The sequence below is a fragment of the Spea bombifrons genome, chromosome 9, assembly GCF_027358695.1.
Source record: "Spea bombifrons isolate aSpeBom1 chromosome 9, aSpeBom1.2.pri, whole genome shotgun sequence".
Taxonomy (NCBI): domain Eukaryota; kingdom Metazoa; phylum Chordata; class Amphibia; order Anura; family Pelobatidae; genus Spea; species Spea bombifrons.
Window position 1 is genome coordinate 40,045,347 of NC_071095.1, and position 130,728 is coordinate 40,176,074.

The 130,728-nt window shown below is 43.0% G+C and overlaps 7 protein-coding genes across 12 annotated transcripts; 5 read left to right on the forward strand and 2 right to left on the reverse strand.

The window, feature by feature from the left end:
• The first annotated feature begins 6,612 nt into the window (after positions 1–6,612).
• Positions 6,613–8,495, forward strand: LOC128504675 (zymogen granule membrane protein 16-like). 3 transcript variants are annotated; one of them, XM_053474824.1, is made up of 4 exons: positions 6,613–6,616; positions 6,969–7,012; positions 7,130–7,262; positions 7,598–8,495. In XM_053474824.1, the coding sequence occupies exons 2-4, from the start codon at positions 6,970–6,972 to the stop codon at positions 7,920–7,922; spliced, it is 501 nt and encodes a 166-aa protein (XP_053330799.1). In that variant the 5' UTR covers positions 6,613–6,616; position 6,969; the 3' UTR covers positions 7,923–8,495. The 3 variants fall into 3 exon arrangements, with proteins under 3 accessions (XP_053330799.1, XP_053330797.1, XP_053330798.1); XM_053474822.1 differs by lacking the exon at positions 6,613–6,616 and adding an exon at positions 6,623–6,761; XM_053474823.1 differs by lacking the exon at positions 6,613–6,616 and adding an exon at positions 6,751–6,773.
• A 13,861-nt stretch (positions 8,496–22,356) lies between these two features.
• Positions 22,357–34,781, forward strand: SNAP23 (synaptosome associated protein 23). Of its 3 annotated transcripts, none has more exons than XM_053475390.1 (9): positions 22,357–22,375; positions 26,976–27,095; positions 28,399–28,440; positions 31,128–31,176; positions 31,454–31,571; positions 32,121–32,156; positions 32,756–32,896; positions 33,714–33,858; positions 34,163–34,781. In XM_053475390.1, the coding sequence occupies exons 2-9, from the start codon at positions 27,039–27,041 to the stop codon at positions 34,223–34,225; spliced, it is 651 nt and encodes a 216-aa protein (XP_053331365.1). In that variant the 5' UTR covers positions 22,357–22,375; positions 26,976–27,038; the 3' UTR covers positions 34,226–34,781. The 3 variants fall into 3 exon arrangements, with proteins under 3 accessions (XP_053331365.1, XP_053331364.1, XP_053331366.1); XM_053475389.1 differs by lacking the exon at positions 22,357–22,375 and adding an exon at positions 22,376–22,462; XM_053475391.1 differs by lacking the exons at positions 22,357–22,375; positions 32,121–32,156 and adding an exon at positions 22,376–22,462.
• A 3,491-nt stretch (positions 34,782–38,272) lies between these two features.
• Positions 38,273–45,756, reverse strand: LRRC57 (leucine rich repeat containing 57). Of its 2 annotated transcripts, XM_053475415.1 has the most exons (6): positions 45,609–45,756; positions 44,521–44,704; positions 43,123–43,258; positions 40,973–41,241; positions 40,036–40,221; positions 38,273–38,813 (listed from the first exon to the last, which is right to left on the reverse strand). In XM_053475415.1, exons 2-6 carry the CDS (start codon positions 44,602–44,604, stop codon positions 38,772–38,774), a joined length of 717 nt encoding a protein of 238 aa, XP_053331390.1. In that variant the 5' UTR covers positions 44,605–44,704; positions 45,609–45,756; the 3' UTR covers positions 38,273–38,771. The 2 variants fall into 2 exon arrangements, with proteins under 2 accessions (XP_053331390.1, XP_053331389.1); XM_053475414.1 differs by lacking the exon at positions 45,609–45,756 and having other exon boundaries at positions 44,521–45,384.
• Positions 45,757–45,922: 166 nt separating this feature from the next.
• On the forward strand, positions 45,923–50,332 carry HAUS2 (HAUS augmin like complex subunit 2). Its single transcript, XM_053474883.1, has 6 exons — positions 45,923–46,069; positions 48,185–48,277; positions 48,540–48,609; positions 48,998–49,130; positions 49,242–49,350; positions 49,792–50,332. The coding sequence occupies exons 1-6, from the start codon at positions 45,983–45,985 to the stop codon at positions 49,975–49,977; spliced, it is 678 nt and encodes a 225-aa protein (XP_053330858.1). The 5' UTR covers positions 45,923–45,982; the 3' UTR covers positions 49,978–50,332.
• An 810-nt stretch (positions 50,333–51,142) lies between these two features.
• HEATR4 (HEAT repeat containing 4) lies at positions 51,143–72,984 on the reverse strand. Its single transcript, XM_053475546.1, has 15 exons — positions 72,134–72,984; positions 71,577–71,764; positions 70,155–70,292; positions 69,853–70,065; positions 69,122–69,265; positions 65,341–65,496; positions 64,033–64,187; positions 63,436–63,540; positions 60,624–60,742; positions 60,077–60,257; positions 59,304–59,373; positions 58,133–58,319; positions 57,413–57,491; positions 57,134–57,320; positions 51,143–51,379 (listed from the first exon to the last, which is right to left on the reverse strand). Exons 1-15 carry the CDS (start codon positions 72,964–72,966, stop codon positions 51,339–51,341), a joined length of 2,796 nt encoding a protein of 931 aa, XP_053331521.1. The 5' UTR covers positions 72,967–72,984; the 3' UTR covers positions 51,143–51,338.
• A 7,067-nt stretch (positions 72,985–80,051) lies between these two features.
• LOC128504821 (acyl-coenzyme A thioesterase 1-like) lies at positions 80,052–83,672 on the forward strand. The gene is made up of 3 exons (XM_053475043.1): positions 80,052–80,520; positions 81,997–82,199; positions 82,984–83,672. Exons 1-3 carry the CDS (start codon positions 80,067–80,069, stop codon positions 83,584–83,586), a joined length of 1,260 nt encoding a protein of 419 aa, XP_053331018.1. The 5' UTR covers positions 80,052–80,066; the 3' UTR covers positions 83,587–83,672.
• Positions 83,673–86,185: 2,513 nt separating this feature from the next.
• Positions 86,186–88,479, forward strand: LOC128504960 (acyl-coenzyme A thioesterase 1-like). The gene is made up of 3 exons (XM_053475234.1): positions 86,186–86,801; positions 86,977–87,179; positions 87,853–88,479. Exons 1-3 carry the CDS (start codon positions 86,261–86,263, stop codon positions 88,426–88,428), a joined length of 1,320 nt encoding a protein of 439 aa, XP_053331209.1. The 5' UTR covers positions 86,186–86,260; the 3' UTR covers positions 88,429–88,479.
• Positions 88,480–130,728: the final 42,249 nt, after the last annotated feature.

Here is a 130,728-nt window from a genome sequence, read left to right on the forward strand (position 1 = left end):
ATATGCGGCTAGGTCCCAGGCCCATGGAGCATTTCCGCCTTGTAGAGTCCCCCCTAGTCCATGAAAGTCTGTTTAGGGCAGACCAGACTGGGTTTTCAGGTCACCCGGGTGCCTCCCACTGAGCACAGGGTGAGTTAGACAACAGAAAGGACCGGCAGGCAAACAAGGAGTCTCCTCATGAATAAGCAATCACTGGAAGTACTGCAAGTACACACGTGTCAGAATAACAGCACGGACAATCAGTAAGAATTTAAACCATCTTGAAATACGGGATAGCGGAATTTGCACCAACTAGGGGCTTATTCTAAATGTTTTTATATTTAGAGCTCCATATGAATGAGATTTTTTGTGTAGATGTACTAGGTTTCTGCCGGTGTGAATGTCAATCATAAAAAGGGAAGGAATCAAAAGAAGAATTTCTGATCCTAAAAAGGAGTAACTTTTATATCTGTACCTGTCAATAAGGAAGAGAGTAAAGAAAAAATGTTGGTGCGCTAAGCTAGTCTCAGGCTCAAAAAATACAAATGTATAATATGAGGCCTACCAAACAGTGTGAGCATGCTGCAAATACAGTGTGTTGGCTGTACAATGAATACAAAAAACAAAACACTGTCTGCGCTTCTCACCCTAATAAAGTTGGCAACAAATATATAAACATAATATAAATGAGAGGTTTTGGTTATATGAATTGGCCAAAGCATAATTAAGCTCACCCGCCACGTCAAGGCACACTCTCAATAGGGTGAGATCCTTCTCTCACCTCCTACATAGTGGGCACACAAAGCAGTTTATACTGCTACCAATGTGACCACATGTCCTGGATTGCCCAGGACAGTCCCGCAATGGGACTTCAATCTGGGACAATGTATTGTCCCGGAATGAGAAGTCTGAGTGAAGGAAGTGTCAGCCAATCAGGAGAGACTTCTCAACTCTGCAAAGAGTTCAGAATCCACGCCTGATAGGCTACGTCCCTCCTTCACACCAAGTATAGTGTTAGCTGGAGCCAGCACCAGGTATGTGTGTTTGTCTGTTTGTGTGATTGTGTTTGTCTGTTTGTGTGACTGTGTTTGCGTGACGGTGTGTGTAATGTCTGGTAATAGAGGAGTTAGTTCTCTGAATCTGCTCATGCCTGGTAATAGCGGGGTTAACACTATGAATCTACTCATGTCTGTAATGAGTGTATGTATATTAATAAATCTGAAATCAACATGGTTTGCAAGGCTTCCTAATAATTAATATATAATAGTATATGTGAATCAGCGTATATGTGAGATATATATAATATAAAATGTATTTTATGTGTCTGTGATGGTGTGTATGTGTGAATCAGTGTATGTGAGATATATATATAATATAGTATTTTATGTGTATGTGAGATATATATAATATAAAACATATTTTATGTATATGTGAATTAGTGTATATGAGAGATATATAATAATGTATTTTATGTGTATGTGAATCAGTGTGTATGTGAGAAATATATACATATATAATATAAAATGTATTTTATGTGTATGTGATGGTGTGTATATGTGAATCAGTGTGTATGTGTGTGTGTATATATATATATATATATATATATATATATATACTTGTGTGTAATCTCATGTGCATACCTGGGAACTCTCCGGGTTTGACCCGGAGATTATCGAGTGAGCACTGCTTTTCCGGTTCTCTTGGTAAAGACCTGTATCTGGGTTGCGGGAGCGGAGTCTTGACACGCCCCGCTCCTCGCCCATTTTCCTTTAAATGGGGGTGTTCCCCGCTGCTGTCAGCGGGAACGCCCCCAACTTCAGCTGGAACTCCCCTGAAGTCAGCGAGAACACCCCCGACCAGGGCCGGCCCGACAATGGAGCCGAGTGGGGCAACCGCTCCAGGCGGCACTTTTGAAGCCCTTTTTTTTTAAAAGCGAAAGAGAGAGAGGGGCGCCGAGTGGTTTTCGCTTACGAAGCTGTCAGTACCCGCTCGGCGCCCCTCTCTCCTCTGCGGCGAGTCTCCCTGTTCGGTCTCGGTGCCGGCTTGTAATGCTGAGTGCCGGAAGATTTCCGGCGCTCAGCATTACAAGCCGGCACCAAGACCGAACAGGGAGACTGGCCGCAGGACTGCTGAAAGGTAAGTACAAGGGAGGGGGGGGGAAGGGTAGATAATGGGGGGGCGGCAGGGACGGAGGGAGAGGAAGGGTAGATAAGGGGGGGGCGCATTTTAAAATTCGCCCCAGGCGGCATTTTGTCTTGGGCCGGCCCTGCCCCCGACGTCAGCAGGAACTGCCATTAACTGCCCAACCTCTGAGTACTTTCCTTTAGTACCTGCCCTTATCCTATATCTAGCTTGGCCTTATGGCTATCCCATGCTTGCTTAAATGCTTTTACTGTAGTAACATCTAACACTTCTGCTGGAAGGCTATTCCATTCATCCACTACCCTTTCTGTAAAGTAATATTTTCTGATGTTACCATTAAACCTTTGCCCCTGTAGATTATGTCCTCTTGTTGTGGTAGTATTTCTCCTTTTAAATCAACTCTTGTCCTTTATCTTGTACAACGGCATGAGCTTTATCTACTGCTAATACCTCTCACTATAAAACCACGCATTCTGCTAGCATTACCTGTTGCCAGGCCCGGACTGGCCATCGGGCACACCGGGCATTTGCCCGGTGGGCCGGGCCACGGCAGGGCCGGATTGACTTAGGGGCTGATGGAGCTGCAGCTCCAGGCCCCTACCTTAAAATAGGCCCAGTCAGGACCGAACTGACTGGGCCTATGCGGCCTCTACGGCCGCATTAACGCAGGGCATAAGGGGCACCTGCCCCTTAAGCTAGCCGCAACTGCGACTCCGCCACTCTAAGGGGCCGGGAAGCCCCCATCAGAGCCGGCCTTACGGGTGTGCGGCCGCACAGGGTTTAAATTAAAACATCTGGGTTTTTTTGTTTTTTTTTACTTTATTTAACATCCTCCATGTTAAATAAAGTTTTTGTTAACTTTATTTAACATGGAGGAAGTTAAATAAAGTTAAAAAAAAAAAACCTGATGTTTTAATTTAAGCCCTGTGCGGTCGCAGACCCCTAAGGCTGGCCCTGGTGGGGGCTTCCCGGCCCTTTGGAGTGGCGGACCCGGTCGCAGTTGCGGCGGGCTTAAGGGGCCCTGCGTTAATGCGGCCGTAGAGGCCGCATAGGCCCAGTCAGTCTGGTCCTGACTGGGCCTATTTTAAGGTAGGGGCCTGGAGCTGCAGCTCCATCAGCCCCTAAGTCAATCCGGCCCTGCCGCGGGCCCGGTCGCAGTTGCTGCTTGCTCCGGCAACAAGGTAAGTAGGGTGAGGGAGGGGGTGTGCAGTGAGAAGGGGCAGAGGGGGGGTTAGATAGTGAGAAATGGGGAGAGGGGATAGATAGTGAGAGGGGGTACATAGTGAAAAGGGGGAACATAGTGAGAAGGGGCAGATAAGATGGGGAGAGGGGGTAGTGTGAATGCGTATGAGAATGAATGAATAAATGTGTGGATGAATTGTGTGAATGTGTATGACAATTAATGAATTAATGTGTGGATGAATTGCTTGAATGATTTGTGAGACTGCATTAATGAATGTGTTAATGATTTGTGTGAATGAGTAAATGCAAAGATGGTACATGAAGGGTGGGCTTTAACAATATATAAATAAATAAACAAAAATGGGCTGCTCAGGCTTAAATGCCCGGGCCTATTTTTTGTCCCTGTTGCATTATCTGCATTATCTACCTACCTTTAAATCCTCAGAAATAATTACCACTAAATCCCTTTCCTCAGATGTGGAGGTTAGGACACTATCAAATATTCTATACTCTGACCTTGGGTTTTTATGCCCTAGATGCATTACTTTGCATTTATCCACACTAAATGCCAGTTGCCACAGCTCTGACCATATTTCCAATTTACCTAAATAATTTGCCATTTGGCTTCTTCCTCCAGGAACATCAACCCTGTTGCAAATGTTTGTGTCGTCAGCAAATAGACATACCTTTCCATCAAGACCATCTGCAATATCAATAATAAAAATATTAATGAGAATGGGTCCAAGTACAGATCCCTGACGTACCCCACTGGTAACAAGACCTTGCTCTGAATATACTCCATTGACTACAACCCTCTGTTTTCTGTCACTCAAACACTCCCTAATCCATTCAGCAATATTGAGATCTAAACTCACAGATTGCAGTTTATTTATGTGGCACAGTGTCAAAGGCCTTACTGAAATCCAGATACACAATGTCTACTGCACCACCTTGATCAATTACTTTAGTCAACCAATCAAACAAATCAATAAGATTCGTTTGGCATGATCTTCCTGAGGAAAACCCATGTTTTTTTTTATCTTGAAACCCATGTGACTTCAGATGTTCAACAATACTGTCATTTAACATTGTTTCCATTAATTTCCCCACTACAGATGTAAGACTAACTGGTCTGTAGTTGCCCTACTCCTCCCTACTGCCTTTTTTGTGAATGGGCACAACATTCGCTACTTTCCAATCCCCAGGGACAACTCCCGTTACCAATGATTCGTTAAATATATCAGTTAACGGTTTTGCTAGTTCACCCCCGAGCTCTTTTAATAACTTGGGGTGTATCCCATCAGGCCCCATCGACTTATTTGTTTTTACCTTAGACAACTGAAGTAGAACCTCCGCCTCGATAAACTCACATATTTCAAATGATTCAGTCTTTTTTCCCAACTGAGGTCCCATTCCTTCATTTTCATCTGTAAAAACTGAACAGAAATATTCATTGAGGCAGTCAGCTAAACCTTTATCCTCTTCTACATACATTCCTTTTGGTTTTAGTCTAACTAATCCTTGTTTTACTTTCCTTTTCTCATTTATATATCTAAAAAATGCTTTATCTCCATGTTCACTCTTCTGCATGTGATTTGGCAGCTCTTATAACTTGCTTTGCTTCTTTCTGCCTAATGTTATCGATCTGTCTATCTTCCTCACTTTGGGTATTTTTGTATCTACTAAAGGCTAACTTTTAAGATTTTGGGCAGTTCTGCAGAGTACCACAGCGGTTTCTTTAATTTTTTTACTCTTACTGACCAGCCTAATATAATTTTCTGTTATCTTCAATAATTCAGCTTTTACATAATCCCATTTCTCCTGGACTCCATTTAAATTGTCCCAGTCTGATAATGACTCCTCTACACATATGGTGTGACTCAGTCACTGTTCGTACATTAAACCACACAGACTGATGATCACTAGATCCCAAACTTTCACCTACAGAAATATCTGTTAATAAATCCAATATGGCCCCCTTACGAGTTGGTTCATCAACTACTTGTTTTAAAGATAATCCCAGTAGGGAGTTTAGAATATCCGCACTCCGGGTAAAACCGGGTACAACCTGTTTTCCAGTTCACATCAGTTCACCCATGATTATAACATCCCCCTTCACAGGTATGCTCATGCGCTTCGTAGTGTGTCCCTGAATGGCACAAATAAAATGTGGTCACCCTAGTCTTGATATGTACTATATTATAAGGAAAGGCCCAGAGGCCTCAATATGTCCAGCTAGAGGGATAGAAGAGAGAGTGGATTGGAGGGAGACATTTAAATACATAAAGGAATTTAACAAACGTCAGAAGGGAAGTTTATAACAAGAGGCCATAATCTAAAACTAGAGGGTCAGGTTCTATACATTATTATTATTATCTATGCCGGTCTGTGTTAAACACAGCTGGCTGGCAGGGAGCGTAATCTTTCCATGTGGCGATTGTGATATTCCGCAGCTGTGCGTGAGACTGATCACATCCCACAAGCATGTGCGGTTAACACACATGACTCACGTGTACCAGGATAATGTATGTAATTAATTCTATGCATTTTATTATTTTCAGAACATTTATCTCGCTTACCTGATGTTAAACATTTTTTACAACCATTTTTATTGTATACTAGGTATTTTATGTAGTGTTTATCTGTCTTTCAAATGGCATTAAAACCAATCCTTATTTTTTTTACTCAATGACAAATCATAAAAAAGTACCCAGGTCGCCCAGCACATCCGGGCTTATTAATGTCTAAAGTTCCCAATTTAAATGCTGGGAATTCCCAAACTTTTGTTGATTAAGCCGGAAACTGTCACTCTTGAATCAGTTTATGGGGCTAAATCTATAAAATATAAGAAATATCTGTCATTAATGTGCAGGGGCAGATTAATGATGGGGTAAAATGCTCTTCCCCTAGGACTCCTAAACCAGACATGTCCCAATAAGACCCATTCTGTTAAGATGGAACTATACAAGAGGGCTGTCAGAGGACCAAACATCCATGAAAATTACATAGCAGTGATCTATATAACTGGCAGTTGGGCAACTAAACCTTTATATGATAAATTAATACACTGGAGGAGCTGACGCTCAGTAATAGTGCAGTTATATTTAGTAAAGAACAAACAATGATAAGAACTTGATCAGTGATGGAGAGGAAGGCATTGCCAATAAACCTGTTTGACCTCTCTTCTTGCCCCACAGCTGTCTGCCCCTGTGAGGGCTGTTTGCTAATAAGGAGGGGACTGTCATAAACCTGCCCTGAGCTGTATATACAGTCCCAACCCCAAACTTATCCCACACATCAAATCCTCTGACATGTAAGTACCTGAGATGCTCTGCTATGTACTGGGATGCAATGCCCTGCAAAGGTGCAGCAGCCTGCAAGCTAGCCATAGTGCAAGGCTCTACAGGATGGGGAACTGAAGAGCTTCCATTGGTTGGTGTATGGAAAAGGTTTATAATGTAAGGAAAGAGGTATTGCGCAGCACAGTCAGTACTATCAGGGTATGGTGGGTTTGATACTCTGCAGGGTCAGGTGGGTGTGAGAGTCCACAGGGTATGGTTGGTGTTATACTCTACAGATTATGGTGGGCATACTGGTCTGCAGGGTAGGGTCACTGTGAAACTCTGCAGGGTATGGTGGGCGTAATACTCTGCATTGTGTTGCAGAATGTTCCTCTGGATCCTGCTGAGTGTTTTCTGCGTCATTGCAGGTGAGTGATGTCTGTCTATCTGTGTATCCATCTGTATGTCTGTCTGTCTATCCATTTGTCTAACTGTTTATCCAACTGTCTATCTGTTTGTGTATCCATTTGCCTTGTTGTCCCCAGCCCAGCCACGCAGTGTCTCTTTCTCTGGAGAGTATGGCGGAGGTGGCGGTAAGCGCTTCTCACACTCTGGGAACCAACTGGATGGACCAATCACAGCCCTGCGAGTGCGCGTCAACAGAAACTACATTGTGGGGTAAGATCATAGCTATATAACGTTAGATTGTTGAATACATGTATCGCATTGTTCCACATCCTGCCACCCACTGTGTGCTCTGTAGGCCAAGCAACCATATTCTGCAGGTTCCTCAGGACAGGATGTGGACGCTTTGGGTTTTATTTAATAAACAGTGAGCTGCAGCAAGTCTGACATTCTGGGGAGGATCTGGTGTCACTCTGATTAGGCTCCGGTGCCAGACTAGTGAGGATCAGATGGTAGTCAAGTGTTGGTGGTACTCTGGTCTTAGACTATTGAGGATCTTGGGTCAGACTGGTGAGATCTGGTAACTGTTCTCTTTTTTGCCTCCATAGCTTGCAGATCCGATATGGCACAACATGGTCACAGTACGTGGGGGGATCTTCTGGAGATATGGAGGAGATTTTCCTGCACCCGGGCGAATCCGTGATCCAAGTGTCAGGGAAGTACTCGAGCTACGTCAGAAAGCTGGAGTTTGTTACTGATAAGGGCCGTCGGTTTCCATTTGGCAAAGATTATGGGACCAGCTTTAACGCCGTACCCCTTTACCCCAGCACTGTACTGCGCTTCTTCAGTGGCAGCTCAGGTTCTATCATCGACGCTATCGGCTTCCACTGGGACCATCCCATCAGTAGCTGCGTGCACTGTAAGGGCGAATAAAAGTAACTGCAAAGCATTGCTCCTCCAACCCTAATCCCCTGCAATTTATCACTGCACTTCCAGCAGTGCCCCAATTCCATCACAATGTGCAGAGTGTCGCACACTGGACAAGCGCAAGGTTATTCTCCTGTCTGTGCCCCATATCCCAACTCTGTAAACAACCGTAGCTCCTCTGCTGAAATAAAACCTGCAACATTAACACCTTTGACCTGATTGTATTTTAAACTAATGATTGTCCTGGTGCTTTCTGTGTCCCAGGACATGTCACAGAAAATCTGGAATTGAAGGTGTTGGGTGCAGGGCTGGCTGTGGAGATTATGGATTTTCCTCTAACTGGCCCAAAATTAAGGAAGCACGAGGTCTGTTCTTTCAGATGTCTGCTTCAGCACTCCATAACACTGAATGCTTGTGATGCTGAGCTCCAGGATATGACGTTAGGTGTTACTGATCATAAGAATTTAGAATATGTCAGCAAAGCTAAGAGACTAAATCCAGCCTTGTTTGTCATTGTTTCTTTCTCATTTCAATTTTGTTATTTTATATCATTAGAGATTAAAGAATTTAACACCTTAATGACAAGACTGTTTCTTACTCGTAGTATACTTTGGGACAAAGGCTCTTTTAACATTTTTCAGTGTTGCTGTTTACCTGTAATTTTCTTCTCATTTTGTGCACTCATAGACATTAAATATTGTTTTTTTCAGGACAACCAGGGCTTTCTTTAGATGCCATTATTTTTAGACTTGCGCATTCGTCTTCGGGCGAACATGAAAACGAGCACGAAGAGGCCGTTTTGTTGTTCGTTCCGAAGACATGCCGAAGAGAATACAGTGCCGGCAAAACGTAGGAGAAGACGAAGACTCAGAACCACGAAGAATCGAAGATTCTTCGTGATCGTCTTCGTTTTTGCCGCGCAGCCGCCAAAATTTCAAACAGGAGTGAGCTGATCTCATCTGTCCAATCAGCTCACTCTTGTGACGTCACGCTAAGGGTCTTGTCCAATGCCTGTGTTGCTGTTTTTTGAATTCTGAAGGCGCCTTTATAAGACCAGAGCTTGCCTGAGAGATCCATTGGCAACGCTGCTGTGCTGCATCCGAGCGTTCCAGAGATAGAATGTTCTGTTCTGTGTGAGACTGGTAAGCCTTAGCCTGCCATTTCTCACAGTGTACTTCATCCTCACTTCAGTGCTACTTAATATAATTAACAATAATAATTTGATTAATTTAATTTTTTTTAAATTTAATTTGTCATCAACTGTAGTGTAAGTGCTGTTGAGTTGACAGTGCACCCAGTGCCTCAGTGGCACTGGGGTGCCCTTGCCCTGGGCTGGCACTAGTGCCTATTGCCTGTCCTGCTTAAATAAATTAAATAGAATTTATAAATAATAATTTAATAGAATCTATAATTTAATAGTTCATTATATATATATATATATTTGTCAGTCATACTAGTGTAGAGTGTACTGTAGACATTCATCTACTAGTGTCTAATTTAAAATCAGTAATATTAATTAATATAATTAATAATTGAATTCATTATAAAATTATATATATATATTTGTCAGTTATAGTTAGTAATAGTATACTAGTGTAGAGTGTACTGTAGACATTCAAGATATCTACTAGTGTCTAATCTAAAATCAGTAATATCAATAATTCTATAATTCTTTCTTGTCTTAATAGTTAATTAAATTAGCTATAAATAAAAGTAATAATATTAATTAATTACTACTAGCGTATAGTTCAGCTAATCTTATTAGTACTGGTGCTGCAGCTCTATAGTTTGTGCTTTGTTTTAGCAACAGTAAGAGACCAAGTCAATTTTTCTTAATTAATCTTTCATTTTATTTCATTTGTTTTGCTCACCTCAGTCCATCAGTGAAGTGAACTTGTTGGGCTAGTGAGTGCAGCTGCATAAGTGCTGTGTTTTATTTTTTGATCAGCAAGCAGTGACGTTAACTGTTTTGCAAAGATTTTCTCATTTATTTTACATTTTATTTCAATTTTATTAAAAGTACCCTTAGTGTTTTTCTCACCTCAGTCCATCAGTGAAGTGAACTTGTTGGGCTAGTGAGTGCAGCAAGCAGTGAAGCTAACTGTTTTGCTGTGACATTTTATTTTATTTCTAATTCTTTTCAAGAAAAATTGACTGTGATGAGCTGTACTAAGCAAAGCTTCAAGCTACCAGCTGTAGTACTAAAATAATTCTAATCTTCTTTAATCTTAATCTATCATATATTATAAATAATATATAACAATATAAATTCTAATTCATAATCTATAATATAAGTAATTCTAATTCTAAATTCTAATTCATAATCTATATTCTTCTATCTATACTACATAATATATAAGTAAATTATTTCTAATCTATTAATATTATATAACTTAATATTAATTAATAAATCATATACTGAATCTGATTTAACTTCACTTTAGCTTAGTGGGTTTGAGAGCGTCTGCCTAGAGGTAGACTTATAGTAAGGAAATATAGCTTTAGGCTAGCATAGTAGTAGGCTAAGCTCTCAGACCCGTGTAAATTCAAATTAAAAATAAAATACTGCTAGTTATTAAATAGTTAATCTTGAGTTAATAATTTAAATAACTTTAGCACTTTGGCAGATTGCACACAACAGCACAGTGCAGTAGTGCATAGTTTTACTTTTTAGGCAGTAGCACTGAAGAGAACTTCCTCTAATTTTTTTGTCTTTAATTCGTTTTTCCTTTTTTTATTTTTATTTTTTTATTTTTTTTTTATAGTTTTTTAAACACTACACTACACTACACTACACTACACACACAACACAAAATTTGAAATGGATCCTCCTTTTGGGACTAAGGAGGGACAAGCTCCATCTACCACCACCACCACCACCAGCACCACCACCAGTTCTAAGATGCAGCCTTTGCGTCAGTCTAGTCGGCCAAGTAGGCCAAGCTCTCGCTTATCATTTGGGGAAGCATTGCTTGAAGGATCATCAAGTAAAGGAAAGGCACCAAAAGCAGGCAGTAGTAGTGCGGCTAGGCCCACAAGCTCTATGGTTTTTTACGGAAAGCCTAAAGCACCAGAAGCACGTTCAAAGTTAAAGGGTAGCACAAGTACTACCAGCCCAGTGACTAAAAAGAAGTGCCTTTTGCCAAGCAGCATCTTCCCCATCCACAAGCAGCATGCATGGTACCAAGCAGAGCCAAATTAGCAGCAAGACTCAGAGGGGTCCCAAACCAAAGCGATCTCATTCCTTTGTAGGGAAAACCACCACCACCCCCACCTCTACCGCCTCTACCACCACTAGTGCTGCGCCCAAAATGTTTGTAAAGACAGTTAGAGAGAGGGCTACACATAGTGGAACTCCACCTAGCGAGGTAGCAGAGGAGCCTGAGACTGAGAGGCCAAGTGCAGAGTCTATTCTTCCTGCTCGCACTACTACTAGTCACGAGTCTCACGACGATATCAGTCTTAGCTCCAGCCTAGCAGGAATTCCATTCGATCTGGCTAATGAAGAGCTAGACTATGAGCCAGAGGAAGTAGAGGAGGTGAGTGGTCAGGAATCAGATTCCTCAGGGAGCAGTGTCCAAATGACTAGTGCACAATTTTCCCCTGAGCCTCCACCTTCTCCGCTACGATCATCACCATCACCACCACCACCACCAGCAGCAGCAGCAAAACCTAGCAAATCTAAAGCAATTAGCAGTCCCACTATGGCCAGTACTGTTACCACCAGTCCCACCACCACTAGTTCTGCCTCTGTTCATCCACCCCGAGCAGTACGAGCAGCACCCAAGGCACACTCCAAGGCTATGCGCGCCCCAATTTGGGAGCACTTTGAAAATGTTGAAGAAGGGTGCTATGGAAAGTGCAAACATTGTGGGAAGCTAATAAGCAGAGGGAAAGTGTCTGGCCATTTTACCAGTGCTAGCATTAAGAATCACCTCAGCACTCAACACAACGCTGTGCTATTGGGGAAAGATGCAGAAGTAAAACTTAGTGCAGGCAGCATAGCTGGTGGCCGTGGAAAACCCCCAACAGCTTCTTCTTCTGAGCCAATAGCAGCAGCAGCAGCAGCAGCTAGTGCTGGCAGCCAGAGACCAAGGCAGGTTGGAGCACTGCATGTCCAGCCCACCCTGGAACAATTTGTGGCATTCCAATCCAAAAGGTCAATGCCCAAACAGCAGGCCAATAAAGTAACGCGACTGATTGGTCAGTTCATTGCTGTTGGAGGGGCATCCTTCTCTATGATCGAAGGGGAGCCTTTCAAACAATTGATGGCGGCTGTGGCTCCACAATATACAGTTCCGTCACGTTCCACTTTCAGCAGGAACATTGTCCCCTCATTGTATCGGTCCTGTGTTGCAGCAGTGAAAGAGGAGCTTTCCAAGGCTGCTGGTCAGTCTGTTCATTTCACTACAGATTTGTGGAGTGCACCTAGCGGCCAGCATGCCTTTCTTTCTTTGACAGCACACTGGTGGCAGCCCGGTGTGTCTAAGGAAGCTGCTGCAGCAGGCTACCGATCTTTCCTTCTCCATGCAGAAGTGATGGATGAAAAGCACACTTCCCAAAATATTCTGCATGCAATGAGGAAAATGTTTAGCCTTTGGGTGGGAGCAGAGGCGGGCACCAATGTTGAAGTTGGTTTTGTGGTAACTGACGGAGGTGCCAATATGGTGAAAGCGCTGCGAGATGGTCATATTGTTGGTGTGCGCTGTGCAGCCCACATCATCCATCTTGTAGTGAAGGCAGCAATGTCAGAAGGAACTAATGTGGCAGCAGTAGTTCTGTCCCGCTGCAGAAAGATCGCTGGGCACTTTCACCATAGTGTTAAGGCTAGCCAACTTTTGAGGGAAGAGCAAGAGAGGTCAGGTCTTCCCGTACACTGCGTACGTCAGGATGTCAGTACACGGTGGAACTCCACATTAGACATGCTGGAGAGGATTTTGGAGCAGCAGAGGGCAATCCATAATCTTGCCTCAGAGCACAATATTGGGATTACCTCTCCATTGAATAGGGAGGATTGGACAGTGATCGCCCAGCTAGTGGCAGTCCTTAAACCATTCAGGGATGCCACAGAAAATTTAAGCTCAAACACTGCCAGTCTGGCCCAGGTAATCCCAGTGTTCTCCCATCTAGGCAGCAAGATGGATGTGTTCCTTAGAAACCGTGAGGCTGTTCAAGGTGGCACTCTACATCCTGACGTAGCAGCCATAGTCAGGAAGCTGAAGGATCTGCTAAAAGTACACCTTCGCAAACGAATGGAAGAGAGTCCCGAAATGATGCTAGTGTGCCTTTGCGATCCAAGAATTAAGGGAAAGCTAGCTTTGAAATTTAATGTTCTCAGTAGCTACCGGGAGCAATTGGTCAACAAGGTGCGTGACTGGCAGCGTAAAATGGGAATGCTGTCCGAGGAGGGAGAGGTGCAGGAGGAGGAAGAGATGATGTGGTCTGCTACTCCTAGCAACAGCATCAGCAGCAGTGCCACAAGCAGCACAATACAGCTGAGTGGAGCAGCTGCGTTTTGGGAAGAGGCACTTGGGAGTATAGTTGGACCATCTGACAGAGCTAGCAGCAGAAAGGAGAGTAGTGCTGCTGAAATGGTCAAACTTTACCTCTGTGAAGTTCCTTCTGCGCCTAATGTTGATCCTCTTAGCTACTGGGATGAAAAGAAGAGTGTGTGGCCTGCACTCTCATGGGTTGCGCAGCAGCTACTATCATGTCCGCCAACCACTGTTCAAAGTGAGCGCGTGTTTTCTATGACTGGAAACATACTGAGTCCACAGCGCTCACGCATGGCACCTCATCTGATGGAGCAGATTGCCTTCCTTAAATTCAATCTGCCCAAGTTGGGTTACCCAGCTCTTAGCTTGGAAAGTAAATTTTTTTTCTCTGTAATGTTTAAGGTAGTTTCTCCCCCTGGTTGCACATGTTTGTGGTGTGGCAACGTCTGCTGCCTCCGCCGGTGTAGCCAATTTACGCTAGGGCCTAGTGTCTGAGTTCTGGAAGTCCGCTCCCAAATGCCAAGGACTAACAGTCTTCGGATGCTTTGCCCTGGGGTGAAACAGGTGAGCGGGTCGTCAATTGCCCACTCATTTACTTTTTTCCGTTTCCAACGCTGCTGCTGGTGGTGGTGCCAGCATCTTTTGCCAGTTCGCTTCCTGGCTGAAATCATGCCTCAAATGTCCCTAATGGAGAGGGTAGTTTCTCCCCCTGGTTGCACTTGCTGCGGTGTGGCAATGCCTGCTACCTCCGCCGGTGTAGCCAATTTACGCTAGGGCCTAGTGTCTGAGTTCTGGAAGTCTGCTCCCAAACGCCAAGGACTGACAGTCTTTGGATACTTTGCCCTGGGGTGAAACAGGTGAGCGGGTTGTCAATTGCCCACTCATTCGCCTTTTCCAATGCTGCTGCTGCTGCTGCTGATGGTGGTGGTGCCAGCGTCTCTTCGATGCCAGTTCGCTTCCTGGCTAGAGTCATGCCCAAAATGTCCCTAGTGGTAAGGGCAGTTTCTCCCCCCTGGCTGCCTCTGTCTGCGGTGTGGCAACGCCTGCTACCTCCGCCGGAGTGGCCAGCTTACGCTAGGGCCTTGTGTCTGAGCTCTGGAAGTCCGCTGCCAAACGTCTAGGACTGACAGTGTTTGGGTGCTTTGCCCTGGGGTGAAACAGGTGAGTGGGTCGCCAATTGCCCACTCATTCGCCTTTCCCATTTTTCAATGCTGCTGCTGGTGGTGGTGGTGCCAGCATCTCTTCTGTGCCAGTTCGCTTCCTGGCTAGAGTCATGCCCAAAATGTCCCTAGTGGTAAGGGCAGTTTCTCCCCCCTGGCTGCCTCTGTCTGCGGTGTGGCAACGCCTGCTACCTCCGCCGGAGTGGCCAGCTTACGCTAGGGCCTTGTGTCTGAGCTCTGGAAGTCCCCTGCCAAACGTCTAGGACTGACAGTGTTTGGGTGCTTTGCCCTGGGGTGAAACAGGTGAGTGGGTCGCCAATTGCCCACTCATTCGCCTTTCCCAATTCTGCTGCTGCTGCTGCTGGTGGTGGTGCCAGTGTCTCTTCGATGCCAGTTCGCTTCCTGGCTAGTGTCATGCCTGAAATGTCCCTAATGGTAAGGGCAGTTTCTCCCCCCTGGCTGCCTCTGTCTGCGGTGTGGCAACGCCTCCTACCTCCGCCGGAGTGGCCAGCTTACGCTAGGGCCTAGTGTCTGAGCTCTGGAAGTCTGCTGCCAAACGTCTAGGACTGACTGTTTGGGTGCTTTGCCCTGGGGTGAAACAGGTGAGTGGGTCATCAATTGCCCACTCATTCGCCTTTCCCAATGCTGCTGGTGGTGCCAGCGTCTCTTCGATGCCAGTTCGCTTCCTGGCTAGTGTCATGCCTGAAATGTCCCTAATGGTAAGGGCAGTTTCTCCCCCCTGGCTGCCTCTGTCTGCGGTGTGGCAACGCCTGCTACCTCCGCCGGAGTGGCCAGCTTGTGCTAGGGCCTAGTGTCTGAGCTCTGGAAGTCTGCTGCCAAACGTCTAAGACTGACAGTGTGTGGGTGCTTTGCCCTGGGGTGAAACAGGTGAGTGGGTCGCCAATTGCCCACTCATTCGCCTTTCCCAATTCTGCTGCTGCTGGTGGTGGTGCCAGTGTCTCTTCGATGCCAGTTCGCTTCCTGGCTAGTGTCATGCCTCAAATGTCCCTAATGGTAAGGGCAGTTTCTCCCCCCTGGCTGCCTCTGTCTGCGGTATGGCAACGCCTGCTACCTCCGCCGGAGTGGCCAGCTTACGCTAGGGCCTAGTGTCTGAGCTCTGGAAGTCTGCTGCCAAACGTCTAAGACTGACAGTGTTTGGGTGCTTTGCCCTGGGGTGAAACAGGTGAGTGGGTCGCCAATTGCCCACTCATTCGCCTTTCCCATTTTTCAATGCTGCTGCTGGTGGTGGTGGTGCCAGCATCTCTTCTCTGCCAGTTCGCTTCCTGGCTAGAGTCATGCCCAAAATGTCCCTAGTGGTAAGGGCAGTTTCTCCCCCTGGCTGCGTCTGTTTGCGGTGTAGCAACGCCTGCTACCTCCGCCGGAGTGGCCAGCTTACGCTATGGCCTTGTGTCTGAGTTCTGGAAGTCCGCTGCCAAACGTCTAGGACTGACAGTGTTTGGATGCTTTGCTCTGGGGTGAAACAGGTGAGTGGGTCGCCAATTGCCCACTCATTCGCCTTTTCCATTTCCTTTTCCATTTCCATTTCATTATTTTCCTTCTGAAACACAACCAACCAACCAAACATAACACACACAATAACACAAATAACACAGTGACATAACACATAACACACATAACACATATAACACAGTGACAAGTGACAACACACATAACACACATAACACATACACGTACAATGCACAAATCACAAGGACGTTTCCTCTTGTTATTTGTCCTGGCCTTCTTTTCAACATTTTTCCATCCACATACCTGCCAACAGACCCAACTTTTTCAGGGACAGTCCTGCTTTTTTCTAGTCCTGTCCCATCTAATTTAGCTAAACTAGGTATGCAAATACACGTTGGTAGTTATAGGTCGGTAGGTAGCACTAGTATAAACATTAAATAAATATAATAAAGTACTAAATAATAAATCTAACTTTAAAATATATTTAAATAAACCCCTAATTTTTTTTTTAAAACCCATTAAAATTAAAATTAAATTATTATTTAGACATAATACATCTTTAACCAAAGCAGTGCACTGCTACTAATCTTAAACATAACCGTACATTAACCCTAAGCTATTTTTTAGTTCTTGTCCAACATTTTTCCATCCGCATACCTGCCAACACACCCAAGATTTTGGTGGACAGTCCTGCTTTTTTCCAGTCCTGTCCAGTAAAAGTTGGGTTGTTGCAAAGTATGCCATTGTAAATAGGTAGCAAATGTTAGGCATGTATTACAAGTGGTCCAAAATCAATATAAAAATTTAAAATAATCCCTATTCTTTTATTAAACATCTATGGATGTGTGATTGTGTATGATAAACGGAGGCCAAGTTCCTTGGAGCATTTTGTGTACAGTACACCTCAGTACGTGTGTGCAACTCTATTGGTCGTTTCGGCAGGGGGCTGGCCTGCCATCAACGAATGAAGTGCGTTCTGCAATTCACTCGTTGATGCCAGACCAGCCCCCTGCCGAAACGACCAATAGAGTTGCACACACGTTCCTTCACGGCAGCTGCTGCTGCTCCAATGTGTTGTTAACCCCGTATTAACCCCTGCTAGGCAACCGGGAAGGAAACGAAGATTTAACGAGCACGAAGAATGTCCACGAATATTCGCCCGAAGAGAAGACAGGAACGGGCGAATATTCGCGGAATACGAAGGTTTTTTTTCCCCGAAGACGAGCACGAAGACGAACACGAAGAGCCCCCTGGTGCCCAAGTCTAATTATTTTCATCATATCATCTAAGTTACTATAAAGAAAAAAAATGATAAAATGTGATTTTTTGTTAAAAAAGGACTTTTCTCCCTTTTATTTTAAAAATATTTTACTCATCTGCAAAACCTAATAGATTCTACTATTTGTCCTGAATTTAGAAATATCCAATGATTTTATGTTTTTTTTGCTTATTTCTGCAAGTTATTGGGCAATAATTACAAGTAGTGTTTTGCTATTTCAAACCATTTTTTCTGCCTCATGTGGTATTTGGGACATCTTTGAAGCCTTCCAATGCAATTTACCCCATCAAACCAAATATTTTTAGACACCTCATGGGCTGGCAGACCAACATTCAAAACAGCCGCTGAGCAGCTGCGAGCGGGATTGAAAGCCGCCTTCTCCGGCCGCCGGCACCTAATGAAATTAAAGGGGCGAACGTGCACTCACCGCGCCGCTCAATGGCCGTGCCTCAGCACTACGTCCCACGTCTTAAAAGGGGTGGGACGAAGAGCTGAGGCACGGCCATTGGGCCGCGCGGTGAGTGCACATCGGCCCCTTTAATTTCATTAGGTGCCGGCGGCCGGAGAAGGCCCCTTTTATTTCATGAACGCCGGCCTCCACCCGCTACCCCCACCAGACACCAGAGAGTCAGAAGCAGTGGTAATTCGGGGGGGCATAAGGCTTTTCTGGAGGCAGAGTGCCCCATGATATACCTTTTAACCCCCTATTTGCCACTCTGCTTCTAGAAATGCCTTTTAACCCCCTAAATGCCACTCTGCCTCCAGAAATGTCTTATACCCCCCTATATGCCACTCTATCCCATGATATGCCTTTTGGAATTGGAATTTTGACATGTAAAAAATTCTGCCCACATATCCTATTTGGGATATCTTTGAACTCGGCCAATTCAGTTTACCCCATCAAACCATATATTTTTGAAAAATATACACCCCTAGGAATTTCAAATTTTAACTTTTTCCATGCACACATTTTACCACCAGCCTTTGTTACAGTTTGTTGTAGTATTTTCTTGTGTGTTTTTTTCCACACGCATTTTACTTCAGGTATGAGTTAACTGCTCCTGGTATGTGTCCGTGTCACACACCTCAATATGTGTTCAGCAACATCTCCTGAGTACAGCGATACCCCCCATGCATGGTTTTGTTTGTTATTTGGGAGGTAAAAGGCCACCTTTGTGAGGTGTGCATTTTTTGGCATTTGGACATCTGGTCAGTCTGTGCCCACGTCCCATATTTGGGACATCTTTGAAGCCGGCCAATTCGATTTACCCCATCAAATCATACATAGTTAAATTTTTTAAAACTAGGCACCCCATGGGCATTGAAAATGCCAATATTTTAACTCTTTCCATGCGACAAGTATTGTGAAGATATAGCGCTAATTGTAAGACTTGCTCATAAAAACTTTTTATATACCGTATATTCCGGCGTATAAGACGACTGGGCGTATAAGACGACCCCCAACTTTTACAGTCCAAATATAGAGTTTGGACTATACTCGCCGTATAAGACTACCCCTCTACCCAGCGTACAACAACCAGCCAATCACGGCAAGCGATGTACCTTACCGGTGATTTGCTGGTTGATTTGCTGACATATACATACATGCACTGCCCTTACACACACACACACACATATATAATATATATATCTATATATATATCTACACATATGCCTGTCCATACATACACATTTATACACTGCCCTCACCACACACCCCTGCCTTTACACACACATGTACATGTATATGTATATATATATATATATATATATATATATATATATACACACACACACACACACACACACACACGTATGTATATATTTATATATACACACACACACGTGTGTGTGTGTGTATATATATATATATATATACACACCAGTGTGTGTATATATATATATATATATATACACACCAGTGTGTGTGTGTGTGTGTATATATATATATATATATATATATACACACCAGTGTGTGTGTGTGTGTGTGTGTGTGTGTGTGTGTGTGTGTGTGTGTATATATATATATATATATATATATATATATATATATATATATATATATTTCTCCCCCCTTTGTCCCTTTCTCCCCATCTCTTACCTTATCTTCTGTCTTCTTTCTTCTATCCAGTTGTTGGGAGCCCGATGTCTGGCACTTCAGACCTCGGCTTCCCTGCTCTCTAATCACTACGCGCCGGCTATTGATGCCGGGCGCCGGGACATGACGTCATCCCTGCGCTCGACATCAATAGCCGGCGCCTAGTGATTAGAGAGCAGGGAAGCCGAGGTCTCAAGTGCCAGACCTCGGGCTTCCCTGCTCCCTCATCACTACGCGCCGGCAATTGATGCCGGGCGCCGGGACATGACGGCATCCCTGCGCTCGGGATCAATAGCCGGCGCGTAGTGATTAGAGAGATTGGTGGCTTCGTGGGAACCTCCGGCTTGGTAAGTACCCGGCGTATAAGACGACCCCCCACTTTTAAGAAGATTTTTGGGGGTTAAAAAGTCGTCTTATACGCCGGAATATACGGTATATATATGTATACTGATTTGCATGCGCCTACCCAGAATCCCTTGTGGTTGTGGCAGCACCATGAGATTTCTGAGGGAAAAACAAGCCTTCTGGTTGGTTGATACCAGAGGAGCCCCCTGCTGGCGACCAATAGAGTCCCTCTTACAGACCATTAAAATTTGAATCCTGGCACCAAAGGCTGAGCAACTTGGCCTGGGAGGAACAGGGATTTTAGTCCCCCTGGCAAAAAGCAGGGCAAGGTACACCTCGGAGCAACTTTGCCTGTGGAGACCAATGGCTTCGGTGCCATGATTTAAATTTTAAAGGTCTGTAAGAGGGACTCTATTGGTCGCCAGCAGGGGGCTCCTCTGGCATCCAACAATGAAGGGCAGCTGCTCTTCAATGGTTGATGCCAGGCAAGCCCCCTGCCGGTGACCAATATAGTCGCTCTTACGGACATTTAAATCCTGGTGCCATGGCTGCTGCTGACTGTTACGGTGTTAAATTTTCCTGATGGTAAAAATTACAAAAAATAACATTTTGGACCTTTATTATGAAAACCCCAGGACTAAAGGGGTCCATGGCTATCACCCCAAAATAGCCCCCTGTCTTTTCTATGGAGTAGGAGAAGAACTATACTCGATTTTACAAGAAAACAGGAAATTACCAGTCACAAGGATACAAAGTAGAATTATGTTTCAGAAAGAGAGGAGAAAAACCAGAGAAAAATTATAATAAATAATGAAACATAAGTTTAACAAACAAAGCAAAGTGACTAAAGCATATCGAGGACAAAATGTCATAGTGTTTCTTATCATTAAGTGAAAAGAGGAAGCTGCAGCCACAGGAGATACAAATATATCCAATACAGATTGGTGATGAGAGCAAGTCCCAAGTATTCCTGCAGAAATGTTGCAGGGACAAAATATTGTATGTAGGTTCTTTTTTGTATATGCCATAAAGTGTTAGAAGAAAAATAAATGTAAGAACAGAAGACACACAATTCTTGGGGTAAAGGAAGTTGAAGGTTACATTCTAATGTAAAAACTCCCAAGATAAATGTGGAGCAATAAGAGAAGAAGTTGAGCAAAAGCAGAAGAGAATGAAAAAAGTAAAGCATAATCTTCATAATGGATATACTTATTGTCAGTCAGCCTTATTACTGGTTTGGCGAACACTCTGTGCACATTAACAGAAAGCGCTCCCATAGATTTGAAAGGGAGTGCTTTCCTGACATTGATTGACTGCTCTAAGCAAAGGACTTCCATATGCATTTATTGTTGAGTGGGCACGCTGGGGCACTAGAACGTCCCTCTAATAGTGAAATACATGGTCTACTCAGACTAGGTTGCTATAGTATCTTAAATGGACACTCTAATATCCATGTATTTCTTTATTTTAATGTATATTGGAGTTTACATAGATGCCAATGTATTTTATTTGCAGAACAGTGTATGGGACTTCTCCACCTGCTTGTCTCCTCCGAAATCAGGATGTGTACTTAAGTACACTTCCCACACGAGCTCCGCAGCTAATATTGATTTAAAGGGTGTGGTGAGACACACGAGTACAAAACATTTACCATCCCTCAAGACTGTAAGCTTGCTCGCAGGGCTCTCTCCACCTAATGTACCGGTTTGGGTTAGTCTGTCAATTCTCATCTTGTCATACCCCTTGAATATATGTATTGTATTAAGCGCTGCGTAAATTGTTGGCGCTATATAAATAAAAGATAATAATAATGATGTTTTACATATATATTTGTTTACATGCCAGAATAAGGCATTTCTATATGTTATCTATACATATTTCCTGCTGTTTTACACACATTATTGTGACTTTTAGGGCTGCGGTACACTGTGATAGATTCATACCCAGAAAATGGGTATGAGAGAGGGATGGAGTCCCAGAAAGCATCCCTGGGATTTATGCACCATTGCCGTTTAATTCGATGACAAGATGAACAGATGAAGGAGGCAGATGTCAGTCAGATGAGTTTGGATCCAGTATCTTAATATACATTTTATATACCGGTAACTGCTTCCTCTCTCACAGATACTGCATCCAAAAGGCAAATGTTAACGGCCACCAGCTAAAAACGGATTCCCTCCAGATTGAACGATTTCTTTAGTAATATATCACAATGTTATAGGAGTGGGTTATTCCACCGAAGGCAAAATACACATATCTAGAACGTGTGATTAGAATTTTTTGTGTGTGTTTTTATTGAGGCTTTCCACCCCTTTAGTAATATATCACACTGTTATCGGAGTGGGTTATTCCACTGAAGGCAAAATACACATATCTAGAACGTGTGATTAGAATTTTTTGTGTGTGTTTTTATTGAGGCTTTCCACCCCGCTGCTAATCCCCGTGCAGCATTCCCACACTCTCCGCAGGTATGCTAATCAACTACCGAGCTACTCCACATACCCAGCATGTATCAAGTGCCTCTTTCACTTGTTGCTATAGGAACGGCTAAGCCCCCGTCGGCAGAATACTAAACACGCGATGACGTCAGACGTACAGCCCCATTCTGACGTGTGGTAAGGAAACGTCAGCCATTAGTTGTAGAGTCTGGTAAAGTTGGGAAGGGTGGGACTTTGAGAGACGGCTTTTACCGAATTCTTGGGGTAAGTTTGGGAGCTGCGGGTGGGCGATCCGTGGAGTGCCCCACGCTGGGTGTTATCCACAGGAGGGACACTGGGCGAGACTGGGAGTTTGAAAGGGTAGCAAAACTTTTCAGCGAGTTCCTATTTTGGGTGGTCATAGTCTTCGAGTTACGTCCGGGAGTATTCATGATGGGTTGGTTGGTTTTAGTCTCATGGGAAGCTACATTACAGCTACTGTTACCTTCAGCCTGCTATAGTGTGGCCGTACTCTGGCTGAGAGTTATGAGAGTGCACTTCGTTAGTCAGGGTCACCGGTTTACATTTGTACCGGAAATACTGATATCAGATGTTTGTAAACTTCTCTTGTGTAGTGTGTCATTATATATAGGGTGCTGGAGGACTCCATGCTTTGGGACTCCTGACAGATCCTCACGTTGACTTGTGGAGTTTTTTTTCCATTAATATTGAGGAGAATGTCATATTTGCAGGTGTTCTGCTTAGTGATGTCATATGCGTGAGTTATAGTTTCGTAGTAGATAGTATTTTATTATAATTTTATAATGTCTTTATTCTCATGGTGTTCCTGATTGAAATATATTCACTTTATTGGGAAGCTCTCGTCAGTGTTTAATTTGAATGTCGGGCTGTTTTCCTTTTCCTCCCGTCCTTCCTGGGTTGTCCATCAAGCGATTGTATGTTTGCTTTTGTGGGGATGGAGCCAGATGTTGCGTCCCAGAATATTTGCTTTAACATCGACCTTGGTGGCAGATATGACCCATTCAGCCGATCAATCTGCTCAGTTTTCCTTGATGTAGAGACTGGGACCTTAGTCAGTCCTTGGTTTCTTCTTCGATTCAGGATAGCTTTATTTCTATCCCATGCACAATTAAATTCCCTCACTGTATTAGCCTCTACCACTTCTGCTGGGAAGCTGTTCCATTTATCTGCCATCATCTTGGTAATATAAAACGTCCTTACGTTGCCTGTAACATTGGATAAAATCATAAGGCTTTTTCGTGTGTTTAGCTGTTGATCTGTATAGTTTATTCTCATATTATTGCTTATATTGTTTTGTTCTGTAATGTGATGGTTTGCAGAGTGTTTCTTTTCTTATGTCTTCACTTGTGATGACCTCATGCTGTTAGTATAATACCTCGTGTGCTTCCGGATGATTTCGCACTTTTTATTGGTTTATGGGTTGTTGTATATTCTATACCATTTGTTCAGATGAGGACATGTTTTTGTATGATGAGCATCGCGTATGTTTCTGCAGCTTTCCAGCTGTAACAGAAATAGTCAAATGTTATTCATGGTTTATATGGAGGACGGTGGTTCAGTAGTTGATGCATTAAAGAAATGTATATCTCCTTTCCCCGTATGATGTTTTTCCACCAATTTCTTGATACAAGGCTTTAGTTCTGATTAGAACCACTGAACCATTAATGTTACCGTGATATGTTGCTACTGCAACCTGCTTTTATCAGTATATTGTATACACGATAATGCTTTGCATAAAGTGCTTTCCAGGCTCCTCTGTCCTTACGAAAGGACTTTAGATCATTTAACTTTGTGACGTAACATTTTAGATTGCGAATTTATATCAACAGTGAAGTATATCTTTATACTGTAATAAATATACATATAGCCTGTTGCGGTAACTGGTGCTGGTAGGAAAGAGGGAGTGTTTGCGTTGGTGTTTTTTTGTGAATATGACGGTAAATATTATTTTTCCTAGTTTCAGATTAGTTTACAGTTGGGATTGATAAATCTGTCCTTTGAGACTCTGCTCTATATATGTGTAATGCTCTTTATGTACCGTATATAAGGGGGTGATGGCACGCTTTAATGTATGCTGCAGTCATGTGACTGGAAGTGACAGGCTAGATAAAGAGCCAAAGATAAACTTCTCACAATGAGTAATAGAGACACATGCATACATTATTGTTCACGAATGCATAGTACGAGACCATGGCTCTTGGTGGTCTCTAGTTATCTGTAATGATTCTGTCTCGGTCCCCCTCCCCTGTGCCTGTGTGCTGTTATCTGCTCTTTCCTGACACCCTGTTCTACGGTAAATTGGGGGATTTCCTTTTATTTCCATATTTCACAACCCCAAATGTGTGAATTATGTTTTGCAGATGATTTTTATTGTTGGCGATGTATGCTAAAGGCATTGGTGACCCTCGCATTGCTATACAATACTTACTATACATTGTGCAGCCCCATCTCAGCTGTCAGCGTCTTACTCTATGAACGCTAAACCAATAAAAAGGTTTAACAAACTTCTTTAGACTTTGGCAGTGATAAGCTAAGGTTTGCAAAGTCATTTAGCTTCTCAAGACCCCAAAGGTCCCTTTATTAATTCTGAAGAAGGTCTGATGATGATGACTGTGGTCTCCACGGTCTTTAATGCATTATAGATGTGGCACATTGGCGCGTCTGCTTTTAAGCTGGTCATGAGCTGGATTTAGTAATTGTTAACATCACTCTGTACCTTTGGACATTTGAACTTTGCCATTTCTTGGGTCATCTCTATGGAGCTCCAAGAAGTTGGTCATCCATTAGAAAATGGTTACTAAGCCTGAAGCCGTCGAGCTGCTGTTAGTTTTTATTTGTAGGATGAGTGGGTCTGTACTGAGCTGTTTGCATGGCATGTAAGTATCTTAAGAGAAATATACATTAAAGATGAATATCCAGAGTGTCTTCTATGAAAAGGGCATGGGATTCAATTACCTTAATATATAGAAGTGAGAGGAAGCTTTTACTTTAAAATCACCCACCCTTAAGGAATCAGTTTTTTAGATATCCGGATTTCATCAGGACGGCTGCTGGTGTGCTGTATATTCCATACACCAAATATTTCACCATCATATGATGTCTTCCTGGTGCATATAGAAGAAGCTTAACAAAAGTGAAATGTGTGGCAGAAAGAGATGGATGGGGAAAGAAGGACAGTAAGTGTTCTGTACACCTAAAAATAATGTGGACTCAGGTCGGCACAGTTGCCTATGCTAACATGTGCTTTGTAAGTGTTCCAGTTAGCTATAGGTTAGCCAGACAATGAACCTGTGAGCTTTTAAGGGATGTTCAAAATCACCAGAAAGGCCCGGACTGGCAAACAGGGCAAGTGTGCAGGGGCCAGTGGTGCCCATGCATGGGCTTTAATACACGAGCAGCACCATCCAGCCGACAGCAGCACATATACCGTAAGATAACACTTAGCAAACAGCCGGCCTTAAAATGTCACGGCTGCTTTTCTCCCAGTCCAGTCGTAGCTAATCATGGGGTCAGAGGGAAGAGTCCTGACTAGGCACAGACCTCCGTAGTGCAAATGGACCGGTTACGAAGCAGATCCATTAAGCGCCAGCTCGCTGTGGGACCCATTAGTGCAATCGACCCCCGGTAATGTTGCACGTCCCCAGGCTATGCTGCGGCTTGTGATGTAGTAAATAGCTGACTGGCTACATCTCTGGAAGTGCCAAAACGAGCTTTGGTTTCATGTTAAAGTGTGCCCCACTTACCTTAATATATATTTTTGTTTGGGGTAAAATTTATTTTGAAAGGCAAAATATTAGATATATTTTGGTGTCCTGTAGAGAGATTGGAATGAGATCTTACTTTACATGTTTAACCGTCCCTTTCTGAATGATCTACATTCTCTCTCTCCATATTATATGTGTTTATTTTTTTGGCAAACATTTGTGTACTTTATGCTTGAGTTAGTGTTTGTTATGAAATGGACTCATTTGACCCAGTTCTGTTTGTAGTCCCCTAGAAGCTAGACGTTGGTACTTACCTCCGACATGCATCTCTAATTCACGTTTATCACATTATGTTGCATTCTATTTATATTTAAATCCTCTGGTGCTTCCTGTGTACTCCCGAAGCTATAGGGAAAAGTAACTGGTTGCAACTGGCCGGCTTCTGATATGTCTCAATCGGAAATTAGTCTCCTAAACGGAAGCCTTATCTTTAACTGGTAATCAGTTTCACAAAATTACCACTGAATGTACAGTGAATGTATTCCTCATTTAGGTTTGTAAATCCCTTGACTACACATCGTTTAGCAACAAAACTGAGATACATAATTGTAATAGTAATTAGTAGTAATTTTCATTCAATTCATTGACTTGCTAGTGAGATGACCATATTTTCAAAGGATATAAACTGAGACCTTTGCTGTAGGAAGGCTTTCCATAAAGACATTATCTAGCACTTTTATACGTGAAATGTTGTCCTACATGCTGCCACCATGTCATAATGTTAAAGCTTTTGTTTTCATAATATTTATTTTACTTTATTGGACGTGTTACTGGAGCAGGGGAGAAAGAACATACAAAGTGTAATAACTGTACTGCAGTAATTGCCTTGTGGTCGGTGTGTGTATATATATATATATATATATATATATATATATATATATATATATATATATATATATATATATATATATATATATATATATATATTAATTATCAGGCTTTATTGTGAGAATCATCTCTTGGTCGTCTTGCAGTGATGTTTCTTTTTACAGATCTTGATAAGAGACATTTCCAAGCTTTTCTTCTGCTAGCCGCTAAAGCAACCTTATCTCGCCATGGATGACATGACGGTAGAAGATATCCAGTTGAGAGCCAATCAGGTCACAGATGAAGTGAGTCCTTTCATTCATTTTAAGTGGATGCCAAATATGTTAACACTCCCTTCCTGTAATAACTTCTACTATTTTTCACAAAGTGTCATTCTGTGTATCTACCATCTCACCATTAAAGTAATGGACTGTGCTTTGTATATACCATGTGCTGTATCTACTCTATATGACCAAAAGTATGTGGACACCTGACCATCACACTTGGGCTATAAAGTCTGGACATTTGCCCATGCAGCCAAAAGTTTTTTTGTTTTTTTTTCCCCCCTGTTTTTATTTATTTATTTATTTTTTACATTTTTGCAATCGGCATCCCAATTAATCCCAAAGGGGTTCAGTGGGGTTAAGGTCAGGCTTCTGTGAAGGCCATTCAAGTTCCTTCAACACCACAATCATTAAACCACATTTTTATGGACCTTGGTTTGCGCACAGGAGCACGGTCATGTTGGGACGGGAAAGGGCCTTTCCTCAAACTGGTACCACAAAGTTGGAAGCATACAATTGTGTAAAAATGCATTGGATGCTGTAGCATTAACGTTACATTTCACTGACATTAAGAAACCCAAACACTGAAAAACATCCCTAGGCCATTATTCTTTATTACCCAAGCTTTACAGGAGCCGCTATGCATTCTGGTAGTTGGGGTTCTCCTGACATCCGCCAAACCCAGATTCTGTCAGACTAGTATAGTGATCAGCTGTCCGGATGTGGAAACGTGCAGTGCTTGTGCCGATGTTGTTTTCAGAGGCAGTTTGGAACTCTGCAGTGAGCGATGCTACAGAGGACATGTCATTTTTTTTACTCGATTTAGCCCTTATGAGTGTGCATGGTCTACCGCTTCATGGCTGAACTGTTGTTACTCCTGGACAGCAGTGGACCGGGGCAGATCTAGCAGTGCTGATATTTAGCAAACTGACTTGTAGCAAAGATGTCATCCTATGACAATACCACGTGTTCAAGTCACTGAGCTCTTCAGGACGACCCATTCTACTTTCAGTGTGCTCGATCTTATACACCTGTTATCAATCAGTATGGTGAAAACGCCCAAACTCAATAATTAGAATTTGGTCATGTAATTTATATACATTTTCTATACACGGGATTTTTTCCAGGATGCGCTGACTGTTAAGGTTGATTCCTTACTTGCTGGGAGGCAACTGGAAGAAAGCATTCACAAAAACCTCTGTGCGTAACAAGAACATATCTTTATTAGAATGTTCATTGTAATGAGATCGTACTTTTGCGGTTGTGTTGGTAAAACTGTAACTCAGGTCTAAAACAATAATGTTGGTCTTTTGCTCTTTCTCAGTCTCTGGAGAGTACTCGCAGAATGCGCAATCTGGCAGTAGAGGTAAGGGTGACATTTTTTTCTTTCTACATGTCTGAGCTAGTAATAAAATGAGGTATTATTAATCTAATTTATACTCGTTATTAGAAACTATATTCTTTACAGATGTAGGTTTCATGATATTATCTTTATACGGCGCCAACAATTTACGCAGCTCTTCATACAATACATATATTCGAGGGGTATGACAAGACCAGAATTGACAGACATTAGGTGGAGCGAGCCCTGCTCGCAAGCTTACAATCTTGAGGGATATTAACTTTCTTGACCCAAAAGTGTTGTTTTGTAAAAGAGGAGTTTGTATATGCGAGTTAACATTGCTTTGCATATTAGTATACAATAGGGGTCCATAATCCTAAAATGTAAAAAATCTATTAAAACTACAGACATGTGAAAAAAAAATTGAATTCAGGACACAACAATCACCTGTTCCTTAGCACGTCTAAAAATTAGGCAAATACAGCCTCAGATGGACAATAACACGTGTAGGGCTGCAACTAACGATTATTTTCACAATCGATTAGGTGGCCGATTATTTTGTCGATTAATCGGATAAAAAAAATGAATGTAAATTTTTCATTTATTTAAAATAATTTAATAAACGATGTTAAATACAAACAGCAGAATAAAAAAAACCTGCCTCCCACATATGCCGCGCTGCCTCCCACATATGCCGCGCTGCCTCCCACATATGCCGCGCTGCCTCCCACATATGCCGCGCTGCCTCCCACATATGCCGCGCTGCCTCCCACATATGCCGCGCTGCCTCCCACATATGCCGCGCTGCCTCCCACATATGCCGCGCTGCCTCCCACATATGCCGCGCTGCCTCCCACATATGCCGCGCTGCCTCCCACATATGCCGCGCTGCCTCCCACATATGCCGCGCTGCCTCCCACATATGCCTCCCACATATGCCGCGCTGCCTCCCACATATGCCGCGCTGCCTCCCACATATGCCGCGCTGCCTCCCACATATGCCGCGCTGCCTCCCACATATGCCGCGCTGCCTCCCACATATGCCGCGCTGCCTCCCACATATGCCACGCTGCCTCCCACATATGCCACGCTGCCTCCCACATATGCCACGCCGCGCTGCCTCCCACATATGCCACCCCACGCTGCCTCCCACATATGCCACCCCACGCTGCCTGCCACATATGCCACCCCACGCTGCCTGCCACATATGCCACCCCACGCTGCCTCCCACATATGCCACCCCACGCTGCCTCCCACATATGCCACCCCACGCTGCCTCCCACATATGCCACCCCACGCTGCCTCCCACATATACCACTCCACCCGATACGCCTTATACCCCCTGATACACCACTCCATCCTCCCCAGACATGCCACGCTGCCCTCCCCACATATACCACTCCACTCTACCCCCAGATATGCCACTGTGGCCCCAGATATGCCTTATACACCCTGATACACCACTCCATCCAGTTAACCAGTTATGGTTAATGGGGTGTTTAGGGTTAATTTAGGGTAGTTGTTTTGACGGGGTATTTAGCGTTAATTTAGGGGTAGTTATGGTTAATGGGGTGTTTAGGGTTAATTTAATGATGAGGACTGAGGGTTAATTTAATAACGTTAACTTAAGGCGCAGTTAGAGGTAAAGGGGGACAGACTAAAGGGAATCTAAATCCTGGGGGCAGTGAAGATTAACCCAGTACTTATTTATAAAAGTATGGTGTCAGTGTGCTGTGAATCTATGAGGGGATAATGAGATATCTGGGGGGTATAAGGCATACCTGGGGAGGATGGAGTGACATATCTGGGGGTATAAGGCATATACGGTATATAAGGCATATATAACTTTGATAAAATGCAAGCATATTGCCTTGTGGTCGGTGTGTGTATATATATATATATATATATATATTATCAGGCTTGTCTGGGGAGGATGGAGTGGTGTATCAGGGGGTATAAGGCATATTGGGCACAGTGGCATATGTGGGAGGCAGCGTGGAGTGGCATATGTGAGAGGCAGCGTGGAGTGGCATATGTGGCAGGCAGCGTGGAGTGGCATATGTGGCAGGCAGCGTGGAGTGGCATATGTGGCAGGCAGCGTGGAGTGGCATATGTGGCAGGCAGCGTGGAGTGGCATATGTGGCAGGCAGCGTGGAGTGGCATATGTGGCAGGCAGCGTGGAGTGGCATATGTGGCAGGCAGCGTGGAGTGGCATATGTGGCAGGCAGCGTGGAGTGGCATATGTGGCAGGCAGCGTGGAGTGGAATATGTGGGAGGCAGCGTGGAGTGGCATATGTGGGAGGCAGCGTGAAGTGGCATATCTGGGAGGCAGCGTGGCATGTCTGGGCTCAAATGTGCATAAATTGGGGGGGCTGGTTGGGAAATAAAGACAAGAAATGCATTTTATCAAAGTTTTTTTTTTTTATTCTGCTGTTTGTATTTAACATCATTTGTTTATTAAACTATTTTAAATAAATGAAAACTGTACATTCATTTTTTTTATCCGATTAATCGACAATAATCGGCCAACTAATCGATTATGAAAATAATCGTTAGTTGCAGCCCTAATATATATATATATATATATATATATATATATATATATATATATATATATATATATATATATATATATATATATATATATATGTGTGTGTGTGTGTGTGTATATGTATATTCATTTCTACATTTACAAACCTTCTGTGTTTCAGTGCCAAGATACTGGAATAAAAACAATTACAATGCTGGATGAACAAGGAGGTAAGTTTGCATTTAAATACCAACTAACAGTGATATTTGCTGGTTGTTTACTTTTTACAACGTATGTATTTATTTGCATATCATATGTTAACTAAATCAAATGTGCGTCAGTTTCATTGCTTACGGATTACATTTCCTTAGCCAAGATATATAATCGTGCCATTTTATGATGTATGGAATCCAACTAATGCAAAGGATGGATGGGCGTCTGTTTGCAGGTGTAACATAGAAAAAGCATAGAACTGATTTTTTTTTTTTTTTTTCCCCTTTCTTCCAGAACAACTAAATCGTATTGAGGGAGGCATGGACCAGATCAATAAAGACATGCGCGAGGCGGAAAAGAACCTTACAGAACTGAATAAATGTTGTGGTCTTTGTGTCTGCCCTGGGAAAAGGTTTGTGTCCGGGAAGCCTTCTTTTAGTCCTTGTAAAGCAAAGTTTTATGTGATGTCCATCTAAACAAAATATTTGCTAAAAGTGAATTGTGTTCCGTTATGAAACTGCTCCAAGCCAGTTGGGTATTAAGAGCCATAAGTCAACGCCATGGATTTGCCATGCCATGCCATGCCATGCTTACATATAGTCTTGGTATAAAATAATAACTGAAAATAGACACGGTGAAAAAGGCCCCAGTAAATGCTGACTCGTCTCAACTGTGTCGAGTAAGGTCAGACTCTTGTTTTGGTCCTCCTGGCCGACTGTACGGACATTCCCTATGTGGGGGAAGAGTCCAGCTGGGGTCATTCCATGCAGCTGTCTGGCTAAACATCCTGTTATGCTGAGTGTTATGATGCTTGGCATAAACCTTTTACGTTATTATGCTGTTCACAATACTGCAGATTCTGTAAGCTTTTGGAATGTTTGGTTGAATTTGATAGTTACACAGGAAATGAAGTTCAGTGACATATGTTTTGTCTTTCTCCTTCTTGCTTACTAAACCGGAGGTTTCCTTGGAAGCAGCATTTTGTTGGCTATCGCAGGTTGGTGTTGAGAGGGTGCAGTGTGGCTCAGCAGCCTTTTCCAGTTGCATGATTCCTTCGGTACCAGCACGTTTGAAACATTGGCAGGCGTTTTGAGCCTTCTTAGCTGTAGCTGCTTCTAGTCCACTTTAAATCAGTCACCTTTCCCAGATCCTGCACTTCATAGTTCGGGACACTGTATGTGGCATATGGGGTTGGCACTAAAAGGGTTAAGCATATACACAAGAGTGCCAAAAAATATTTTACGCGAGTCTGGAAAAACTAACTTATTTTCTTGTTTGTGTTTTTATGTGTTGGCTATCTTGCTGTTGTTGTTGACCCTTCTTATAACATTAACCAATAACTGTATGATTTTCCGTGTTAAATTCCTCTGGATATGAGAAAATGTGAATTAAATAATAAGCTCAGCAGTAGCAAAGCTGAAAAAAAAAAAGATTCTGCTGTAGTTTTTAACTGTTCCGTGCTGTTAGGCGGTTGTTTTGCCTGATAGTGTCGCAGGAAATAACCCTTATAATGTTTTAAGGCAGCAAACTTTTAAGTACTAGTTTGTATACCAATAAAAATGATTTCCAATTTTTTACCCTACTGTTTTCTGGCAGGGGAAAGAGTTTTGAGACTGGAGATGTTTATAAAAAGACTTGGGGTGGCAGGGAGTCCTCAGAAGATGTCATTTCAAAGCAGCCAAAATATGCCAACGGACAGCAAAATCGTGTAGGACAGAATGGTGAATACATAAAGCGGTAAGCTTTTTTTTTTTGTCATTGACTAGATTTGTGTTATTTGTGATGAGCAGCGCTGCAGCGCTAAAGAAAAGACACATATATCCTAGGTCTCCTCATTTAATGTTAAGGATGCTGTTTTCTGTTATGATAAATGTGGTTGGTACTTAAATGCCTCTTTTGTCAATAGTCAAAGAATGAACTGAATAATAGAATATAAAGTTTTTGTTTGTTTGTTTGTTTTAAATGACATGGTGCAAAAAAAAGCATATTAAATGGCCCTGACAGCCCTTCTAAATAACAATGCATATCAAAGGGACCACACATCTCTCGTATACATTAACCCCTTAATGACAATTGACGGTCCAGGCACGTCACCTGAAAACAAAGGGTTAACGACAATTGACGTGCCAGGACCGTCATGACTTTAAACGGGTGCAGAAAGTGATCTATGTTCGCTTTCTGCACCCAAACGGTGTTGCTGTAATGCCTCGAGGCATTCAGTTAGAAAAAGTAATTTTTTTTCTAAATTTTTCAGCATATTTTATACTTTTTTTAAAATAAATAAATAATATGATACAATCAAAACTGTCATCTAAAGAAAACCCCTCTAAGGGAAAAAAACAATATATAACTTGTGTGGGTTCAGTAAACGGGAAAGAAGAAAATTACAGCTAAAACCGAGCAGCACAGAAATGTTAAAACGGCCATTGTCACGAAGGGTACAAAAAATAAAGGGGTTAGAGTGCATATGATGGCTGCACTGTGCCTATGAATTATGATTTGATTGTATTGCCAGCTTTCTTTTATGAGTTATTTTAACCTTTTTTTCTGCTAGGATAACGAATGATGCCCGTGAAGATGAGATGGAAGAAAACTTGCAGGAAGTGGGCAGCATACTGGGTCAACTGAAGAACATGGCCATAGACATGGGGAATGAAATTGATAGCCAGAACAAACAGATTGATAAAATCAATGAGAAGGTGAGCTTGCAATATATAATATATATTCTATTGGTGGGATTCCATATACAAACCAAAGAGATGCACTTCATGTGAATTGTAACATATACTGCAAGTGTAACTGCCTACAATGTATGGACCCTTTGACCTTCTACCAGGCAAGATCAATGCTATAGAATGTAACACCAAACCCCCCCCCCGCATTGGAAATGTTAATCTCACAGATGGAGCATCATGTTTGCATATTTATAATGTATTATTGTATTATCTGTGTGTATAATCTACAGTTGCTCTTTAAAAAGTCCAATCCTTTTATTTAATTTAGGCCGAGACAAACAAGGCCCGCATCGATATGGCTAACTCCACAGCACAGAAGCTCATTGAATGAAGAGAGTAGCACGGTGCTGCTTTGTCCTTTTTGCTGTCTGGAAATACATTGGCTTGAAGGCTTTCTATTACAGGCAACACGATCCTCCTTCCCACCAACACCAACTGTGTTTTGCTCTCATATAGTCAGTCTTTTTTTTATTTTTATAGGAGTGCTGAGCATTATTAGCTTGGTGTGCATGTGAATGTATATACTTTTTACTGCAGCATTTATACATGGGGTGTGCCAATGCGAGGTAAAGTCTGCAGACCCCTATGATTATTTTAAATCCATCTCTATAAAGCAGACATGCAACCTGCAACGATGAGGCTGCACATCATGAACAGCTTAAATGAAGTAGTCATGAAAGATGATGTATTCCTTTCTTATATTCTTTAAGTATTTTTGTTGACGGGTATAGTCCCTTAGTGAGTTTTGGGAGAGGCCCATTGTGGACACTTGGAAGGCTCTGGTAGGTTGCATTTCGGCTTTGAATACAAGGCCATTTAAAATTGTTAGTTTAAACCTGAGAAAACACCAGGGAAGATTATAATAATTAACATTTTGTAGCGTTTAGGTGTTAGAGCACACTTTGGTACATGAGAGTTGAGCATACCGTATCCATACAGTGTCGTATCCAAGTTTCTGTATTTGAAGAGAAGGCCTCTCAGTCTATAGATGTTTTTTTGCCATCTGTCAATCATGAAAATCAGTCCTATAAGCATCTCCTTTATAGAACTATCTTCAGAGTTTGTTTTACTGCTTCTCTCTCTCCTCTTGGAATTCTGTGTCTTGGATTGAGGGGCTACTTGTGCTGTCTGTTTAGTTTTAGTTAATCTTCAGTAATTGCTGGATTAAAGGTGATTCTCGCTCATATGGAACGGGGAGTAGATGACAGCCAGTCACCTCCTACAGGGTGTAATGCAGACGTGTGGTCTTGTTTCAGCACCGACAGGTGGTGCCCTAAATCCCACCCAAGGCTAGGTTTGCTAGCAAGGGGCACAGCTCCAGCTTCATCTCTTTGTGTATTGCTGAACATGTACATCCTTTACAACTGATTTTTGCGACTTAATAAGGGGAACGGTGACAAAAAGGCATGCACCTTCCTGGCAGGAAACTTCTACTAGTTCTGCCACTTGCTGCTGCAGTTCTCGGCTTCCATTTGAGTTAAATCTGCCCTTTTAAACCAAATATCTCTTATCTGATAAGAGTTCAAGATACGGGTGTCATTAATAAATGGTTTTAGCTATGAAAATCTGTGACAATGCATTGTCTTGGAGATTTCAGCCCTAATAGAGTACTGTGATTAAGGGAGCTATATTTGTGTTTTGTTTTGTACCGTTCTTATTTGCGGCGCTCCCATGAGCCTCTGTCTGCACAGTGCCTTCTTTCAGTGGTCATGAACACTGGACAACAAGCTTTCCATAAATCTTCGGTGGCTCTGAGGACCTTTTGTGGGTGGTCACTGCCTTATTTTTATGTATTTGTAGCATTTGGAATTTACTTTATATCAGCTTCCAAGTGCTGATCCTCAGGTACCCCCAACTCCGGGCATTTAGTGGATCTCCTTGCAAGATCACAGAAAAATAAACTTCCAACGTTTATGCCAATAAATCCTGAAAACCCACTATTTTTGATGCAGTTGGCTACAATGTTTATTATCCTATGGAAGAGGCAACAATTCAAGTTTCCATACTAATATTTCAGGTCACAATAATTAAAAGTAAACCTGCACCTGAAAATTGCTATAATAGTTATCTTTTGTCTTTTTGATACAGTGGATTGGAATTCTAGAACGGTGAAGCTATAATATACTTGAGTGTTGGGTCGAAAATGTGTTAACTAGAGATATCGGCCTGAAAGAATCATAACATCAGTGCTCAAAAATAGATATTTTTTATCATGGCAGAAAGAGCTTCCTTTGCCCAAAAAATAAAACCAATGCAAATCCTTCACTGGCTACAGACTTTAAGTATTTAATGTAAACAAATTGCTATTTCTATAGCACAATTATTCATTAAATTGTATTCTTAATGATTCTGAAATCCATATGAATCCCGATTTACTAATCCCTTTTACTTCATGTAAGCTCCATGATGCTTGTAACTCGGAGCAGGCATTTCAGCTCTAAGTTATTCTGCGTTACTGCGGTGGCTCTTGGTCATGATACGACCTGGCTGCAGCGGCTGTGGAAGTCTCCCTGCTGCATAAGAACAAGCCCATGCCCATGCCCATGCCCATGCTTTCTCGTATAAGGTGCTGGGAATTGTGTAAACATCTGAAATATAAAGGTCCATGGATTGGTTTTGAAGGTTCCCATCTAGCTTACTCTTAATGTTGGCATTGCAAAGGAGTTTCTGAGTAGAGTATTTGCCACTTGTAGCACCTCTTGTTATACAATGTGACTTTTTTGAGTGTGCATTTGTAAATATATATAAATGATATATACTTAGAAGCAAACTGAAAATTAGAGGTCGTAACAAATCTAGGTGAGACCATTCAAATACAAAGCTTCTTAACTAAATGAAACAAGAGAACAAAGGAACAAAAAAATCTTAGTTACAGAAGTAAAAACCTAGGTTTCTTCTTTACCGAGCATCCCAACGGTATCAGTCATTATGCACAATGTCTAATTGCAGTTTGGCTTGTTATATTCTAGTACCTTATCTTCAGAGACATACAAGACTGTGAAAAACTTAGAAATGGGATTGTGTGTACTTAACCCCTTAGGAGAAAAATGTAGTGTTTATTTCATAGAAAATAATAAACAGCACCTCATCTTGCAAGATGAAGCCATATCATCTTATCAGAAGTCTATTACCAGTTACCTCAATTTCTTCTCTTCATAAGGCCAGCCTCGCTTACTCAACATGCCCGGTCTGCAAACGTTCTATCTAGCCATGGCGTCTTTTTTTTTTTGTTGTTTGTTTGTTTTTCTTTCTCACAGTGAAACTCAACAGTTCTTACGTGAGGATTGGAGAAGAACTGACTTGGGCTATATAGACACATAATGGCAAAGTTAAATCTCACATTGCAAACATGACTTAAAGTAGTGTCATTGTATCTCAGTCTGCTGCCAGTAAGGCAGCCCCTGAGGAGGTGGTCATTTTAAACACTTGATTGTCTTAAATAATATCAGGACTTATTCTTTTAAATACATTGGGGGAGGTGGGGTGTTTGCCCTGCCTTTGCTAACTGCATTCTGGTACTTCAGAATATGTATGTATGCTTTCATCTGCAAGACCTTCAAACGAATGTAAGAATTTACTGGGATACTTTCAGCAGAATAATTTTGGCTTCCATGTGCCTTTTTAAACCAAGATCAAAAGTTTTTTATTATAAACAATGTACCAAATGTGCCTTCCAATATATCTTTGAACAGATGTATATTTTTAATGTGTTAACATCTTTATTAAATTGGCTACAGACAACGACCTGGCTCTGTGTTTTGTCCTAATAATTCTGTCTGGCGTGTTTGTAACTTCTTGGTCCAGAACCTTTGGTGACAGCTTACCAATAATTGGTTCCTGAGACGGTAGGTCTAGGCTAGGCATAGATCTCCATAGTACAAATGGCCTGTTTACAAGGGATATGTCAATCTCCCTACCCGCTCAGGAGCCTGATTGTCCTGTAACAGGTTCTACATCAATTTTAGCAGCAGAGTTGCCCCTGATCTTTTAGCCTAGGCTAGTATACGCTGCTGGTCATGACTTACCAATATATTAATGGGAGAGTAATCTCAGCACGCAGATCACTCTACCTTTCCCTGGTAATCTATGTGCATGTATAGAACACCAACCCTCACCATACGGGCAAGCCAGCGTCCGCATTAGGAACAGCAGCCACTATATATTACAAAATGAAACCCATGCAACACTGCTTTAGGCCAATAATAAAGTGGTAGCAATTTATTTATTAAATAGTGCCTTCCTTAAAGACTAGTAGTTGAGCTCTTATGGAATTTTGCCAACAACAAAATAAAACGGCTGTATGCACAGGGTCCTTATATTTATTTAATATATTTATATAATAAAATGATCAGCCTAAAATGTAAAGCAGTTTGTCATCTTTTGATACTTCTATAATAATTTAGTTTAATAGCCACTTGCAGAACATTATATAATCAAAGACGACAAAACATTGTAAACCCTATTAATTACGTTACGGTTGTAGTCGGTATATAATTACGGTGCCACCATGAACCAAACCAATCAGTAATCACACCAGCTTCGTGTAATTAAAATGTAAGAATAATGGCTTACTGACATATTACGCTGAAATTTACAAGACTAACGTTTCATAAGAGGAAAATATACAATTTTTTATATAAACTCTGCTGAAATGTCTTGTTAAATGCAAGAAATGCTTTAACTATTTAAGCTGTCAGGATAATGACAGGTGGATTAAGACTAGGCGATGTGCGATATCTTGGTGCGCCGTCTCCATACGCTTCTACGCTGCTGTACAGTGTGAATCCCGCAAAGGATACAGTAAGCGTCTGGCCCTATATTTAGAGCCTATTGCACAGGTAAAGTGTATATCAGTAACGTAGCAAATAATTGTCCATTCACACAAATTTCTTCCTTGTGGCTGTGAATCTTTCCATATACTGAAGAACAAAACATATAACGAAAAAGTTAATGAAAAACCTAATTTGTTTTATATTTGTACATTAGCAATGCCAGTTCCCAACTGCTATTACATTAGTCATTAACCAACTCTACCCCATTTATACTTTGGGGTCACAATATGACTACAGTTGTGCCCACTTGCAATTTTTAAATACCGTATTTGCTCGATTATAAGACGAGGTTTTTTTCAGAGCAAATGCTCTGAAAAATACCCCTCGTCTTGTAATCGGGGTCGTCTTCTAATCAGACCTCAAATGAGGTCTGACTATTAGACTAAGATCCAGATCCCCCGCATCGCTGCAGGGGACCTGGATCCTCCTGTGCGGTAACCTCAGCTGCTGCCGGCGTCTATCACCGAGCGCCGGCGAAAGTGCCGGCAGCAGCCGAGGTTGCATACGTGCGTACCTTCCTGCTCCCGGGATAGCCCGCCCACTGCGGGGAAGCAGAGCCGGTTGTGGAGATTGCTGCAGGACCGGGACCCGGCGGCACTGTGCCGTCCCTAAGCAGATCCGGTAGACCTCTTCAATTTTCGGGAGGAGGCGGGGCCTAGCGGGGTCACACAGCGTCATGCTGAAATCCCGTGGGAGCTGCAGCAAGCGCCTGCTGAGGCATCGCGGTGAGTGAAGTGCCTGAGTATATTAGTGTCTGGGTTGGTAGGTAAGTGTCTCGGTGGGTAGGTAAGTGTCTGGGTGGGAAGTGTCTCAGTGGGTTGGGAAGTGTCTGGGTGGGAAGTGTCTCAGTGGGTAGGGAAGTGTCTGGGTGGGAAGTGTCTCAGTGGGTAGGGAAGTGTCTGGGTGGGTATATTAGTGTCTGGGTATGTAAGTGTCCCCCTATATGCCACTCTGTCCCATGATATGCCTTTTAACCCCCTATATGCCAGAGTGGCATATAGGGGGTTAAAAGGCATAACATGGGGCAGAGTGGCATATAGGAGGGTATAAGGCATGCCTGGGGGCAGATGAGCATAACTGGGGGCAGGTTGGTAAATAAAAGGAAATTAAAAACAAAAAAAAATAGACATGAATTATTATTTACTAGTAAAACTTTTTTCCTATAGGGTCGTCTTATAATCAGACTTTTTCTTTTTTTCCTAAATTAATATTCAGATTTGGGGGGGTCGTCTTATAATCGAGCAAATACGGTAAATACCTTTTGTGGGGGTGTATTTTGTATAATGTAAACACACACACACACACTAACCTTATCATATCCTTGTAAGTCTCGGAGTTTCTTTATTTCAAAGAGGTTCCCTTCCACAGCCAGCAGCGATATCTGAGAATCACTGAGAATGCTCTGGGGCAACATACTGAGCTCCAGACAGTTCTCCTCCATGCGCAGGACCTTGAGACGTGGGCAGCTTGAGATCTGTATGGAGATCTGAGATATCTGGAAGCATTAAAGCAAAATGCATTAATACGAAGGAAAACAGCCATTTTATACTAGACTCATTTGGACCCCCCTAGAATGGGTAATATTTGGGACTTTTTGTGGTCTTTCATTTTAACCCCTTAATGACAAAATGCATTGTTTTCAATGGGTTTAGGGACCGCTCATTGTCCTTAAGGGGTTAACCCAGTTTTAAGCAAGATTTAGGTAGGCAGAGCAAGGACTAGAAGTATGCAAAAACGACTTCACCCATAACGCCTTTACACTCTGCAAATTCCTGCATTAAAAAGCTTCCCCCATCCTGTAACGTTATGACATCACCTCACATGGCTTGACACCATAAAATGTAAACACCATAAATGTTTCAGGAGGTAAAATAGCTGAAGTGCACAATTCCTGTTAAAGTGGGCAACATGGTCGGTTTTATACTATACAGTATGTCTCTGCCATGTGTGTATTTTAGTTGCCACAATGGAGGTTTAAATTATCAGGCAACACCTCACAAGCCTGAGGCTTTCCAAATTACGTTTTATGTATTTCTTTTTTTTACAATTACTGAAAACATTTCCCTGATTTATTTTCCAAATTATGTTTTATGTATTTTTTTTTTTTTTTTTACAAAAACTGAACATTTTTCTGATTTTGTAAAAATGTTTTAACTGCCCAGTAAACCACGTTATCGTTACATTCTAATTTCTGTAACAGTCTGTTAGTGGCTAATGCTGTGCCGCTGGTCCATGGGTTTGCCAACCTGATTCTGGTTCAAATTTATTTCTATGGCTTGCACGCCAGCCACCTCGTCCGGTACAGCCTGGATCCTGTTTTTTGACAAGTCCACCACGTCCAAATGCCGCAGGGTGCAGAGCTGGGGTGGCATGGCTCGCAGCTGGTTGCCCGATAAGTTTAGGGTCTTTAATGCAGAAACCTGACCAAAGTCCTTCGGGAGCTGCGTAATCTGGTTATTACTCAGATGCAGCGTCTCCAGCTTTTTCAATTTACACAGTTCATCAGGAAGTCTGGCTGTTAAAAAGAGAAACCTGTTAAAAACATATCCTACTTTTCTAAAACACTAGATTTTCTGAAACAAAACATTTTTAAAGAAAAGTATAATATAATTTAATTTATATTTAAAATATTATATTACAAATAGAAATGCTATAATGTCTGTTATAATTAACACACGTTCTCAAATTCAGGGTTCTCAAATTCAGGAAGTCGGGTCTAACTGACGAAACACGTAGGGCTCTTCTTCGTCTGTACAAAGGATTGTATATATTAACGTCTCACTCATCAAAGGAACACTTGTTCCCACTCATCACCTGATTGCCTATGGTGTATCCTTTTTAGCTTCTAACTGGGTCTCATTTGAATGAATATCGTTGCCTCCACGTGGTGATTCCTCCCAGGGACCATAATGAAATGAACTCTAGGGTTCTTTTTGGCATACAGAAGGAGGGTGAGAACCCAACCGGGACAAACACTGAGCAGGCTCAAATTATAACAGGCGTTATAGCTTGTCTATTTGTAAGAAACGTCCTTTGTGAGAGATTTTAAATTGCCGTATTTGCTAGATTATGAAACGACCCCCAAAATCTGAATATTCATTTAGGAACAAAAAAGAAAAAGCCTGTATATAAGACGACCCTATAGGAAAAAAGTTTTACCAGTAAATGTTAATTCATGTAAACTATGTGAACTATTTTTTTAAAATAAAAGCTATGATCGAGAAAAATATTTTGGTTTTTATTTCCTTTTATTTTACAACCTGCCCCCCCTCCTAGTTATGCACATCTGCCCCCAGGCTTGCCACTCTGCCCCAGAAATGCCTTATACCCCCTATATGGCACTGTGTCCCATGATATGCCTTTTGACCCCCTATGTGCCACTCTGCCTCCAGAAATGCCTTATACCCCTATAAGCCACTCTGGCATTAAGGGGGTTAAAAGGCATATTATGGGGCAGAGTGGCATATAGGGAAGTATAGGGTATTTCAGGGGGCAGAGTGGCGTATAGAGGGTTAAAAGGCATTTCTGGAGGCAGAGTGGCATTAAGGGGGTTAAAAGGCATTTCATAGAGCACTCTGCCCACAGAAATGCCTTATGCCCCCCATTTAACACTCCCTCCCTCCAAACTTACCGGTGCTTCTGATTCCCCGGTGTGTATTCTTCCGCTGCAGCCGGAAGGAGGTGCGGTTAACAGCGGGGTTGTCTGCGTCCATCGCGCAAACCTTCCCCGACTGTCAGAGAGAATTCCCCGCACGTCTACACGCTGCCCTGGCTACACACCGGGGAGTCCGAAGCACCGGTAAGTGGGGGGGGCATAAGAGAGGAGGATCCAACACTGCGGGGGATCTGGAGCTTAGTTTCATAGTCAGACCTATTTGAGGTCTGATTATAAGATGACCCAATTATATGACGAGGGGTCTTTTTCAGAGCATTTGCTCTGGAAAAAAACCTCGTCTTATAATCGAGCAAATACGGTATATTTTTTCAGACAATATTGGGCTGTTTTTTTCCTCTCTTTCTTTCATTTGTTACAATATTTACAGTTACAAGAAATAATTTCCTATATTTACGTGGTGCCTTCTCATGTTTAGCACAGGCAGTAAAAGGAGTTGGTTGTATTTCTAGTAGAATGGACTAATATAACAGACCTTGAACAGATACTAATGACTAAAATGCAGCTGCCTGAAAGCATTATGCAAAAATAATTGTTTGTTTATAAAATAAAAAAGCATAACATTGTTGAAAATGTATTTCAAGCTGATACTAATAAAAAATGGTGGGCGTTCCCTCAATACAGTTTGCTTACACAGCACACAATTTTAAAGTAATGGATGGATTAGAAAGAATTAAAAAAGGAGTATAAAATAAAAAAGTGATGTTATGGAAGCTCCCTTACTCAGTTTGTTGTGATTTAGTGACAAGCTTTTGAGAGCGCTGAATTTTCCTATCCACGCTGGTAACACTTCTATTTTATTATTGGAGAGATTTATGGTCCGGAGGTTTCCAAACAACTTCTGCAGATCCTCCGGGAACTAGAAATTAAGAAAAAAATAAATAAATAAAATATATATATATATATATATATATATATATATATATATATATATATATATATATATATATATATATATATACATACATATATACATATATACACAAACACACAAAGTAAACTGCAGCCATCATATCCACTTTCATGCATTTTTATTTTTTGGAGCCCGAGGTGCGTGCTCCTTTGGTGCCGCATTCCGTGCATTAAGGCAGCGGAAGCCTGACAAACTATTCTGGATCTCCCCGAAGGGAGAATCCAGACAAAATTCCTTCCCTCCCTCCCTCATGGGAGGGCCGGATCTTCGAGTCAAACCCCGAAGGGTAGGACCCCTTTGAACTTCAGGTAGATCCCGAGAGGAAAGACCCCTTTATGGATAGAGGGAAGGGGCCATAATGCTCCCTACACCTCCACCAGCTAGCTCAAGCTTTCACTGCACTGCAGTGTCCAAAAAACGTAGTGCCAAATCGTAATTCACTTTCATCCACTTTTATGCATAAGATAGCTGCATGCACCCTTTAAATTGTTGTGTTGTACCCACCATATGTATTTGCCCCATTCCACACCCCCAGATAAATACCATGTGATGCACTCACCTCCGCTCAGCGAATGCTACACGCCAGGGTCTGTTCAGACCCAGTGCGTATGTGTGGAAATTCCACATTGGCAGCATTTCCCGGTCACTGAATGGCTACTTCAAGCAGCCAATCAGTGGCAAGAAATTTAAGACCATGGAGGAGAAGGGCAGCTGCAGCAACAGGGCTGCAATTCAAATGTCAGGGAGACACTTAATTTGCATTTTGGAAGAATGCATATTAAAATTGCTCACAGAGTACTTTAATATGCATTGTGGAAAACAAAGAGTGATATTCAGCGCTTAAAATAAAAATGCCAGAAATCTGGTGTAATAACACAACTTAAACAGGCATAATACCTTGGTGCTGCAGAACCAACACACTGACCACAAATGTGTAAAACATAATACACAAAACAAAGAAATACATTTACAAAAGACACCATAATATGTGTGAAAATTAAACAATACTTAAATTTATCTAAGTGGACCCTTCTAAGTGGACCTATTGAAGATAAATTTAAGTATTGTTTAATTTTCACACTTATTGTGGTGTCTTTTGTAAATTTTGTGCAGCACTTTATTTCTTTGTTTTGTGTATTACTTTAATATGCATTCTTCTATAGTGGACACAGAACTGTGCCCTTTTAACTTACATTTTCTTTTCTTACCTCGGTTAAGCCTTTTTCTGTAAGCTGGAAAACTCCAGTCTTCTGTGCAGTCTCTAGATGGGCTTTCAAGGCACTGTTTCCCATCGCGTACAACGGGATGTCGTGTTCTCCAACCAGCAAAACTTCTCCTGACAGCTCAATCACACCTCAAATGCTCAAAAGTCCGTCTGTACAACCACTTTCGCTATGGCATTAAAACAAGGATATCATCAAAATCACACAATAACACCATAGCCCCTATTCTCGCTCTTCACATATTGAAATAAAAATGTAAACCCAACAAGAGGGGGGATTTACTTCTAATTGTAGCAGGTTATTCTTTTAAGGCTGCAAGTTGAATTATGAAACATTCCCCCTGAGTCTTTCTTCCAAGGCTTTCTCACCATAAAAGATTCTTGTGTAATGTACTTTTTAAATGAATCATGTGAGAAATTGGCTTAGTGACAGGGTGCAAAGAGTTGTGGTTAATGGTAAATTCTCAAGCTGGACAACTGTAGTAAGTGGGCTGCCTCGGGGTTTGTATTGGGTCCAGTTCTCTTTAACGTATTTACTAATTATCTTGCAATAGATATTGGGAGTCACTTGTCTGTGTTTGCTAGGGGGCTGGGCAAATAAGTGGCAGATGAGATTCAATATAGATAAGTGTAAGGTAATGCACTTTGGAACTAAAAATAAGTGGTCTGTGGATATTTTTAAGAAAAGTCTGGATGCTTTCCTGGTTCAGCTACAACTGTCAAAAGGACAGTAGTATTAGCAAGTTGATCCAGGGAGAAATCTGACTATGGAATCAAGAAGGAATTTTTTCCCCTGTTGTGGCACAATTGGTAATTGCCCCAAGTAGGGTTTTTTGCCTTCTGTTGGATCAACTTTAGAAGTAGGTATGCGTGAAATATATTTCTGCAGCCCCTAATAGCCCCCATAGGAGTTATGTGCTATACCCATAGTATCCCTTACCATGCCCTCTCACACTCTCCTAATGTCCTGATCCGTCCCAAAAACTGCCACAACTCTTAAAAGTTTCTTATCCAGTTCCATCCAGGCTGAACCCCCATTTAAAGTTTTGGGTTAAATCCTTGCAGAATGCAGACAGTCCTACCTGTGATCGCACTTATAGAACTGACAGTGACCTTGTTCCAATACCCGCAGATATCCTGGTGAGATCAGAGCGGTGTAAACATGCCCTGCTGTCGGTAACAGTTACTCCCAAGACAATCACATAACTCCTTCCGGAAACAATCCCCTCCTCGCTCGGTTTCTCCAGCCTATGGTTGGCGTTAGTGGTGGGTGAATGTTGTTATGATGCCATACACAATATGGCGGCGGTGAACAGTTATCTCCGGTTGGTTGGCTTCATGAGTCATCAGAAGCCGCGGCGCCTGATTGGGTAGCGCTATTTGGCGCACTCTTTGCATTGGATAGTGTGTGATCGGTCCGGTCCGTATCTATTATCAACGGGTCTGCAATGGCAGCAAATCCTTGGGATCCGGTACAGCCCACGGCAGCATCTGCGCTGATAGAGAAGTGTTTGGGATGCGGAGTCCTGACACAGGTAGTATTACAACCCTTTTCCATAGTTATCATGGCATTTTGTGTAACCGTGGCAACAACAGGGCTGCTTTCACTTTCAGGGTCTTCTTCCGTATTTAATAATGAAAATGGATTTAACGTTTACGTTTCAAATGGCCAAAAAGGGACACCTGCGCTTTATGATGTGTTTAGGGGGCGGGGGTTTACAAGACTTTTTATGTGACCTCTAAATAGTTATTTATGTAACAGAGTAATGCATCTAGACAATGCAGAATGTGTTTTATTCACAGAAGCCCCAAATGCAACAACAGGAACCACTACACTCTGAGCGTGGCTTTAAGGGGTAACGTGGGCGTGAAAGTGTTAATGGAAAGAAACTTTCACAGGCTGCTCTCCCCAGAGGGACTACACCTTATCTCCAAACCAGTTCACCCCATGATCCCACTGCCCTACTTGCTGCCGCCACCACCAAGCCCTGTTTAAGGTTGTAAAAATACCCAAGAAGGCGTCAGTATCCCCCTGCACTACTCAGACTCTATAAAAACCCTATTTGGGCAAAAATCTTCCAAATTATAAAATCAGTAATGTGTTAACTCCGAAAGCTATAAGCACAAAGACAGAACTGATTAATTTATATTTGCTGTCAGAATGATAGCGGAAGACATACAAAACGTCATAAAATAAACCGGAATAAAAAAATACAAAATACAAAATATAAAGAAATTAAATCCCCCCCCCCCCGAATCCTATTCTTTTAGGAATCACTTGGTGTCACATGGGGAGGGGAGCGTGCAGCCATGGCACTTTACGGCACTCATAATGAGCTTGGCTGTAAACCCTGGCATTAAACTCCTGCCTGAAATGTGTTATGGAACCCCTAACACTGTATTTGGGAGATGTTGCTGAACACATATTAGGGTTTTTGACAGTGACATTTACCAGGAGCTGTAAATTCACACCTGAAGCAAAATGTGTGTGACGTGACCTGGAAGGGAAAGCCCGATCGCGCGATCGAGCATTTCTATCTGTAACAGCTTTCCGGCTTCGCGCCGGAAGCTGTTACAGGAGATCGGGCAGCAGAAAGCCAGCAACGCTGGCTTCTGCTGCCAGGGGGGAGTCCAGGCTGTCAAACGACAGCCTGATCTCCCATGCAGCGGCAGGGATGTGTCCCTGACGCTGCACGAAGGGCTAGACGTACCGGTACGTCCGTAGGGGTTTCTTAGTGGGCGTTTTTTGGACGTCCCGGTACGTCTATAGGGGATTGAAGGGGTTAAAAAAAAATTTCACCATGTTTTAAAACTTTATTTTTATAGTAAGTGATATGATGCAATCAAAATAATGACATCTAAAGAAAGCCCTTCTTGTCCTAAAAAATATATATATACCTTTTGTGGGTTCGGTAAATGGGAAAGAAGAAAATTACAGCTAAACACGAGCAGCGCAGAAATGTTAAAATAGCCATTGTCACAAAGGGGCCAAAAAATGAAATCAGCCATTGACACGAAGGGGTTAAACATCGATATTTTGCATGACATTATTTTGTATACACATTATTGTGACTTTTTCACAGTAATGTCGCACATCTGCCTCCTGTATGCAATCACCTCATCTGACCACTTGTGAGGCAGCCCTATAAATTCCTAGGCCTCACTTGGAAACAAGCTTTCTTGGTAATGTAGCTGCTGTGGCCTCACCCCAAGTGGGCTCTTTATAAGTAGACAGATAAGAGTTACACTGGAGGAAAAACCACAACACCATCACCCCGTTCAATCAGCAGGTAGCCCACCTAATCTCTTGTCCCGACCCCCCCCACTCCCTACTTTGGACCCTTACATGCTTTTACTCTTCTCCCTACTCCTTAAACATATTCCATCTCCCTTTCCGATTGACAACCCATCCACAATCCACATCTCCCCATCCCTTCTGCCATCATCCTACCGTTCTGCATACGGATCTACATTTCATCCTCCATTAAATTGGTTACTCTCCTCCAGGTTATATCTGTATTATAATTATTTAATTTAATCAAATTTAAAGTATATACTTTATCATTATAGAATAATTGATGTGGTTGGTATGTGTAGCTTGTTTGCTTCACTCAGTACTTTCACTATTTTTTTCTTTAATGATTTAATAGAATGAACTGGATCAAACGCAGCAAGAATTTGTATGCTTCAGCCGTGTAGATGACGTGGCAAAGATATCTGATATTAAAGCTGAAATCAACCAGGTAAATGTCTTCACAAAATATGTAGGTTGTAGATGCATTTCTCTTTCTCTGCTGGTGAGTGTGGGTATGTTAGTGTGTGGTAAAGTGCATGGCTGGATGTCTGTGTGTTGGCTCATGTGTCTGGATATGTGTGTGTCTGCGCATTAGCGTGCGTTTCTGGATGTGTGTGCCCCTACCCAAGGTCAGGCTCTGAATCTGCCCCTGTGCATGATCACGACCGTAACCAGTTAACAATCGGTTTAATTCTATGTATCTCTCACAGAAAAGTCTTGAACTTGAACTGTTGAAGCTGGAGCAAAAAACGGCAGATATCACTCACCCCGTATTCCTTAGTAAGTGGACCCTTTATTGAAGCTTGAATTTCTGCTTTGATGTGTTAAACCCTTAAATATTCTGTGAATTAGCATGATATTGTCAATGTTCTGAATGCTAAATGACCCTTACCACACACATCCACGTTGTATTCTTCCAAAGATACTGTATACATATATTTTCTCCACATGCTATATGTACTTTGCATAAGTATATTACCAGGGTTAAAATTTGTATAGGTGACAGCTTCTCTCTAACAAGCTGCTGGGCTGAGTATCCAAATTGAGTACATCAAGTGCATAACTGGCCTGAGGTTCAACCGATCTGAGCTTTTTGTTGTGTTTGTGGTGATTTTTGTTAAGAGAATGTATGTCTTGGGTTTCCTTAAATTGCATTTACCTCTTACAGGCAAGAAATGCCAGGTCCTTCAAGTAATGAACAGTCACTTGGAGGCCGTGCTGAAGGAGAAACGCACGTTGCGGCAGAGACTGGCAAAGCCACTGTGCCAGGAGAATTTGCCAATTGAGGCATCGTACCACAGGTAATGAATTTAATGGGTTCGCTGGCTCTGTTATTTTTGTAGGCAGACACTTCAGAACACCGCTCACTATGAGAAATATCAGTCATTTTCTTTTATATCGAACCTTTGCAGATCTGCCGCTGAACTGTTAACCTTAGCAGTGAATTTCATTGAGAAGCTAGAAGTCTATCTTCAATCCATCCAGGCAATTCCTAAGATACCGGAGAGTGCCAATAACATGGTAAGCTTAACTATGGAGTGTTAAGCAATGATTGTGCTATAATATAATAATAAGCATTATTTTGGCCATTTCTTATGACACTGGAGGCGCCAATGGAGGCACAAACCTTTCCATTCTCCCTTGTACTGCCAAGTATACTTTATCCAAAAAATCTGTTCCTGGTCTCTTCTGACATTTGTCAGGGTATGGGAAGGGGGTCTCATCACTGCAGTCATTCTGCCTGTGATCTGGAAACAGTATTATTAATTATATTATTGGCTGATCACTCTGTGAGCTGTAATTCAGCCTGCTGTTATCTAGTCTTCATCTACTGTATCTTTAATGTCCGTAAATTCAGTATGGGTTTAACCAATGAGAATGTGGACAATAGGGAATAATAATTCTGTAAGCAACTGTGATTATGTGCAGATACATGGTTGACGCCCCTCTGTTTTGCTTCAGGATAATGCTTTGGTGAAAATGGAGTGTCTAGAAGCAGAGATTGAGGAGGTGACTGAGCGGATCTTGTTGTGGAGAGAGGAACAATATGGACTCCTTCAGGCTACGTACCGGAACAATCGAGAAGCAAGTTCTGGATCTATCAGTGCAAACACATCCTATTTATCTATTGAAAACCTTCACCCCTAGCTATCTGCTCGCTTTGTGCGTTGCTCACCCTCTCACAAGGCTATGGATATTTATGTTCTGGACAGCACTCTTTGGGGTCATCACAATCTTCTTGATTCAGTTACAAGAGGGGATATTGATAACCCCCAAAAACAGGAGTTAGATATATAGAACTGTATTCATATCACCCCTACTGTCATAGAACCACAACAGTACCAATGGCAACAAGCCGAGATATATTTTTACTTCCTCTCTGGCTCAAACCACGGTAAAGGATTATTTGCACTGAATAGTAACTTGTACCTATGGCCTATCAAGTACTTTTCTTTACAGAATATTGTTATTTTGTAATAAAACTAATGCTACTTTTCCATTTTTATTACATTATTTTAAGTGTATTTTAGCTGCTGTTAACTAAAAAAACATTAGGAAATAACAGCATTCAAAAATGCTTAGGGATAAATGATTTATTTTTAATTTACAAAGCCAAAAGCCAGTGTCCTTGCAAATCAGTATACATTAGACTACAGCAGCAGAATTTTAGTAGCTGTAACAAATTGGCCCTCGGTTAGTACTCAGTAACAATAGCTGAACCATTTTGAAAGGCTTTAAAGATTCAAATAAGAATAATCACTAACAGTGTTTATTTTTGTGTGCATTTTGCCCGCTGTGCACGATTTCACATTTTCCATTTCAAGCTTTTTTTCAGCATTTGCCTTGTAATGCAGGTTTTCTGCTCTCTTTGGGTTCAGATTGTTGCGTAGTTCTTCTTTCTGCCTCAGGCTTGTATCTGGGCTGATCCCTTCAGTAGAAATCTGTAAAATTGTTCCAAGGCTTGAGCACTCTTCGTACATACCTAGCACATAAATAATTGTTAGGGGCTGAGAACCACTCCCAGTATTGCAGTAACTCTTTTCTTTAACACAGCAGCACTACTCTCTTTCACACCAAGACTTCTTGGTTCTGTCTGAACCAACCTTCAATTGTAGAGGTTCACGGCTGACCTTTTTTGCCCACTTTGTGCTTTGCGCATTAATGAGACCCTTTTAAATCTCGGTCTTTGAAGGTCCTTAGAAAGACAACAACAATACTTGTGCGAGGCTACCATGCTGTTATTCTAATGCACTATAGCCACCAACGGAAGTATCCAACCAAAAGGAACATCTCATGGATTGCGTAGGTGATCAAGTGGTCACATTTATAATTTAACTCTTCCATGTGCCTCTATTTTATATTTTAAGGAGTTGAATTATACTCTTAAATTAAATTCTCCTGAGGAGTGTAAGATGTTAATACAAATATACTAAGCCCCATTTAACCTGTTAACAAACGAAGATGTCTTTAGCCAAAAGTTACCAGTGGCCATGTGATATACTTGCAGTTCAGAATCTGTCCTTTTTCAGTATCAAAAGACAACTTTGGCCTGAAATATAAAGAAAGTGTTGTTTTTAAATTAAAACCTCCTGTTTGTACTTGTCAGTCTTAGATGTTGCACTGATGCTTTATTTTTGTGCCGTTTTGATATTTTAGAACTGTGGCTATTCTTCTAGAAAAGGAGGCCAAGTACAATGCAATGGCACTTATAGTCTAGCAGTAACTGCATTGCATGCTTTCATCTGCCTGTAGTTCTTAACTATTTCAACACAATTACTACTCTGAATCACTTTCTTTTCTTAGGCAAGCTTAGTTTTGCTATAATGGTTAGGTCTGGCTTTGCATTATGCCAGGATTTCAGTATTACAGCCGCAACAAACTATTTACCCAGCTTGGATTTTCGGGATAACAGTGGAGTACTTTGCTTAATGACACACCATCAACGAACGTTTTTGGGCCTGAGTGCCCATTTTTGTGCATCAAAACAAGTTGCATGGAGAGGACGTGTTTTCGGTACAAAATGACTATACACAACAGTATGCATCAATATAACATTAATAGAAAGAGATTATTTTAGGAAAGGCAGTGGGACCCAGGGGACATTTCAGAGGACTGTGGGAAACAAGAGATGCAAACTATTGAGCTTAAATAATACCAACAGAGAATTAAGTATTGGCTCTTTCCAATATCTGCGGTGGGAGAGGGAGGCGTCCGTCTTCCCGGGGTGCGCCCTTCACAGCTGAGCGCCGGAACAGCAATCACGTTCCTATCATGCCCAGGCATATCCAGATTCCAGGATGTACTCGCAGACTTGGCATAATAGGAGTATGATTGCCCTATCTACCCCTTCTCACTCCCTTCTGCCCTATCTACCCCTTCTCACTCCCTTCTGCCCTATCTACCCTGAGCACTGTGTTTTGTTTGTGGTGTTCAGAATAAAGTTTTGTTGAAAAAAGAAAAAACAAAAAAGGGGTTAAGGGCTATTTCAGGTGTGTTGCTAATTAAGTAGCCTCTGCGAGTTCTGCTTGGCTTTTTGCAGTTGCATTTAGCTTGGACACACAAGCGAATCCTGAGCTGGGGCGAATCTCCTAAGTGACATCTCTAAGTGAGGAGTTACAAGCAAAGAAGGAGTTAAAAAGCAAAAAGGAGGGTAAAGTATACATCCTTGTTATTCCATATATATTTATATATATTTTGCACCTTACTGTCTGTTTTTGCCAGTTATTTGAGCAATCCCCATTGCCAAGATGTCCTCCATGTTTGACAATCCGGTCAGGTGTACATCTTGCTCAATGTATGCAATCCTTGATCAGCGCTTCGAGGGTGCATATTGCTGTGCGAGATGTGTGCAAGTTGCTCATTTGGAAGCACAAATCCTGAGTCTAGAGGAGCAACTGGCAACACTGAGATCTATTGACAACTTGGAGAGGAGTCTGCTGCTCACTGAGCAAGCTCTCTCGCGGGTAGAGGTGGGGGACGATAGCGGGATGGAGGTACAGGACAGTCAGGCAGCTAGCTGGGTTACAGTTAGAAGGCGGGGTAGGGGGAAAAGCGCCAGGGAGGCTAGTCCTGATCTAGCACACCCCAACAAGTTTGCCCGGTTGGCAGATGAGGGGGATGTTAGTTCAGAGTTAGCAGTACTGCAGCAAGTCACTGCCTCTGACCTCCAGAGCGGTGTCTGCTCCAGTAAGGAGGGAAGGACGAGCACAGGGCAGGCCAGACAAGTGCTGGTAGTGGGGGACTCTATTATTAGGGGGACAGACAGGGCGATCTGTCACAAAGACCGGGATCGCCGAACAGTGTGTTGTCTGCCTGGCGCTCAAGTTCGGCACATCGCGGATCGGGTTTACAGATTACTGGGAGGGGCTGGAGAAGACCCAGCTGTCATGGTGCACATTGGCACCAATGACAAAGTAAGAGGTAGGCGGAGTGTCCTTAAAAATGATTTCAGGGACTTAGGTAGCAAGCTCAAGGCAAGGACCTCCAAGGTAGTATTTTCTGAAATATTACCTGTACCACGTGCCACACCAGAGAGGCAGCGGGAGATTAGGGAGCTAAACAAGTGGCTCAGAAGCTGGTGTAGGAAGGAGGGGTTTGGGTTCATGGAGAACTGGGCCGACTTCTCTGTCGGATACAGGCTCTACGGTAGGGACGGGCTGCACCTCAATGGGGAGGGTGCAGCTGTGCTCGGGGAGAAGATGGCCAGAAGGGTGGAGGAGTGTTTAAACTAGGGAAAGGGGGGAGGGAAACTACAATATAGAAGGGGAAGATAGTATAGATAGAGAGCTGGGGCTTATAAATGTACCTGGGGGTGGAGCGGAGGGGTTAGAATAGTTAATAGGGATAGGCTTCGTAGGAGAAAAAACCATACACCTCTAAATCAGGGCTCGACAAATCCCAGGTCGCCATGGCGACAGAAAATGTTGTCCTGTCGCCTAGGTTTTGTCAGCCTCTTACATCCAGAAAAAAATGTGGATGTAAGAGGCTGAGTCACCACACGGGGGCGCTGCTGTTGCTGTCTGCCCAGGAGGCAAATAAAATCATGAGGTGCATCAAAAGGGGCATGGATGCCCACGACAAGGAAATAATTCTACCATTTTACAAGTCACTAGTCAGACCACACATGGAATACTGTGTACAGTACTGGGCACCAGTGTACAAGAAAGATATACACCAATCCACACACATACTCATCCACACACATACTCATCCACACATATACACCAATCCACACATATACACCAATCCACACATATACACCAATCCACACATATACACCAATCCACACATATACACCAATCCATACATATACACCAATCCACACATATATACCAATCCACACATATATACCAAACCGCACCTATACACCAAACCGCACATATACACCAATCCGCACATATACACCAATCCGCACATATACACCAATCCGCACATATACACCAATCCGCACATATACACCAATCCACACATATACACCAATCCACACATATACACCAAACCACACATATACACCAAACCACACATATATACCAATCCACGCATATATACTAATCCACACATATATACTAATCCACACACATACCAATCCACTCTCACTTAATGCTTTCCTACCTTTCCTTTCTTCTTTCAGGTTCTTTTCCTCCTCTTCTTCAGTTCTTCTGTCTACTCTGTCTTCTTCCGGGTCAGAGGGCACGGACAGCGGTGGGCGCGGCTTCAGTGCTGTGCGCCGGGATCTGACAACAAACCCCGGCGCACAGCAGCTTTTGCCGCGCGGATCACAAGGGAGCGGTATCGGAGGTCTTTAACAGACCTCCGGCTCCCTTGAGTGATTTTAAGCCAGGTTCAACCCGGCTTAAAATCACTCAAGGGAGCCGGAGATCTGTTAAAGACCTTCGATACCGCTCCCTTGCGAGCCTGCTCCTCCAGCGGCGGACATTACTGTCCGTCTCTGGAGGGGTGCCGGGTGCCGCAAGTTGGCTCCCCCCTGATGAGCGGCGGCGTCGGACCCCGCGGCGGCGCCCCCTGGAGCGTGGGGCCCTGTGCGGTCGCACAGGTCGCACACCCCAAAGGCCGGCCCTGCGCGGGAGCCGACGCCGTGACTACAGTGCCACGCGTTCGCCATCACTGCACTATATGGACAAAAGTATTGGGACAGTTGGTGATGTGAGGCTTGCATGCAGCAAGCGTTTCATTAAGCTCCCATCGCATAGTTTTTGTGCTGATATTAATACCACTAATTAATTACCGTATTTGCTCGATTATAAGACGACCCTGATTATAAGACGACCCCCCAAAATCTGAATATTAACTTAGGAAAAAAAGAAAAAGCCTGAATATAAGACGACCCTAAAGGAAAAAAGTTTTACCAGTAAATGTTAATTCATGTAAACTATTTTTTTTAATAAAAGCTGTGATTGAGAAAAATATATTTTTTTTTATTTCTTGTATTTTCCAACCTGTCCCCCAGTTACGCACATCTGCCCCCAGGCTTGCCACACCAATATGGCACTGTGGCCCATGATATGCCTTTTAACCCTCTATATGCCACTGTGCCCCATGGTATGCCTTTTGACCCCCTATGTGCCACTCTGCCTCCAGAAATGCCTTATACCCCTATATCCCATTCTGGCATTTAGGGGGTTAAAATGCATATTATGGGGCAGAGTGGCATATAGGGAGGTATAAGGCATTCCAGGAGGCAGAGTGGCATTAAGGGAGTTAAAAGGCATTATATAGAGCACTCTGCCTCCAGAAATGCCTTATACCCCTATATGCCACTCTGGCATTTAGGGGGTTAAAAGGCATATTATGGGGCAGAGTGGCATATAGGGAGGTATAAGGCATTTCAGGAGGCAAAGTGCACTATTAAATGCCCCCTTAACGCCACTCTGCCTCCTGAAATGCCTTATACCTCCCTATATGCCACTCTGCCCCATAATATGCCTTTTAACCCCCTAAGTGCCAGAGTGGCATATAGGGGTATAAGGCATTCCAGAAATGCCCTACACACACACACACACACACACACACACACTTACTTACCGGTGCTTCCAATTTCCTGCTGTATTGCCGGGGCAGCGGGTTGACGTCTCATTCCGCGGCAGCCGGAAGGAGGTGGAGTTGGCAGCGGGGGTTTGTATGCGTCCGTCGCAAATACCTTCCCCGGCTGTCAGAGATCAGGAACTCTTGAACTCTGATCTCTGACAGTCGGGGAAGGTATTTGCGACGGACGCATACAAACCCCCGCTGCCAACTTCACCTCCGGAAGCACCGGTAAGTGTGTGTGGGGGGGGGGGGGCGACGACAGGAGGATCCAGGTCCCCTGCAGCGGTGCGGGGGATCTGGATCTTAGTCTCCTAATCAGACCTCTATTTGAGGTCTGATTAGAAGACGACCCCGATTATAAGACGAGGGGTATTTTTCAGAGCATTTGCTCTGAAAAAAACCTCGTCTTATAATCGAGCAAATACGGTAATATCAGCACAAAATGCTTCTTAAACGCTCCTGCTTTCCAATAATACCACTTACAATTTACCGTGGAATATCTAGCAGGGATGAAATGTCACCCTATCTCAGTACAATGCTTTAATTCACTGAGCTCTTCAGAAGAAGTTTTTTTTTTTTTTTTCACAAATGTTTGTAAATGCAGAGACTGCATGGCTCGGTGCTTGATTTTATACATCTGTAGCAATGGGTCTAATTAAAACACCTGGATTTAATAATTATTTCTATATACATTTGTATTGGTGTGAGAACTCGTTTTGGATGTCCCTTGATATAGGAAGAACAGGTGTGTCCCAATACTTTTGTCCATATAGTGTATCACATATGCTCCCACCTGGCTCGGATCATTTTGTAAGTTTTAACTTTTGTCATTTTAAATTTGTCATTTTTTTATCTCTGGTTGGAGCTTACAAAGGATTTATATAATTCTTTACAGGGGTAAAGCTGGAATTCCAGCTTTAGGTAGATTAGAACATGGACCATTTAGACTAGTTTCTTTGGCCAAATTCACTTGAGTCTAAGAAGCAATTTAAAGATAGAAACATGGAATTTGATGGCCCATGTCCTCCCATTTTTGTGATGTAGAGACTCGAGCCTTAATCAGTCCTTGGTCTAATCTTAGATTCCGGATAGCTTTATGCCTATCCCATGCATATTTAAATTCCCTCACTGTATTAGCCTCGGCCATTTCTGCTGGAAGACACTTCCGTTTATCTAGAACCCTCTCAGTTTAGCCAAGTAACTAAAACAGGCTTTGTGTTAGACAAATTTGGATGCAACAATTCGCTAACGGGTTTACCAGAAAATACCTTGTCAACGTTTTTGAGGTTCTGTGACTTGTAGCTTCTTCCAGGAGTCTTCTGGGTCAGCAGTTCTATGTTCTGTTGTCCAATATCTGCAACCTCTGTTAGCATCAGAACTTTAGGGATCAGCACATCCTTTTTGCATAATCTAGATATCTGGAGTAACAGATCGCAACACACAGTCTGACTTTTCTTTGCATGCATTGGTTATATCTATTTCTAGTAATGTCTTGAGAATTTGTATTTTATATTTTATCTGTTGTGCTGAAGATTACCTGCTTCTGGATCAATGTTCTCATTTCTCCATTTCCATCTTGTTCCATGTTCAAAGCTGTCAGTGTTCGACCAACCTCCCTAAAAAGATGTATTAGTCTTACAGATGTAACATTTTACATGTCTGTAATGGGTTAGCTGAGGCTTAAATTAGGACATCCAATGGACACAAAGCTGAGGAAGAAAATCTTCAATTGGCTGCAAATTGCCAAATTATGACCTCTACAGACTTCTAGATTTTGACATTCTCTGTGCAATATAGATTCTTTGCATTCATTCTAAAGTTGAACACTGGTCTGAGGGTGGGAAAATTCACACATAAGCAGAACCTAGCTTGGTCATTATTCCAGTTTCTGCCTTTAATGGGTCTATACTTACCATACTAAATCACTAGTCTACAGTGCAAAAAAACAACAAAACATGGTGGAATGAGCATCTAAAGGATGCTAGAAATAGCTGTTAGGTTGTCAGGATATCATTTACATTATATGAATGGTATTAACAAATCAGTAAAAATCATGCAGTTCTGTATAGCTCCTGGCCCACAGTCTTGCTGCTGCAGTCAACAGAAGTGCATATACTCTGGAGATGAATGCTCTCCAGCTACCTACTTCTGGGATTTATGATTATTTGTTGTTAATATATGCTACAATAATTTTGCAGGAGTACAAAGTTCTGTCAAAATTCCTCCCTTTGCTATCATTTAACACACATGTATTGACCTTTTCACAAGTTCATGAGATTCCAAGGCCAACCGGTTCTGTAGGACACTCTGAACTTCAGGATCACCCAAGCCAAGTGTGGCAATGCACCGACAGGCTTCTACACGCACACCTGGCTCCTCACTTCTTACGGCTCTCAACAGAAGACCCTTCACCTCAGGAGTCACATATCCAATCTTGCCTAAAGCTGATAAAAATACAAGGCCACGTTAGACAATTTATAAAGAAATATGTAACAGATGAAGTGATCACATATTAGGGTCTCCATTTTAGGTGGTAGCATTTGGAATCATTAGCCCAGACCTCTGATGAAGCTCTGAGGAGCGAAACATGTCAGGGGGGCTATTCGTCTGAGCTTTTAATAAGCCTGTATCACTGGTCATAATTAAATTATTTCTGTTGTTAGGACTGCAGCCATCAACAGTGTATATTATGTGATATTATTAATGTTATACAACTGTGGGCATATGCCCTCATGTTACAGTGATGTATACCTTCCATGGTAGGACTGGTGACACTGATGTTTTTAAAAATCTTTTTTTGGTTATACCTTTTAACAAAGATATTAATAAAAGTTTTATGTTTTAGGGTGGGGTTATAATAAGGGTATTTTTGGATTGGTTTGTTTTTAGTTGTAACTTACCCTTGTCCCCGCTGGGGCATTATCTTGGAATAGCATTTGGAATTAGTCACAGGGAGGGGGCACAACACCCCGTAAAATATCTCTGTTGAGTGGAAGTTGGTCTGGCATCAGCCAGGGACACAACAGAAGTCTCTGCAATGTGTTAAGGGGTCATACAATGGGTCTGTAATAAGTCTAAATATAAAATAAGACATGGAGTGTGTACCAGGCTAGAGAAGCTTCTTGCCTGGCGTACTAGTTGAGTGGCCTTACAAGGTGCTATAGCTTCTTTGTGAGTAGATCTACATGTTTCTCCTATGCGAAATAAGTGGCATTGTAATGCAAGGTTACTGTGTGTCTGATAATGTGTACTAACAATGTATTCCGTAGGATAGTGTGCGATTAACAATTTTACCCATTTAATAGATACTATATTAGTGTAAGGGTTCAGCTCCGACAGAACAATGTCAAAACCAGTGGTTCTTCTACGGATGCTAGTGCTGTCACACCATGTTCTCCTGACAAGCCCATTAATAGCTTGTGACTGACCTTTAATGGCAAATGCTTGGATTTTCCAGATTGGATCATTTTGAATCAGATGATGAAGGCACTTCAGTACCTAAAACAAAATAGGCCATTTTAAAGTGGATGTATGCAACTCCTGCTAAAATAGGCAACTTACAAACACAAAGGCAACCTTAGCAATTTTCTATCTTTACTATTTTGAACAGACTAGAAAAAAACGTGAAAATCAATGGATTGTGTTGTTGGCGTTCTGTCTCCAAGTTGTATTGTTTGAGAGGTGAAATCACTAAAATGCAGGGTGCCTGGGAGGTCTAAACTTATTTAGATATAAAATAACTATATGTAAGAAATCTATTTGTCTTCATCATAAAAAGTAGTTTGTCTGTCCTGAGAATGTGGAACAATGGCAGCCTAAAAGATTTGTATGAACGCTGCAGGATTTGAAGGTGCTATAATTATCAATTAATAATAATAATGGGTTTTATTCATTAAAGCTTTCCAAGGCAGTTGGGCTGGGGGAACATTCCCTGCTTTTATAAAGTTTTGTTTTTATTTTTTATAGGCAATGGGTCTGTATTGGAGCCAGTGGATATAATGCCATACGCTCTATATATCAGTTTGCTTTTTTTATGTTTGAAGTTCGGATATGACGTGTCTGAAATCCTTGTACGGTTTGGGAAGCAGATGGGTATCTTTGTTACATTGGCTTCTGGACATTACTGCATGTTGATAATTCACTATCCCTTTATTCAGACGTAACAATCTGTGTTCAAGTTTGAGATTTTTCTTACACCCACCATCTCATCTTTAATCCGAAGGCTGCCAGCTGTCAGACAGGCTTGTCGGCGAACAGCTATGTAGTCATCAGAAAAGCACTGGAGAAATCCAGGGAGCAACTGAGCCGTCATAAACTGCAGCCACGCAATCAGAGAAAGAGACTCCACTTTGTCCATCCAGTTCCCGCTCTCTAAGTGCTTCCTAAGAAAATATCAGCTGTATGTCAAACCATGTTTATTGATGGGAATGTGACATCCAAAAGGGATCCTTCCAATAAGGCTACTTCATGCATGAAACCAGTAGGCTACTCGGCAGACACACAGTTTTAGAAGTTGGTTGAAATTCAAAAACTTTCTATACAATTAAGCTATATTTCACGAACGCTGCACACTTGCCCCAAACACCTTCACAATAACAATTCACATGTTCACTTTGTTCTGTTTTTTTTTTCATCATTAGCTGGGCTGATGCTATTATTTACAATGTGCTACATGCTTCTTACTTCATCTCAAAAGCACTGGGAAGCTGCAAGTTTGCATGTGGAGTTAGAAATACCTGTTGACCTACCTTAATTGATCATGTATCTCCTTTCCATGACCCATTTGTCCCAAGGCTTTGGCAGCCGCCCATCGAACAGCCATATTCCAGTCTTCCCACATCACATGATTTAGTTTATTCCTCAAATCCTGCAGAAACAGAGGAGATGTCCGCTCTGGTAAATGACAATGGGGTTGGCTGAGACACAGGACAGTCCTGTGCAATCAGAGTAATGGGATCACCTTGCTAGACAGCTCAAGCACACCGCTCTCCTTGGAGCTGCCCCTCTTGCCCTGCGCAAGTTGCTGTCCTGTCTAACTTTAACATTTTGGTATAACGTAATAAACCTAGGTTATTCGGTTTACAGAATAGTTAATCTGCTATCAATATATTATCAACATCACCTTGGTTCATGTATGTAGGTAGTGTGTACCGTGCATCACAAACCAACTACCAACTAAACCCCACCAATTAACGACACGGAGACTGAAATTGGATAAAACAGGCCACAGCGTATTTTATTAACAATAACCACAAACACTGTGTTGGCCTAAACACCATAAACCAATAAACATAAATACACAATAAACCACACTATAAATACTAAATACAAATATACATAATACATAATACATTCAAACATAGCCAACACAGGAACTGAATTAACCCTGTCCTTGCCGGCCGCTCACCACTGTACAATCCAGACCACAGGTACTCACCTCCCCCCTCGTCCAAACAAAAATGACAGCTAACTTCCGCTGTCACACAACTAATAGTGATGGGAAGTTCGGATCATTAAAGTGAATCGGATCATTTCGATTCGTTCACTGAAATGATCCGATTCATGATCCGAATCTTCGGATCACTCAGTGTGCCTGCACGGAGTTACTGTTTTCCAGTAACTCCGTGCAGGCACACTACAATTGGCCCCGCCCCTTTCATTATGAATCCTCCCCCCTGCCTCCAGTGATGTCAATGAAGGCAGAGAGTTGTTCAAAGATTCGGATCTTACAGGGATCCGAATCTTACAGTGATCCGGATCATTGTAAGATCCGGATCTTTGAACGACTCTCTGCAGTGCCTTCATTGGCATTCTAATCATTCAGAGAATATCACCATACTGTTATAAATAATACATTAATAATCACTGCCCCCAGGATTTACATTCCCCTTTACCTGCAACTGCACCTTAAGCTAACTTTATTAAATTAATTAAATTAACCCTCACCATTAAATTAACCCTAAACACCCCATCAACCATGACTGCCCCTAAAATTAACCCTTAACACCCCATCAACCATGACTGCCCCTAAAATTAACCCTTAACACCCCATTAACCATAACTGCCCCTAAATTAACCCTAAACACCCCATTAAGCATAACTGCCCCTAAATTAACCCTAAACACCCCATTAAGCATAACTGCCCCCAAATTAACCCTAAACACCCCATTAAGCATAACTGCCCCTAAATTAACACTAAAGACCCCATTAAGCATAACTGCCCTCAAATTAACCCTAAACACCTCATTAAGCATAACTGCCCCTAAATTAACACTAAAGACCCCATTAAGCATAACTGCCCCTAAATTATCCCTAAACACCCCATTAAGCATAACTGCCCCTAAATTAACACTAAAGACCCCATCAACCATACCAATTTATTAGGTAATTTATCTGGAGTACATGCAATTAATTTAGGGGCAGTTATGGTTAATGGAGTATTTAGGGTTAATTTCAGGGGCCGTTATGGTTAATGGGGTCTTTAGGGTTAATTTCAGGGGCCGTTATGGTTAATGGGATCTTTACGGTTAATTTCAGGGGCAGTTATGGTTGATGGGGTATAAGGGTTAATTTTATGCTGATGACTGAGGGTTAATTTAATTAATTTAATAAAGTTAACTGTAGGTGCACTTATAGGTAAAGGGGGGCAAACTTAGGGGAATCTAAATCCTGGGGGCAGTGTGAACATTATTAATGTATTTATTTATAAAAGTATGGTATCAGTAATATTCTCTGTAAGATTCGAATCTCTGTAAGATTCGGATCCTTGTAAGATCCGGATCCCTGTAAGATTCGAATCATTTGAATCATTGAATCATTCGAGTCTTCGGATCTTTCGAGTCTTCGGATCATTCGAGTCTTCGGATCATTCGAGTCTTCGGATCATTCGAGTCTTCGGATCATTCGAATCATTGAACGAGTCTCTGACTCTATGAGTCATCGTTCCTCTGTGAATTTATGAGCTGTAACCTGACCCCAGAGTCTGTGTCTGAGTGCTCTGCAGATGACTCACAGCTCTAGGATCAGGTTATAGCTGAATGATTCACAGACTGAACCGCTACAAATGAATCGTTCATTCTACTGAACCGATTCATCCGGATCACTAAAAAGAACCGGATCAAATGAACGATTCGTTCATGATCCGGACATCACTAATTGCTTGCATAGTGGCTGAGGGAAGCAGGTAAGTCTGTTGGCCGTCTCTGGAAAAGTGACAGTGACCGGGGTCACCCAGAGGGCACCCTTTATCCCCTAGTGACTCCCGCCCCTACATTTACATACCCCAATCAAAAACACAAATGCCCTATGCGTGCACTCACCCACACACATACATGCTCCCTGTCCATTTAGCTACGCTGATTCCCAGGGGCCTGAACAGTTATCGTAAGTTACTCCATCACTTGAATCATTGGCAGCAGGTCCATTATACCCTTTTTGAGTGAGAATTTGTTTTTTTTTTCACATGATTTTGAAAAAAAGCTTTAAAATTTTAACTGAAAAATAATACCTTAGTTGTGATTTAAAAAGTGCCATAGAAGGTTTATAAAGTAGCATGCTCACCTGGCTTACAGGTCCATGAAGCTGACTAATAGTCCTGCAGGCTACAATGCGGTGTTTCCAATTGCAGCTGTTTAGCTCACTTCCCAGCATGGCGTGGATCAGATCCTACAATAAGAGCACCAGGGGTAAATGCAGAAATATTGCCCACCAGCAGCCCCAGTGGGGTGTCCTGTGTGCCCCAATTTGCATAGTGTTCTGCACAACCTTATGTTTTGGTTGAAGTCAGCACCAGTAACCTTCACTATTATATCATGTTGGTTTCTTTGGGGTGTATTCATTAAGCTGAAGGTTTACAGGTGAGTTGAGGAGGAAGTTTTGTTATATTTAGTTACAGTAATTTACTTTAATATACTGTAACTACAGTATATAAAGGACATTATAACCAGGAAGTATCCCTACAGATTTATAGAATTGTAAATCGTTATTTAATTACTTTTGCTCTTGAGACACATATTAAAAGACACTTGATTTTGGGGTAATCTGTAATAATTTAGAACACTTGGTTTTTTTTTAAACAAGGGAGATTCTACTGGAATATTAAAAACACATAGGAAATGATTCTATGTAGATGTCCAGCATGCCCATCCCAGTACTCACAGTGCTCTTGCTGAGTTCACCCAGCAGATAACAAGCCTGTTTCTCTGTTCTCCCCCCATCAAAAAGCTGAGCGAGGATCTTCCTTACCACCAGGTAGTCGTGGTTCCCCTCCAGAGCCAGACACTGGGCAGAGGCCCAACTGTCCGCATCACTACCTGGAAAAGACATAATGGCTATGCAGGAGACAAATAAGACAAACACCAGAACCAAGGAAGCCTTTTTTTCTAAAAAAAAATATATATATTGTGACAGAAAGGCCGGTACAGTAGTGGATGGGCGGTATATACGCCCTACTCTGGCTAATTTTGTGTGTCCTTATGTGTAAAATTAAAGTCCCAGGGAAAGATGTTGTTTGACTACAAACTGCATTACTGGCAGTTTGCAAAACATGGTAAGGGTCAATGTATTAAGGGGCGGAGCATCTGGAAGAGCAGGGTGGGCCAGTGCTCCAACAGCACTAATTGCTGTATTGATCCAATCCAGAGTCTGCATTCTGGACAGGAGCTCCACAGGTATGGACTAAGTTGCAGCTCACCTGTGGTTGATTAATTAGCAGGCAGAAGGTAAAAGGAACTGAGCCTGAATCAGAGAAAAAGGCCATTGTTATTCCAGCTGGGAGAGCTGAGGAACTGAGGAGTGGTTTCTCTCTGAAAAGCCATTTTGATGGAAACTTGTGACTTGTTGGAAGGTGAATGTTTGGAGCTGTTTTGTACTAAGTCAGTGCTCAAGCAAAGACTGTTATCCTGTGCTGCTTATAACTGCTGCTGTTTCTTCCTGTAAAATAAATATTGAAACTGAGCTGGATGTATCCTGGGCTTCATTTACCCTAGAAGACTGTAGTAACAACCAAGATCCTTGACAAAAATCCCAAGGAAAATGGAGGCCTGTCACAATATATATATACATATATATATATAGATATATTTTATTTATTTGTATTTATTTATTTTTACAATGGTTGCCTTATTTATATTTCCACAAAGACTCGCCAAATAATAACCTGCTGTATTTGTGATATGGCCCACAGTTTAATTCTCTATTCCAGTATTTCATTCATTGTTTACTAGTGTACACCACTATGATGGTTAATCCAGCTTTACAAAGAAAATGGGTTTGTAATAAGGTAAATAATATATGGTAATATATCATATTATCACAAGGAAGGTGGGACCTGACATCATATTTATCTGCAAATTGCATGTTTTTACTGCATTATTACACGTTATTTATATTTTTATGGTAATGCACAGATGGGCTACTGGTGCGGATTTAACTCTGAAGAAGATGGTCGTGAGCAGGGAGTGATACCTTTCTCTAGGGCAGTGAGCATGACCTTCCTTGCCTCCTCATTTGTTTCCTGGATAAAGAAGTGACAAAGAGCTGCCGCCATCCTCACTAGGCTGTCATCATCCCTAAGGGCACTTGAAATGAGAGGCAACGTTTCTGCAGGTATATGGGAGATAGCTGGTGGTTCAAAAAATAATATAGTAGATTAAACAGTTACCATCGTGGAACTGAATTAGTGTTAAAGGAGCAAAAACATCAGAATGGAAAAATACATTATAATTTGATTATTATTAGACCAATGGATCTTAAACACTGTGAAACTATGGCAACCTATGGAAACTTTTAGGAGACACACAGATGGTCAGATAGTAAAATTCCCCTGTATAGCATTCTAGCGAATAAGTGAGGATATGAGATGGGAAAACTGACATCATATCATATACTGATATCAGTTTCCATGACAATGCTTGCAGATGACATCGGTGTCAGTGTGGTATAAATATCTTGATTGTATAGTGAAATGTCTGCCATAAAGCTTGCGCTACCTACCCCTGTGTGTAAGAGTGAGTGTGTGGTGTGAGGATGTGAGCTGTGTAAAGGTGCAAGGATAGTGGGGTGTGGAAGACTATACAAATAATACTTATATACATATATACATATATATATATATATATATATATATATACACACACACACGATATATATATATATATATATATATATTTATATATATATATATATTGTGACAAACCCTGTTGCCATACATGTCACATTTAGGGGTCCTAAGCACAGTCCTCTAGGGCAATCTGAGTTGGGAACACCAGCCAGAACAAAACAGCACTTTATTTTAACCACTTAAACCCCAAAAAACCAAATCATAAAAAGAAAACCTAGCTCCCAATTGGAGCCCTCTCTAACTGAATTATGCTGGTCCAGACTGACCAGCCTAATCACCCACTACCTCAACCTCCCAGCCAGACCCAGCTAGGCCAGGCTCTGGAAAACCTCCCCCACAGCACACAAAAGGTCCAGGCAGGTATTGCCTCACTTGGCTCAGGGATGGTCTATTGTTCAGGGCCTCTCCTTGCTCTGGGAGCGCAGGGAACTTCCTCTTCCCCCAACAGTCTCTCCGGGGTTTTAATGCCCAGCACCTGTGCCTGATGCCGGCCTCATAGAAATCCTGTACCGGATCCTGCAGACGTCTAGCCTCCTGGAAAAGCCAGCATGGATTTTCCACAGAATGGGGGAACGGAGCATTGGCCCACCCTGCTCTCCAATTGCTCCACCCCAGGGACCCATATGTATAATCTGCATAGCAGCTGTACCTAGATGCTAAAATAAGCATCTCCCTGGGGTTTACACTGTCACAATATATATATATATATATATATATATATATATAACTTAGCATTGTTTCATTTCAATATCTACATATAAGATTTCTTCTGCCCCCTCTACAAGCTGTACATTGGATTAATATATTTGAGTTTTTAAGTACCTTCTTACACAAGAACAAGGAAGTGAGTCAGTCGGACAGATCCAACTGTGTTAATTAAAGTCCAAAGGATTAGGAAAACAAACCTTGTTTAAATATGCTGTCTCTTCAGCTATCTAAGCAGCATTTTAATATAACGCTACTTGGTTACTTGCCACTTAAATCTGCCTCCAGTCATCATGGGTTCATTCACTGACCCTGGTCTATCAGGAGCGCTGGGTATTTGATAGTTCCTTTAAAGATACTCTGAAAAGGTGCGCTTTTGGTGGATACTGACTGTCAGAGTTGGATACCATTGAATTAGAATACACAGAATCCACTAATACAACTATGTGTGTCCCTTGTTACAGTCTGTGGAAGATCAGCAGACAAGGGCCCTTGCTTCATTATGGCTCTAGTATAATGGTGCTGTCCACTCATCATCTGAAATTCCAAGTCAAATCCCAGGACAGGGAAGTCATTTGGAATTTTCTTTTATTTCAAGCTGTTAATAACCCTTTACATTAAACATAACAATAGTACACAATTATAGCAAGAAAAAACATGCCTACAGTGCTGAAAAAAATGATTTCCCCCCTGTCTGATTTCTTCTATTATTTCATATTTGGCACACTTAAATGTTTCAGATCATCAAACTAATTTTAACATTAGACAAAGATAACCCGGATTACCACAAAATGCAGATTGTAAATAATGATTTGTATAGAAGGAAAAAAGCTATCCAACCCAGCCCCATGTGAAAAAGTAATTGCCCCCTTAGTTACTAAATAAACCTATTAACCAAATTTTATTGATAATAAAGACATACCCATCTAAACAACAATTAAATAGAACCTGTCTTGCAAAGTGAAGTCGGTTAAAAGGTCTAAAAAACCAGCACCTGAGCTGCGATCTAAAGAAATTCAAAAACAGATGAAAAACAAAGTCATTGTCATCTAACCATCAGGAAAGGGTTAAAAAGCCATTCCTATGACCCTGGGACTCCAGCGAACCCCGTGGAGAGCTGTTATCTACAATGGAACTTTTTGGAAGACATGCATCTTGTGTAAAACTAACACATTATTCAACAATAAAAACATCATTCCAACAGTCACATATGGTGGTGGTAGTGTGATGATCTGAGGCTGCTTTACTGCTTCAGGACTTGAGAATCTTGCCATAATTAATTGAAAAACAACGAACTGCAACACCAAAAGGTAAAGGAATAAACACCAGGTAGTGAATCAAAGATTAAGGTGAGTAAAAAAATAGGTACTTCCTCACAGTGCTGCAGCAGCCCAGAACAACACTCCTCTCAGTGTTCAATAGAAAGTAACACAGATATAGGGGCGCATGTACATGTGGGGGAACAAAATAAAGAATAATAGTGCAATAATGTCAAATGAAAAATTATAATATGAATGTGTAGTGGGTGCACCTACTATCTTAAATAGAAGAAATAAAGAAAAAAAATTATTCTGAAGAGCTTGTATACCATCTGTATCTTTGTGAGTGCACCCACTACACATTCATATTATAATTTTTCATTTGACATTATTGCACTATTATTCTTTATTTTTTTCCCCCACATGTACATACACCCCTATATCTGTGTTACATAATTAATTGAACCATTAATTCTGTTCTCTACCAGAAAATCCAGAAGGAGAATGTCCGGCCATCAGTTTGTGAACGAAAGTTCAAGCGCAGCTGGAAGCAGAACAATGATCGCAAACAAGCAAGTCCACCACTGAATGGCCCAAAAGAACCAAAATGAAGGTTTTGGAGTGACCTAGCCAAAATCCTGACTTGAACCCGATTGAGATGCAACATGACCTAAAAAGGCAGTTCATGCTTGAAAACCCTCAATTGTGGCTGAATTAAAACAATTAAAAGTGGATCAAAATTCCTCCACATCAATGTGAAAGACTCATTGCCAGTTATCGGAAATGCTTGATTGTTGTCAAGACCAGTTGTTAGGTTTATGGGAGTAATTACTTTTTCACAAGGGTGATATAGTTTTTGATTAACTCTTTCCCTTTAATAAATTAAATGATCATTTAAAAGCTGCATTTTTATATTAAAATTAGTTGGATGATATGAAAAATTTAAATGGGAGAAATAAGATAAAATAGAAAAAAACTGGAAGGGGCAAATACCTTTTCACAGCACTGGATAAGTGAACCTTGGTTTAAATGCACAAACTGACACAGACGTTCAGGCTGAGTCCTCAAACATTCTCTTTAATATTTACATTTATCTGACCTTCCGAGAGACTTGGGATAAATACACCTAATTTTCACACACTCCTGGGTGTCTCATACTCACCAGTCTCATTGTCCTTTGCCTGTTGTTGTGGGCGCTCTGTAGCAGCAGAAGCAATGGTTACCAGAGCTGAAATTTTCTGGGCATTGTGCACACTCCTGAGATCCCTTTCCAACTGCTCTATGGTGGCCTCTTGCCAGTTGACACCTTATTTTGTCCAAGAAGACAGTAAAGATAAAGATTGGTTTCCTCTAGTATGTAAGAGGAAAGTATAGTTTAAATGATACTCTATAAAAAGAAAAGTATAGTTGAAATGATCTAGTATGTACAAAGCATAGTAAGGCACATGCCACAGATAGTATGAGTTTTTGTATTATTAGTCTTCCATTTTCCCTTTTCTCTGCCACTTCAGTTCCAGTCAATGGAGGCCAACCCTGTGTGTTTAAGTGCATACCCTTGTAGCCACAAAGGAAACTCAGTTTCTTGTTACACCATAATCTGGCTAGCCTTTACCACCCCAGCTATTGCAAACTCATGGTGAACAGGTACATGCTGGTCTATTAGCTACTACTACCATGGTCATATATTTCCTATTTGATGGATAACTAACATTTCCCACCAGTCCTGAGCCAACAAAGGTAGGCAATGGAGATGAGAAAAGGTGGTATTGGGGTGAGGGAGAGGTGGGGAGGATATTTTGCCCCTCAGAAAAAAAAACAGCGGACGGCTATGCACAATCTTTATTTAAAGGGAACACATTGTTTTGTAGGTATTTGCATTAAAGATATACTCACTCAAAGTCCAAGCTTCCCTCCAGTGAGTGAGTATGTTCTTCAGAACCTGCCTTTTGTCCAATGGGGTATCCTGTATCTTCCTTGTCCTGGTGTTTGCATCCCTGGGTGTCTTAGAAGGTGGTGTGCTGGGTTCTGTTTCAGCTCCATCTCCAGGAGGTGTTGGAAGGGCAATCCAACGGATGGCCCCTCTTCCAGGTCTCATATCCAGGCCAGTATTAACAAAAAGAAAACATGAAGCCAATACATAGGGCCATTGATCAAAATTGACACCCCCAGGAATTTCTAGTTAGATGAATTACCTGCATTTTCCTCCATGAAGACCAAATTTTGGTAGGATTTGGGAAATATCTCCTGGAGATGCTTATCATAGTGATTGTGGCTGTCCATGTAAATTATGTTCTTCTTCTTTGCATTTTTCTGGTGAATAATTTTACTGATTCCTATAAAATGTTTTGAAAGCATTCATGTATAATACAATAGAATAGAGAGTAGAGAGAATAGAGAGTGGCTAACTAAATTAACCTCAGGGTAACATTTAAATTGTCCAGTGAGATATGAGCATTAAGACACAACCTGCCCTTCTTCCAAACTGTAAACTAACTAAATTCAACAAAGAGCTGCAAATACACAAGACTATCAAGAAGTTGCAACAGGTTTATGCTGATATACATTATGTTTACTGAAACACAAAACATCAGAGGTGCAGGACGATACAGGGAGGAAAAAGAAAATCTTATAGTGTAGTATTTTCAATTCAAAGATATAATAAATGTTTAAAAAAACACACTCTCATACTTTGAATACTTAAGTCCCCATAGAGTTCCATGTTGCTCCTGCAGGGATCTTATTTGGATTCCCATATATATTATGTTTAAAGCAAGTATGATTAGGAAGAGATTGGAATCAGCTTGCATGACCCACTTCACTTCCACCTTCTCCCTTCACTTCACTTCACCTTAAGTTTCTCTGCCTCAATCAAGAAAGGGTCAGCCATACCATGGGAGTCTACTGAGAGAGCGCAGAGTGCTTGCAACCCACCCTTCTATGGCAATTGCATGTGTTCTCCATTGTAAACGGGCAGAGCAGTAGATGCTTTTCCATATGGGTTTGTGTTGTATTGCTCACAAGCACCTGCTCACAACCACAGTCTTTACAGTAAGGGAATTTAAACATGCATGGAACAGGCATAACGTTCTTTTTATTAGAACACGTGACCATACCTAGGAACTCTCTGGCTTCGGCCACCTGGAGCCCCCCTTGCAGGATGTGGGTAGGAGGTCCGGTGGTCACACACGTAAAACAATCTTAATGTGGAAATGGGTCAGGAGTGCTGCAGCGTTGCTCCTGCAACCACGTTTTTCCTCTTAGTGACCCAGAGAAGTGCCGCTTCACCCCGAGTCTCCAGGCAAAGCCCAGAGAGCTCCCAGGTATTAATGTGACTCATTAAGGTTTGAGCCTTTACAGCGGGATGGGCAGAATGGTATTGTCTGTGAACTGTTATGTTTTTATGCACATCACATGCATATAATATTTGTCAATAGTTTGTTTTTACTTTATTTCTGCATTATGCCTACTCTGACCTTTTTCTTGAATACCAGTGCTCCCACAGTCATTTGCTTTGAGATATGGGTTTACCTCCTGCCATTAGACTGCAACAATTAAATGGACTTGATTCTTGAACAAAATATTACGGTATTTCATCTTTTCTTCTTTAATCGATTTACCTGAATAAAGCTCTCCTTCAAATGCATTATCTGTTGCCTTAACATATTTTCCAACCCTTGGGTTAATCATGTCCTGTAGTCGTAAAGGTGTTTTTGGTTCATAATGTTTTACAGACAAAGATTCTGCTGTTTTGTTTCTGCTTCCTATCTCCTCGTGTTTTTTGGGACGTGGTAAATATTCAGGGATCCTGTGGGTTAACACACAAAACAAGGCAAGCTTAGAAGAGTTTTTGGGGAGCAATGAGCAGCAGTGCTTCCTTGGCTTCTATAGTGACTCCTTACCAGTTTTGCCCCAGAATTGCTTCATTTTTGCTTTGATAAATATGCCCCAATCCCAATCTATATGGAATGGCTACTTTGAGTTGAAATAAACTACACACAGTATTACCATGTTTAGATCTGGTGTGAAGCATTTCATACAAGATCCAATTCTGATACATGGCTTAGTAACAATACAATTATAGGAAGGAGCTATGTTTTCTAAAGTTCTGTATCCAAACCTTTAAATCCAGGTAAAGTTAACTTTAGTTTTGTTACTGTCTTATACGATATCTTACCTGTAATAGACTGGAAGTAACATTTCGGGATCCTTTATTTTTTCTTGTGTCTGGCTATACAACAATTTAGACTCTTCCAGCTCTTCCAAAGTCCTAAAATCCCCCTCTTTCATTTGTTCTTCGCTAATTAGCTCTGCAGAGCCCATTAAACTATAATGTCTTAACATCCTATCCCTGACTTCTCTGTCTGCTGTGTGATGACTCACAATCCATTGAGCTGTGGTCTTTGTCAACATCTTCAGGACCTCTTCACAGCAGTCTAAAGATCCTTTAGATGAACAAGCAGAAGAAATATATCCTTCATGTTTTATCTTCTGTATAATTTTACTTGGACCTGACATTGCCTCTGTTAAAAAATATTTTGATTTCATATCAGTAATTATCTCCTGTTGTCCTTCGGGGGATACTTTCCAAATACTTTTTCCAAAGTCAAAACAGGTTCTTGTCTTCATTTGTTTGGGCGATGAAGCATTTTTCATGTAACAAGACCTGCGCTGAGGTAGGTGAACTTTTGACATCCTTTGGTTGCATTCTCTAGAAACAATGTCTGAGGCGTCGTATAACCCTTTAGCATTCCATTCTTTGTAGGGTAGGCAGCCCAAGCTTCTGTCCCTCACAACATCTTTAGAAAATCGTAGGTCCCCAGCTATTTTTTTTATGTACTGGGATTGAAATTGTCCAGGGTGCTTGGTTGTTGGGCAGGATTTGGATATGGGAAATGAGAAGCATGTTGTGTTATGAATACTGTGTGATGGCAATTGGCACTTTGGCAATCTTTGGGAAGACTCCTGTGAAAATATGCTATGTCCATAATTGTGTAAGCCAAATTCCATCTTGATAGACAGGGAATGATCTATAAAAATGTTTGTATACACACAAGTTAATTCCACGTCCATATTATTTTGTAAACAATTACAATCTTGTCAGACTCGACTCACACTAACACTACTCAAGATTCTGCAGGCTGATTTCCTGGTGGTTAGGAGTGCAGTAGTGTGAACATTCACCATTGGTGCATTCAGCTCCATAGATGTGGAAAACAGACAGGAAATCACAATTCAACAAAGCCATTGTGCAAACTGTGTTACCCACTTGCTTAGTTATGCCCCATGTGTTGTCCCTGACAACCCCCAAACCCATTCCTCTTGCAGTCACTAAACATTTGAAACAAAAGAAATAAGCCAATTTTAAACTACAAGAAATCTGTCTTCATTTCATCATCTGGGTCATGTGGGGAGATTTATCCTTCTGCTCCAATAATGTAAGCAGTTTAGTCTAGGAGAAACTCATGTCTCCAGGAGGTTAGGCACTGGGTATTGTCGGATCCAGGTGGTGGGGCAACTGGATGTGTGTGTCTGGGTGTTTGTTAGTGTGACTGGCCCTCTCGAGGTGATGCTCTGGATACACCGCTGGCAAGAGGTAGTATCAGATATTCTCTGGGGATAGCTTATGCTTCTAGTACAATCAGGGGCCTTGTATACTATCTTGAGGAACGCAGTGGTCTACAACTAAAATACATAACCTTCTACAACAATCTATGAGTAAAAGTTATAGGTTTTTACTCACCCAACGATATTATTATTATTATTATTATTATTATTTTGCTCTAACTATTCAATTATGGTGCTGAATTACCTTGAAAAACACTTTGATTCTTCCCTTTAAAGTTTGTATACTATCTAAATAAATAAATATCAATACTTATTTACCTCAGTTTATTAAGTTTATTAGGGCTGCAACAACTAATCGATAAAATCGATAATAATCGATAATGAAATTCGTTGGCAACGAATTTCATTATCGATTAGTTGAATCGATTATTATCGATTATAAAATGAGGGTTTTTTCAGAGCAAACGCTCTGAAAAATCCCCCTCATTATATAATCCGTTTAGTCTGACTCACCGTCTCACAGCAGCAGCTCCTACTTACTCCCCCTCCCTGTAATCACTGTGACAACTGGCCCCGCCCCTTCCTTCTCCAGGCCAGAACCACATGGCTGTGACACTCATCTAACTGTAAGTATATATATATATATATATATATATATATATGTATATATATATATATATATATATATATATATATATAAATATATATATATATAATGTGTTTGTGTGTATATATATATATATATATATATATATATACACATATATGTATATATATATATATATATATATATATATATATATGTGTGTGTGTATATATGTATGTAATATATATATATATATTTGGGCTACTGAAAGTTAGGGGAGGTGGGGGTTAATTTAGGGGCAGTTATGGTTAGTGGGGTGTTTAGGGTTAATTTAGGGGCAGTTATGTTAATAGGGTGTTTAGGGTTAATTTAGGGGCAGTTATGTTAATAGAGTGTTTAGGGTTAATTTAGGAGCAGCTGTGGTTAATGGGGTGTTTGGGGTTAATTTGAGGCAGTTGTGGTTAATGGTGTGTTTAGGGTTAATTTAGGGGATGCTGTGGTTGATGGGGTCTTTAGGGTAAATTTAGGGGATGCTGTGGTTAAGGGGGTGTTAAGGGTTAATTTAGGGGCAGTTATGGTTAATGGGGAGTTTAGGGTTAATTTAGGGGAATCTAAATCCTGGGGGCAGTGAAGTGACATATCTGGGGGTATAAGGCATATACAGTATATAAGGCATATGTGGGGAGGGCAGTGTGGCATGTCTGGGGAGGACGGAGTGGTGTATCAGGGTGTATAAGGCATATCTGGGGGTAGAGTGGCATATCTGGGGGTAGAGAAGTGGCATGTCTGGGAGGCAGGGTGGCATGTCTGGGGAGGATGGAGTGGGGTATCAGGGGATATAAGGCGCATCAGGCACAGTGGCAGATGTGGGAGGCAGCGTGGAGTGGCAGATGTGGGAGGCAGCGAGGAGTGGCATATGTGGGAGGCAGCGTGGCATATGTGGGAGGCATTGTGGAGTGGCAGATGTGGGAGGCAGCATGGCGTGGCATATGTGGGGAGGGCAGGGTGGCATGTCTGGGGAGGATGGAGTGGTGTTTCAGGGGGTATAAGGCGTATCAGGCACAGTGGCATGTGGGGGGTAGAGTGGAGTGGCAGATGTGGGAGGCAGCGTGGCGTGGCATATGTGGGAGGCAGCGTGGAGTGGCAGATGTGGGAGGCAGCGTGGAGTGGCAGATGTGGGAGGCAGCGTGGAGTGGCAGATGTGGGGGGTAGAGTGGAGTGGCAGATGTGGGAGGCAGCGTGGAGTGGCAGATGTGGGAGGCAGCGTGGTGTGGCATGTAGGAGGCAGCATGGCGTGGCAGATGTGGGAGGCAGCGTGGTGTGGTATATGTGGGAGGCAGCGTGGTGTGGTATATGTGGGAGGCAGCGTGGAGTGCTGTGGTAGGCAGCGTGGCATATGTGGGGGGGCAGCATGGCATGTCTGGGAGGCAGCGTAGCAAGCCTGGGCTCAAATGTGCATATATTGGGGGGCTGGTTGGGGAATAAAGACAAGAAATGTATTATCAAAGTTATTCTGCTGTTTGTATTTAACATCATTTGTTTATTAAATTATTTTAAATAAATGAAAAATTTACATTCATTTTTTTATCCGATTAATCGATTAATCGAAAAAATAATCGGCCAACTAATCGATTATTAAAATAATCGTTAGTTGCAGCCCTAAAGTTTATTATTATTTTTAAGTTGCGACTGTAATTTTGGATTGTCACATGTAAGATACTCAAGTCATATATTGTTGTGTAACTGAAATAAACGGTTCTAATATCACTAAATTCCTTGTTATTTACTACTTTCCTCCAAATAATTTCTGTAAAAATATAGTGGGGAGGGGCCCTGTTTTTGCCAAGGGCACAAAAAGAGCTAGCTATGGAGACTCTGCAGAGACTCTCTGAAACATTAACCCATTAATAACCCTGCTTGAAGATTCTCCATAGTTATTGGCCAAATGTGTTAACAAAGTGGCTCTCGTGCTGCTCATCAAAGAAAATGTGGAATTACTTAAAGATACACTTAATTTAATCACCTGCATTCAAGCAGAGATATCAACCATAACATACTGATAGCAAAAGAATTAATTGGCAGCTATATGATCACAGCAGTGTAGAATAGGAAGGAATCAGTTCCAGACTGTGTCACCCTGAAAATCTGCCCCTTGAGATTGGGGCAAAAACCCTGAGAGTTGTCAGGTATGTTAATCAACTGATTGCAGTGACTGCTATAGGGAGGTAAGCAGGATGGGAATCCAAAAGTGTGCTTATAGCATAACATAACTGTTATAAAAATTTTACAGTTATTATCTAAAAACAATCTATTTTGGGGGCGTCAGACACAACAGGAAATTCTTATTGACATACAAACAAATTGACTACTTACCAGAAAGGGGTAAAGCTCTTAATGGTTACAGAACACACAGACGTGACAATCTAATCACACTTAGGATCTATCTGCTTGTACCAACACTGACAGCTCTGAAATGTTTACAATCTTTGCTAGGCAACAGGACCTGTAACCTCTGCACACATTCAATTCATTTACTTAAAAGGAACTAAAGTAACACAATCCACTAACACAACAGAAACAACATGAGATACAAACCTATGGACCGCCACCCTCACAGCTTTTAATATAACTAAATGAATTTAAACTAGCCATGGCTTGTGACTCTTGTAAATTGCGGGACTATCTTGCCTCAGGGAAGCTGATGGATGCGGCAAAACTAGCAGAGCAAACAGTGTCCTGGTCTAAATCCTCTCTCTGATGGCACAGTGTACATGAGATAGTGGGGGCTGTTACAGGGGAAGAGCAGAAAAAAGGGAACCGTCAGATAGAAAGTAAAGGTTATGGAGCATGTCTGTCCCTTTAAACAGGATGCCCCCGCACCAAGGGGTCTATCCCCAGCAGCGCAGTTGCCACAGACAGTTTGATGACTGTGGGATAACTTTTTATTACGCTATATGACTAAAAGTATGTGGACACCTGACCATCACACCTTATTGGATATCCAAAACCGTGGACATTAATATGCAGTTTGAAGCGATCTTTAAGACCCTCAGCACTCGGCATTCGTGCTCTGTGGGTGTGGGTGGTCTACAGCTTCATGGCTGAGTGTTGGTACTCCTAGACTCCCCAACTTCCCAATAACAGCACTTACCGAGGAACGAGGCAGATCTAGCAGGGCAGAAATGTCATGAACTGGCAAAGTCACTGAGCTCTGCAGTGCGACCCATTTTACTGCCAGTGTTTGTCTGTGGAGATGTGTGCTGATTTTATATACCTGTTGGCAATGCGTGTGGCTGAAACACCTAAACGCAATCATTTGTACTTTTGATCATACAGTGTAAGTAAACCCATTGGCCAGCACAGCCCCACCAAACCCCCTCCACACCCTAGGTTGTGCATACTAGGTATGTTAGTATGTTACTGTGTGCGTATATATATGTTAGTGTGTTACTGTGTATACATATGTTAGTATTTCACTGTGTGAATATATATGTTACTATCTTACTGTGTGTGTATATATATGTTGGTATGTTACTGTGTGTATAAATATGTTAGTATGATACTGTGTGTGTATATAAATGTTAGTATGTTACTGTGTGTATAAATATGTTAGTATGTTACTGTGTGTAAATATGTAAGTGTGTTACTGTGTGTATACATATGTTAGTATTTCACTGTGTGTATATATATATATGTTACTATCTTACTGTGTGTGTATATACCGTATTGGCTCGGATATAGGCCGCCCCCGTATATAGGCCGCACCCTAAAAGTTTGGTGCTTTTTTAAAGAAAAAGTTTTTTTCTTTAAAAAAAGAACCAAAAAACATGCTGCCACTCTGTCCTCCCTCCCCGAGATATGCTACCACTGTCCTCCCCCCCCGAGATATGCTACCACTGTCCCCCCCCGAGATATGCTACGACTGTCCCCCCCCGAGATATGCTACCACTGTCCCCCCCCGAGATATGCTACGACTGTCCCCCCCCCGAGATATGCTACCACTGTCCTCCCCCGAGATATGCTACCACTGTCCTCCCCCCCGAGATATGCTACCACTGTCCCCCCCCGAGATATGCTACCATTGCCCCCGCCGAGATATGCTACCACTGTCCTCCCCCCCCGAGATTTGCTACCACTGTCCCCCCCGAGATATGCTACCACTGTCCAAACCCCCCCCGAGATATGCTACCACTGTCCCCCCCCCGAGATATGCTACCACTGTCCCGCCCATCCCCCCCCCCCGAGATATGCTACCACTGTCCAATGACTTCCGGATGTGCCGGCACCGGAAGTTGTATACGCGTATTGCGTATATGACCCCCGCCGGCTCTGCAACTGCAAGACACCATGGAGTCTGCTCCGGTAAGTCCGGACGGTCCGCACGATGCGCTTAGACAACCTCTCGTGCCGGCACCCCCCCCCCCCGTGGGAAGTGCTGGCAGGGGAGGCTGTCTGAGCGTATCGGGGAGTAGGATACAGGTCCCCTGCACCGCTGCGGGGGATCTGTACCTTACCCCGCTGCCTGCCCGTCGCCCGGAACTGCATGTCCCGGGCGTCAGGCGCTAGACCCCGAATATAGGCCGCACCCCCACTTTAAAGACTTAAAGTGGGGGAAAAAAGTGCAGCCTATATTCGAGCCATACGGTATATGTTAGTAGTATGTTACTGTGTGTATAAATATGTTAGTATGTTACTGTGTGTATATGTTGGTATGTTACTGTGTGTATAAATATGTTAGTATGTTACTGTGTGTATATATATGTTAGTATGTTACTGTGTGTATATGTTGGTATGTTACTGTGTGTATATATATATATGTTACTATCTTACTGTGTGTATATATATATGTTAGTATGTTACTGTGTGTATATGTTGGTATGTTACTGTGTGTATAAATATGTTAGTATGTTACTGTGTGTATAAATATGTTAGTGTGTTACTGTGTGTGCAGGAGTCGCAGGGGGTATTTGATAAGTTCAATTCCAAAATAATGCCCCAGCGGGGACAAGGGTAAGTTACAACTACAAATAAACCAATCCCGTTCCCGGGATCAAAAAATACCCTTATTATAACCCCACCCTAAAACATGACTTTTATTAATATGTTTATTAAAAGGTATAACCAAAAAAAAGATTTTTAAAAACACCAGTGTCACCAGTCCTACTATAAAAGGTATACGTCACAGTAACATAAGCTGTGTAACACTAATATTAGGTCGTACATACTGTTGATGGCTGCAGTCCTAACAACAGAAATAATTCAATTATGACCAGTGACAGAGGCTAATTAAAAACTCAGACAAGTAGCCCCCCTGACATGTTTCGCTCCTCGGAGCTTCATCAGAGGTCTGGGCTAATATATTGATAAGTTGCTCTCATACAGGTTATTTCCAGCACTTTATGACTTTATGATGTGTGAGTCCGGGAAGGTATGCTCAGCGCTCACCGCTTTGTAAGCATTACAGAGTAATATGTTATCGCTCTGGAGGAAGGAGTATATCGTCGGCAATCGCTCTCACCCTTGATGGGTTCACCGCAGGAGAATGTGACTCTCTCCCCTCTGTGAGCGATCATTCGTTGGGAGTTTGGGGTGATTATTTACATATACAGATCACAGTATGTTGCGTTATATTTGTGTTGTATGTAAATTAAACAAACTATTGCGTTGATCACTTTATATAAATATTGAGCTGCTCATCCATATTGATTATTTTGGCATTTTATGGCACTGGGTAATACCGATATTAAACATACGAAATTTAAACGTCACGCCCAAAGTCCATACCGACATTAATAACATCATTACTATTAGTTCTCGTTACGTCGGTGTCCCGGCTGCGGTAGTGAAGCGGTCACGTGACATTTCCTGCCAAACAGCCGAAAAGTAAACTTTGTGCATCATGCAGTCTCTGCTCATGCTCCGGCGGACTTTGCCTCGCCTGGTGTGCAGCCGCAGCATGGCCGTGTCCCTGCAGGTGTCCCCCAGCCGTTGTCTCTTCGATGAGCCGCTGCAGGTGAAGGTGACCGGTCTGTGCCCCGGGCAGGATGTCACCCTCCAGGCCGCGCTGACTGACGAAGGCGGGGAGACCTTCACCTCTGTGGGCCGCTACCGGGCAGGGAGCAGCGGGGAGCTGGAGCTGAGCCGATCCCCGGCCCTGGACGGTGGCAGCTTCACCGGTATAGAGCCCGAGGGGCTCCTGTGGGCCCTGGAGCCCCGGACTCCCTTAAGGAGGCTGCTGAGGAAGAACGTGCAGAGCCCGCAGCGGGTGGACTTCTTGCTGTACGAGAATCACGAGCCGCGGGGGAAGCTGCTGGCCACGGCGGCCCAGGAAAGGGGCTTCATGGGGGAGGGAGTGAGGCGTATCCCGGTGAGAGAGGGCAGGGTCCGGGCCAGCCTCTTCCTGCCACCGGGTGAGTAAAGCTCTATGGTCGGGGCTCATTGGGAGTCACCGGTCCATCCAGAGCCTTGGGGGACACCACAACGGTTATAGTTTGACAAGTGGTCTTATCGCCATAGCTACCAACGCTGTTCATCTAATTGGAACACTTGCATATGTTATCATTTATTTATATCACAGAGCAATGATCATGTTATATTTCATCAGAATAAATAGTTGGTGAAAATGCTAGTTTCTGCGATTGAATAGATATTTCACTAAATGGCCATTTGTGAAAAAATAATTTAAAGTCGACAAACTCTCCGGTGTTATACTGTGTGAGGTTTGTTGATTTGCTTTTGTAAGGCTGTATGTTACGAGTAAGGCACTGAGCAACCTGTCGGTGTAAATGAATAACATTTCATGTGGGTGATCACACAGACGTGCAGACACTAAAGCCTCCAAATAGCAGCAGCAGACGGCGGCCCTGCTCATAGGAATGTCCAAACCATATAGAGACTGTTGGGAGCTATGAGTGATAGGAGGCAGACTTCGTATAGGATATCCCATACAAAGTGCCCTTCTTGTCCACAATGAGCTCATAATCTTTGCAGCGTATGAGTAGTGTGCTACACAATAACAATATTAATTTTTAAACTGAATAAATTTTTGCCTAATTTAGTGCAAGACAGTGTGGCCCACCTAGACAAATGTATTTTGTTTGGCCTCTGACCCCCGCAGATAAACCTTGCACTGTCTTTAATTTGCACGCACACATTCACTCTTACACTTTAGATTCACTTTACCTGCATCCTTTCCTCCTCTCGGCTGGGTGGCTGCTTTAACTGCGGTTCTGACTTATAAGCGGCTTCGTTTAATAACAAAGCATAGTGCATAGTGGATAATCTGTTCCAAAAATAGCTTTCAATATGTCACAAAATAAAAACTAAGTGCTTTGCCCCAGCCGTTCCTATATCAACAACCATTAAAGCCAGAGTACCATTTGCTATGGTTATTCTGTTTGGGACCCAAATCGCCCTGTCCATCCTTCCTCCTCTGATGTCCCTTTCTTCTAACATCTCAGAATGTTTGCTGGGTATGAGTGTACCCCAGTGACCTAACCCCTAATAGGCACAATAATATGTTTGCAAACAACAAAAAAAGTTTATAAATTATGTAATTAAAATACACTCCTTCTTACTTACATGAATAAATAGGTCATACATTTACATAAAAAATCTAATGAATGCCCTGCTCATTAGCCACATTTCCTCAAACTCTAGTCATTTTAAATGTTGGGCGCTATGTAATTAATTAATTTTAAAAAATTAATTTGCTTTGTAATTATTTTCAGACCCCCCCCTCCCAAATTCCACGTCAATCTCACATGCTGAATGAATGTAGCAACCTTCATTCTATGTAGATCATTATGTGTCATTATCATACATGTTTATAGGGTGTAGCAGTGTCTAAATCTCATGATAAAACACAGCATGAATCGTGTCTTCAGGTACTGGGCCTTTTCCTGGTGTTATTGAAATTCCAGGCACCGGTGGGGGTCTCCTGGAATACAAAGCGAGCCTCCTGGCTAGTAAAGGATTCGCCACGCTTGCATTAGCCTATTACAATTATGAGGATCTTCCAACGAAAATGAAAGAGTTTCACTTGGAGTACTTTGAAGAAGCTGTCAATTACATGCTCCGGCACCCCAAGGTGAGTGTTGCTAGATTCACCATTAGGATATGCATGATTATTCCTCGCCAGCCATTATGTTTTCTCGCCCTGGTTTTTCTAAATGTGGCGTGAGGGGAAGAGAGAAAACGTCATGAGGAACTCTCACCGTTTTCGTTACTGGTATTAGATTAAGAATATTTGTTTTTTAAATATATACATTTTTTTTCATTTGTTCTCAGACTGCTGATTATTAGCCATTTCTGTTTGTTGTCATGGTTATCTTAGGCCAATCTACTAGGCAAACACCCTGACTTCTTATCATACTGCCTGTGGTAAACAACACACTAACGAATGTCTATAGAGGAATGGACTCCATTAGCATTGCCATAAAGAATCAGCTCTTTGTGGTGTTTGAGCAGGGAACGTCACCCACAAAATCACATCACTCACAAGAATGGCCGCCTCCACATCTGCAGAAGAAGGAAGTTGATTGGGATAAAATTAGATTTGTTGTTTTTTGACAAGACTGACCTACATTACTGTATACGGCACTGGATTTTGTGCTCAAGGAGTAAACAAAATTCTTCCATGGGACACTTTCAGGAGAGGAAAAGAATCCGATAATCCTGGATGTGTCAAACTTTCCACATATAGTTGCTTTTAAACTATATATCTCCAAATTCATTGAGCTAATGGTAAAACAAAAACTGTACTTCTTAATAAACTAATGCAAGTCCCACCACTAATCAAAAAACCTATTGTAAAATTGCGCCAGAATTTATAAAGAATAAAAGGCTCTTTTTAATCTTGAACTCTCTTTTAGGTAAAGGGACCTGGAATAGGACTTATCGGTCATTCTAAGGGTGGGGATCTGGCCATCTCTATGGCCTCCTTCCTGAAAGGTATAACAGCCACCGCAACTGTTAATGGCTCAATAGCCAATGTGGGTGCAACCCTTCACTACGGGGACATCACACTCCCTCCTATTGGAGTTAATGCAAAGAATGTGACGTTCCCAGAAAAAGGAGTGGCCGATATTACCAATGTTTTGGAAAACCCACTAGAAGAACCTCATCGCAAAAGCCTTATTCCAGTGTGGAAAGCGGACTGCAAGTTTCTGTTTATTGTTGGAGAAGATGACCGGAACTGGAGGAGTGAATTCTATGCTAAAGCGGCATGTGAACTTTTACAAGAAGAAAGGAAAGAAAAGCCAGAGGTTTATGTCTACCCCAGAACGGGTCATTACATCGAGCCACCATATTTCCCTCTGTGCAAGTCCTCTTTCCACAAACTTGTGGGTCTTCCAGTGGTATGGGGAGGTGAACCCAAACCCCATGCAAAGGCACAGGTAGATGCTTGGCATAAAATCCAGGCATTCTTCCACAACCATCTTAACCAAGGAGCAACCCTTGTCAACAAACTGTGACCAAAGTTATTTGGATATACAAGCCTTGCTCGCTCACTATTTCTGTCATTAGGAGTGCATTGAAAATAAATGTCCAGCTACTACAAGTTATTGTCTTTAATGTCTACTCTTTTCCATATGCACAGTTGTAGCCTAGTTACAAGAGTTCCAAACTTACGTAAAACTCTCTGAAATCACTATACATTATTAAGGGCTGATCCTGGCAAAGTTCTCCAAGACTGGTGAGCTAACACCGCTTAATGCACTACTTTCCATAATTCTCACTGATTTGAATATCCACCTTATACGGGGCCACCCAAGCTGTAATTAAAGCAGATGATCACTGGGTTTGACACTTTATAATGGAAAAAGTCAAGCCAGTGTGATGAAACTCTCCTTCCAACTGCCTCATTAGTGTTAAATTTATAGCGTTTGGTATCATACTGACTGCTCCATAAATGCTTTAACTGAAACAGTATGTTTAATAACTCTTTATTGATATATTTTGTTAGGCGCACTGTTACATCCGTTTAGTGTTTCTCTAATCTAGACCATCAAAACAGTTGAAAAGTTCCTTTGAAACTAGCACTTATTTCTAAATTTTTGTTAAATGTAATTTGCTTATTCAATAAATTAGTGATTGAGTTGATTTTGTGGTTTTATTTTACATTCAAGGGTTTGAAACTTGCAAAACATGAGTAACACTTTATATCAAACATAGAAAGGGTAGATTCAGGCTATGAATTTCCCCTGGTGGGTACAGCTGATCTTACGTTCAGGTTCAGGGTTGTACTGGTCTTCCAAGTGCCATCATGTTATGTGGCTTATGTGCCTAAAAGGTAACACAACAGTCTGTTTATTTTTTTCTTCCTCTCAATGATTTGCATATTTTTGATTTAAAAAAGGCTAAAAAATAAGTCATATAGAAACATTTGATGGCAGATAAGAACCATTCAGCCATCTAGTCTGCCTGTTTTTCCTGATGTAAGGGATTCAGAGCCCTATACGCCCTTGGTCTAATCCCATAGTGAAGATGGCTTTGTCTATCACCTGCATGTTTGCATTCCTACATTGTATTAGCCTCCACTGCTTCTGCCTGGTGACTAGTCCATTTATCCACTACTCTCTCAGCAAATTAGAACTTCTTTATATTACATTTAAGCCTCTGACCCTCTAGTTTTAGAGTATGACCTCTTGTTCTAGCATTGCTCCTCCTTTCAAATAAGCTTGCCTCCTGTACATCTTTAAATCCCTTTATAAGTAGTTAAATGTTCCTACTGCATCCTCAAGCTACCTGCCAAATACATACCGTACTTCCAGGTGTCTCTCTTTAGTTGCGCCATCTCTCTGTTTTACTGACGTCCTTCTTTTGCAGAAATGTTGGTGGGTATGAGTGTATTGCGCAGCGGTGGGCTGCCACCAACTAACCCAGGGGTCAGGTGAATTCGAGTGTCCCCCAGCTCCTTGTGCTCCCCTCATAACTAACATACGTTAACGTGTCAGGCATCTTGCAGTTTTAACTTTTTGGTTGGAGGTATAATGCTACATTAAAGACCTTTTTTCAACTCTGAATAATACCCCTCAATCAGGCACATTTTCTTCGGCTTTGTTGAGCACAGAGACCGCTGCTGGTTTACAGTTCACCGTCACAGATAACAGCAGCGTAGTCCATATCAGTTTTTTCAGAAGTCAAAAGTGCCTGATCTTTGCACACTAGGGTAACCCGGGGTAATAGTTTGCAGCGGGTGCCTTCACTGGAGGCACTGGCATAGTCTTGCTTAGGGTGGCAGATCTGGAGGGGCTGCAGCCCTGGATTACTTTACTTGGAGCCAGTGATTGGTTTCATTTCTTACTAGATCTTATTATGGAGAGATGTGCGGCCAATCGTAGCGTTTTTGCCTCATCAACTACAGATGAGACCCGGGATATGATGTCATAGTGTAACGGGGATGGGCCCCTACAGCATGGAAGGCCTGGGGCAATGGTGGGAGCTGTGCTTGGTCATGCTTAGGGCAGCAGCTCCCTTTATTGGCTGGAAGGGGCATGTCAGTCAATTACACAACATTTCATCTTGGTGCGGTCTACGCACGCATGAACCATCAGCAAGGCGTTCAAGTTTAAAAGTAAAGGCCATTTATATAACGGTATGTGACCTCATCCCACCGTGACACTGCTGTAACTACGGGGCCCGGTGAGACCCCTTGTTCCCGTCTCCTGATACCGATTCAAAAATGTTTAGAAAAGGGCCAGCCAATTAATCCCACCCCCATGCAGCCCATTAACAAAGTGAACTGTCTTTAAACTTTCTCAACTGGGTTTTAAAATAATATAGGGCCGTTGCAGATGTGTAGAATTGTATATAACTGCATATGTGCGTGTAGGACAGTAGAACTGCCTCTGCGCCACTTGGAGAGGTGCAGTCTATACCTGAACAGAAGCGCGATCAGCTCTGGCACGTACCGTACACCGATGCCCGCCAGGCAGACTTTCAGATACATGAACAGTGACAGTTCGGCGTTTAACTACACTTGAGTAAGAGAGATAAAAGTAAATCAGGTTGAGCGTTCGATGCGGTCGTTGATCTATTACACTGGCCTTTAACTTTTGGCAGAAGGGCTCGGAGGCGGAAGTGTTTGGGCATCTGGTCCTAGCTGCTCTCCGTTAAAGCACCGACGGATAGCTACTACCCAGTGCAATGCTACGGGGAGTAACGGCGAGGGCCTTTCGGCTCTGGAAGTCGCCATGCACTTCCGCACCCAGGAGGTTAGTGTCTCTCTCTGTTACACCCCAGTCTGGGCTCGCAGACGAGAAGCTGCAGATCAAAGTCCAGGGGCTTAATCCCAGGCAGCAGGTGACACTAAGAGTTCTGGTAGAGGATGAGAAGGAGTGTCTCTTTGATTCGTGTGCCCATTATGCCGCTGATAATTCAGGCACTGTTGATTTACAGAGAGATGCCTCCCTAGGGGGTGACTTTACTGGGGTGCAACCCATGGGACTTCTGTGGAGCTTGTCACCCTCCGTCATGGAGAAGCCTTACCAGAGGTTAGAGAAGAGAGATGTCCACAAGGCCCCCATGGTGCTGGAAGTGCTGGTTCACAAAGAGCACACAAGCCCAAGGAGCATACCTCGGGAAGTGGCTGCTAGAGTTAAAATTGAGAGGTTGTTTTCTGGTCCTGGAGTCCGAAGAATCAGACTGAGAGAAGGGATAGTAAGAGGCAGTCTGCATCTGCCACCAGGTAATCACCACTTTCTAGAGCACTGTATCATCACACGCAGGACTGCGGAACTATAGACAATACAATGTCATGCAGATCAGAGATTTCATTAAAATACCCTTAAAATGTATTGATACCCACCTGCCCCAGGGGTCTGTGCCACTTTATTGATTACTGTCCATTGCTTCATCCTTAGGTGATGGACCTTTCCCTGGAGTTATCGATATGTTTGGTGATGATGGAGGGCTGGTCGAGTATCGCTCCAGTTTGCTGGCAAGCCGTGGTTTTGCGGCTCTGGCCCTGCCATACTTCGCCTTTGAAGATCTGCCTCCAGCGATGACTGAATTTCAGCTGGAATATTTTGAAGAAGCTGCAAAGTTTTTGTCCCGGCATCCTAAGGTGAGTTAAGTCTGCTGCAGCAAAAGATGGCTTTTCAGTTTATTTTTCAAAAAATATTCGATGCAAGGCTTTTGTGTCAAATAATATGACATTAAGAAAATGAATTTAAGTGCAACTGCACGCTACAAGAAGCAAATATTGTATTACTGAGCATACACTCAGATTTTTAGCAAAATGTATGTATATATTTGCACATAAGTGAACACTGATTTCACACATTCAATTTGTGGCACTTAGAGCCAAAACTAGATACGGTCACGTGGGATGGTCCTTCAACACAGCATGTGGGGGGCCCAAGACTTTGCTAGATACTGCTGAACCCATATTCGCTGCTAGAAGAGCCTTGAGGAAAAACTCCTCTATTGCTATTCTCGGTTATCTCTGAAAGTAACCGAATATTCAACTACTGCCGCCATTGCCTACTTAAGACAAAGGATGTACATGTGTTATTATGTACATTGCTAAGAACTTTAGAGATCAGAACTTAATGTCATAAATCTATATTACTGAATTTAACCGTTAGGAAGTAGAAGATAGGGATACACAGATCTCCCTGCATGGCTACTAGATCTCCAGAGCTTTTCAGATTGGAAGTAGGAGTTTGCATAGTGGAATCTTATTAAAACATCACTTTTCAAACTTTTTAATTGTGTTTTCTTGCAATGAACCATAGGTTCGTGGACCAGGTGTTGGTGTTATAGGAACAGGGAAAGGAGGAGATCTGGCTCTCTCTATGATCACTTTCCTCCCACAAGTGGTTGCAGCTGTTAGCATCTCTGGTTGCTGTGCCAATACTGCTGCCAGTTTGACCTACGGAGACCTCACCATACCAGGCTTAAAATACAACATGAGCCGTGTCCGAATATCAGACTCTGCAGTGTTTGATGTTTCTGAAGCCCTAGATGATCCACTACACCCAGACAATCATCAGTGCCTCATCCCTCTAGAAAAAGCAGAGGGTCACTTCTTGTTCGTAGTGGGAGAAGATGACCATATCTGGAGAAGTTCTCTCTATGCCAAGGCTGCTGTTAAACGATTGAGGGATAATGGGAAAGAGAACTTTGTCCTGTTAAACTACCCAGGTGCAGGGCACCGGATAGACCCTCCGTGCTCTCCATTCTGTTTAGTAGCTATTGATCGAGTTCTTGGAGTACCTATCTTTGGAGGAGGGGCACTCCAGGCTCACTGCCAAGCACAGGAAGACTCATGGTGGAAGATACAGGATTTCCTCAATCGGCACTTAACATGAAAATACTGGAATACAAGTTACATGTTACATAAATAGTAATGTGCGCAATGAGATATACCGTATTGGCTCGGATATAGGCTGCCCCTATATATAGGCTGCACCCTAAAAGTTTGGTGCTTTTTTAAAGAAAAAGGTTTTTTCTTTAAAAAAGCACCAAAAAAAACATGCTGCCACTCTGTCTCCCCCCCCCGAGATAAGCTGATCACTGTCCTCCTCCTCCCCCCCGAGATATGCTGCCACTCTGCCCCCCCCCCGACTTACCAGAGCAGACTCCCGGGTGTCTTGCGGGGCCGGCGGGGGACATCTACGCAATACGCGTATACAACTTCCGGTGCCGGCACTCAGCAGATGTGCCAGCGCCGGAAGTTGTATACGCGTATTGCGTAGATGTCCCCCGCCGGCCCCGCAAGACACCCGGGAGTCTGCTCTGGTAAGTCTTGGGGGCAGAGGTAAAACGCATCGTGCGGACGGTCACCGGCTGCGGCGATGCGGGTAAACAACCTCCGCTGCCGGGACATCTGCACGATGTGCTTTAACAATCTCCCTTGCCGGGACTCCGCCTGTGGGAATTCCCGGCAAGGGAGATTGTTAAAGCACATCGTGCAGACGTGCCGGCAGCGGAGGCTGTTTTCCCGCATCGCCGCAGCCGGTGACCGTCCGCACGATGCGCTTAGACAACCTCCCGTGCCGGCACCCCCCCTTGTGGATAGTGCTGCCAGGGGAGGCGTATCGGGGAGCAGGGGAGGCGTATCGGAGAGTAGGATACAGCTGCACCGCTGCGGGGGATCTGTATCCTAACCCTGCTGCCTGCCCGGCGCCCGGGACTGCATGTCGTCGGGCGCTAGACCCCGAATATAGGCCGCACCCCCACTTTAAAGACTTAAAGTGGGGGGGAAAAGTGCGGCCTATATTCGAGCCAATACGGTTCAGAAGGCCCAGTGTCAACGTTAAAGGCATGGATACGTAAAAAGTTATTTTACAAACAATAACTGTGTTAAAAAGCACCTGCTTTTCTTCAAAAGTGAATGTGTTTGTTCTGTAAAGTGCCAGCATCTTACTTATTACTTTATTATTTGATGATGGCACAAGTAAAGAAAAAAAACTGATAGCATAAAAGCTTCTGCAGAATGTTTGTGGTATTAGTTGTTTTGTATATTTTTTCTATACAAGGTAGAAAAAACACCTTTTCCACTGCAGGAGAACATAAGGCTACTTTAGATGTTATGGGCCATTTATTTTTTTGTTTAAGTAAGTTAGTAGGATAGAGTCTCGATTTTGTATCAAACTAAACCTCTAATGAAATTAGGGGGAACATTTACCCCTTGCCAACAATTGATGTGCAGGGCACATCATGGAAATGCACAAAAAATGACTACCACAAGATTTGACAAAGGCTGGTGGTAGAATTAATGCATGGAAAGAGTTAAAATACTAGCATTTGAAATACCATAGGTTGTCTAGTTCTCAAAAATATTTGTTTTGAAGGGGTAAACTGAACTGACCGGCTTCAAAGATGTCCCAAATAGGACATGGGCGACATAATGTCCAAATGGCAAAATTCTAAATAGAAAAATGCACACCTCCTAAAAGTGGCCTTTTAGCCCCCAAACAACCCAAATAACCGTAGGTGGTATCACTGTACTCAGGAGATGTTGCTGAACACATATTGGGGTGTTGTTTGGCAGTGGCATATACCAGGATGTGTAAATTCACACCTGAAATACAATATGTGTGAAAACAGAACAAAAAATACCACAAATTTTGGCAATGGCTGGTAGTGGAATTAGTGCATGGAAAGAGTTGAAATACCCTGAGGTGTCTGTTTTTAAAAAATGTATGGTTTGATGAGGGAAAATAGAATATCCCAAATAGGACATGGGGGAGAATGACCAGATGTAAAAAATTCCAAGTTTGAAAAACTGAATTGGGCATGTCCCAAATGTAACCTTTTTAACCCGACAAACCCATGCATGGGTGGGATCACTGTACCAAGGAGATGTTGGTGAACACATATTGGAGTGTTGTTTGGCAGTGACATATACCAGGAGGTGTAAATCTCACGGGGTGTCAGCCTGTCCTGTCTGTATCTTTTATCTTTGTTTTATCTGTATTGAACAAAACAAAGAAATAAAGTGCTGCGCAAAATTTACAAACGACACCACAATATGTGCGGAAATTAAATAATACTTAAATTCATTAAAATTGATTCTTCAATAGGTTCCTCTGTTGGGAAGCCCATAGAGCCCTTTCTGGGGAATGGAGTTTATATAAGAATACTTTAACGCTCCCGTGGGAAGGACCGGAATAATGCTGTGTTGTAGCAGGAACAGCTTGGTTCTCTCAGGATTCCTCTGTGTCCACTTCCTCAATGGGCGTATTCAGCACAACGCGTTTCACCAATCGGCTTCCTCAGGTGCATAGTCTCTCCACCTCCAGTCTTCCCATTTATAGAGCCATTAACCTCTTCTCTACCAATCACTTGATTAATTGAGTCCATTAAGCCCTTCTTTACAAAATCACTCAATTACCATAAAAATATAGTTAATGGATAAAACACATAAAAACACATAAAAAATACCAATGTTGTAAATGAGGTAATCACATATGAAATAGCCACAAATATATCATACAGATCTTTTGACGCAAATAATTACATATGTTCATAAAGTGCTGCATAACGTGCAAAAGGTTAATATTTATAGTAGAATACTGGTGTTGCAATGGTTAATTTAAAGTGCAAACTGCTTCAAAGTCTGTCTGTTTATACACATCACCTGCATACACATAGCAGCATAAAACTTTGCTCCTCGTTTTATCACAATAAAATACTGAGTCAGGAATAATCACATTTAACTAATACAGCATTGGTGACTAACTCTAAGATACCGCGTAATTGAGTATATCAAAGAATGTGTAAATATTCTGGGATAAAATTACTGCAGAAAAGGGAAAGAATGGAGAAGGCAGTATCAGAGCTCAAAAAATCATAAAAAAATAAACAAATCAAAATCTTGGTTGAGTCCAAATGGATGTAATGTTTTTAATTGGTAGACCCACCTCATCTCCTCCTGACCTATCTTTCTAATAAAATCACCTCCCCTCCAGTTTCTAGTGACGGCATAGATTCCCATGAAACTTAGGTCTCTAGGATTGCATTGATGGTAGCTTCCAAAGTGAGCAGACACACTGTGTTTACCACATCCCTTTCTAATATTTTGCACGTGTTCACCAATTCGAACATGTAATGGTCTAATGGTGCGGCCTACATACTGTAGTCCACACTTACAACTCAATGTGTAAATAACATTTTTCGTATGGCAGGTAATTGTTTTTATAGGGAATTCTTTATTGGTTCTAAAGCAGGCATGTCCAAACTTTTTTCGAAGAGTGCCAGATTTGATGAAGTGAACATGTGCGAGGGCCGACCATTTTGCCTGACATTTTCTGATCCATTAAAATTAAATACAAATTAACTATTTTATGCAAAGTTTATTGAAAACGGCATACCACATCTATCCCTTTCTCACAATCTCCCCTCCCTACCCCCCTTCTCACAATCTCCCCTCTCCCTCCCCCTTCTCACAATCTCCCCTCTCCCTCCCCCTTCTCACAATCTCCCCTCTCCCTCCCTACCCCTCCTTCTCACAATCTCCCCTCTTCCTCCCTACCCCTCCTTCTCACAATCTCCCTTCTCCCTCCCTACCCCCCTTCTCACGATTTCCCCTCTCCCTCCCCCCTCTTAACGATCTACCCTCTCCCTCCCTACCCCCCCTTCTCACGATCTACCCTCTCCCTCCCTACCCCCCCTTCTCACGATCTACCCACTCCCTCCCTAGGTCACTTACCGTCAACTCCTGTGTTGGGAGCGTGAGGCGTTTGTCTCGGGTGCCGGCGCTTCACAGCTGAGTGCCGGCATATGACGTCATATGCCGGCGCTCAGCGTGAAGCGCCAGCACCCGAGACAAACGCCTCACGCTTCCAACACTGCACTCTGGGCAGCGCAGAGGCAGGCGGCAGCGGCGGCGAGCAGAGGAGTCCTGGATTTCTGTCAGTCAGGGGGGCCCAAGAGGTGCCGAGCGGTCGTTTTCAGCAACCGCTCGGCACCCCTTGGGCCCCCCTGACTGGCAGAACTCCAGGGCCCGGTCGCAGTCGCGACCCCGGTAGTTCCACCACTGCCTACAATTTCTTTATCAGATGCCCTTGTGGCTGTGTGTGCCGGCGCAGGGAGAAGGAAAGCCCAAATCTCGCGCTTTCCTTCTCCCTGCGCCGGCTGATGACGCCAAGTCCCGTGGCTCACTTGGGGGGCCGTATCAGTCCGGAACGCGGGCCGCAATTGGCCCGCGGGCCGGACTTTGGACATGCCTGTTCTAAAGGATTTGACCAGCAATTCTGGTTTGTTATATTGTAAGCTGGTGCTAGTGCATGCTAAGCATGTACCACACCTATAGAAACCTTTTCCCCAATTTAAGAAGTGTTTTGGTGTGTTAATGTTGGTGCCTACACTACATAGACTGCTATGGATGTTTTTAGCTCCCCTAAATACTATTCGTGGCTCACGTGACAAAATTTTAGATAATTCTTTGTCTTCAAACAGTAAATGCCAATGTTTGGAAACAATTATTTTTACATGGCGATGACTTTTATTAAAATCTAGAATCAGTGCAGTCTCTGACCCTAAACGAATATCTGGTTTGGTTATGGTATCCAGTAGAGCCGCTTGTTCTATTGGTTCTACCTCCCTGGCGGGTTTTTCAATTACTTCATGGGGGTATCCTTTTTTAGAAAGATCTTGCATAATCCTTTTGGACTGTTGTTTATACATTACTTCATCACTGCAATTTCTTTTAATTCTGGTAAGTTGACTTTTTGGAATTCTTGATAGCCAGGGGGTATAGTGTCCACTACTGAAAAGTACATAACTGTTCACGTCAACCTTCTTAAAGTGTGTCATTGTTTTCAAAGTGGCATCTTCTATATAAATATGAAGATCCAAAAAGTCTATTTCCAAGGGACTGTATTGCGTAGTTAAATTTATGCCCCATGTATTCCTATTCAAGTAAGCTAAAAATTCAATCAGGTCAGTTTCAAGGCCAGGGCCGGACTGGGACTGAAAAGCAGCCCTGGAAAAATTTGGAGACCAGCCCCATATAGTTTATCTCAAGGTGAAACTCTTATACCCACACGCACCCCTTATACACACCTGAGTCACACTATGTGCCATTCTTTTTATCTCATTATTTGTATTAAAATACCAGAAAGCAAAAGTGTTAAAAGGCCCTAATAAATGAAATACATTACACATAATGGGATCAAAACATTTACTACGGCGAACATTTTTAGATGAAAGAGTTCCATTTTATTCAGTGGAACAAAACACTGATCACATTATTCTTCACGATATTCTGGTAAGAAACGTTTATTTCTTTATTAATTCATGTAGACTATTTTTTTCCATATTTAATAAAAGCTATGATTGAGACATGTTTGGTTTTTATTTCCTTTCATTTGACAACCTACCCCCGAGTTATGCACCTCTGCCCCCAGGCTTGCCACTCTGCCCCCTGAAATGCCTTCTAACCCCCTATATGCCACTCTGCCTCCAGAAATGCCTTATACCCCCTATATGCCACTCTGTCCCATGATATGCCTTCTAACCCCCATATGCCACTCTGCCATATAGGGGATTAAAAGGCATATCATGGGACAGAGTGGCATATAGTGGGTATAAGGCATTCCTGGAGGCAGAGTGGCATGAAGGGGGTTAAAAGGCATATCATGGGGCACTCTGCCTCCAGAAAAGCCTTATGCCCCCCTATATGCCACTCTGCCTCCCTGATATGCTTTATACCCTCCTATATGCCACTCTGCCCCATAATATGCCTTTTAATCCCCTATATGCCACTCTGCCTCCAGAAATGCCTTTTACTCCCTATGCCACTCTGCCTCCAGAAATGCCTTATACCCCCCATATGCCACTCTGCCTCCCTGACATGCCCCAACCCTCCTATATGCCCCTCTGCCCCGTGATATGCCTTTTAACCCCCTTTTTGCCACTCCACCTCCAGATATGCCTTTTGACCTATATGCCTTATACCCCTATATGCCACTCTGTCCCATGATATGCCCTCTAACCCCCTATATGCCACTCTGCCATATAGGGGGTTAAAAGGCATATCATGGGACAGAGTGGCACATAGGGGGGTATAAGGCATTTCTGGAGGCAGAGTGGCATAAAGGGGGTTAAAAGGCATATCATGGGGCACTCTGCCTACAGAAAAGCCTTATGCCCCCTATATGCCACTCTGCCTCCCCAATATGATTTATACCCTCCTATATGCCCCTCTGCCCCATGACATCCCTTTTAACTCCCGTTATGCCACTCTGCCTCCAGATATGCTGTTGACCCCCTATATGTCACTCTGCATCCAGAAATGCCTTATACCCCTATATGCCACTCTGGCATATAGGGGGTTAAAAGGCATATCATGGGACAGAGTGGCATATAGGGGGTATAAGGCATTTCTGGAGGCAGAGTGGCATGAAGGGGGTTAAAAGGCATATCATGGGGCACTCTGCCTCCAGAAAAGCCTTATGCCCCCTATATGCCACTCTGCCTCCCCGATATGCTTTATACCCTCCTATATGCTCCTCTGCCCCATGATATACCTTTTAACCCCCTTTATGCCACTCTGCCTCCAGATATGCCTTTTGACCCCCTATATGTCACTCTGCATCCAGAAATGCCTTATACCCCTATATGCAACTCTGGCATATAGGGGGTTAAAAGGCATATCATGGGACAGAGTGGCATATAGGGGGACACACTTACATACACACACATGCCGATTTTTTTTTTGTTTTTAACAAATACAAAAAACATTATACAGTACAAAAAATACATTATTTTACTCACCTTCTACTTCTCTTGACTTCCTGGTAGCTGCACACTGTTCTCCTCTATGCTGACAGGATGCCACTGACCTGACATCCGGTGCTGCAGCAGTGCGAGGGGGCGGAGCTTCCACCTCACGCGGCTCCCATCACTATGCAGCCATCAGACTGCTGGGAATGTAATCTAAACGGCCGGTGCGTGCTGATGCCGCCGGCCGGAGCTACTTTAACACTTTTTTTATTTATATGGTAAGCTGGATCGGCTTGCCATATAAAGTAACAAAAAAGTATTAAAGCAGAGGCGGCCGGCGGCATCAGCACGCATCGGCCGTTCAGATTACATTCCCAGCCGTCTGATGGCTGCATAGTGATGGGAGCAGCGTGAGGGGTGAAAGGTCAGTGCGAGGGGGCGGAGCTTTCACCCCTCACACTGCTCCCATCACTAGACGGCCATCGCACACGGCTGCTGGGTGCTGATGCCGGCCGGGTGGCCGGCCGCATTAGCACCCAGCGGCTGCTTTGATTAGTTTTCGGGCAGCCTGGGGGGCAGCTCAGCGGCTGTCTTCATGGCCGCCCAGCCCACGGACCTTCCGGCCCACCGGGAAATTTCCCGGTATCCCGGTGGGCCAGTCCGGCCCTGTTCAAGGCCATCCCACATAAAAAACATGTCGTCTGTAAAGCGTTTGCATGACACCAAGCTCTGCTCCCAGCCATGCGAAGAAAAAACATGCGTGTCCTCCCAATGGGACATAAAAAGATTTGCATAGCTGGGAGCAAAGCAGGTGCCCATAGCCGTGCCTCGGCATTGCAAATAAAAAATGTCCTCATATTTAAAATAATTATTCTGTAAAATCCATGGAGTGTCTTTTAAATAGGCAGCAGTTTTTTTTAACAAGGGGTTGTAGGCAAATGTCCACATATTGTGACAGATTGGCTGATATAGAGCCAATGCCAGAGACTATTGGACGTCCCGGGGGGTGCGTTAGGTCCTTGTGAATTTTAGGCAATACGTATGGTAAACAGGGATGTGGTAAACACAGTGTGTCTGCTCACTTTGGAAGCTACCATCAATGCAATCCTAGAGACCTAAGTTTCATGGGAATCTATGCCGTCACTAGAAACTGGAGGGGAGGTGATTTTATTAGAAAGATAGGTCAGGAGGAGATGAGGTGGGTCTACCAATTAAAAACATTACATCCATTTGGACTCAACCAAGATTTTGATTTGTTTAATTTTTTATGATTTTTTGAGCTCTGATACTGCCTTCTCCATTCTTTCCCTTTTCTGCAGTAATTTTATCCCAGAATATTTACACATTCTTTGATATACTCAATTACGCGGTATCTTAGAGTTAGTCACCAATGCTGTATTAGTTAGATGTGATTATTCCTGACTCAGTATTTTATTGTGATAAAACGAGGAGCAAAGTTTTATGCTGCTATGTGTATGCAGGTGATGTGTATAAACAGACAGACTTTGAAGCAGTTTGCACTTTAAATTAACCATTGCAACACCAGTATTCTACTATAAATATTAACCTTTTGCACGTTATGCAGCACTTTATGAACATATGTAATTATTTGCGTCAAAAGATCTGTATGATATATTTGTGGCTATTTCATATGTGATTACCTCATTTAGAACATTGGTATTTTTTATGTGTTTTTATGTGTTTTATCCATTAACTATATTTTTATGGTAATTGAGTGATTTTGTAAAGAAGGGCTTAATGGACTCAATTAATCAAGTGATTGGTAGAGAAGAGGTTAATGGCTCTATAAATGGGAAGACTGGAGGTGGAGAGACTATGCACCTGAGGAAGCCGATTGGTGAAACGCGTTGTGCTGAATACGCCCATTGAGGAAGTGGACACAGAGGAATCCTGAGAGAACCAAGCTGTTCCTCCAATACCATTCCTTTTAACTAGGATGTTATGCTGGATGCTAAAGGAATAATTTCCTAAAGGTTTTGAGTGTTTTTAAAATTTTTCATTTTTTGGCAAAAACTTAAGGTCCGCGGTCTAAGTTTTTTCCTATTTTCAGCCATATCTGGTGTCCCATGTAGCTTCCACAGCACGCTTCCAATACCATTCCTTTTAACTAGGATGTTATGCTGGATGCTAAAGGAATAATTTCCTAAAGGTTTTGAGTGTTTTGAAAATTTTTCATTTTTTGGCAAAAACTTAAGGTCCGCGGTCTAAGTTTTTTCATTTTTTCAGCCGTATCTGGTGTCCCATGTAGCTTCCACAGCAGGCCTCCAATACCATTCCTTTTAACTAGGATGTTATGCTGGATGCTAAAGGAATAATTTCCTAAAGGTTTTGAGTGTTTTTAAAATTTTTCATTTTTTGGCAAAAACTTAAGGTCCGCGGTCTAAGTTTTTTCATATTTTCAGCCATATCTGGTGTCCCATGTAGCTTCCACAGCAGGCCTCCAATACCATTCCTTTTAACTAGGATGTTATGCTGGATGCTAAAGGAATAATTTCCTAAAGGTTTTGAGTGTTTTTAAAATTTTTCATTTTTTTGGCAAAAACTTAAGGTCCGCGGTCTAAGTTTTTTCATATTTTCAGCCATATCTGGTGTCCCATGTAGCTTCCGCATGAGGCCTCCAATACCATTCTTTTTAACTAGGATGTTATGCTGGATGCTAAAGGAATAATTTCCTAAAGGTTTTGAGTGTTTTTAAAATTTTTCATTTTTTGGCAAAAACTTAAGGTCCGCGGTCTAAGTTTTTTCATATTTTCAGCCATATCTGGTGTCCCATGTAGCTTCCACAGCAGGCCTCCAATACCATTCCTTTTAACTAGGATGTTATGCTGGATGCTATAGGATATATTTCCTAAAGGTTTTGAGCGTTTTTAAAAAAAATTATTTTTTGGCAAAATCTTAAGTTCCGGGGTCTACGTTTTTTTCACATTTTCAGCCAAATCTGGTGTCCCATGTAGCTTCCACAGCAGGCCTCCAATACCATTCCTTTTAACTAGGATGTTATGCTGGATGCTAAAGGATATATTTCCTAAAGGTTTTGAGTGTTTTTAAAAAATTTTATTTTTTGGCAAAATCTTAAGGTCCGCGGTCTAAGTTTTTTCAAATTTTCAGCCATATCTGGTGTCCCATGTAGCTTCCACAGCAGGCCTCCAATACCATTCCTTTTAACTAGGATGTTATGCTGGATGCTAAAGGAATAATTTCCTAAAGGTTTTGAGTGTTTTTAAAATTTTTCATTTTTTGGCAAAAACTTATGGTCCGGGGTCTAAGTTTTTTCATATTTTCAGCCATATCTGGTGTCCCATGTAGCTTCCACAGCAGGCCTCCAATACCATTCCTTTTAACTAGGATGTTATGCTGGATGCTAAAGGAATTATTTCCTAAAGGTTTTGAGTGTTTTTAAATTTTTTCTTTTTTTGGCAAAAACTTAATGGCCGGGGCCGAAGTTCTTTCATATTTTCAGCCATATCTGGTGTCCCATGTAGCTTCCATAGCAGGCCTCCAATATCATTCTTTTTAACTAGGATGTTATGCTGGATGCTAAAGGAATAATTTCCTAAAGGTTTTGAGTGTTTTTAACATTTTTCATTTTTTGGCAAAAACTTAAGGTCCGCGGTCTAAGTTTTTTCATATTTTCAGCCATATCTGATGTCCCATGTAGCTTCCGCAGCAGGCCTCCAATACCATTCCTTTTAACTAGGATGTTATGCTGGATGCTAAAGGAATAATTTCCTAAAGGTTTTGAGCGTTTTTAAAAAAATTTATTTTTTGGCAAAATCTTAAGGGTCGGGGTCTAAGTTTTTTCATATTTTCAGCCATATCTGGTGTCCCATGTAGCTTCCACAGCAGGCCTCCAATACCATTCCTTTTAACTAGGATGTTATGCTGGATGCTAAAGGATATATTTCCTAAAGGTTTTGAGTGTTTTTAAATTTTTTCATTTTTTGGCAAAAACTTAATGCCCGGGGCCGAAGTTTTTTCATATTTTCATTCATATCTGGTGTCCCATGTAGCTTCCACAACAGTCCTCCAATACTATTCCTTTTAACCCCTTCAGGACCGGGATTTTGATACTAACGTGTTGCTAAAGGACCAGAGCCGTTTTTGTGTTTTTGCCATGTCTTTCTTCAACTGTAATTTCTCTCTTATCAATTGGTGCACCCACACAAATCATATATTGTTTTTTTCAGCACAAGTAGGGCTTTCATTTGAAACCATATTAAGCTGGGTAGTACATTGTTTTGTTTGAAATAAACTGGAAAAAGTGGGGAAAAAATGAAAAAAAAGCATTTTTTTACAGTTTTGTATACATACAAATTGTACACACATTGAACCAATGGGAAAAAATTATCCCAAATATATTCATTAAGTTGTCCTGATTTGGAAACCACCCAACATGGCCAGGATTTTTATCTATTTTGACCAGTATAGGGCAAATATTGCAAGGCATGCATCACGTTTTTGAAATGTAATTTTTTTCAAATTTGGCATGGTAGTCTAATAACTGCAATAGTTGTCACAGATACTGATTATCCCCCCAAAATTATATGTTTATGAACAGTAGATAAGTCAAGGTGTACAACTAGGGTCATTTTGACACTTTTCAAACAGGGATTTTATCGCCAATTGCTGCCAAATTTTGAGGTATTTTTATATTTTTTTGTTTTTTTGCATTTGTTGCAATGTTGCTTTAGATTTTATATTATATTTTGTATAGAATATGTGCAACTGCAGAATAAAACACCAAATTGTGTTCACCAACATCCCCCGGTTCCAACAAGGCCTCACATGCATGGTTCATGCATTTTTTGAGGAAGCTATGAGGGCAAAACTGGAACATGCGCATTTTCCTTTTCAAATTTGGAATTTTCAGAAATTGGTTTGCTGAGCCCATATCCCATTTGGGACATTTTGGAAGCCCCCCACTGTAAATTACCCCATAAAAGTATATATTTATGAACAGTAGACAAGTCAAGGTGTTCAACTAGGGTAGTTTTGACAGTTTTCAGCCAGCCATTTCTTCACTGATGTCTGCCAAACTTCACAGGGAAATTATTTGATTGCATTTTTAACGCATACATTTCAATGTTGCACTGAATTTCTTGCACAGCATACGTGCAACAGTGGAAGAAAACACCACATTTTGTTCACCAAGATCCCCTGATTCCAACAAGGCCTCACATGCATGGTTCATGCATTTTTTGAGGAAGCTATGAGGGCAAAACTGGAACATGTGCATTTACATTTTTTAAAATATTTTTTTTTATCAGATTACTTGTAAGTGACAGGTTTAGGCCGCTGACATCAATCAGGGAGACCGATCAATAATCAGCGACTTAAAATGTCACCGACAAGTGATCAGGTAATAATTATGATTTTTTTATTTATTAATAATTTGTGTTTTTTCATAATTAACCTAGATGACCCCTCTCTCTTTGTAGAGCAGGGTCATCCATGGGCTGCCATAATGATCCGATCACTCCTATTGGCCAGGAGCGATCTGATCAGCCCAGCCCAGCATTTGACCTGGAAGCACCCTGGACTTTCAGGTCAGTGCTGTTATTTTTTTTTATTATTATTATTTTATTAATTATTTATTTATTTATTTTTTTATTTTTTTTATTTTTCTTTATTATTATTATTTTTTATTTTTTTTTTAACTCTTTCAATGCTGATGCTCCATTGAAGCACAGCATTGACTGATATTTAGTCCCCACAAGCTTGTGGGGACTAATATTAACCCCTGCAATGCTGCGATGGGGGGTCATACACAATCGCAGCATTGAAGGGGTTAATTGAGGAAGAGGGGGGGTAGGGATTAACTGAGCAAGGGAGGGTGTGGGGGGGCTGGTCTCCACACTCATGTGGAGACCAAAGAACCCTGTCTCCCTGTCCCTGAAGCTGCCTCTGGCAGCTGGGACACAATCTCCAATAGACTGGAGATTGTAGGGGAGGAGTCTCTCTGATCAGTCCTACAGGACTGATCAGAGGACTTCTGGGGGGTCGTTTTTGCTGTTGCTGGTCTGCCTGGGCTTCCAGGCAGACCACCAGCAGCAGAGCCCCCTACAAAACGGCAATTAACCCCATCGCGGCATTGAAGGGGTTAACGCTGCACTGACGCTCTCATGGAGCGATCAGGCAGCAGGGGGGTGTTGGATCAGGTCCCCACACTTGTGTGGGGACCCATTCAACACCCCGCCCCCTTCCCTGAAGCTGCCTGTGGCAGCTGAAACCGCGATTGCAGATTTTTCTGCAATCGCTGTTTCTGCCTACAAAATCACTTCGTGGGAGTGATCGTAGGCTTGGGGGCGGGTTTAGACAGGCTGTGCTGTCTGCCCAGGAGTCCTGGGCAGACGGCAGCAGCAGCGCCTCCACGATCACCGCGATTGTGGTGATGTGGGGGCGTTTTTTGGAGGAGACGTACCTGGTACGTCCCGGTCTACCGGTGACTGTTAACCAGGAAGTACCAGGTACGTCCCGGTACGGAAGGGGTTAACTAGGATGTTATGCTGGATGCTAAAGGAATTATTTCCTAAAGGTTTTGAGCATTTTTTTAAAAATTAATTTTTTTGGCAAAATCTTAAGGTCCGGGGTCTAAGTTTTTTCAGATTTTCAGCCATATCTGGTGTCCCAGACACTTTAGGACACTTTATTAATTATTAATACTTAAGTATTGAGTATAATTCTATACAATCCAATCAGGTTCAGTAAAAAGTCACACCAAGTAATGCAAACAATTAGTGATAATTACTTATCTTATTTAAAAAACAATCAGCAAGTAATTTAAAAACATCAAAAAATTAAAATGTCTACATCTACATTATACAGTATATTACAAATAATCAGACATTAATAGCACATATTCATCAAATCCTAAGTAAATACCTTGTGTCTCCATAGCTTAATCTCTTCCTGTTGCCCTTCTGCCAATTTCTGATCATGTGACCAGACCAAACGATATGATTGCATGATGACATCACCCCAAAAAAAACAAAAAGATTAGATATTCCCAGGCGGTCTCCCATCCAGGTGCTAACCAGTTCCAATCCTGCTTAGCTTCTGAGATCAGACGAGATCAGACGAGATCAGGAACATTCAGGATGGTATTGCCTAAAAACATATGTCATCAAATCTCCCAAAAAGGGGAAGAAGGTGTATCGGCAGAACGGTCATCAGGACGACCAAGTACATATAATCTAGACACAATCATTTAATAAGATTAAAGAGCCACTGCAATAAAGTAAAATGGGGAGAAAAATAAGAAAAAGAAATACTACAAGCAAATATGCAATTAAAGTATTAAGCACATAGCATACTGCCCTATACCCAAATTAGTCCATATTCTGAACAAAGTGCAAATTTAAGTGTATGAAAATATTAAGCATCTGAATTTAAAAAAGTAAAAAAGTGCAGTTTAATTAATTAATTAATTAAGGAGTATAATATTGTCTACAAAAAAATATTGGAAAATGATATTAAATCACATATATATATGAAAGTGTAAAAATCATGTCAAAGACAAATATAAATAGCTAGACATGTGTCCTCTTATACCTCTTAATATCCCTATATTACATCATACATATAAAGTGATAATGTGTACTATGTTACACATTTAAAGTGACAGTGTATTAAAGTGAACCAAATTTGGCAAGTGTATAAAATTAAAACTTATAAATTTGTTTCAATAAAAGTGTATAAGAAATCTTAATACTAAATGGAAAAGTAGAACACCTGCATATTATTGCTCGAAGATGAGTGTGTGAAGTTCTAAAAGTGAACCAGCATCAATTTTCAAAGAATCTGCGAAAAACATAAAAAGGTTAAGTTAATTACTATAAAAAATGTCAAAGGTTCACTAAAAAATATAAAACTCATCACTATTCAAATGAGAGATGTCACATCATAATCAAAATTTAACCCTTTTGGACTAAGAGTATTCAGCTCTCTAATCCAAAATGCTTCGCGGTAAAGCAGTTTTTTACGTCGATCTCCCCTTCTTAAATTTTCTGGAATCTGTTGAATAATCTGATATTTCAGTTGGGCAATGTTGTGGCGGGACTCAGAGAAATGAGCCAGGACTGGTAATTCAAGTAACCCACTCCTGATGGTAGACTTATGCTTTGAAAATCTCTCTCTCATTCTCTGAGTAGTCTGCCCAACATACAAAAGACCACAAGGACATTTCAGGAGATATACCACATAAGAAGCGTTACATGTCACATACTGATTAACAGTGTATTTTCTTCCTCCATGTGGATGATGCACAACAGAGCCCTGTATCATCGAGTGACAAGCACTACAATTAAAAAAGGGAAAATTCCCAACCTTAGATGTCAAAGTAGAGGGTCCCACAGAAAGCTGAGTGTGTACGAATTTATCCTTTAGTGAAGGGCATCTCTTAAACGCCATAAATGGTTTTTGGCCAAACCCGGAAACAACTGGATAACTGGAAGACAGAATATTCCAATTTTTATTAATGATCTTCCTGATCTTAATGGAAAAAACACCATATTATGATACAAACTTAATTCTGTAGTCATTTCTGTACCTCTCAGTGGTGACAAAAAGTACTGCTCTATTTTTCGCTTGGACCACTGACAACTGTTTATCCAGTAAAGAGGATGTGTCCTATGTAGCTTCCATAGCAGGCGTCCAAAACCTTTCCTTTTAACTTGGATGTTATTTGAGATGCTGAAGGAATTATTTCCTAAATGTTTTGAGTGTTTTAAAAAAAAAATTATTTTTTGGCAAAATCATAAGGTGCACGGTCTACGTTTTTTCATATTTTCAGCCATATGTGGTGTCCATGTAGCTTTCGCAGCAGGCCTCCAACTCTAAAACGAGATCAAGGACTTGGATTAAGGTCAGAGTGTTTACATGGGCAGACTAGATGGGCTGAATGGTTCCTATGGAATCAAAGATTTTAACAAGTGTAAGGGACCTGACAATTTTAGGCTGGTAGTGCATTTAGCTGTAACATGGCCACTGAGATCAGACCGTTAATGGAAGAAAGAAAGGACAGAGAGGGAGGGGATGTTACTAAATTGGCAATGCTATGTTAAATAAGGAGGGGAGAATGGGCAAGGGGCAGTCAGTATGGGTTGGTAAAAGTAACGATTGGTGAAACAAGTGGCAAAAGAGAGCGTCTTCCTTAAACCTTCTAGGCGGCGAGGTATTAGAGGACTGAAGCAGATGACTGAATTATTTAGGGGGGGTGGTCGCAAAACATACAGAATTAAGCAAAGAGAGAAGCATACAAAAGATGAATGAAACAGGGAGGCAAAGAAACAGTTGTATCAAGGGAACAAGGGGGGAACAAGGGGGGAAGAGGGGGGTCTATGAGCAGCAGAACTGTTTGATGGGAGGAAGGGACAGAAGGGCGACATGGAGAGAGTGCTGCGCAGACTGTGTTGGTACTTAATAAAAATAAACCTACATGTTCATACTCACTCGTTGAAAGGCTCACTCAAAGGCTGGTTCCACACTCTGTGGCCACACATAATGGTGGTTTTGCAAATGCTTGCCCAACTACGGACCATCTTGCCTCCCTCTCTCTGATTGGTCAGCCCTGGTCAGGTGACACCGCCCACCAATCAGGAGGCTAGGGCTGAGGGGCAGCCCCTGATTGGCTGAGCCTAGTCAGCTGACTCTAGCAACCAATCAGCAGCTGGCCCAGGTTCCCCTCTCTCTGATTGGTCAGCCCTGGACAAGTGACACCAACCACCATTCAGGTGGCTAGGGCTGAGGGGCAGCTGCTGCTTGACTAAGATAAGCCTGTCTTGGCTCATCAAGCGGGAGAAAGTCTCCAGCAGTCACTTCCTTAATTGGAGAGTATTCCCTGGAAATAGGGTTGACGGGAGAGTCCATATTGCCCATACTGCTTCTCCTGTATAGTGCATAATTAAATGGTCAGGGATTTTTCAGCGACATCTCATTGACTTAGCTATGCATTATACAGGGCCAGCCAAGCTCTTTACGCTGCAGAAACGTATTAATAATTCGGCAATTAAAATGTATAGCAAAGTCAAGGAGTTTAAATCAGGTCTCTGCCATAGACGTGCTTCTGATATTGAGGTGGTCTGTTATAGCAACAATCCACAAATAGCCAGGACTATCTTGTCCAGAGCTGCAAATTCACTCAAATTAAACCCCTATGTTTGCTTTTGTACAACAGTCCATGAATCCTCACACTGGAGGAGGGAAAGCAGAAGGCTACATACCAAAGGAATATAAAATAATAATAATACACACACACTTAAATAATTTTTTTTGAACTTAAGATTTTTATTATTTTATAGTTGTTTGTTTCATACCAGAATGCATGGAAAGCGAAGTGGTTACAACATAGCACTCGCGACACAAGGTCGATGGAACAGATCGGTGAAATCAAGCAGTTATTGCGAGTACAGAAAAGTAATCGGTACATTGTAACGAGCGAGAAGACGGCGCTATCCCACACATATGAAGAAAATAGAACCATGTTGGAAACATAAGACAGCAGTCAAAAACTGAAAAAGGAAAAAAAAATAAAAAGAAAAGAAAACGTCCCAATGGCAGGTAGTGCGTTCGAGTGATATGCAGATAAGGTGTACACAATAAAGGAGCATGACAAATGCGGATCGAGAGAGGCACTAGCGGCAGGCAGATGTTGGCCACCAAATCATGATACAGTTTCGTCAATACACACAATAAAGAAATTATACAAAATATTGCAGGCTGGACGCGACTCTCCACAGCAAACCCCAACAAATGACACGTTAAGAACGCCAACAAGGTTCCGACCTGTATTGGAGCCAAGGGGACCATATTTTATCGTACAAAGGAAGCTGTAGCTCATTAATAAAATAAAATTTTTCCATAACATGGACTCTCTCCAGTATTGCGTGAATGTCCGACACGTGAGGTGTAGTAGGAGATTTCCAATTACGAGCTATGAGGGATTTCATGGCCAAAAAAATATGGATAATAATTTTACGGGAGGGAGAATCCACATAGTCTGGGAACATATGTAAAATAGCTATCTCAGGTTCGAGAGGAAGGCGCACACCCAATGAGGAGGAGATGAACGTAAATATTTTTTGCCAGGTAGACATAATAGGGGGGCACGACCACCAGACATGTAGCATAGAGCCAACATCCTGGCATCCCTTCCAACACGTAGGGGAACTGGAAGGAAATAAATGGGAAAGGCGAAGCGGAGTGAGATACCACCTGCAAACAATTTTTTTCTGCAGTTCGAGGTGGTTAGTGCAGTGTGTGACTCCCCTCATAGCCTCCTCAGATGCCAGCCACCTTTCCAGCAGAAAGGAAGAACCAAGTTCCTTCTCCCAGGCAAACATATGAGGAAGCTTGTGGTCCCACATACGGGAGATGAGTGCAGAATAGCAAATAGACAACATACCTCTTTTCGGAGAGGATCTACCGCATAATCGAACTACAGGATGAGATGAAACAATATCAACTAGGGGAGATTTAGAGCGGGAGGTTAGTAGATGCCTAATTTGAAGATATTTATAAAAATCGCGTGACGGAATGGACAATCGTGTCTGGATGTCAGTGAATGTACACATGTCCTGTTGATGGAATAAGTCTCCAATACGAAGGGGATGCGAAAAATTCCAATTGTGTATGTCTAGGTCTGGGATGAGGCACATGAGTGAAGTTAGCGGAGTGGCCTTCGTGATGGAGGATAAGGCAGGCAGGAACCGCGACACTGCAGACCAGACATGGAACGTGCATCTAGTGGTGGGAGGAAGAGGGGGAAGTATAGGGTGAAGACGAGAGGGTAGCCATAGGAGTTGACTCACTGAAAGTGGGGCTAACATGGAGTTTTCTAGAGGCATCCAACTAGGAATATCCTCCCTGGAGTGAAAGAGAACCGCCTGGGATAAGATAGAGGCCCTATAGTACGCATCAATATTGGGCGCCCCCAGACCACCTTTAAAACGCGGTGTAAAAAAACTTGTCTCGAAACCCTCGACCTCCCCCGTTATTAATAAAGTCGTTCAAAATGTGTTGTACTTGTGTAAAAAAACTATGCGGGATAACGATCGGGACTGCTCTGAAGACATAACAACCTGGGAAGGATCATCATTTTGACTGAGGCTATCCTGCCCATCCAGGAGAGGTCGAACGAACGCCAAGCCTGGAGCTCACCTTGAATAGATTTCCACGTCTGAAATGCATTAAAAGTATTAAGTTTAGCCAGATTTTTAGGGAGTTTAATCCCTAGATAAGAGATATAATCTTTCCGCCAGTCGAATGCATATGAAGAGCGAAGGGAATGAGAGAGTGAAAAAGGTAAGTTTAAAGGCATAGCCTGCGTTTTACTAAGATTGAGCTTGTGGTAGGAAACTCGGGCATAACAATCAAATTGCTCCAGCAGTGCGGTCAGAGAGGAGGAAGGATTTGTAATCGCCGCCAACATGTCATCCGCAAACAAACCAAGAACAGAGGAATCACCGTTGCGGCCTAAAAAACCAGATAAGAGGATCGGATCGTATCTTTTGGGCCAAAGGCTCCAAAGCCAGGGTGTAGAGCAGTGGGGAAACGGGACAGCCCTGCCTCGTCCCATTGGAAATAGAGAAAGGAGCAGAGAGAAAACCAGAAAAATTAACAGACGCTGAAGGCGTAGAATACAAGGCCATGATAGTGCGAATCACAGATGGAGGAAAATCAAATTTACTAAGAACCGATGAAAGAAAAACCCAATGTAAACGGTCAAAGGCCTTTTCTGCATCAAAAGAAATAAAAAGACCAGGAGTAGAGGTGCGTGCTGCGTCCCAAGATAATGTCAAAAATTTACGGGTATTGTCCACTGCTTGTCGGTGTCGAACAAAGCCTACTTGGTCAGTATGGAGGAGGGAAGGTAAGAGTAAGGAAAGTCGATTAGCAATAATTTTGTCATAAAGCTTAACATCCGTATTAAGGAGGGAAATCGGACGAAAGTGTGCGCATCTGTCAGGGGATTTACCCGGTTTAGGCAATGTCACTATGTGGGCATGCAAGTTTTCTGTCGGGATAGTGCCAGTGGACATGAAAGAACGAAAAAGTTTTAGAATGTGCGGCCCCAAAATCGGAAAAAAAGTCTTGTAATAATGGCTAGAGAAACCATCCGGACCAGGGGCAGACTTAGCTTTGATCTGAGAGACAGTAGCCTGAATCTCATCAATATCCAATGGGGATTCTAAGGTTTGGATCATGTCGGCAGTGAGTGTGGGGAGAGTCAATGAATCTAAGTACCGGTTAATGACGTCATGAGTAGGTTGGGGAGTGTGCGCGTCGTCAGAAAGATTGTAAAGAGAAGCATAGTAAGAAGCAAATTCCTCAGCTATATGGGAAGGATTCTTTAGAGTGGAACCCGAGGCCGAGAAAATAAATTGGGGACGAGACAGGGCCGTCACATGCCGGAGCTTATTCGCCAGCATCGTGTCAGCTTTGTTGCCCTTAGAGTAAAAGCGTTGGCGAAGGGAAAGGAGCATTTTGGCTGTCAATTGAGCTTGTATTGCCGCCAACCTAGATTTAACCTGTTGAATGTCTGAAATTAATTGAGGAGAGGAAACTTGTTTGTTAAGCCTTTCCAATTCATATAACTGGAGGAGAAGGGAATGTTTATCCCCCTCCTTCTCCCTCTCACGCTTAAGATGGGACGCTAGAGATATAAACTTGCCCCTGACAACAGCTTTGTGTGCGTTCCACAGTGATTCAATCGAAGAGACCGAATCTTGGTTTTCCTGAAAATATAATTCTAGCTGTGAATGAATTTGCGCAACTATAGCCGGGTCGGAGAGCAGAGAGTTGTTGAGGCGCCAGGAACCTTTGCCCCGGAAAGGGTGAGGATTACTAAAAGACAAACATAATGGGGCATGGTCCGACCAACTAATAACGTCTAAAGAGCAGTCCCGAATCGATTGTAAAAGAAACTTGTCAACCAAAATAACATCTATCCTCGTGTATGATTTGTGTAATGCAGAGAAGAAGGAGTAATCCCTTTCCGAAGGGTGAAACAAACGCCACACATCATATAACTGATAGGAATGCAAGGTGGAGGTAAGAGCCGCAGCCAGGGAACGTATACGTTTACCATAAGTGCCCGACGGGGGAGTCGAGGCATCCAACTTGGGGTCAAATACGGCATTGAGATCGCCACATAAAATAAGGGAACCTTTCTTAAAGGAAGTGACTTTGCGGAGTAACTTCTGAAAAAAAAGTAACAGAGGTATTAGGTGTATAGAAAGCAACCAATGTGTAAGTGACTGTGTTGATGATGCAGTTGAGGAATAAAAACCGTCCCTGGGGGTCCACCATCTGGTCCAGTAGTTGAAAAGATACATGTCGGGAGACAAGAATTGAAACCCCAGCCCTACAAGATGAGGCCATGGAGTGATATTGCCATGGGAAATCTTTAGAGTATATGTGAGCAGGCTTTGAGCGTTTTAAATGGGTCTCTTGCACACATAAAATTTGGTCATGGGCCTTTTTTGCTTCGGAGAATAACATCCTCCTCTTGTGAGGGGTGTTAAGGCCATTAGCATTTATGGATAATAACTTAAGAGATGACATTAAGGGGAGGATAAAAGGATGAGCAAAAAAAAGTGGAGTCTTAAAGTGAAATCGTGTAGTGTACAGTGGAAGACGGTGGAGACCCCCAGAGAAGGCAATACAACATGGGAGAGCCGCGTCCAATGCCCAAAACAAAACAAACAAAAAAGTAAGGACCACATACCAGAAACACAATTGTAAAAAAGAAAATGGTGTGTATAGACCGCAACATGTGCAGAATGCAGAGACGACACTCCAGAGTATGACAACCGAAGTATAAATGTATGATGTAGAGCGAATTTAAAACAAAAACGGAAATTTTTTACTTACCGTAAATTCCTTTTTCCTTAGTCCAGTGGCAGTACAAGTGGGTAGTAATCTTCCTCGGGACAAGTAGAATCTAAAAGTGAATAAATAGTTAAAATGTCCGAAGCCCCTCCTCCTTACCCATAAAAACCGGCACCTCTCCAAAGATGGCAGTTAGTAACAAGAAACACAGAAATGGATGCAAAATAAAGTTTATTCTCAACGAAGGGAGGGAAATCTGTACTGCCACTGGACTAAGGAAAATGGAATTTACGGTAAGTAAAAAATTTCCGTTTTTCCTGTCATCCAGTGGCAGTACAAGTGGGATGTAACAAGATCCCGGAGAAGGGGGGGAAAAATGCCTAGGAGACAACAGCACGAAGCACCTTGCGCCCGAAATCCGCCGCAGAGGAGGAAAAGACGTCTAGCCGGTAATGTTGTATAAACGTATTGAACGAGGACCAGGAAGCCGCCTTGCAGATCTCTTCAGGAGAAGCCGAAGCCTTTTCAGCCCAAGAAACAGACATGGCTCTAGTGGAGTGAGCCCTGACGGGACATTGAAGCAACTCGCCCTTGGCCTGGTAGGCCATACGAATGGTGTCAACAAGCCATCGAGAAATGGTAGCCTTTGAAGCCGCCTTACCAGCAGAATGACCAAAAAAATTGACAAAAAGGTGGTCGGTGGTACGGAAGGATGAAGTACGCTTGAGATATATTCCAAAGCCCTTTTAACATCCAAGGAATGCCATTTACATTCTTCCGGGGAGGAAGGAGACGGAAAAAACGAGGGAAGAACCAATGGTTGATTGATACTCACCCTGGAGATGACTTTCGGAAGGAACGAGGGTTTCAAATGCAACACAACCTTTTCCTGATGGAAAACAGTGAAATCTGCCGAAGACGAGAGGGCTTGAAGTTCCCCCACTCTCTTGGCTGAAGTAATTGCCACCAAAAAAATCGTCTTGAGGGAAAGGATCTTCAATGAAACTTCCTCCAATGGTTCAAAAGGAGCCGAACAAAGAGCCTGCAGGACGAGAGTAAGATCCCAGGTAGGAAAAGGAGACCTTGACGGGGGACGCCGAATGGTCGCGGCTTTAAAGAAACGTCTTACTAGAAGGTGAGAGGCCAAGTCTGAAAGAAAAAAATGGTTAAGTGCCGAGACCTGACCCTTTAAGGTAGAAACACTGAGACCTGAATCTAAACCATCTTGCAAGAACTGCAGAATAGAGCTGATATTCTGAGGGAAGACAGTCAAACCTCGAGCAGAGCACCACAGAAGAAATTTCTTCCAAACACGAAAATATATCCTGGATGTAGAGCGTCTTACAGAATTCAACAGAAGATCAGAAAGGTCACCGTCAACACCTTGGTTCCGCAGAATCATCCTTGCAAAAGCCAGGCCGTCAACCGAAACATCCGAAGGAGGTCTGGAGGAAGCTCCCTGTTGTCCAACAAAGGCTCCGACGTCGGAAGTTCCCAGGATGCCAAGGTAAGTTGTCTGAGAAGGGCAAACCAACTTCGACTGGGCCAGCAAGGCATGATGGCCAAGACCCTGGCCCTGTCTGAGCAAATCTTTTGGAGAATTCTCGGGATCAAGGCTACCGGAGGAAATATGTAGGCCAAACGGAAATTCCATTGAATTGAAAGGCCGTCCAGAACCTGAGGAGAATCCAGCCTGTTGAGGGACGCAAAAACCGGCACTTTCCTGTTTTTTCTGGTAGCCATCAAGTCTATCTCTGGGAGGCCGAATCTTGCCACCAAGAAGGAGAAGGTCTGCATGGTCAGGGACCACTCTGCCTGAGACCACCTTGCCCGGCTGAGGTCGTCCGCAATAAGATTGTAGCAGCCTCTGATGTGGGTTGCCGAGATGTCCTGCAGATGTTGTTGGGACCACTTCATTAAAACAGAGCACAGAATCTGAAGCTTTCGTGTTCGCGTTCCTCCTTGCTTGTTTACGTAAGCCACTGTCGTAGCGTTGTCCGACTGGATTCTTACAAAATGACCCTCTACATGGGGCCTGAAAGCCATGAGGGCTAGAAGGACTGCCTTTAATTCCCTGTAATTTGAAGACTGATGAGAATCGTCCGGAGACCAAATTCCCTGTCTGAAGTGGCAACCTAAATGCGCCCCCCAGCCGATTCTGGAGGCATCCGTGGTCAGAGTTATCCAATGTCGGGGTTGGAACGAGAGACCCCCGGAAAGATGGGTTGACTTCTTCCACCAGTTCAGCTGAGATAGGACTTGGCGTGATATTGTGAAGATTGCGTCTAAGTCTTCTTCCCTTCTTGACCAGTTGGAAAGGATCTGCCATTGTAAGGGACGCAGCTGAGACTTTGCCCAACGGACTGCAGGGATGGACGCTGTAAGAACACCCAGGACACTCATAGCCCTTCTGACAGAGCAGGTAGGATTCCTTTGAAGAAAGGAAATTTCCTGTCTTATCTTCCTGATCTTTGATTGCGGGAGGAAGATGCACTGGGAAACTGAGTCCACCATCAACCCCAGGAACTGGATCCTGGTGGAGGGAAGGAGATTGGATTTCTCCTTGTTGATGATCCAGCCATGTTGTTCTAGAAAATGAACCGTGGTGTCCAAGTCTGCCAGAAGCTTTTTTGTAGAGTCGGCCTTGATGAGCCAGTCGTCCAAGTATGGTACGATAGCGACACCCCGGAGTCTTAGGCTTGCCGTCAATGGGCACAGGATCTTGGTAAAAACTCTTGGAGCCGACGAAAGACCGAATGGGAGGGCTTTGAATTGAAAGTGATAAATTCTCTTGTTTACTCGAACCGAGAACCTGAGGAACTTTCTGGACGCGTCGGCCATAGGCACATGAAGATAGGCGTCTTTTAAATCCAGTGTAACCATAAAATCTCCTCTTTGCAGAATCTGAGTGACAGATTTGAGGTTCTCCATGCGGAAATGTTGATAGCGTATACAACTGTTGACCCTCTTCAGATCCAAAACCGGACGGAAGGAGCCATCCGGCTTTGGAACCAAAAAGAGACGAGAGTAGACACCCTGGAATCTGTGACGAACTGGGACCTTCTCTATGACTCCTTTCTGTAGCAGCGTGAGGCATGCTGAAAACAGGGCTACATTTTTGCTTTCCGCAGGATATGAGGAGATGAGAAAGCGGCTCAAAGGAGGTCGAAAAAACTTGATTTTGTATCCCTCCGCAATGATCTTCCGAATCCAAATATTTTGAGTAGTGTGCTCCCAGGCGTCTCTGAACCATAGCAATCTTCCTCCTACTTTGTCAGAACTTCCTCTTTTCTTGCTTACCAGGACGTTCTTGGAATTTCCTATCTCCGTAGGGACGACGAAAATTCTGAGAGCGGGAAGACTGGAAAGGTCTGGCATTCCGATAAGGGTATTTACGATTCCACTTGATCCTTCTATCCTGAGGGAGAGCTCGTTTGGTATCCGACATCTGTCTGATCAGGTCTTCTAGCGGAGCTCCAAACAGCTTTTTCCTCTCAAAGGGTAAATCACATAAAGAGGCCTTGGACGCCAAATCCGCTGTCCAGGAACGTAACCACAGGGCTCTTCGTGCCACTGAGGACAATCCCATAGTTCTGGCCGATAATTTAAGAGATTCGTGAGATGAATCCAACAAAAAACTATTGGAGAGCTTTAACCTGTTAAGGAGTCTGGAAATCTCAGAATCTGAGTCATCGGAGAGACATTCTCCCAAGGCGTGAATCCAAATATTCTGGGCTCTGGCCACCGCTGCGCTGGCCACCGTAGCCTTACACTGCGAACCTGCAGCCTGAAAAATGCGCCTGCACGAAGTTTCTGCCCTTCTATCCATGGGGTCTTTAAGACCTGACACCCCTCCAATTGGAATGGTCGTCTTTTTGGAAAGCTGTGCAATTTGGAAGTCCACTTTAGGGGGATCATCCCATGTGTCTTCCCCTTGAAGTTTAAACAGTTGTCTGAACTGTTTTGAAATAAAGGCTCTTTTACCTGGGTGCTTCCATTCTCTTTCCATAAGTTCTGTTAATTTTGGTAGAACCGGAAAACCTTTAACTTTCTCTGAATCCTCCTCTAGTAACAAACGCGAAACCTCCTTAAAAAACTTGCGAAGCTCCTGAGGAGGGAAAAAAACCTCATCCTCTGAACTATCACTTGAAGCAGAAAGAGATGAGTGAGAGATTTCACCGGAGGAAAGGTCTGACCTAGATGAAGATCTGGACCTCATGCGTTTATGCGAACTTTCCTTCCTTTTCTCCTGGGAATGAGCAGCAGAAAGTTGAAAAGCTTCAAAGGTCTGGGCCAAATTCTCCTGGAACCAACCCAGGAAGGAATGCAAATCCTTTTGCTTTTCAGTAGCAAGTTGTTCTGCCGAGCATGAATTACACATTTTCTTACGACAACCATCCGGGAGAGGAGTAGCACACTCTGAACAAGCCACATGCTTGGATTTAGAAGTAGCTTTTCTGGGAGCCGGTGGCCTTTTATCTTTCTCTGGAATTTCTATAGGAACCGGACTAGACATCTGATAAAAGAAAACAGAGGTTAACAAGAATTTTTTTTTTTTTTTTTTTTTTTTTATACGAGGGCAGAGAAAGTATAGAGAAAAGATAAATAAATCTTACCCTAAACTCCTCTGAACCATGTGGGGGGGCTGGTGACACGGTAATCCTGTACTGGCAATGCTCCTGCAGTCAGACAGGAAAAAGCGCTTTTTAAAGCATTCAAAAATGCCGCCCTCCTGAAGATCCGATTCGCGCATGCTCAGTAGCGCGATCGGATCTTCAGTGGAACGCAACGACACCCGGGCGTGCGGTCCACCTTAATGCGCATGCTCCCGCATCACCATACAAAAGGATGCAAACAGTCATCTTCCGTAACGCGAACCGCTACGGAAGGAAAAGCCTCTCTCTGCTCACCACCCGGGGAGCAATCGGAGGAAGAGGAACCCCCAGGCAGCAACCCGTGCGCCTCACCAGCAAGTCCGTCCGGAACTGAAGATTCTACCGTCCGTCCCTGAAAGGGACAAGAAAAAAACTGCCATCTTTGGAGAGGTGCCGGTTTTTATGGGTAAGGAGGAGGGGCTTCGGACATTTTAACTATTTATTCACTTTTAGATTCTACTTGTCCCGAGTAAGATTACTACCCCCTTGTACTGCGACTGGATGACAGGAAAATAAAGGTTAGCACGAAAGGGAAGCCACATTCCAGTAAGATTTGAATAACCCCCAACCACCCTGAAGGTCTGACTCCAAGGTATGAGAGGTGCATGGTTCCATTGGCTGATGCTGGCAGAGTGACCCAAATCCCTTTGACAAAATCATGCAATTTTAACGCATGAACTGGCTATTACACCTGCACTACGGAACACTTCATAAGACATTTTTAAGAGTGTATAATTTTCGATTATAAAGAACGTTATAGAGAGAGAGTTGATACATACCAGGGTTTTTATGCGTTTTCAAATGGGTAACCTGTACCTCTGATTTGGAGTAGCGGTTAAGGCATTGGTCTTCCACCATAAGGCCCATAAGTTCAAGTGGCTTGTCCTCACACCAGCGACGTTCTAGCAATGCTATGTTAAATAAGGAGGGGAGAATGGGCAAGGGGCGGTCAGTATGGGTTGGTAAAAGTAATGATTGGTGAAACAAGTGGCAGAAGAGAGCGTCTTCCTTAAACCTTCTAGGCGGCGAGGTATTAGAGGACTGAAGCAGATGACGGAATTATTTAGAGGGGGGTGGTCGCAAAACTTATGGAATTAAGCAAAGAGAGAAGCATACAAAAGGGGAATGAAACAGGGAGGCAAAGAAACAGTTGTATCAAGGGAACAAGAGGAAGAGGAGGATCTATGAGCAGCAGAACTGTTTGATGGGAGGAAGGGACACAAGGGAGACATGGAGAGAGTGCTGCGCAGACTGTGTTACATAGTTACATAGTTATATAGGCTGAAAAAAGACATGCGTCCATCAAGTTCAGCCTTTCCTATATCGGTTAATTTGTTGCTGTTGATCCAATAGAAGGCAAAAAAACCCCCAGTTTCGCTCTTTCCAATTTTGCACTAACCAGGGGAAAAAATTCCTTCTTGACCCCAAAATGGCAGTCAGATTTCTCCTTGGATCAATAAGCCGTGTTGGTACTTAATAAAAATAAATCTACATGTTCATACTCACTCGTTGAAAGGCTCACTCAAAGGCTGGTTCCACACTCTGTGGCCACACATAATGGTGGTTTTGCAAATGCTTGCACAACTACGGACCATCTTGCCTCTGATCGCACGTTCTTGTTAGTCTTACCAGCTGCAAGGGCTCACGGCATGTCCTAGAATGTCAGATCTTCTCATCATTGCCAGGGTCTCTGTCAAATCTATGTGGAGTCCACCACTGTCGCTTGTAAAGCAGAAAAAGAAAACGACTTAATGAGCCACCTTAAAAGGCTGTTCTATTGAGGCAAGCAATTTGCCTTACCACCTAGCCCTCTTTTCCCCAATAGTGCACTGGCCCAGACAATAGCAGAATCTGCATAGATGACCATGCAGCATTCAGGAGCATCACAGACCTTAATGGCACTTGCTCTTGCTTTTTTACTTAGTAACCCATCGACAAAAAAAAAATAAAAATAATATTTTGGTCTTTTCCTGTTCCAATGAAACTGTAGTCTTAAACATAGTGCAGGGTGTTTGACAGCTTGACATATTGGCCAAACATATCTCTCTTGTCTATGAGATCTCAACCAAATCTAGTCCTAGACAATGACACTAAATGCTTATCTTACAACCTTGTGATAAGCATGTCCTCAACACCAACAGGTACATGGGGACTAAGAGTATATCTAAGGGAAAGGATTTTATTTCAATTGCCACCAAAAACAATCAGCTCAGGGTGGTGTCTGCGGGGGAAAGCCATTAGAATACAACGGTAACCTACATGGCAACACATATCGTAAAACAACACCCACGGCTCTTTACACACAGAGGGGAAGATGATTTTTGTTAAGCAGAAAGGTCTTACCTTTAATGAAGGGCTAAGTCGTCTCTTTAGCCAGTGTCCATGGATGGGCCGCAATCATTTCTTGCTCTATTTCAGGAAAGTATGACAGTGTTAAAGACTTTACAGTAATTAAGGTGCCAATATTCTTAAGAGATATTGTGGTGCCACACTCCCTTGGCTATTGTGAGCTACCCCATGGGACCATATTGGCCATTTTTTCTTCCAAAACGAACAGACATAGAGAGATTGAATTACAATATGAACCACTGGGCCGATCTAGCCTGTGTGTTTAACGCTGAAGTCCTCGTCTTTGTTTCAGGGCAGCTATACGATTTCTCGACAAATGTTTATCTTCCATTACCCTACTAAACTCTACCACTTCTGGTTGAGAGGCTGTACAACTGATCTACAACCCCCTCCAACAAAATAATTACATTTTCAAAAAGAAAAATCATATACAGGATCAATGTGACTGACCAGAACAGACATGGAGAGATTGAGGATGGACACAGACAGAAGGGGAAAAGGCATTGTAGAAATCTCCAAAGGAAATCCCCTGGTAAAGGCATGTGAGATGAAGACGGTGCACTCACAGCCAGAATCATGGCATGGCAGAAAATGGCACAGCTCCATGGAATCTGCTGGCGCTATAGAAATAAATGTACTGACAAAGGGGAAAGCAAAGAGATTAGGAGAAAGAACATTTGGTCAGGGAACTAAAAGCAGAGTGGAAACAAACAGTTGAGGGAGACTTTTCAATTTAATAGGAGCAAGCAGGGGAGAGCAGAATGGGACATACAGTACTGAGAGAGGGGAAGTTAATAATAATAATAAAACATTAAAATGCTAAACGAGGCATAGACACACTGGTAGATCTGTTCCATATGGGAATCTTTGCCTAAGTTCAAAAATTACAAGAAAAGTTGGATAAAATGATATAAATGTGTTATTCACAATTGCAACATTGTTAATTATTATATGTATCCATGCTCTCCTGGGTCAACACAAGCTCCCTATTCACATGGTTTAATTTGTGTTATAATTTTTGTTTTGTTTTTTTTATTTGTGTGTGTTTTAAAGATTTCTTGTCCCCCATTTTTTTAGGTTTATCAGGAAGTGGGGTGTCAGAGTTTAACATGCAATAGTCTCCAGAAATTTGGGGTACAGTTTTATTCATTTAGCAAAAGTCTTTAGATGTGTCAATTACTCAGAGGTTACCAAGAAGATTCTTCACCACAATTGCACATTTTGGTGGCCATCCCTCAGCATATAAAAATTAAATATCACAGGTTACTGGGGTTCCTACTTTTATCTGTTAAAGTAATCATTGCAAGAAACTGAAACAGACTGATCCACCTAGTATTGGGGAAGTGTTGGTGACACTCACATATTTATCAGATGGAGAGGATGACCAAGTGTATAAACCATACAACGGTTCACATTTGATCTAACATGGCACTTATGGGCATTTTGGATTTTCTTATGTTTCAAATCTGTACTTTGATTACATTGCCTATGCTATACTGAACAAAACATTGTATAATTTATGCGACATGTTTCATTATCTGGAATATGTACAATGAATATTAACTCATGCTGATTAACTCATGCAAATAATGATTAACAATGTTGCAATTGTGAATAACACATTTATATCATTTTATCCAACTTTTCTTGTAATTTTTGAAATTAGGCAAAGATTCCCATATGGAACAGATCTACCAGTGTGTCTATGCCTCGTTTAGCATTTTAATGTTTTATTATTATTATTAACTTCCCCTCTCTCAGTACTGTATGTCCCATTCTGCTCTCCCCTGCTTGCTCCTATTAAATTGAAAAGTCTCCCTCAACTGTTTGTTTCCACTCTGCTTTTAGTTCCCTGACCAAATGTTCTTTCTCCTAATCTCTTTGCTTTCCCCTTTGTCAGTACATTTATTTCTATAGTGCCAGCAGATTCCATGGAGCTGTGCCATTTTCTGCCATGCCATGATTCTGGCTGTGAGTGCACCGTCTTCATCTCACATGCCTTTACCAGGGGATTTCCTTTGGAGATTTCTACAATGCCTTTTCCCCTTCTGTCTGTGTCCATCCTCAATCTCTCCATGTCTGTTCTGGTCAGTCACATTGATCCTGTATATGATTTTTCTTTCTGAAAATGTAATTATTTTGTTGGAGGGGGTTGTAGATCAGTTGTACAGCCTCTCAACCAGAAGTGGTAGAGTTTAGTAGGGTAATGGAAGATAAACATTTGCCGGGAAATCGTATAGCTGCCCTGAAACAAAGACGAAGACTTCAGCGTTAAGAAACACAAAGGCTAGATGGGCCCAATGGTATTCATTGTAATTCAATCTCTCTGTCTGTTCGTTTTGGAAGAAAATATGGCCAATGTGGTCCCACAGGGTACCTCACAATAGCCAAAGGAGTGTGGCACCACAATATCTTTTAAGAATATTGGCACCTTAATTACTGTAAAGTCTTTAACACTGTCATACTTTCCTGAAATAGAGCAAGAAATGATTGCAGCCCATCCATGGAGACTGGCTAAAGAGACGACTTAGCCCTTCATTAAAGGTAAGACCTTTCTGCTTAACAAAAATCATCTTCCCCTCTGTGTGTAAAGAGCCGTTGTGTTGTTTTCCAATATGTGTTGCCATGTAGGTTACTGTTGTATTCTAATGGCTTTCCCCCGCAGACACCACCCAGAGCTGATTGTTTTTGGTGGCAATTGAAATAAAATCCTTTCCCTTAGATATACTCTTAGTCGCCAGGTGCCTGGTGGTGTTAAGGACCTGCTTATCACAAGGTTGTAAGATAAGCATTTAGTGTCATTGTCTAGGACAAGATTTGGTTGAGATATCATAGACAAGAGAGATATGTTTGGCTAATATGTTAAGCTGTCAAACACCCTGCATTATGTTTAAGACTACAGTTTCATTGGAACAGGAAAAGACCAAAATATTAAAGCTTCTCCTTTAGTGTATCTTCTTTCCAAAGTTATCCCCAAAATGTTTCCATACTTTCAGTTTTTGAACAAATGCAATAATTACATGAAAATATAAAATTCGCGGTACTGTTGCCAAGAGCAAGAGCGGGTGCCATTAAGGTCTGTGATGTTCCTGAATGCTGCATGGTCATCTTTGCCTTTTGCTATTGTCTGGACCAGTGCACCATTGGGTAAAAGAGGGCTAGGTGGTAAGGCAAATTGCTTGCCTCAATAGAACAGCCTTTTAAGGTGGCTCATTAAGTTGCTTTCTTTTTCTGCTTTACAAGCGACAGTGGTGGACTCCAGAGATTTGACAGAGACCCTGGCAATGATGAGAAGATCTGACATTCTAGGACATGCCGTGAGCCCTTGCAGCTGGTAAGACTAATATGAACTTGCGATCAGAAGCAAGACGGTCCGTAGTTGTGCAAGCATTTGCAAAACCACCATTATGCGTGGCCAGCCTTTGAGTGAGCCTTTCAACGAGTGAGTATGAACATGTAGGTTTATTTTTATTAAGTACCAACACCGTCTGTGCAGCACTCTCTCCATGTCGCCCTTCTGTCCCTTCCTCCCATCAAACAGTTTTGCTGCTCATAGACCCTCCTCTTCCTCTTGTTCCCTTGATGCAACTGTTTCTTTGCCTCCCTGTTTCATTCCCCTTTTGTATGCTTCTCTCTTTGCTTAATTCCTTAAGTGTTGCGACACCCCCCCTAAATAATTCCGTCATCTGCTTCAGTCCTCTAATACCTCCCCGCCTAAAAGTTTTAAGGAAGACGCTCCCTTTTGCCGCTTGTTTCACCAATTATTACTTTTACCAACCCATACTGACCGCCCCTTGCCCATTCTCGGTCTGATCTCAGTGGCCATGTTACAGCTAAATGCACTACCAGCCTAAAATTGTCAGGTCCCTTACCCTTGTTAAAATCTTTGATTCCATAGGAGCCATTCAGTCCATCTAGTCTGCCCATGAAAAGACTCTGACCTTAATCCAACTCCTTGATCTTGTTTTAGAGTGGGTGGGAAGGCTTTGTGCCTGGCCCGTGCATGTTTAAACCCCCCACTGTTTTAGCCTCTGCCAGTTTAGCTGCCCGGGCATTGATTTCCATCCTCTGATTAAAAACAACCTTTCTTTTATTACATCAAAACCTCTGACTCCTTTCATTTAGATTATAACTTCTTATTCCCACATTTCTCCTCCTTTGAAAAAACAAAAAAACCCATCCCGTAATTTGTTAAATACTTTGAAGTATTTCAATCTTTCTGTCACACCTTCTCTCTCTCCTATAAGGTATATGTATTTAGTCTTTGTAGTAAATTGTTTCCTGCAAACCATTCACCATGGATAAAGCCCCCTCCGCTTTTGAATCAATTTTAAAGGGATACATCACAGCTAGCTGCCTGGTGACCTTGAAAACACCTTACAAAGGGTGCCTCATTTTCACTTACCTTTGCAGCCCCCCACCCCACTGTGACACAGTACTACTTAGCTGCCATGCCAGAGTGTAGAGATCACCCCATCTATTATTCTCCCTTTGGCCTTTAAGCCAGCGGATCCATGTGCAACTTTTTTAGTTCACTAGAACGTCGCTGGTGTGAGGAAAAGCCACTTGAACTTATGGGCCTTATGGTGGAAGACCAATGCCTTAACCGCTACTCCAAATCAGAGGTACAGGTTACCCATTTGAAAACGCATAAAAACCCTGGTATGTATCAACTCTCTCTCTATAACGTTCTTTATAATTGAAAATTATACACTCTTAAAAATGTCTTATGAAGTGTTCCGTAGTGCAGGTGTAATAGCCAGTTCATGCGTTAAAATTGCATGATTTTGTCAAAGGGATTTGGGTCACTCTGCCAGCATCAGCCAATGGAACCATGCACCTCTCATACCTTGGAGTCAGACCTTCAGGGTGGTTGGGGGGTTATTCAAATCTTACTGGAATGTGGCTTCCCTTTCGTGCTAACCTTTATTTCTTTCTCCTCTTTCGCGATCAATGCAGGAAGAGCTGCTACGTCGATTTGGAACAACTGTTGTGCCCTGGAGAACCTGCTCAAAATCCTTTGGCAACGCACAGGTTGATGAGAAGCTGGATGAGAAAATCATCTATGAAGCGCATTAGGCTTGTCAGAATAGCATGCTATAAATTGGTCCTCCACAGTCTACGTACCATGAGTAAAAGTGTTACAAATGCTAAAATGTTAGATTTGATTTTTAGGGAGCAGGGATAGTGAACAGGTTGGAAAGAGAAGATAGAGGCAGCACCCGTTCTTGTTGTTGGTAGCAAAGTGGTGTTTGTTTGTTCCAAGTTGATGGCCACAGAACACCACCACGTCTGAGGGCTCAGCTAACAGCACCTGTGGGATAAAACAAGCAGTGTGTCCTGCATCAATTGTCTATTTTGTCACATTAACGGCTCAGTGGAGTTTGCTATCCCAGTTTGGAGTTAACGAAAGTATGGAAAATGCTACACCCAATCACAAATGGAGTCTTGCTGAGCCAAAAGAGACGCAACTCCCACCTAGGAAGTGACTTGACGTGGCACATTCAGGAACTTCAAATTTTTTATCTTTTATGGAAATAAAATGAATTATTTAAGTGTGTGTATTATCATTATTATTATTTTTATTTTTCTATATTTATTAAAGCATATATTTTATGCCTATTTTAGCGCTGTCAGTTTTTTTTTATATCAGGGGGCACAGTGTCATAAAGGGGCTATGAGGCATGTCAGGGGGCACAGTGGGATATAGGAGGTGTAAGGCATATCAGGGGGCACAGTGGCATATAGGGGGGTATAAGGCATATCGGGGCACAGTGGCATATTGAGGTAAAGGGCATATCAGTGACATATTGGGTATAAGGCATATAGGGGACTATAAGGCATATCGGGGCACAGTGGCATATAGGGGGTATGTGGTACATCGGGGCACAGTGGCATATCTGGGCACAGTGGCATATCGGGGTGTAAGGCATATGAGGGGGCACAGTGGCATATAGGGGGATATAAGGCATATCGGGGCACAGTGGCATATCAGGGGGAAGAGTGGCATGTCAGTGGCATATAGGAGGTATAAGACATATTGGGGGCACAGTGGCATCTCTGGTACATAGGAGGTATAAGGCATATATGGGGCAGAGTTGCAAGCTGGGAGTGAGATGTGCATAACTGGGGGGGGAGGTTGGCAAATAAAAGAAAATATAAACAAGAGGCATTTTTCTCATAGGTTTTATTAAATATGAAATAAATATACTTTACATGAATTAATATTTACTAGTAAAACTTTTTTGGTATTACAACTTAGAGAAATAGTGTGTTTGGGTTCCTTTAAAACCCTTCCAAGGCCCACAATTTCATGACCTCATTGGTGCTTCCTGTTCTGACACATTGCCCCAGTCCACAAGACTAGTTGCAACCAGGAAAAGTTACGTTGTCTACCCTGTGAGCTCTGGGAATAAACTGCAGGATTAGAAGCTGAAATTGCAGACAGTTTGTTGGTACTGGGACCGAGTCAATCACTATTGGACAACTTCACGGTAACCTGAGGCTGAGGACACATGTCGGTATGTTTTGAGTTTGGGAGGGGGTGGCACTGGCAGATTCCTGGGGAGACTCTTTACCTGTCTGCCCAGTCCCCTCTTATGTCTAAGTCACCCTATGCTCATTGGGGGGGGCAAAGGGTGAACGGGAAACCCCATCTGGTCTGCCGGAACCAGACTCCCATGCTACCGACACTCGTACTCCCACCATGTCGCTCTTTTCAGGTTTGCTTGGGGTGGGCAATACTTGGTGGCTGTTAAGGAGAGGGACTACTCCAGGGGAAGTTTCCGATGCTGTCCCTAAGGGTCCCGACGTTGGATCGCGTTGCTTTTTGGACCATAACATCTTCGGATCCTAAACTCTCCATTAGTACCCCGGGATTGACACCCCTCCCTCAGGATCACCCCGAACTAGCGACTCTTTGTTGAGTGGGCATTGCTACCCTGTGACAGCAGGAGCACAAGGGAAGGGATGCAGGCGGCATCGCTTCCTAGCGGCTGAGTGAGTGTCTGAGAGATTGCCCAACCGGGTCCTCTCCCTAGCGGCAGCAGGAGCACAAGGGAGCGGATGCAGACGGCATCACTCCCTAGCATCTGAGTGAGGGCCTGGGATAGGGTGCAGCGGGCCCATCTCCCGAGTGACAGCAGGAGCACAAGGCAGGGGATGCAGACGGCATCACTTCCTAGCTGCTGAGTGAGTGCCTGAGAGATTGCACAACTGGCCCCTCTCCCCAGCAGGAGCAGCAGGAGCAAAAACCAGGGGATACAGGCGGCATCACTTCCTAGCTGCTGAGTTAGTGCCTGAGACATTGCACAACCGGCCAATCTCCCCAGCAAGAGCACCAGGGAGAGGATACAGGGGGCATCATTCCTCAGCGGCTGAGTGAGTGCCTGGGAGATGGCGCAGCGGGCCCCTCTCCCCAGCGGTAGCAGGAGTCCCAGGGAGGTGATGCAGGCGGCATCAATCTCTAGCGGCTGAGTGAGTGCCTGAGAGATTGCACATCTGGTAAATCGCCCCAGCGGCAGCAGGAGCACAAGGGAGGGAATGCAGACAGCATCACTCCCTAGTGGCTGAGTGAGTGCCTGAGACATTGCGCAACCGGCCAATCTCCCCAGCAGGAACACCAGGGAGGGGATACAGATGGAACAGCTGGCCCATCTCCCCAGCTGCAGCAGGAGCACAAGGGAGGGGATACAGCCGGCATCACTTCACAGCGGCTAAGTGAGATCCAGGGAGATGGCACAGCCAGCCCATCTCACCAACGGCAGCATAAAGGAGGGGATATAGGTGGCATCACTCCCCAGCGGCTGCTGAGTGAGGGCCAGGGAAATGGTGCAGGCGGCCCCTCTCCCCAGCGGTAACAGGAGTCCCAGGGAGGTGATGCAGGCAGCATCAATCCCTAGAGGCTGAGTGAGTGCCTGAGAGATTGCACTTCTGGTAAATCTTCCCAGCGGCAGCAGGAGCACACGGAAGGAGATGCAGGCAGCATCACTCCCTAGCGACTGAGTGAGTGCCTGAGAGATTGCGCAACCGGCCAATCTCCCCTGCAGGAACACCACGGACCGGATACAGGGGGCATCACTCCCCAACTACTGAGTGAAAGCTTAGGAGAGGGCACAGTCGGCCCATCTACCCGGTGGCAGCAGGAGCACAAGGGAGGGGATGCAGGCGGCATCACTTCCTAGCTGCTGAGTTAGTGCCTGAAACATTGCGAAAGACATTGAGAAAGTTCCAGAGAGATTACAGTAGTGGCCAATCTCCCCAGCAGGAGCACCAAGGAGACAAGGGAGGGGATCACTCCACAGCGGCTGAGTGAGTGCCTGAGAGATTGAGCAACCGGCCCCTCTCCCCAGTCGTAGCAGGAGCGCGAGGGAGGGATACAGCCGGCCCGTCAAACCAGTGGCAGCAGCAGCCCCTAGCGGCTAAGTGAGAGCCCAGAAGAGAGCGCAACGGCTCCTCTCTCCAGCGGCAGAAGGAGTACAAGAGAGGGGATGCAGGCGGCATCCCTCCCCAGCGGCTGAGTAAGGGCCAGGGAGGTGGCGCAGCTGGCCCCTCTCCCCAGCGGCAGCAAGAGCACCAGGGATGGGATGCAGGCGGCATCACTACCCAGTGGCTGAGTGAAAGGGGCAGCCGGTCCATCTCCCCAGCGGCAGCTGGAACATCAGGGAGGGGCTGAGTGAGGTCCCGGGAGGTGGCGCAGCCGGCCCATCTCCCTAGATGCAGTCAGCATCACCAGCCAGCAGCTGAGGGAACTCCAAGGAGAAGGAACAGTCATCACTTCTCCTCAGCAGTGTGTATGTTCATCAAGAGAGGCAGAGGATGACCTTGTGAGTGTTGCCCTTGTAGGGGCAATTGGGCTAGGGGACCAATTTGGACTGGATGGACTAACTTGTGAGTCAACCCATCTCCTCCTGTGTTAGTGTCCTGAGGGAGAAATGTCACGGTAATCCCCTGAGGGGATGTTTGAGTTTGGGAGGGGGGTCCTGGTGGATTCCTGGGGAGACTCCTTACCTACCTGCTCAGTGCCCTCTTATGTCTAAATCACCCTGTGCTCTTTGAGGGGCAGAGGGTGAATGGGAAACCTCATCTGGTCTGTCCTAAGCAGACTCCCATGACCTATGGAGGCTCTACAAGCCAAGAAATGCTTGATGCGCCTAACCGCAAATTCATAGCTACAAAACGCGACATGCCCGCTGACAATTGGAACTGCGTTGCTACGGAGACTTGTTGTCCCACCACGTCGCATTTTTGAGGTTACATTAAGCTCATGGTGGGCAACAGTCGGTGGTAGTCCCCGAGAGGAGGCTCATTTGGGAACCCTGATTTTATAACCAATCTTTAAGACCGGGGTTTACTCAGCCACAGCTATGGAACTATGGCCCGGCTACCGCGTGGACTATTCCCGGGGTAGTTTCCGGCGCTGTCGCTCAGGGTCCCTATGTCGGGTCACGTTGCTTTTTGGGCCATAATATCCTTGGACCCTGTGGTTTTCATTGGTTCCCCCGGGATTGATCACCCCTAAATAGTGACTCTTTGCCGGGTGGGCATTATTGACTATAGAAGTGCATGGCAGTGCCGGGCTGTCTGGTGTTTGATGAGACTATACCTGTAATCATATCATGTGTTGTGTATAAATATCTGTGCTGTCTTCAATAAACTGAGTTCTGTTTTACCGCTACATTACATCTTCACTAGTGCTTGCGGAGAGGATTAACTTGTGAGCAACTGAGCATTCACGGCAAGGAAGATCTCAAAGGCGGATCTACTCAGTCCAATTATGGGTCTCCATCACATTCACCCCAGAGGATTTCAGTTCCCCTGTGGATAATCATTAACTAAGCTTAACTGGGAGGACTTGTATAGCCACCTTGTGGTAGCCATCAGTGGACCTTGGATGGAAGGCAACAGGCTTTGTAGTGTGGAGGCACCATGTCAAGTTGAGAATAAGAATTAAAATTTGTAGGGCATCGAGTCAATGCACCAAACCAGAACCCAACAATGATCACAGAGTTTATCTTATCTTGTTCTGAGAATGCATGGTGTACAATGGCACCAAATTCCAAGTGTAGGATCTTGGAGACACTGGGTATGGGGTTCTATTGGATTTATGTTGACTGCTGATCTGGTTGGTTTGCTGAGCTTGTCTTTTGTTATTTTCTCTTTGCTTTTATTTAATTTCCTTGTTTGCGACATCTGACTGTGTCCCCTTTCTCCCCACTCATGTGTTACTATTTGCGGCTTTGAGTGATCTCCCACGTATCATCTCGCCTTTGTAGCAAACAAAAGAGAAGAATGGGGGGAGGAGGAGCTCAGTGAGCTAAAAAAAGAGAGGATTTTTTTTTAATATAATTAGTTTTTTCCTTTTTTTCTGCCTTTATGAGAGAAATCTGTTTGTCAGCGGACAGGAATTATAAAGCTCAAGAGAGAAGAACAGTGGGAGAGGACGTCTCATCTATTTTGTTACAGAGATACCTTTATCCCATACAGGAACAGTGGGAGGAGGACCATGGAGAGTGAACAGGAGAGAAGAACAATTGGAGGAGGGGCTCGGAGAGTGAACAGTAGGGAAGAAAAGTAAGAGGAGGAGCTCAAAGAGTGAACAGGAGGTGAAAACATTGGGAGGAGCTTAATGAGCAAACAGGAGGAAAGAACGGTGGTAGGAGGAGCTCGGAGACTGAACAGGAAGGAAAAAGAGTGGGGGTAGGAGTTCAGAAAGTGAACAAGATGAAGATAGAATGAGAGAGGAGCTCAGAATGTGAACAGGATGGAATAAAGAGGGAGGGGGAGATCAGAAAGCAAACAGCATAGGAGAAGAGTGGAGGGAAACTCAGAGAGCGAACATGAGGGAAGGGCAGTGGGAGGAGCTTAGGGAACGAACAGGGGGGGATGGTTGGAGGAGGAATTCAGAGAGTAAACAAAAAGGAAGAATGGGGGAGGAGGAGCTCAGTGAGCTCACAGGAGGGGGGGATTTTTTCTAATGACATTTGTTTTTTCCTTTTCCTTTTTTTGTAATTTCTGACTTTATGAGAGATATCTGTCTGTCAGCGAACAGGAATTGCAAAGCTCAAGACAGAAGGACAGTGGGAGAGGACGTCTCATCTATTTTGTTACAGAGATACCTTTATCCCATACAGGAACAGTGGGAGGAGGTCCATGAAGAGTGAACAGGAGAGAAGAACAATGGGAGGAGGAGCTCGGAGAGTGAACAGGAGGAAAGAACAGTGATAGAAGGAGCTCAGAGAGCGAACAGGAGGAGAAAACATTGGGAGGAGCTTAAGGAGGAAACAGGAGGAAAGAACAGTGGTAGGAGGAGCTCAGAGACTGAACATGATGTCAGAGGGAAGCAGGGAGGAAGGGCTGAGATAGTGAACAGGAGGAAAGAATGGTGGGTGGAGTAGCTCAGTGAGGAGGGAAGAGACCCAACAAAAGGAAGGAATGGTGGAAGGAAGAGCCCAAAAAGTGAACAAAAGGGAAGAATGGTGGGAGTGGACGTCTCATCCACTTTGTTAGAGACATCCCTTTATCTAATTCATGGCCGGACTGGGAATTAAAATCATCCCTGGAAATAATTGAATACCAGCCCCATATTTCACGGTGCCATTTTTGAGCACACTGGACATGGTCAGTTTTACCTTGCATTTTGAAGGTATATATAAAAAAACATATTAGTCATGAATGAAATACATATAAAAACACATAGTTCCTAATATCACTGTGGCCCATGACATCATTGGGAGCACCTGAGTGAGAGTATGAAATAAACAGTTTTCATATTTTAAAAGATGACTGAAAACAAGCTTTTTTGAAACAAACAAATTACTTTCACGGTGTTTGCCTTAAAGGTAGATGTATGTATGTGTAAGTACATAGCGTGACAGTTACTGTATATCTATTTGGTTGATAATGGCTGTATGTTTCACAGTGGATGCACAAGAAGGCCCCAGGCGAGAGCATGGCGCAAGAAGGGCGCATGACTGAGGGGACGACAGGCAGCCCTCTCCCCCTCCCGTTTTCCTGTTTTTTAGTAAATTTGCTGAGTCAGCTAGGGGGGCCGGCGGGCAATGTTGATTGACGGCCCTGAGCTGACGATTGATAGGTGTGCATCACCTTACTGTGCTTAGGGGTGGGGGTCACTATATATATGGGAGCCCACCCCGTTTAGGTCACTTTTTCGATTGACCAGGAAAGCTTTCGTTTACCTATTTAGGCCACCTGGTAATTCCAGGTGTTGTAGGCTTTCCATACTCTGCTTACCTGTTTGTGCAATGGCTGTTCCCAGCGTGGACGCCTTGCTTCAGGACCTGCGGTCCCTGTCCGGGGGTTCCAGCGATGAGTGGCTCCGGGAGCGCCTCTCCGGTATCCTGGCTGAGGCTCCTGGTCGTGGGGATCCTGCTGCTGCTGACCCTGCTGCTGCTGACCCTGCTGCTGCTGCTGACCCTGCTGCTGACCCGCCGGCTGGTGTCTCCTCGGCCCGTCCGCGTGTCTCCAGGCCGCCTGTGCGTCTCAGTCCCAAGCCTCAGCGGTCAGAAGGGGCGGGCGGCTGTTTCTCGGTCTTGCGCCCCGCCGGGCCCTGCGAAAAGAAGGAACCCGAGGCCTTCTGAGCGAGTCACGCCCGGTGCACTTCCGTTCCTTGCTGCATCCTCCTTGACGCGCGCAGGGTCGTGTGAGCGCCATCTAGTGGCGGAACGCTCAACTTCTGTTCTGGGAGCTGAGGCTTTTGATGCTATGGGTACACCTGCTCTATTGCGACAGGGTTTTTCGCCTGCACCCGTTGCTGAGGCTACGCCTGTTGCGCATACCTTGCACGGCACTTCGGCCGCAGGTGAGCATGTTTCCCCTTCCCTTTTTTCTTCTATTCCTTGTTCTCTGCAGTCGGTTGGGGCTGCTGTTGGGGGTGCTGGGGTTTCTTCTGGGGCTGCTGGGGGTGCTCCTGGCGGGTTTCAGGATTCGGCTCCGGTTTTGTCGCAGCTGTTAGCGGGCTTTGGGGAATTATTGGATAAGTGCAGGCGCCAGGTTTCTGTGGCTGCTCCTGTGGGGGCATGGGGGTTGTATCAGCCCGCGGTCTCTGCCCCGAGTGGCCTGTCTCTATTTCCTGGGGCCCTGCCGGGTGGGACCCCGCCGGGTGGTCCCCCGCGGGCGGTTTCTGCTACTCCTGCTGTCCCTGATGCGCCGGTGGCTACTGGTTCCTCTGAGTCTCCGGTAGTTTCTACGGCGGTGGCTGCGCCTCCTCCGGCTGTTTCCGCTGAAGTTGATCCGGTGCGTTTGGGGGAAGCCGCTAGGGGCGAAGTTTATGTGTGCTTTGAGGCCCCTTTGGGTACTCACCTTAAGTAGGAGGTTCGGGAGAAGATCTGGAAAGGGGAATACGTGGAGATCTTCTCCCTTCGGAAAAGTTTAACTTGGATCGGCCCTCTAAAGGGGAAGTTACAAAAAAGGAGGATGAGGAGAAGAGGAGGTATCGGCTTATTCCCCGTACTTTTACAAATTGGCTTCAGGCGTATGCTATCCTGGCGAGCGTTATTGGTCAGAAGGCTCCTGAACATTGTTCGGGTCTCTTTTGTTATTTGGACAGTATTGGGGAGGCGTATC

What these genes read in the sequence shown, in the direction of transcription:
- LRRC57 (XM_053475415.1), bottom strand. Translation starts at nt 44,604, where the DNA reads ATGGGAAACAGTGCCTTGAAAGCCCATCTAGAGACTGCACAGAAGACT. An exon ending in CAGAAAAAGGCTTAACCGAG is followed by an intron (nt 43,259 to 44,520) that starts GTAAGAAAAGAA and finishes CTTAATTTCTAG; the next exon opens with TTCCCGGAGGATCTGCAGAA. An exon ending in ACTTACAAGGATATGATAAG is followed by an intron (nt 38,814 to 40,035) that starts GTTAGTGTGTGT and finishes TTTGTTCTTCAG; the next exon opens with TATATGGAAAGATTCACAGC.
- HAUS2 (XM_053474883.1), top strand. Translation starts at nt 45,983, where the DNA reads ATGGCAGCAAATCCTTGGGATCCGGTACAGCCCACGGCAGCATCTGCG. An exon ending in GATGCGGAGTCCTGACACAG is followed by an intron (nt 46,070 to 48,184) that starts GTAGTATTACAA and finishes ATGATTTAATAG; the next exon opens with AATGAACTGGATCAAACGCA. An exon ending in ATTGAGGCATCGTACCACAG is followed by an intron (nt 49,131 to 49,241) that starts GTAATGAATTTA and finishes GAACCTTTGCAG; the next exon opens with ATCTGCCGCTGAACTGTTAA.
- HEATR4 (XM_053475546.1), bottom strand. Translation starts at nt 72,966, where the DNA reads ATGGAATTTGGCTTACACAATTATGGACATAGCATATTTTCACAGGAG. An exon ending in TTACTTCCAGTCTATTACAG is followed by an intron (nt 71,765 to 72,133) that starts GTAAGATATCGT and finishes GTTAACCCACAG; the next exon opens with GATCCCTGAATATTTACCAC. An exon ending in GAGATACATGATCAATTAAG is followed by an intron (nt 60,258 to 60,623) that starts GTAGGTCAACAG and finishes ATATTTTCTTAG; the next exon opens with GAAGCACTTAGAGAGCGGGA.
- LOC128504675 (XM_053474822.1), top strand. Translation starts at nt 6,640, where the DNA reads ATGTACTGGGATGCAATGCCCTGCAAAGGTGCAGCAGCCTGCAAGCTA. An exon ending in GTATGGAAAAGGTTTATAAT is followed by an intron (nt 6,762 to 6,968) that starts GTAAGGAAAGAG and finishes ATTGTGTTGCAG; the next exon opens with AATGTTCCTCTGGATCCTGC. An exon ending in AACAGAAACTACATTGTGGG is followed by an intron (nt 7,263 to 7,597) that starts GTAAGATCATAG and finishes TTGCCTCCATAG; the next exon opens with CTTGCAGATCCGATATGGCA.
- SNAP23 (XM_053475390.1), top strand. Translation starts at nt 27,039, where the DNA reads ATGGATGACATGACGGTAGAAGATATCCAGTTGAGAGCCAATCAGGTC. An exon ending in TGTGTCTGCCCTGGGAAAAG is followed by an intron (nt 31,572 to 32,120) that starts GTTTGTGTCCGG and finishes ACTAAACCGGAG; the next exon opens with GTTTCCTTGGAAGCAGCATT. An exon ending in AATGGTGAATACATAAAGCG is followed by an intron (nt 32,897 to 33,713) that starts GTAAGCTTTTTT and finishes TTTTTCTGCTAG; the next exon opens with GATAACGAATGATGCCCGTG.
- LOC128504821 (XM_053475043.1), top strand. Translation starts at nt 80,067, where the DNA reads ATGGCCGTGTCCCTGCAGGTGTCCCCCAGCCGTTGTCTCTTCGATGAG. An exon ending in CAGCCTCTTCCTGCCACCGG is followed by an intron (nt 80,521 to 81,996) that starts GTGAGTAAAGCT and finishes TCGTGTCTTCAG; the next exon opens with GTACTGGGCCTTTTCCTGGT. An exon ending in ACATGCTCCGGCACCCCAAG is followed by an intron (nt 82,200 to 82,983) that starts GTGAGTGTTGCT and finishes ACTCTCTTTTAG; the next exon opens with GTAAAGGGACCTGGAATAGG.
- LOC128504960 (XM_053475234.1), top strand. Translation starts at nt 86,261, where the DNA reads ATGCTACGGGGAGTAACGGCGAGGGCCTTTCGGCTCTGGAAGTCGCCA. An exon ending in CAGTCTGCATCTGCCACCAG is followed by an intron (nt 86,802 to 86,976) that starts GTAATCACCACT and finishes CTTCATCCTTAG; the next exon opens with GTGATGGACCTTTCCCTGGA. An exon ending in TTTTGTCCCGGCATCCTAAG is followed by an intron (nt 87,180 to 87,852) that starts GTGAGTTAAGTC and finishes AATGAACCATAG; the next exon opens with GTTCGTGGACCAGGTGTTGG.